The sequence below is a fragment of the Gorilla gorilla genome, chromosome 21 (assembly GCF_029281585.2).
Source record: "Gorilla gorilla gorilla isolate KB3781 chromosome 21, NHGRI_mGorGor1-v2.1_pri, whole genome shotgun sequence".
NCBI classification, from domain to species: Eukaryota; Metazoa; Chordata; class Mammalia; order Primates; family Hominidae; genus Gorilla; species Gorilla gorilla.
Window position 1 is genome coordinate 81,554,173 of NC_073245.2, and position 144,179 is coordinate 81,698,351.

A 144,179-nucleotide genomic window follows, 5' to 3' on the forward strand; every position below is an offset into this window, starting at 1 on the left:
TTCATAGAGATAGCGGTGTAGATATTTCCATGTTCATACAGACAGCGGTGTAGATATTTCCATGTTTATACAGACTGCGGTGAAGATGTATGCATGTTTACACAGATAGCGGTGTAGATATTTCCATGTTCATCCAGATGGCTGTGTAGATATTTCCATGTTTATACAGATAGCGGTGTAGATATTTCCATGTTCATACAGATAGCGGTTTAGATATTTCCATGTTCATCCAGATGGCTGTGTAGATATATCCATGTTCATACAGATAGCGGTTTAGATATTTCCATGTTCATACAGATAGCGGTGTAGATATTTCCATGTTCATACAGATAGCAGTGTAGATATTTCCATGTTCAAACAGATAGCGGTGTAGATATCTCCATCTTAATACAGATGGCAGTGTAGATATTTATAAGTTCATACAGATGGCAGTGCAGATATTTCCATGTTCATACAGATGGCGGTGTAGATATTTCCATGTTTATAGAGATAGCGGTGTAGTTATTTCCATGTGTAAAGAGATAGGTTTGTAGTTATTTCCATGTATATGCAGAGAGCTGTGTAGATATTTCTATTTTAATGCAGATAGCGGTTTAGATATTTCCATGTTCAAACAGATAGCGGTGTAGATATTTCCATGTTCATCCAGATGGCTGTGTAGATATATCCATGTTCATACATATAGCGGTGTAGATATTTCCATGTTCATACAGATAGCGATGTAGATATTTCCATGTTTATACAGATAGCGGTGAAATGTATGCATGTTTACACAGATAGCGGAGTAGATATTTCCATGTTCATACAGATCGCGGTGTAGATATTTCCATGTTCATCCAGATCGCTGTGTAGACATATCCATATTCATACAGATGGCGGTGAAGATATTTCCATGTTCATACAGTTTGCGGTGTAGATATTTCCATGTTCATACAGATAGCGGTGTAGATATCTCATTGTTCATACAGATAGCGGTGTAGATATTTCCATGTTCACACGGATGGCCGTGCAGATATTTCCATGTTCATACTGATAGCGGTGTAGATATCTCCATGTTCATACAGATGGCGGTGTAGATATTTCCATGTTCATACAGATAGCGGTGTAGTTATCTCCATGTTCACACAGATGGCGGTGTAGATATTTCCATGCTCATACAGATAGCGGTGTAGTTATTTCCATGTGTAAAGAGATAGCTTTGTAGATATTTCCATGTACATGCAGATAGCTGTGTAGATATTTCCATTTTCTTGCAGATAGCGGTGTAGATATTTCCATGTTTATACAGATAGCGGTGTAGATATCTCATTCTTAATACAGATGGCGGTGAACATATTTATATGTTCATACAGATGGCTGTGAAGATATTTCCATGTTCATACAGATGGCGGTGTAGATATTTCCATGTTTATAGAGATAGCGGTGTAGTTATTTCCATGTGTAAAGAGATAGCTGTGTAGATATTTCCATGTATATGCAGATAGCTGTGTAGATATTTCCATTTTCATGCAGATAGCGGTTTAGATATTTCCATGTTCAAACAGATATCGGTGTAGATATTTCCATGTTCATACAGATAGCGGAGTAGATATTTCCATGTTTATACAGGTAGCGCTGAAGATGTATGCATGTTTACACAGTTAGCGGTGTAGATATATCCATGTTCATACAGATAGCGGTGTAGATATTTCCATGTTCATCCAGATGGCTGTGTAGATATATCCATGTTCATACAGATAGCGGTGTAGTTATTTCCATATTCATACAGATAGTGGTGTAGATATTTCCATGTTCATACAGATAGCGGTGTAGCTATTTCCATGTTCATACAGATAGCGGTGTAGATATTTCCATGTTCGTACAGATAGCTTTGCTGATATTTCCATGTTTATACAGGTAGCGGTGTAGATATTTCCATGTTTATACAGATAGCGGTGTATATATTTCCATGTTTATACAGATAGCGGTGTAGATATTTCTAGGTTTATACAGATAGAGGTGTAGATATCTGCTTCTTAATACAGATGGCGGTGTAGATATTTATATGTTCATACAGATGGCGGTGCAGATATTTCCATGTTCATACAGATAGCGGTGTAGATATTTCCATGTTTATAGAGATAGCGGTGTAGTTATATCCATGTGTAAAGAGATAGCTGTGTAGATATTTCCATATATATGCAGATAGCTGTGTAGATATTTCCATTTTCATGCAGACAGCGGTGTAGATATTACCATGTTCATACATAGAGCGGTGTAGATATTTCCATGTTCATACATATAGCGGTGTGGATATTTCCATGTTCATACAGATAGCGGTGTAGATATTTCCATGTTCATACAGATAGCGGTGCTGTTATTTCCATGTTTATACAGGTAGCGGTGTAGATATTTCCATGTTTATACAGATAGCGGTGTAGATATTTCCATGTTTATACAGACAGCGGTGTAGATATTTCCATGTTTATACAGATAGCGGTGTAGATATCTCCATGTTAATACAGATGGCGGTGTAGATATTTATATGTTCATACAGATGGCGGTGCAGATATTTCCATATTCATACAGATAGCGGTGTAGCTATTTCCATGTTCATACAGATAGCGGTGTAGATATTTCCATGTTCATCCAGATGGCTGTGTAGACATATCCGTGTTCATACAGATGGCAGTGAAGATAATTCAATGTTTATACATCTAGCGGTGTAGATATTTCCATGTTCATACAGATAGCGGTGTAGGTATTTCCATGTTCATACAGATAGAGCTGCTGATATTTCCATGTTCATACAGATAGCGGTGCTGATATTTCCATGTTTATACAGGTAGCGGTGTAGATATTTCCATGTTTATACAGATAGCGGTGTAGTTATTTCCATGTTTATACAGATAGCGGTGTCGATATTTCCATGTTTATACTGATAGCGGTGTAGGTATCTCCATCTTAATACAGATGGCCGTGTAGATATTTATATGTTCATACAGATGGCCGTGCAGATATTTCCATGTTCATACAGATGGTGGTGTAGATATTTCCATGTTCATACAGATAGCGGTGTAGTTATTTCCATGTGTAAAGAGATAGCTGTGTAGATATTTCCATGTATATGCAGATAGCTCTGTAGATATTTCCATTTTCATGCAGATAGCGGTGTAGATATTTCCATGTTCAAACAGATAGTGGTGTAGACATTTCCATGTTCATTCAGATAGCGGTGAAGATATTTCCATGTTTATACAGATTGCGGTGAAGATGTACGCATATTTACACAGATAGCGGTGTAGATATTTCCATGTTCATACAGATAGCGGTGTAGATATTTCCATGTTCATCCAGATGGCTGTGTAGATATATCCATGTTCATACAGATAGCGGTGTTGTTATTTCCATGTTCATACAGGTAGTGGTGTAGATATTTCCATGTTCATACAGATAGCGGTGTAGCTATTTCCATGTTCATACAGATAGCGGTGTAGATATTTCCATGTTCATAGAGATAGTGGTGCAGATATTTCCGTGTTCATACAGATAGCGGTGCTGATATTTCCATGTTTATACAGGTAGCGGTGTAGATATTTCCATGTTTATACAGATAGCGGTGTAGATATTTCCATATTTATACAGATAGCGGTGTAGATATTTCCATGTTTATACATATAGCGGTGTAGATATCTCCATCTTAATATAGATTGGGGTGTAGATATTTATATCTTCATACAGATGTCGGTGCACATATTTCCATGTTCATACAGATGGCAGTGTAGATATTTGCATGTATATAGAGATAGCGCTGTAGTTATTTCCATTTGTAAAGAGATAGCTTTGTAGATATTTCCATGTATATGCAGATCGCTGTGTAGATATTTCCATTTTCATGCAGATAGCGGTGTAGATATTTCCATGTTCAGATAGCGGTGTAGATATTTCCATGTTCATGCAGATAGCAGTGTAGATATTTCCATGTTTATACAGATAGCGGTGAAGATGTATGCATGTTTATACAGATAGCGGTGTAGATAATTCCATGTTCATCCAGATGGCTGTGTTGATATATCCATGTTCATACAGATGGCGGTGAAGATATTTCCATGTTCATACAGATACCGGTGTAGTTATTTCCGTGTGTAAAGAGATAGCTGTGTAGATACTTCCATGTATATGCAGATAGCTGTGTAGATATTTCCATTTTCATGCAGATAGTGTTTTAGATATTTCCATGTTCAAACAGATAGCGGTGTAGATATTTCCATGTTCATAGAGAGAGCGGTGTATATATTTCCATGTTCATACAGATAGCGGTGTAGATATTTCCATGTTTATACAGATAGTGGTGAAGATGTATGCATGTTTACACAGATAGCGGTGTAGATATTTCCATGTTCATTCAGATAGCGGTGTAGATATTTCCATGTTCATCCAGATGGCTGTGTAATCATATCCATGTTCATACAGATGGCGGTGAAGATATTTCCATGTTCATACAGATAGTGGTGTAGATATTTCCATGTTCATCCAGATGGCTGTGTAGTTATATCCATGTTCATACAGATAGCGGTGTAGATAATTCCATGTTCATACAGATAGCGGTGTAGATATTTCCATGTTCATACAGATAGCGGTGTAGATACTTCCATGTTCATAGAGATAGCGGTGTAGATATTTCCATGTTCATCCAGATGGCTGTGTAGATATATCCATGTTCATACAGATAGCGGTGTAGATATTTCCATGTTCATACAGATAGAAGCGTAGATATTTCCATGTTCGTACAGATACTGGTGTAGCTATTTCCATGTTCATGCAGATAGCGGTGTAGATACTTCCATGTTCATAGATATAGCGGTGTAGATATTTCCATGTTCATACAGATAGCGGTGCTGGTATTTCCATATTTATACAGGTAGCGGTGTAGATATTTCCATGTTTATACAGATAGCGGTGTAGATATTTCCAGGTTTATAAAGATAGCGGTGTAGATATTTCCAAGTTTATACAGATAGCGGTGAAGATATCTCCATCTTAATACAGATGCCGGTGTAGATATTTATATGTTCATACAGATGGCAGTGCAGATATTTCCATGTTCATACAGATGGCGGTGTAGATATTTCCATGTTTATAGAGATAGCGGTTTAGTTATTTCCATGTGTAAAGATTTAGGTTTGTAGATATTTCCATGTATATGCAGATAGCTGTGTAGATATTTCTATTTTCATGCAGATAGCGGTTTAGATATTACCATTTTCAAACAGATAGCGGTGTAGATATTTCCATGTTCATACAGATAGCGGTGTAGATATTTCCATGTTTATACAGATAGCGGTGAAACGTATGCAAGTTTACACAGATAGCGGTGTAGCTATTTCCATGTTCATACAGATCGCGGTGTAGATATTTCCATGTTCATCCAGATGGCTGTGTAGACATATCCATGTTCATTTAGATGGCGGTGAAGATATTTCCATGTTCATACAGATAGCGGTGTAGATATTTCCATGTTCATACAGATAGCCTTGTAGATATTTCCATGTTCATACAGATGGCTGTGTAGATATATCCATGTTCATACAGATGGCGGTGAATATATTTCCATGTTCATACAGATAGCGGTGTAGATATTTCCATGTTCATACAGATAGCGGTGCAGATATTTCCATGTTCATACAGATAGCGGTGCTGATATTTCCATGTTTATACAGATAGCGTTGTAGATATTTCCATGTTTATACAGATAGCGGTGTAGATATCTCCTTCTTAATACAGATGGCGTTGTACATATTTATATGTTCATACAGATGGCTGTGAAGATATTTCCATGTTCATACAGATGGCGGTGTAGATATTTCCATGTTTATAGAGATAGCGGTGTAGTTATTTCCATGTGTAAAGAGATAGCTGTGTAGATATTTCCATGTATATGCAGATAGCTGTGTAGATATTTCCATTTTCATGCAGACAGCGGTGTAGATATTTCCATGTTCAAACAGATAGCGGTGTAGATATTTCCATGTTCATACAGATAGCGGTGTAGATATTTCCATGTTCATACAGATAGCGGTGTAGATATTTCCATGTACATACAGATAGCGGTGCTGATATTTCCATGATTATACAGGTAGCGGTGCAGATATTTCCATGTTTATACACATAGCGGTGTAGATATTTCCATGTTTATACAGATAGCGGTGTAGGTATTTCCATGTTTATACAGATAGCGGTGTAGATATCTCCATCTTAATACAGATGGCGGAGTAAATATTTATATGTACATACAGATGGCGGTGCAGATATTTCCATGTTCATACAGAAAGCGGTGTAGCTATTTCCATGTTCATACAGATAGCGGTGTAGATATTTCCATGTTCATCCAGATGGCTGTGTAGACATATCCATGTTCATACAGATGGCGGTGAAGATAATTCCATGTTCATACAGATAGCGGTGTAGATATTTCCATGTTCATACAGATAGTGGTGCAGATATTTCCATGTTCACACAGATAGAGGGGCTGATATTTCCATGTTCATACAGATAGCGGTGCTGATATTTCCATGTTTTTATAGGTAGCGGTGTAGATATTTCCATGTTTATACAGATAACGGTGTAGATATTTCCATGTTTATACAGATAGCGGTGTAGATATTTCCATGTTTATACTGATAGCGGTGTAGATATCTCCATCTTAATACAGATGGCGGTGTAGATATTTATATGTTCATACAGATGGCCGTGCAGATATTTCCATGTTCATACAGATAGCGGTGTAGTTATTTCCATGTGTAAAGAGATAGCTGTGTAGATATTTCCACGTATATGCAGATAGCTCTGTAGATATTTCCATTTTCATGCATATAGCGGTTTAGATATTTCCAAGTTCAAACAGCGGTGTAGATATTTCCATGTTCATACAGATAGCGGTGTAGATATTTCCATGTTCATACAGATAGCGGCGTAGATATTTCCATGTTCATACAGATAGCGGTGTAGATATTTCCATGTCCATCCAGATGGCTGTGTAGATATATCCATGTCCATCCAGATGGCTGTGTAGATATATCCATGTTCATACAGATAGCGGTGTAGTTATTTCCATGTTCATACAGATAGTGGTGTAGATATTTCCATGTTCATACAGATAGCGGTGTAGCTATTTCCATGTTCATACAGACAGCTGTGTATATATTTCCATGTTCGTACAGATAGCGGTGTAGATATTTCCATGTTCATACAGATAGCTGTGCTATTTCCATGTTTATACAGATAGCTGTGTAGATATTTCCAGGTTTATACTGATAGCGGTGCAGATATCTCCTTCTTAATACAGATGGCGGTGTAGATATTTATATGTTCATACAGATGGCTGTGCAGATATTTCCATGTTCAAACAGATGGCGGTGTAGATATTTCCATGTTTTTAGAGATAGCGGTGTTGTTATTTCCATGTGTATAGAGATAGCTGTGTAGATATTTCCATGTATATGCAGATATCTGTGTAGATATTTACATTTTCATGCAGACAGCGGTGTAGATATTTCCATGTTCAAACAGATAGCGGTGTAGATATTTCCATGTTCATACATATAGCGGTGTGGATATTTCCATGTTCATACAGATAGCGGTGTAGATATTTCCATGTTCATACAGATAGCGGTGTAGATATTTCCATGTTCATACAGATAGCGGTGATGATATTTCCATGTTTATACAGGTAGCGGTGTAGATATTTCCATGTCTATACAGATAGTGGTGTAGATATTTCCATGTTTATACAGATAGCGGTGTAGATATTTCCATGTTTATACAGATAGCGGTGTAGATATCTCCATCTTAATACAGATGGCGGTGTAGATATTTATATGTTCATACAGATGGCGGTGCAGATATTTCCATGTTCATACAGATAGCAGAGCAGCTATTTCCATGTTCATACAGATAGCGGTGTAGATATTTCCATGTTCCTCCAGATGGCTGTTTAGACATATCCATGTTCACACAGATGGCGTTGTAGATAATTCCATGTTCATACATCTAGCGGTGTAGATATTTCCATGTTCATACAGGTAGCGTTGTAGATATTTCCATGTTCATACAGAGAGAGGGGCTGATATTTCCATGTTCATACAGATAGCGGTGCAGATATTTCCATGTTTATACAGGTAGCGGTGTAGATATTATCATGTTTATACAGATAGCGGTGTAGATATTTCCATGATTATACAGATAGCGATGTAGGTATTTCCATGTTTATACTGAAAGCGGTGTAGGTATCTCCATCTTAATACAGATGGCGGTGTAGATATTTATATGTTCATACAGATGGCCGTGCCGATATTTCCATGTTCATACAGATAGCGGTGTAGTTATTTCCATGTGTAAAGAGATAGCTGTGCAGATATTTCCATGTATATGCAGATAGCTGTGTAGATATTTCCATTTTCATGCAGATAGCGGTTCAGATATTTCCATGTTCTAACAGATAGCGGAGTAGCTATTTCCATGTTCATACAGATAGTGGTGTAGATATTTCCATGTTCATCCAGATGGTTGTGTAGATATATCCATGTTAATACTGATAGCAGTGTGGATATTTCCATGTTCATACAGACAGCAGTGTAGATATTTCCATGTTTACACAGATAGCGGTGAAGATGTATGCATATTTACACAGATAGCGGTGTATATATTTCCATGTTCATACAGATAGCTGTGTAGGTATTTCCATGTTCATCCAGATGGCTGTGTAGATATATCCATGTTCATACAGATGGCGGTGAAGATATTTCCATGTTCATACAGATAACGGTGTAGATATTTCCATGTTCATACAGATATCGGTGTAGATATTTCCATGTTCATACAGATGGCTGTGTAGATATATCCATGTTCATACAGATGACGGTGAAGATATTTCCAGGTTCATACAGATAGCGGTGTAGATATTTCCATGTTCATACAGATAGCAGTGTAGATATTTCCATGTTAATATCGATAGCGGTGCTGATATTTCCATGTTTATTCAGGAAGCGGTGTAGATATTTCCATGTTTATACAGATAGTGGTGAAGATGTATGCATGTTTTCACAGATAGCGGTGTAGATATTTCCATGTTCATTCAGATAGCGGTGTAGATATTTCCATGTTCATCCAGATGGCTGTGTAATCATATCCATGTTCATACAGATGGCGGTGAAGATATTTCCATGTTCATACAGATAGTGGTGTAGATATTTCCATGTTCATCCAGATGGCTGTGTAGTTATATCCATGTTCATACAGATAGCGGTGTAGATAATTCCATGTTCATACAGATAGCGGTGTAGATATTTCCATGTTCATACAGATAGCGGTGTAGATACTTCCATGTTCATAGAGATAGCGGTGTAGATATTTCCATGTTCATCCAGATGGCTGTGTAGATATATCCATGTTCATACAGATAGCGGTGTAGATATTTCCATGTTCATACAGATAGAAGCGTAGATATTTCCATGTTCGTACAGATACTGGTGTAGCTATTTCCATGTTCATGCAGATAGCGGTGTAGATACTTCCATGTTCATAGAGATAGCGGTGTAGATATTTCCATGTTCATACAGATAGCGGTGCTGGTATTTCCATATTTATACAGGTAGCGGTGTAGATATTTCCATGTTTATACAGATAGCGGTGTAGATATTTCCAGGTTTATAAAGATAGCGGTGTAGATATTTCCAAGTTTATACAGATAGCGGTGAAGATATCTCCATCTTAATACAGATGGCGGTGTAGATATTTATATGTTCATACAGATGGCAGTGCAGATATTTCCATGTTCATACAGATGGCGGTGTAGATATTTCCATGTTTATAGAGATAGCGGTTTAGTTATTTCCATGTGTAAATATTTAGGTTTGTAGATATTTCCATGTATATGCAGATAGCTGTGTAGATATTTATATTTTCATGCAGATAGCGGTTTAGATATTACCATTTTCAAACAGATAGCGGTGTAGATATTTCCATGTTCATACAGATAGCGGTGTAGATATTTCCATGTTTATACAGATAGCGGTGAAACGTATGCAAGTTTACACAGATAGCGGTGTAGCTATTTCCATGTTCATACAGATCGCGGTGTAGATATTTCCATGTTCATCCAGATGGCTGTGTAGACATATCCATGTTCATTCAGATGGCGGTGAAGATATTTCCATGTTCATACAGATAGCGGTGTAGATATTTCCATGTTCATACAGATAGCGGTGTAGATATTTCCATGTTCATACAGATGGCTGTGTAGATATATCCATGTTCATACAGATGGCGGTGAATATATTTCCATGTTCATACAGATAGCGGTGTAGATATTTCCATGTTCATACAGATGGCGAAGTAGATATTTCCATGCTTATGGAGATAGCGGTGTAGTTATTTCCATGTGTAGAGAGATAGCTGTGTAGATATTTCCATGTATATGCAGATAGATGTGTAGATATTTCCATTTTCATGCAGACAGCGGTGTAGATATTTCCTTGTTCAAACAGATAGCGGTGTAGATATTTCCATGTTCATACAGATAGCAGTGTAGATATTTCCATGTTCATACTGATAGCGGTGTAGATATTTCCATGTTCATACAGATAGCGGTGAATATATTTCCATGTTCATACAGATAGTGGTGCTGATATATCCATGTTTATACAGGTAGCAGTGTAGATATTTCCATGTTTGTACAGATAGCGGTGTAGTTATTTCCATGTTTATACAGATAGCGGTGTAGATATTTCCATGTTTATGCAGATAGCGGTGTAGATATCTCCATCTTAATACAGATGGCGGTGTAGATATTTATATGTTCATACAGATGGCAGTGCAGATATTTCCATGTTCATACAGATGGCAGTGTAGATATTTCCATGTTCATACAGATAGCGATGTAGTTATTTCCATGTGTAAAGAAATAGCTGTGTAGATATTTCCATGTATATGCAGATAGCAGTGTAGATATTTCCATCTTCAAACAGATAGCGGTGTAGATATTTCCATGTTCATAGAGATAGCGGTGTAGATATTTCCATGTACATACAGACAGCGGTGTAGATATTTCCATGTTTATACAGACTGCGGTGAAGATGTATGCATGTTTACACAGATAGCGGTGTAGATATTTCCATGTTCATCCAGATGGCTGTGTAGATATTTCCATGTTTATACAGATAGCGGTGTAGATATTTCCATGTTCATACAGATAGCGGTTTAGATATTTCCATGTTCATCCAGATGGCTGTGTAGATATATCCATGTTCATACAGAAAGCGGTTTAGATATTTCCATTCATACAGATAGCGGTGTAGATATTTCCATGTTCATACAGATAGTGGTGTAGATATTTCCATGTTCATACAGATAGTGGTGTAGATATTTCCATGTTCATACAGATAGCGGTGTAGCTATTTCCATGTTCATACAGACAGCTGTGTATATATTTCCATGTTCGTACAGATAGCGGTGTAGATATTTCCATGTTCATACAGATAGCTGTGCTATTTCCATGTTTATACAGATAGCTGTGTAGATATTTCCAGGTTTATACTGATAGCGGTGCAGATATCTCCTTCTTAATACAGATGGCGGTGTAGATATTTATATGTTCATACAGATGGCTGTGCAGATATTTCCATGTTCAAACAGATGGCGGTGTAGATATTTCCATGTTTTTAGAGATAGCGGTGTTGTTATTTCCATGTGTATAGAGATAGCTGTGTAGATATTTCCATGTATATGCAGATATCTGTGTAGATATTTACATTTTCATGCAGACAGCGGTGTAGATATTTCCATGTTCAAACAGATAGCGGTGTAGATATTTCCATGTTCATACATATAGCGGTGTGGATATTTCCATGTTCATACAGATAGCGGTGTAGATATTTCCATGTTCATACAGATAGCGGTGTAGATATTTCCATGTTCATACAGATAGCGGTGATGATATTTCCATGTTTATACAGGTAGCGGTGTAGATATTTCCATGTCTATACAGATAGTGGTGTAGATATTTCCATGTTTATACAGATAGCGGTGTAGATATTTCCATGTTTATGCAGATAGCGGTGTAGATATCTCCATCTTAATACAGATGGCGGTGTAGATATTTATATGTTCATACAGATGGCGGTGCAGATATTTCCATGTTCATACAGATAGCAGAGCAGCTATTTCCATGTTCATACAGATAGCGGTGTAGATATTTCCATGTTCCTCCAGATGGCTGTTTAGACATATCCATGTTCACACAGATGGCGTTGTAGATAATTCCATGTTCATACATCTAGCGGTGTAGATATTTCCATGTTCATACAGGTAGCGTTGTAGATATTTCCATGTTCATACAGAGAGAGGGGCTGATATTTCCATGTTCATACAGATAGCGGTGCAGATATTTCCATGTTTATACAGGTAGCGGTGTAGATATTATCATGTTTATACAGATAGCGGTGTAGATATTTCCATGATTATACAGATAGCGGTGTAGGTATTTCCATGTTTATACTGAAAGCGGTGTAGGTATCTCCATCTTAATACAGATGGCGGTGTAGATATTTATATGTTCATACAGATGGCCGTGCCGATATTTCCATGTTCATACAGATAGCGGTGTAGTTATTTCCATGTGTAAAGAGATAGCTGTGCAGATATTTCCATGTATATGCAGATAGCTGTGTAGATATTTCCATTTTCATGCAGATAGCGGTTCAGATATTTCCATGTTCTAACAGATAGCGGAGTAGCTATTTCCATGTTCATACAGATAGCGGTGTAGATATTTCCATGTTCATCCAGATGGTTGTGTAGATATATCCATGTTAATACTGATAGCAGTGTGGATATTTCCATGTTCATACAGACAGCAGTGTAGATATTTCCATGTTTACACAGATAGCGGTGAAGATGTATGCATATTTACACAGATAGCGGTGTATATATTTCCATGTTCATACAGATAGCTGTGTAGGTATTTCCATGTTCATCCAGATGGCTGTGTAGATATATCCATGTTCATACAGATGGCGGTGAAGATATTTCCATGTTCATACAGATAACGGTGTAGATATTTCCATGTTCATACAGATATCGGTGTAGATATTTCCATGTTCATACAGATGGCTGTGTAGATATATCCATGTTCATACAGATGACGGTGAAGATATTTCCAGGTTCATACAGATAGCGGTGTAGATATTTCCATGTTCATACAGATAGCAGTGTAGATATTTCCATGTTAATATCGATAGCGGTGCTGATATTTCCATGTTTATTCAGGAAGCGGTGTAGATATTTCCATGTTTATACAGATAGTGGTGAAGATGTATGCATGTTTTCACAGATAGCGGTGTAGATATTTCCATGTTCATTCAGATAGCGGTGTAGATATTTCCATGTTCATCCAGATGGCTGTGTAATCATATCCATGTTCATACAGATGGCGGTGAAGATATTTCCATGTTCATACAGATAGTGGTGTAGATATTTCCATGTTCATCCAGATGGCTGTGTAGTTATATCCATGTTCATTCAGATAGCGGTGTAGATAATTCCATGTTCATACAGATAGCGGTGTAGATATTTCCATGTTCATACAGATAGCGGTGTAGATACTTCCATGTTCATAGAGATAGCGGTGTAGATATTTCCATGTTCATCCAGATGGCTGTGTAGATATATCCATGTTCATACAGATAGCGGTGTAGATATTTCCATGTTCATACAGATAGAAGCGTAGATATTTCCATGTTCGTACAGATACTGGTGTAGCTATTTCCATGTTCATGCAGATAGCGGTGTAGATACTTCCATGTTCATAGAGATAGCGGTGTAGATATTTCCATGTTCATACAGATAGCGGTGCTGGTATTTCCATATTTATACAGGTAGCGGTGTAGATATTTCCATGTTTATACAGATAGCGGTGTAGATATTTCCAGGTTTATAAAGATAGCGGTGTAGATATTTCCAAGTTTATACAGATAGCGGTGAAGATATCTCCATCTTAATACAGATGGCGGTGTAGATATTTATATGTTCATACAGATGGCAGTGCAGATATTTCCATGTTCATACAGATGGCGGTGTAGATATTTCCATGTTTATAGAGATAGCGGTTTAGTTATTTCCATGTGTAAATATTTAGGTTTGTAGATATTTCCATGTATATGCAGATAGCTGTGTAGATATTTATATTTTCATGCAGATAGCGGTTTAGATATTACCATTTTCAAACAGATAGCGGTGTAGATATTTCCATGTTCATACAGATAGCGGTGTAGATATTTCCATGTTTATACAGATAGCGGTGAAACGTATGCAAGTTTACACAGATAGCGGTGTAGCTATTTCCATGTTCATACAGATCGCGGTGTAGATATTTCCATGTTCATCCAGATGGCTGTGTAGACATATCCATGTTCATTCAGATGGCGGTGAAGATATTTCCATGTTCATACAGATAGCGGTGTAGATATTTCCATGTTCATACAGATAGCGGTGTAGATATTTCCATGTTCATACAGATGGCTGTGTAGATATATCCATGTTCATACAGATGGCGGTGAATATATTTCCATGTTCATACAGATAGCGGTGTAGATATTTCCATGTTCATACAGATGGCGAAGTAGATATTTCCATGCTTATGGAGATAGCGGTGTAGTTATTTCCATGTGTAGAGAGATAGCTGTGTAGATATTTCCATGTATATGCAGATAGATGTGTAGATATTTCCATTTTCATGCAGACAGCGGTGTAGATATTTCCTTGTTCAAACAGATAGCGGTGTAGATATTTCCATGTTCATACAGATAGCAGTGTAGATATTTCCATGTTCATACTGATAGCGGTGTAGATATTTCCATGTTCATACAGATAGCGGTGAATATATTTCCATGTTCATACAGATAGTGGTGCTGATATATCCATGTTTATACAGGTAGCAGTGTAGATATTTCCATGTTTGTACAGATAGCGGTGTAGTTATTTCCATGTTTATACAGATAGCGGTGTAGATATTTCCATGTTTATGCAGATAGCGGTGTAGATATCTCCATCTTAATACAGATGGCGGTGTAGATATTTATATGTTCATACAGATGGCAGTGCAGATATTTCCATGTTCATACAGATGGCAGTGTAGATATTTCCATGTTCATACAGATAGCGATGTAGTTATTTCCATGTGTAAAGAAATAGCTGTGTAGATATTTCCATGTATATGCAGATAGCAGTGTAGATATTTCCATCTTCAAACAGATAGCGGTGTAGATATTTCCATGTTCATAGAGATAGCGGTGTAGATATTTCCATGTACATACAGACAGCGGTGTAGATATTTCCATGTTTATACAGACTGCGGTGAAGATGTATGCATGTTTACACAGATAGCGGTGTAGATATTTCCATGTTCATCCAGATGGCTGTGTAGATATTTCCATGTTTATACAGATAGCGGTGTAGATATTTCCATGTTCATACAGATAGCGGTTTAGATATTTCCATGTTCATCCAGATGGCTGTGTAGATATATCCATGTTCATACAGAAAGCGGTTTAGATATTTCCATTCATACAGATAGCGGTGTAGATATTTCCATGTTCATACAGATAGCAGTGTAGATATTTCCATGTTCAAACAGATAGCGGTGTAGATATCTCCATCTTAATACAGATGGCAGTGCAGATATTTATAAGTTCATACAGATGGCAGTGCAGATATTTCCATGTTCATACAGATGGCGGTGTAGATATTTCCATGTTTATAGAGATAGCGGTGTAGTTATTTCCATGTGTAAAGAGATAGGTTTGTAGTTATTTCCATGTATATGCAGAGAGCTGTGTAGATATTTCTATTTTAATGCAGATAGCGGTTTAGATATTTCCATATTCAAACAGATAGCGGTGTAGATATTTCCATGTTCATCCAGATGGCTGTGTAGATATATCCATGTTCATACAGATAGCAGTGTAGATATTTCCATGTTCATACAGATAGCGATGTAGATATTTCCATGTTTATACAGATAGCGGTGAAATGTATGCATGTTTACACAGATAGCGGTGTAGATATTTCCATGTTCATACAGATCGCGGTGTAGATATTTCCATGTTCATCCAGATCGCTGTGTAGACATATCCATATTCATACAGATGGCGGTGAAGATATTTCCATGTTCATACAGTTTGCGGTGTAGATATTTCCATGTTCATACAGATAGCGGTGTAGATATTTCCATGTTCATACAGATAGCGGTGTAGATATTTCCATGTTCATACAGATGGCTGTGTAGATATATCCATGTTCATACAGATGGCGGTGAATATATTTCCATGTTCATACAGATAGCGGTGTAGATATTTCCATGTTCATACAGATGGCGAAGTAGATATTTCCATGCTTATGGAGATAGCGGTGTAGTTATTTCCATGTGTAAAGAGATAGCTGTCTAGATATTTCCATGTATATGCAGATAGATGTGTAGGTATTTCCATTTTCATGCAGACAGCGGTGTAGATATTTCCTTGTTCAAACAGATAGCGGTGTAGATATTTCCATGTTCATACAGATAGCAGTGTAGATATTTCCATGTTCATACTGATAGCGGTGTAGATATTTCCATGTTCATACAGATAGCGGTGTATATATTTCCATGTTCATACAGATAGTGGTGCTGATATATCCATGTTTATACAGGTAGCAGTGTAGATATTTCCATGTTTGTACAGATAGCGGTGTAGTTATTTCCATGTTTATACAGATAGCGGTGTAGATATTTCCATGTTTATGCAGATAGCGGTGTAGATATCTCCATCTTAATACAGATGGCGGTGTAGATATTTATATGTTCATACAGATGGCAGTGCAGATATTTCCATGTTCATACAGATGGCAGTGTAGATATTTCCATGTTCATACAGATAGCGATGTAGTTATTTCCATGTGTAAAGAGATAGCTGTGTAGATATTTCCATGTATATGCAGATAGCAGTGTAGATATTTCCATCTTCAAACAGATAGCGGTGTAGATATTTCCATGTTCATAGAGATAGCGGTGTAGATATTTCCATGTTCATACAGACAGCGGTGTAGATATTTCCATGTTTATACAGACTGCGGTGAAGATGTATGCATGTTTACACAGATAGCGGTGTAGATATTTCCATGTTCATTCAGATGGCTGTGTAGATATTTCCATGTTTATACAGATAGCGGTGTAGATATTTCCATGTTCATACAGATAGCGGTTTAGATATTTCCATGTTCATCCAGATGGCTGTGTAGATATATCCATGTTCATACAGATAGCGGTTTAGATATTTCCATGTTCATACAGATAGCGGTGTAGATATTTCCATGTTCATACAGACAGCAGTGTAGATATTTCCATGTTCAAACAGATAGCGGTGTAGATATCTCCATCTTAATACAGATGGCAGTGTAGATATTTATAAGTTCATACAGATGGCAGTGCAGATATTTCCATGTTCATACAGATGGTGGTGTAGATATTTCCATGTTTATAGAGATAGCGGTATAGTTATTTCCATGTGTAAAGAGATAGGTTTGTAGTTATTTCCATGTATATGCAGAGAGCTGTGTAGATATGTCTATTTTAATGCAGATAGCGGTTTAGATATTTCCATGTTCAAACAGATAGCGGTGTAGATATTTCCATGTTCATCCAGATGGCTGTGTAGATATATCCATGTTCATACATATAGCGGTGTAGATATTTCCATGTTCATACAGATAGCGATGTAGATATTTCCATGTTTATACAGATAGCGGTGAAATGTATGCATGTTTACACAGATAGCGGAGTAGATATTTCCATGTTCATACAGATCGCGGTGTAGATATTTCCATGTTCATCCAGATCGCTGTGTAGACATATCCATATTCATACAGATGGCGGTGAAGATATTTCCATGTTCATACAGTTTGCGGTGTAGATATTTCCATGTTCATACAGATAGCGGTGTAGATATCTCATAGTTCATACAGATAGCGGTGTAGATATTTCCATGTTCACACGGATGGCCGTGCAGATATTTCCATGTTCATACTGATAGCGGTGTAGATATCTCCATGTTCATACAGATGGCGGTGTAGATATTTCCATGTTCATACAGATAGCGGTGTAGTTATCTCCATGTTCACACAGATGGCGGTGTAGATATTTCCATGCTCATACAGATAGCGGTGTAGTTATTTCCATGTGTAAAGAGATAGCTTTGTAGATATTTCCATGTACATGCAGATAGCTGTGTAGATATTTCCATTTTCTTGCAGATAGCGGTGTAGATATTTCCATGTTTATACAGATAGCGGTGTAGATATCTCCTTCTTAATACAGATTGCGGTGTACATATTTATATGTTCATACAGATGGCTGTGAAGATATTTCCATGTTCATACAGATGGCGGTGTAGATATTTCCATGTTTATAGAGATAGCGGTGTAGTTATTTCCATGTGTAAAGAGATAGCTGTGTAGATATTTCCATGTATATGCAGATAGCTGTGTAGATATTTCCATTTTCATGCAGATAGCGGTTTAGATATTTCCATGTTCAAACAGATATCGGTGTAGATATTTCCATGTTCATACAGATAGCGGTGTAGATATTTCCATGTTTATACAGGTAGCGCTGAAGATGTATGCATGTTTACACAGTTAGCAGTGTAGATATATCCATGTTCATACAGATAGCGGTGTAGATATTTCCATGTTCATCCAGATGGCTGTGTAGATATATCCATGTTCATACAGATAGCGGTGTAGTTATTTCCATATTCATACAGATAGTGGTGTAGATATTTCCATGTTCATACAGATAGCGGTGTAGCTATTTCCATGTTCATACAGATAGAGGTGTAGATATTTCCATGTTCGTACAGATAGCGGTGTAGATATTTCCATGTTCATACAGATGGCTGTGTAGACATATCCGTGTTCATACAGATGGCAGTGAAGATAATTCAATGTTTATACATCTAGCGGTGTAGATATTTCCATGTTCATACAGATAGCGGTGTAGGTATTTCCATGTTCATACAGATAGAGCTGCTGATATTTCCATGTTCATACAGATAGCGGTGCTGATATTTCCATGTTTATACAGGTAGCGGTGTAGATATTTCCATGTTTATACAGATAGCGGTGTAGTTATTTCCATGTTTATACAGATAGCGGTGTAGATATTTTCATGTTTATACTGATAGCGGTGTAGATATCTCCATCTTAATACAGATGGCCGTGTAGATATTTATATGTTCATACAGATGGCCGTGCAGATATTTCCATGTTCATACAGATGGCGGTGTAGATATTTCCATGTTCATACAGATAGCGGTGTAGTTATTTCCATGTGTAAAGAGATAGCTGTGTAGATATTTCCATGTATATGCAGATAGCTCTGTAGATATTTCCATTTTCATGCAGATAGCGGTGTAGATATTTCCATGTTCAAACAGATAGCGGTGTAGACATTTCCATGTTCATTCAGATAGCGGTGAAGATATTTCCATGTTTATACAGATTGCGGTGAAGATGTATGCATATTTACACAGATAGCAGTGTAGATATTTCCATGTTCATACTGATAGCGGTGTAGATATTTCCATGTTCATCCAGATGGCTGTGTAGATATATCCATGTTCATACAGATAGCGGTGTAGTTATTTCCATGTTCATACAGGTAGTGGTGTAGATATTTCCATGTTCATACAGATAGCGGTGTAGCTATTTCCATGTTCATACAGATAGCGGTGTAGATATTTCCATGTTCATAGAGATAGCGGTGCAGATATTTCCGTGTTCATACAGATAGCGGTGCTGATATTTCCATGTTTATACAGGTAGCGGTGTAGATATTTCCATGTTTATACAGATAGCGGTGTAGATATTTCCATATTTATACAGATAGCGGTGTAGATATTTCCATGTTTATACATATAGCGGTGTAGATATCTCCATCTTAATATAGATGGGGGTGTAGATATTTATATCTTCATACAGATGTCGGTGCACATATTTCCATGTTCATACAGATGGCAGTGTAGATATTTGCATGTATATAGAGATAGCGCTGTAGTTATTTCCATGTGTAAAGAGATAGCTTTGTAGATATTTCCATGTATATGCAGATCGCTGTGTAGATATTTCCGTTTTCATGCAGATAGCGGTGTAGATATTTCCATGTTCAGATAGCGGTGTAGATATTTCCATGTTCATGCAGATAGCAGTGTAGATATTTCCATGTTTATACAGATAGCGGTGAAGCTGTATGCATGTTTATACAGATAGCGGTGTAGATAATTCCATGTTCATCCAGATGGCTGTGTTGATATATCCATGTTCATACAGATGGCGGTGAAGATATTTCCATGTTCATACAGATACCGGTGTAGTTATTTCCGTGTGTAAAGAGATAGCTGTGTAGATATTTCCATGTATATGCAGATAGCTGTGTAGATATTTCCATTTTCATGCAGATAGTGTTTTAGATATTTCATGTTCAAACAGATAGCGGTGTAGATATTTCCATGTTCATAGAGAGAGCGGTGCAGATATTTCCATGTTCATACAGATAGCGGTGTAGATATTTCCATGTTTATACAGATAGTGGTGAAGATGTATGCATGTTTTCACAGATAGCGGTGTAGATATTTCCATGTTCATTCAGATAGCGGTGTAGATATTTCCATGTTCATCCAGATGGCTGTGTAATCATATCCATGTTCATACAGATGGCGGTGAAGATATTTCCATGTTCATACAGATAGTGGTGTAGATATTTCCATGTTCATCCAGATGGCTGTGTAGTTATATCCATGTTCATACAGATAGCGGTGTAGATAATTCCATGTTCATACAGATAGCGGTGTAGATATTTCCATGTTCATACAGATAGCGGTGTAGATACTTCCATGTTCATAGAGATAGCGGTGTAGATATTTCCATGTTCATCCAGATGGCTGTGTAGATATATCCATGTTCATACAGATAGCGGTGTAGATATTTCCTTGTTCATACAGATAGAAGTGTAGATATTTCCATGTTCGTACAGATACTGGTGTAGCTATTTCCATGTTCATGCAGATAGCGGTGTAGATACTTCCATGTTCATAGAGATAGCGGTGTAGATATTTCCATGTTCATACAGATAGCGGTGCTGGTATTTCCATATTTATACAGGTAGCGTTGAAGATATTTCCATGTTTATACAGATAGCGGTGTAGATATTTCCAGGTTTATAAAGATAGCGGTGTAGGTATTTCCAAGTTTATACAGATAGCGGTGAAGATATCTCCATCTTAATACAGATGGCGGTGTAGATATTTATATGTTCATACAGATGGCAGTGCAGATATTTCCATGTTCATACAGATGGCGGTGTAGATATTTCCATGTTTATAGAGATAGCGGTTTAGTTATTTCCACGTGTAAAGATTTAGGTTTGTAGATATTTCCATGTATATGCAGATAGCTGTGTAGATATTTCTATTTTCATGCAGATAGCGGTTTAGATATTACCATTTTCAAACAGATAGCGGTGTAGATATTTCCATGTTCATACAGATAGCGGTGTAGATATTTCCATGTTTATACAGATAGCGGTGAAACGTATGCAAGTTTACACAGATAGCGGTGTAGCTATTTCCATGTTCATACAGATCGCGGTGAAGATATTTCCATGTTCATACAGTTTGCGGTGTAGATATTTCCATGTTCATACAGATAGCGGTGTAGATATCTCATTGTTCATACAGATAGCGGTGTAGATATTTCCATGTTCACACGGATGGCCGTGCAGATATTTCCATGTTCATACTGATAGCGGTGTAGATATCTCCATGTTCATACAGATGGCGGTGTAGATATTTCCATGTTCATACAGATAGCGGTGTAGTTATCTCCATGTTCACACAGATGGCGGTGTAGATATTTCCATGCTCATACAGATAGCGGTGTAGTTATTTCCATGTGTAAAGAGATAGCTTTGTAGATATTTCCATGTACATGCAGATAGCTGTGTAGATATTTCCATTTTCTTGCAGATAGCGGTGTAGATATTTCCATGTTTATACAGATAGCGGTGTAGATATCTCCTTCTTAATACAGATGGCGGTGTACATATTTATATGTTCATACAGATGGCTGTGAAGATATTTCCATGTTCATACAGATGGCGGTGTAGATATTTCCATGTTTATAGAGATAGCGGTGTAGTTATTTCCATGTGTAAAGAGATAGCTGTGTAGATATTTCCATGTATATGCAGATAGCTGTGTAGATATTTCCATTTTCATGCAGATAGCGGTTTAGATATTTCCATGTTCAAACAGATATCGGTGTAGATATTTCCATGTTCATACAGATAGCGGTGTAGATATTTCCATGTTTATACAGGTAGCGCTGAAGATGTATGCATGTTTACACAGTTAGCGGTGTAGATATATCCATGTTCATACAGATAGCGGTGTAGATATTTCCATGTTCATCCAGATGGCTGTGTAGATATATCCATGTTCATACAGATAGCGGTGTAGTTATTTCCATATTCATACAGATAGTGGTGTAGATATTTCCATGATCATACAGATAGCGGTGTAGCTATTTCCATGTTCATACAGATAGCGGTGTAGATATTTCCATGTTCGTACAGATAGCGTTGTAGATATTTCCATGTTCATACAGATAGCTTTGCTGATATTTCCATGTTTATACAGGTAGCGGTGTAGATATTTCCATGTTTATACAGATAGCAGTGTATATATTTCCATGTTTATACAGATAGCGGTGTAGATATTTCTAGGTTTATACAGATAGAGGTGTGGATATCTGCTTCTTAATACAGATGGCGGTGTAGATATTTATATGTTCATACAGATGGCGGTGCAGATATTTCCATGTTCATACAGATAGCGGTGTAGATATTTCCATGTTTATAGAGATAGCGGTGTAGTTATATCCATGTGTAAAGAGATAGCTGTGTAGATATTTCCATATATATGCAGATAGCTGTGTAGATATTTCCATTTTCATGCAGACAGCGGTGTAGATATTACCATGTTCATACATATAGCGGTGTAGATATTTCCATGTTCATACAGATAGCGGTGTGGATATTTCCATGTTCATACAGACAGCGGTGTAGATATTTCCATGTTCATACAGATAGCGGTGCTGTTATTTCCATGTTTATACAGGTAGCGGTGTAGATATTTCCATGTTTATACAGAGAGCAGTGTAGATATTTCCATGTTTATACAGATAGCGGTGTAGATATTTCCATGTTTATACAGATAGCGGTGTAGATATCTCCATGTTAATACAGATGGCGGTGTAGATATTTATATGTTCATACAGATGGCGGTGCAGATATTTCCATATTCATACAGATAGCGGTGTAGCTATTTCCATGTTCATACAGATAGCGGTGTAGATATTTCCATGTTCATCCAGATGGCTGTGTAGACATATCCGTGTTCATACAGATGGCAGTGAAGATAATTCAATGTTTATACATCTAGCGGTGTAGATATTTCCATGTTCATACAGATAGCGGTGTAGGTATTTCCATGTTCATACAGATAGAGCTGCTGATATTTCCATGTTCATACAGATAGCGGTGCTGATATTTCCATGTTTATACAGGTAGCGGTGTAGATATTTCCATGTTTATACAGATAGCGGTGTAGTTATTTCCATGTTTATACAGATAGCGGTGTAGATATTTCCATGTTTATACTGATAGCGGTGTAGATATCTCCATCTTAATACAGATGGCCGTGTAGATATTTATATGTTCATACAGATGGCCGTGCAGATATTTCCATGTTCATACAGATGGCGGTGTAGATATTTCCATGTTCATACAGATAGCGGTGTAGTTCTTTCCATGTGTAAAGAGATAGCTGTGTAGATATTTCCATGTATATGCAGATAGCTCTGTAGATATTTCCATTTTCATGCAGATAGCGGTGTAGATATTTCCATGTTCAAACAGATAGCGGTGTAGACATTTCCATGTTCATTCAGATAGCGGTGAAGATATTTCCATGTTTATACAGATTGCGGTGAAGATGTATGCATATTTACACAGATAGCGGTGTAGATATTTCCATGTTCATACAGATAGCGGTGTAGATATTTCCATGTTCATCCAGATGGCTGTGTAGATATATCCATGTTCATACAGATAGCGGTGTAGTTATTTCCATGTTCATACAGGTAGTGGTGTAGATATTTCCATGTTCATACAGATAGCGGTGTAGCTATTTCCATGTTCATACAGATAGCGGTGTAGATATTTCCATGTTCATAGAGATAGCGGTGCAGATATTTCCGTGTTCATACAGATAGCGGTGCTGATATTTCCATGTTTATACAGGTAGCGGTGTAGATATTTCCATGTTTATACAGATAGCGGTGTAGATATTTCCATATTTATACAGATAGCGGTGTAGATATTTCCATGTTTATACATATAGCGGTGTAGATATCTCCATCTTAATATAGATTGGGGTGTAGATATTTATATCTTCATACATATGTCGGTGCACATATTTCCATGTTCATACAGATGGCAGTGTAGATATTTGCATGTATATAGAGATAGCGCTGTAGTTATTTCCATGTGTAAAGAGATAGCTTTGTAGATATTTCCATGTGTATGCAGATCGCTGTGTAGATATTTCCATTTTCATGCATATAGCGGTGTAGATATTTCCATGTTCAGATAGCGGTGTAGATATTTCCATGTTCATGCAGATAGCAGTGTAGATATTTCCATGTTTGTACAGATAGCGGTGAAGATGTATGCATGTTTATACAGATAGCGGTGTAGATAATTCCATGTTCATCCAGATGGCTGTGTTGATATATCCATGTTCATACAGATGGCGGTGAAGATATTTCCATGTTCATACAGATACTGGTGTAGTTATTTCCGTGTGTAAAGAGATAGCTGTGTAGATATTTCCATGTATATGCAGATAGCTGTGTAGATATTTCCATTTTCATGCAGATAGTGTTTTAGATATTTCATGTTCAAACAGATAGCGGTGTAGATATTTCCATGTTCATAGAGAGAGCGGTGTAGATATTTCCATGTTCATACAGATAGCGGTGTAGATATTTCCATGTTTATACAGATAGTGGTGAAGATGTATGCATGTTTTCACAGATAGCGGTGTAGATATTTCCATGTTCATTCAGATAGCGGTGTAGATATTTCCATGTTCATCCAGATGGCTGTGTAATCATATCCATGTTCATACAGATGGCGGTGAAGATATTTCCATGTTCATACAGATAGTGGTGTAGATATTTCCATGTTCATCCAGATGGCTGTGTAGTTATATCCATGTTCATACAGATAGCGGTGTAGATAATTCCATGTTCATACAGATAGCGGTGTAGATATTTCCATGTTCATACAGATAGCGGTGTAGATACTTCCATGTTCATAGAGATAGCGGTGTAGATATTTCCATGTTCATCCAGATGGCTGTGTAGATATATCCATGTTCATACAGATAGCGGTGTAGATATTTCCTTGTTCATACAGATAGAAGTGTAGATATTTCCATGTTCGTACAGATACTGGTGTAGCTATTTCCATGTTCATGCAGATAGCGGTGTAGATACTTCCATGTTCATAGAGATAGCGGTGTAGATATTTCCATGTTCATACAGATAGCGGTGCTGGTATTTCCATATTTATACAGGTAGCGTTGTAGATATTTCCATGTTTATACAGATAGCGGTGTAGATATTTCCAGGTTTATAAAGATAGCGGTGTAGGTATTTCCAAGTTTATACAGATAGCGGTGAAGCTTTCTCCATCTTAATACAGATGGCGGTGTAGATATTTATATGTTCATACAAATGGCAGTGCAGATATTTCCATGTTCATACAGATGGCGGTGTAGATATTTCCATGTTTATAGAGATAGCGGTTTAGTTATTTCCATGTGTAAAGATTTAGGTTTGTAGATATTTCCATGTATATGCAGATAGCTGTGTAGATATTTCTATTTTCATGCAGATAGCGGTTTAGATATTACCATTTTCAAACAGATAGCGGTGTAGATATTTCCATGTTCATACAGATAGCGGTGTAGATATTTCCATGTTTATACAGATAGCGGTGAAACGTATGCAAGTTTACACAGATAGCGGTGTAGCTATTTCCATGTTCATACAGATCGCGGTGAAGATATTTCCATGTTCATACAGTTTGCGGTGTAGATATTTCCATGTTCATACAGATAGCGGTGTAGATATCTCATTGTTCATACAGATAGCGGTGTAGATATTTCCATGTTCACACGGATGGCCGTGCAGATATTTCCATGTTCATACTGATAGCGGTGTAGATATCTCCATGTTCATACAGATGGCGGTGTAGATATTTCCATGTTCATACAGATAGCGGTGTAGTTATCTCCATGTTCACACAGATGGCGGTGTAGATATTTCCATGCTCATACAGACAGCGGTGTAGTTATTTCCATGTGTAAAGAGATAGCTTTGTAGATATTTCCATGTACATGCAGATAGCTGTGTAGATATTTCCATTTTCTTGCAGATAGCGGTGTAGATATTTCCATGTTTATACAGATAGCGGTGTAGATATCTCCTTCTTAATACAGATGGCGGTGTACATATTTATATGTTCATACAGATGGCTGTGAAGATATTTCCATGTTCATACAGATGGCGGTGTAGATATTTCCATGTTTATAGAGATAGCGGTGTAGTTATTTCCATGTGTAAAGAGATAGCTGTGTAGATATTTCCATGTATATGCAGATAGCTGTGTAGATATTTCCATTTTCATGCAGATAGCGGTTTAGATATTTCCATGTTCAAACAGATATCGGTGTAGATATTTCCATGTTCATACAGATAGCGGTGTAGATATTTCCATGTTTATACAGGTAGCGCTGAAGATGTATGCATGTTTACACAGTTAGCGGTGTAGATATATCCATGTTCATACAGATAGCGGTGTAGATATTTCCATGTTCATCCAGATGGCTGTGTAGATATATCCATGTTCATACAGATAGCGGTGTAGTTATTTGCATATTGATACAGATAGTGGTGTAGATATTTCCATGATCATACAGATAGCGGTGTAGCTATTTCCATGTTCATACAGATAGCGGTGTAGATATTTCCATGTTCGTACAGATAGCGTTGTAGATATTTCCATGTTCATACAGATAGCTTTGCTGATATTTCCATGTTTATACAGGTAGCGGTGTAGATATTTCCATGTTTATACAGATAGCAGTGTATATATTTCCATGTTTATACAGATAGCGGTGTAGATATTTCTAGGTTTATACAGATAGAGGTGTGGATATCTGCTTCTTAATACAGATGGCGGTGTAGATATTTATATGTTCATACAGATGGCGGTGCAGATATTTCCATGTTCATACAGATAGCGGTTTAGATATTTCCATGTTTATAGAGATAGCGGTGTAGTTATATCCATGTGTAAAGAGATAGCTGTGTAGATATTTCCATATATATGCAGATAGCTGTGTAGATATTTCCATTTTCATGCAGACAGCGGTGTAGATATTACCATGTTCATACATATAGCGGTGTAGATATTTCCATGTTCATACAGATAGCGGTGTAGATATTTCCATGTTCATAGAGAGAGCGGTGTAGATATTTCCATGTTCATACAGATAGCGGTGTAGATATTTCCATGTTTATACAGATAGTGGTTAAGATGTATGCATGTTTACACAGATATCGGTGTAGATATTTCCATGTTCATACAGATGGCTGTGTAAACATATCCATGTTCATACAGATGGCGGTGAAGATATTTCCATGTTCATACAGATAGCGGTGTAGATATTTCCATGTTCATCCAGATGGCTGTGTAGTTATATCCATGTTCATACAGATAGCGGTGTAGATATTTCCATGTTCATACAGATAGCGGTGTAGATATTTCCATGTTCATACAGATAGCGGTGTAGATATTTCCATGTTCATACAGATAGCGGTGTAGATATTTCCATGTTCATACAGATAGCGGTGTAGATATTTCCATGTTCATACAGGTAGCGGTGTAGATATTTCCATGTTCATACAGATAGCGGTGCTGATATTTCCATGTTTATACAGGCAGTGGTGTAGATATTTCCATGTTTATACAGATAGCGGTGTAGATATCTCCTTCTTAATACAGATGGCGGTATAGATATTTATATGTTCATACAGATGGTGGTGTAAATATTTCCATGTTTATAGATATAGCGGTGTAGTTATTTCCATGTGTAAAGAGATAGCTGTGTATATATTTCCATGTATATGCAGATAGCTTTGTAGATATTTCCATTTTCATGCAGTTAGCGGTGTAGATATTTACATGTTCAAACAGATAGCGGTGTAGGTATTTCCATGTTCATTCAGATAGCTTTGTAGATATTTCCATGTTCATACAGATAGCGGTGTAGATATTTCCATGTTCATACAGATAGCGGTGTAGATATTTCCATGTTCATACAGATAGCGGTGCTGATATTTCCATGTTTATACAGGTAGCGGTGTAGATATTTCCATGTTTATACAGATAGCGGGGTAGATATTTCCATGTTAATACAGATACCGGTGTAGATATTTCCATGTTTATTCAGATAGCGGTATAGATATCTCCATCTTAATACAGATGTTGGTGTAGATATTTATATTTTCATACAGATGGCGGTGCAGATATTTCCATGTTCATACAGATGGCGGTGTAGATATTTCCATGTTCAGATAGCGGTGTAGATATTTCCATGTTCATACATATAGCGGTGTAGATATTTCCATGTTCATACAGATAGCGGTGTAGATATTTCCATGTTCATACAGGTAGCGTTGTAGATTTTTCTATGTTCATACAGATAGCGGTGTAGATATTTCCATGTTCATACAGACAGCGGTGTAATTATTTCCATGTGTAAAGAGATAGCTGTGTAGATATTTCCATGTATATGCAGATAGCTGTGTGGATATTTCCATTTTCATGCAGATAGCGGTTTAGATATTTCCATGTTCAAACAGATAGCGTTGTAGATATTTCCATGTTTATAGAGATAGCGGTGTAGATATTTCCATGTTCATACAGATAGAGGGGCTGATATTTCCATGTTCATACAGATAGCGGTGCTATTTCCATGTATATACAGGTAGCGGTTTAGATATTTCCATGTTTATACAGGTAGCAGTGTAGATATTTCCATGTTTATACAGAGAGCGGTGTAGATATATCCATGTTTATACAGATAGCTGTGTAGATATCTCCTTCTTAATACAGATGTCGGTGTAGATATTTATATGTTCATACAGATGGCGGTGCAGATATTTCCATGTTCATACAGATGGCTGTGTAGATATTTCCATGTTCATACAGATAGTGGTGTGGTTATTTCCATGTGTAAAGAGATAGCTGTGTAGATATTTCCATGTATATGCAGATAGCGGTGTAGATATTTCCATTTTCATGCTGATAGCGGTTTAGATATTTCCATGATCAAACAGATAGCGGTGTAGATATTTCCATGTTCATTCAGATAGCGGTGTAGCTATTTCCATGCTTTTGCAGATTGCGGTGAAGATGTATGCATGTTTACACAAATAGCGGTGTAGATATTTCCATGTTTATGCAGATAGCGGTGTAGATATTTCCATGTTCATCCATATGGCTGTGTAGATATATCCATGTTCATAGAGATAGCGGTGTAGATATTTGCATGTTCATTGAGATTGCGGTGTAGATATTTCCATGTTTATACATATAGCGGTGTAGATATTTCCAAGTTTACACAGATAGCGGTGAAGATATCTCCATCTTAATACAGATGGCGGTGTAGATATTTATATGTTCATACAGACGGCAGTGCAGATATTTCCATGTTCATACAGATGGCGGTGTAGATATTTCCATGTTCATCCAGATGGCTGTGTAGCCATATCCATGTTCATACAGATGGCGGTGAAGATATTTCCATGTTCATACAGATAGCTTTGTAGATATTTCCATGTTCATACAGATAGCGGTGTAGATACTTCCATGTTCATACTGATAGCGGTGCTGATATTTCCATGTTTATACAGGTAGCGGTGTAGATATTTCCATGTTTATACAGATAGCGGTGTAGATATTTCCATGTTTATACAGATAGCAGTGTAGATATTTCCTTGTTTATACAGATAGCGGTGTAGATATCTCCTTCTTAATACAGATGGCGGTGCAGATATTTATATGTTCATACACATGGCGGTGCAGATATTTCCATGTTCATACAGATGGCGGTGTAGATATTTCCATGTTCATACAGATAGCGGTGTAGATATCTCCATGTTCACACAGATAGCGGTGTAGATATTTCCATGTTGATACTGATGGCGGTGCAGAAATTTCCATGTTCATACTGATAGAGGTGCTGATATTTCCATTTTTATACAGATAGCGGTGTAGATATTTCCATGTTTATACAGATAGCGGTGTAGATATTTCCATGTTTATACAGATAGCGGTGTAGATATCTCCTTAATACAGATGTCAGTGTTGATATTTATATGTTCATACAGATGGCAGTGAAGATATTTCCATGTTCATACAGATGGCGGTGTTGATATTTCCATGTTTTGTAGATATAGCGGTGTAGTTATTTCCATGTGTAAAGAGATAGCTGTGTAGATATTTCCATGTATATGCAGATAGCTTTGTAGATATTTCCATTTTCATACAGATAGAGGTGTAGATATTTACATGTTCAAACAGATAGCGGTGTAGATATTTCCATGTTCTTACAGATAGCGGTGTAGATATTTCCATGTTCATACATATAGCGGTGTAGATATTTCCATGTTCATACAGATAGCGGTGTAGATATTTCCATGTTCATACAGATAGCGGTGCTGATATTTCCATGTTTATGCAGATAGCGGTGCTGATGTTTCCATGTTTATACAGGTAGCAGTGTAGATATTTCCATGTTTATTCAGATAGCAGTGTAGATATCTCCATCTTAATACAGATGGCGGTGTAGATATTTATATGTTCATACAGATGGCGGTGCAGATATTTCCATGTTCATACAGATGGCGGTGTAGATATTTCCATGTTCATACAGATAGCGGTGTAGATATTTCCATGTATATGCAGATAGCTGTGTAGATAGTTCCATTTTCATGCAGATAGTGGTGTATATATTTCCATCTTCAAACAGATAGCGGTGTACATATTTCCATGTTCATACAGATAGCGGTGTAGATATTTCCAAGTTTTTACAGACAGCGGTGAAGATGTATGCATGTTTACACAGATAGCGGTGTGGAGATTTCCATGTTCATACAGAGGGCTGTGTAGATATATCCATGTTCATACAGATAGCGGTGTAGATATTTCCATGTTCATACAGATAGCGGTGTAGATATTTCCATGTTCATCCAGATGGCTGCGTAGATATATCCATGTTCATACCGATGGCGGTGAAGATATTTCCATGTCCTTACAGATAGCGGTGTAGATATTTCCATGTTCATACAGATAGCGGTGTAGCTATTTCCATGTTCATACAGATAGCAGTGTATGTATTTCCATGTTTATACAGATAGCAGTGCAGATATTTCCATGTTCATACAGATAGCAGTGTAGATATTTCCATGTTCATCCAGGAGGCTGTGAAGATATATCCATGTTCATACAGATGGCGGTGAAGATATTTCCATGTTCATACAGATAGCGGTGTAGTTATTTCCATGTGTAAAGAGATAGCTGTGTAGATATTTCCATGTATATGCAGATAGCTGTGTGGATATTTCCACTTTCATGCAGATAGCGGTTTAGAGATTTTCATGTTCAAACAGATAGCGGTGTAGATATTTCCATGTTCATAGAGATAGCGGTGTAGATATTTCCATGTTCATACAGATAGAGGGGCTATTTCCATGTTCATACAGATAGCGGTGCTGATATTTCCATGTTTATACAGGTAGCGGATTAGATATTTCCATGTTTATACAGGTAGCAGTGTAGATATTTCCATGTTTATACAGAGAGCGGTGTAGATATATCCATGTTTATACAGATAGCGGTGTAGATATCTCCTTCTTAATACAGATGGCGGTGTAGATATTTATATGTTCATACAGATGGCGGTGCAGATATTTCCGTGTTCATACAGATGGCTGTTTAGATATTTCCATGTTCATACAGATAGCGGTGTAGTTATTTCCATGTGTAAAGAGATAGCTGTGTAGATATTTCCATGTATATGCAGATAGCGGTGTAGATATTTCCATTTTCATGCTAATAGCGGTTTAGATATTTCCATGATCAAACAGATAGCGTTGTAGATATTTCCATGTTCATTCAGATAGCGGTGTAGCTATTTCCATGCTTTTGCAGATTGCGGTGAAGATGTATGCACGTTTACACAAATAGCGGTGTAGATATTTCCATGTTCATGCAGATAGCGGTGTAGATATTTCCATGTTCATCCAGATGGCTGTGTAGATATATCCATGTTCATACAGATAGCGGTGTAGATATTTCCATGTTCATTGATATAGCGGTGTAGATATTTCCAGGTTCATACAGATAGCAGTGCTGATATTTCCATGTTTATACAGGTAGCGGTGTAGGTATTTCCATGTTTATACAGATAGCGGTGTAGATATTTCCAAGTTTATACAGATAGCGGTGAAGATATCTCCATCTTAATACAGATGTCGGTGTAGATATTTATATGTTCATACAGATGGCAGTGCAGATATTTCCATATTCATACAGATCGCGGTGTAGATATTTCCATGTGCATCCAGATGGCTGTGTAGACATATCCATGTTCATACAGATGGCGGTGAAGATATTTCCATGTTCATACAGATAGCGGTGTACATATTTCCATGTTCATACATATAGCGGTGTAGATATTTCCAGGATCATACAGACGGCTGTGTAGATATATCCATGTTCATACTTTTGGCGGTGAAGTTATTTCCATGTTCATACAGATAGCGGTGTAGATATTTCCATGTTCATACAGATAGCGGTGTAGATATTTCCATGTTCATACTGATAGCGGTGCTGATATTTCCATGTTTATACACGTAGCGGTGTAGATATTTCCATGTTTATACAGATAGCGGTGTAGATATTTCCATGTTTATACAGATAGCAATGTAGATATTTCGATGTTTATAGAGATAGAGGTGTAGATATCTCCTTCTTAATACAGATGGCGGTGCAGATATTTATATGTTCATACACATGGCGGTGCAGACATTTCCATGTTCATACAGATGGCGGTGTAGATATTTCCATTTTCATACAGATAGCCGTGTAGATATCTCCATGTTCACACAGATAGCGGTGTAGGTATTTCCATGTTCATACAGATGGCGGTGCAGATATTTCCATGTTCATACTGATAGCGGTGCTGATATTTCCATTTTTATACAGATAGCGGTGTAGATATTTCCATGTTTATACAGATAGCGGTGTAGATATTTCCATGTTTATACAGATAGCGGTGTAGATATCTCCTTAATACAGATGGCGGTGTAGATATTTATATGTTCATACAGATGGCAGTGAAGATATTTCCATGTTCATACAGATGGCGGTGTAGATATTTCCATGTTTTTAGAGATAGCGGTGTAGTTATTTCCATGTGTAAAGAGATAGCTGTGTAGATATTTCCATGTATATGCAGATAGCTGTGTAGATATTTCCATTTTCATGCAGACAGCGGTGTAGATATTTCCATGTTCAAACAGATAGCGGTGTAGATATTTCCATGTTCATACAGATAGCGGTGTATATATTTCCATGTTCATACAGATAGCGGTGTAGATGTTTCCATGTTCATACAGATAGCGGTGTAGATATTTCCATGTTCATACAGATAGCGGTGTATATATTTCCATGTTCATACAGATAGCGGTGTAGATATTTCCATGTTCATCCAGATGGCTGTGTAGACATATCCATGTTCATACAGATAGCGGTGTAGATATCTCCATCTTAATACAGATGGCGTTGTAGATATTTATATGTTCATACAGATGGCGGTGCAGATATTTCCATGTTCATACAGATAGCGGTGTACTTATTGCCATTGGTAAAGAGATAGCTGTGTAGATATTTCCATGTATATGCAGATAGCTCTGTAGATATTTCCATTTTCATTCAGATAGCGGTTTAGATATTTCCAAGTTCAAACAGAGGTGTAGATATTTCCATGTTCATACAGATAGCGTTGTAGATATTTCCATGTTTATACAGATAGCGGTGAAGATGTATGCATGTTTACACAGATAGCGGTGTAGATATTTCCATGTTCATACAGATAGCGGTGTAGATATTTCCATGTCCATCCAGATGGCTGTGTAGATATATCCATGTTCATACAGATAGCGGTGTAGTTATTTCCATGTTCATACAGATAGTGGTGTAGATATTTCCATGTTCAGATAGCGGTGTAGCTATTTCCATGTTCATACAGACAGCGGTGTATATATTTCCATGTTCGTACAGATAGCGGTGTAGATATTTCCATGTTCATACAGATAGCTGTGCTGTTTCCATGTTTATACAGGTAGCGGTGTAGATATTACCATGTTTATACAGATAGCGGGGTAGATATTTCCATGTTTATACAGATAGCGGTGTAGATATTTCCAGGTTTATACAGATAGCGGTGCAGATATCTCCTTCTTAATACAGATGGCGGTGTAGATATTTATATGTTCATACAGATGGCGGTGCAGATATTTCCATGTTCATACAGATGGCGGTGTAGATATTTCCATGTTTTTAGAGATAGCGGTGTAGTTATTTCCATGTGTAAAGAGATAGCTGTGTAGATATTTCCATGTATATACAGATTTCTGTGTAGATATTTACATTTTCATGCAGACAGCGCTGTAGATATTTCCATGTTCAAACAGATATCGGTGTAGATATTTCCATGTTCATACAGATAGCGGTGTAGATATTTCCATGTTTATACAGGTAGCGCTGAAGATGTATGCATGTTTACATAGTTAGCGGTGTAGATATATCCATGTTCATACAGATAGCGGTGTAGATATTTCCATGTTCATCCAGATGGCTGTGTAGATATATCCATGTTCATACAGATAGCGGTGTAGTTATTTCCATATTCATACAGATAGTGGTGTAGATATTTCCATGATCATACAGATAGCGGTGTAGCTATTTCCATGTTCATACAGATAGCGGTGTAGATATTTCCATGTTCGTACAGATAGCGTTGTAGATATTTCCATGTTCATACAGATAGCTTTGCTGATATTTCCATGTTTATACAGGTAGCGGTGTAGATATTTCCATGTTTATACAGATAGCAGTGTATATATTTCCATGTTTATACAGATAGCGGTGTAGATATTTCTAGGTTTATACAGATAGAGGTGTAGATATCTGCTTCTTAATACAGATGGCGGTGTAGATATTTATATGTTCATACAGATGGCGGTGCAGATATTTCCATGTTCATACAGATAGCGGTGTAGATATTTCCATGTTTATAGAGATAGCGGTGTAGTTATATCCATGTGTAAAGAGATAGCTGTGTAGATATTTCCATATATATGCAGATAGCTGTGTAGATATTTCCATTTTCATGCAGACAGCGGTGTAGATATTACCATGTTCATACATATAGCGGTGTAGATATTTCCATGTTCATACAGATAGCGGTGTGGATATTTCCATGTTCATACAGACAGCGGTGTAGATATTTCCATGTTCATACAGATAGCGGTGCTGTTATTTCCATGTTTATACAGGTAGCGGTGTAGATATTTCCATGTTTATACAGATAGCGGTGTAGATATTTCCATGTTTATACAGATAGCGGTGTAGATATTTCCATGTTTATACACATAGCGGTGTAGATATCTCCATGTTAATACAGATGGCGGTGTAGATATTTATATGTTCATACAGATGGCGGTGCAGATATTTCCATATTCATACAGATAGCGGTGTAGCTATATCCATGTTCATACAGATAGCGGTGTAGATATTTCCATGTTCATCCAGATGGCTGTGTAGACATATCCGTGTTCATACAGATGGCAGTGAAGATAATTCAATGTTTATACATCTAGCGGTGTAGATATTTCCATGTTCATACAGATAGCGGTGTAGGTATTTCCATGTTCATACAGATAGAGCTGCTGATATTTCCATGTTCATACAGATAGCGGTGCTGATATTTCCATGTTTATACAGGTAGCGGTGTAGATATTTCCATGTTTATACAGATAGCGGTGTAGTTATTTCCATGTTTATACAGATAGCGGTGTAGATATTTCCATGTTTATACTGATAGCGGTGTAGATATCTCCATCTTAATACAGATGGCTGTGTAGATATTTATATGTTCATACAGATGGCCGTGCAGATATTTCCATGTTCATACAGATGGCGGTGTAGATATTTCCATGTTCATACAGATAGCGGTGTAGTTATTTCCATGTGTAAAGAGATAGCTGTGTAGATATTTCCATGTATATGCAGATAGCTCTGTAGATATTTCCATTTTAATGCAGATAGCGGTGTAGATATTTCCATGTTCATACAGATAGCGGTGTAGCTATTTACATGTTCATACAGATAGCGGTGTAGATATTTCCATGTTCATAGAGATAGCGGTGCAGATATTTCCGTGTTCATACAGATAGCGGTGCTGATATTTCCATGTTTATACAGGTAGCGGTGTAGATATTTCCATGTTTATACAGATAGCGGTGTAGATATTTCCATATTTATACAGATAGCGGTGTAGATATTTCCATGTTTATACATATAGCGGTGTAGATATCTCCATCTTAATATAGATTGGGGTGTAGATATTTATATCTTCATACATATGTCGGTGCACATATTTCCATGTTCATACAGATGGCAGTGTAGATATTTGCATGTATATAGAGATAGCACTGTAGTTATTTCCATGTGTAAAGAGATAGCTTTGTAGATATTTCCATGTGTATGCAGATCGCTGTGTAGATATTTCCATTTTCATGCAGATAGCGGTGTAGATATTTCCATGTTCAGATAGCGGTGTAGATATTTCCATGTTCATGCAGATAGCAGTGTAGATATTTCCATGTTTATACAGATAGCGGTGAAGATGTATGCATGTTTATACAGATAGCGGTGTAGATAATTCCATGTTCATCCAGATGGCTGTGTTGATATATCCATGTTCATACAGATGGCGGTGAAGATATTTCCATGTTCATACAGATACCGGTGTAGTTATTTCCGTGTGTAAAGAGATAGCTGTGTAGATATTTCCATGTATATGCAGATAGCTGTGTAGATATTTCCATTTTCATGCAGATAGTGTTTTAGATATTTCATGTTCAAACAGATAGCGGTGTAGATATTTCCATGTTCATAGAGAGAGCGGTGTAGATATTTCCATGTTCATACAGATAGCGGTGTAGATATTTCCATGTTTATACAGATAGTGGTGAAGATGTATGCATGTTTTCACAGATAGCGGTGTAGATATTTCCATGTTCATTCAGATAGCGGTGTAGATATTTCCATGTTCATCCAGATGGCTGTGTAATCATATCCATGTTCATACAGATGGCGGTGAAGATATTTCCATGTTCATACAGATAGTGGTGTAGATATTTCCATGTTCATCCAGATGGCTGTGTAGTTGTATCCATGTTCATACAGATAGCGGTGTAGATAATTCCATGTTCATACAGATAGCGGTGTAGATATTTCCATGTTCATACAGATAGCGGTGTAGATACTTCCATGTTCATAGAGATAGCGGTGTAGATATTTCCATGTTCATCCAGATGGCTGTGTAGATATATCCATGTTCATACAGATAGCGGTGTAGATATTTCCTTGTTCATACAGATAGAAGTGTAGATATTTCCATGTTCGTACAGATACTGGTGTAGCTATTTCCATGTTCATGCAGATAGCGGTGTAGATACTTCCATGTTCATAGAGATAGCGGTGTAGATATTTCCATGTTCATACAGATATCGGTGCTGGTATTTCCATATTTATACAGGTAGCGGTGTAGATATTTCCATGTTTATACAGATAGCGGTGTAGATATTTCCAGGTTTATAAAGATAGCGGTGTAGGTATTTCCAAGTTTATACAGATAGCGGTGAAGATATCTCCATCTTAATACAGATGGCGGTGTAGATATTTATATGTTCATACAGATGGCAGTGCAGATATTTCCATGTTCATACAGATGGCGGTGTAGATATTTCCATGTTTATAGAGATAGTGGTTTAGTTATTTCCATCTGTAAAGATTTAGGTTTGTAGATATTTCCATGTATATGCAGATAGCTGTGTAGATATTTCTATTTTCATGCAGATAGCGGTTTAGATATTACCATTTTCAAACAGATAGCGGTGTAGATATTTCCATGTTCATACAGATAGCGGTGTAGATATTTCCATGTTTATACAGATAGCGGTGAAACGTATGCAAGTTTACACAGATAGCGGTGTAGCTATTTCCATGTTCATACAGATCGCGGTGTAGATATTTCCATGTTCATCCAGATGGCTGTGTAGACATATCCATGGTCATTCAGATGGCGGTGAAGATATTTCCATGTTCATACAGATAGCGGTGTAGATATTTCCATGTTCATACAGATAGCGGTGTAGATATTTCCATGTTCGTACAGATAGCGGTGTAGATATTTCCATGTTCATACAGATAGCTGTGCTGATATTTCCATGTTTATACAGGTAGCGGTGTAGATATTTCCATGTTTATACAGATAGCGGTGTAAATATTTCCATGTTTATACAGATAGCGGTGTAGATATTTCCAGGTTTATACAGATAGAGGTGTAGATATCTGCTTCTTAATACAGATGGCGGTGTTGATATTTATATGTTCATACAGATGGCGGTGCAGATATTTCCATGTTCATACAGATAGCGGTGTAGATATTTCCATGTTTATAGGGATAGCGGTGTAGTTATATCCATGTGTAAAGAGATAGCTGTGTATATATTTCCATGTATATGCAGATAGCTGTGTAGATATTTCCATTTTCATGCAGACAGCGGTGTAGATATTTCCATGTTCTAACAGATAGCGGTGTAGATATTTCCATGTTCATACATATAGCGGTGTAGATATTTCCATGTTCATACAGATAGCGGTGTAGATATTTCCATGTTCATACAGATAGCGGTGAAGATATTTCCATGTTCATACAGATAGCGGTGCTGTTATTTCCATGTTTATACAGGTAGCGGTGTAGATATTTCCATGTTTATACAGATAGCGGTGTAGATATTTCCATGTTTATACAGATAGCGGTGTAGATATTTCCAAGTTTATACAGATAGCGGTGTAGATATCTCCATGTTAATACGGATGGCGGTGTAGATATTTATATGTTCATACAGATGGCTGTGCAGATATTTCCATATTCATACAGATAGCGGTGTAGCTATTTCCATGTTCATACAGATAGCGGTGTAGATATTTCCATGTTCATCCAGATGGCTGTGTAGACATATCCGTGTTCATACAGATGGCAGTGAAGGTAATTCCATGTTTATACATCAAGCGGTGTAGATATTTCCATGTTCATACAGATAGCGGTGTAGGTATTTCCATGTTCATACAGATAGAGGGGCTGATATTTCCATGTTCATACAGATAGCGTTGCTGATATTTCCATGTTTATACAGGTAGCGGTGTAGATATTTCCATGTTTATACAGATAGTGGTGTAGTTATTTCCATGTTTATACAGATAGCGGTGTAGATATTTCCATGTTTATACTGATAGCGGTGTAGATATCTCCATCTTAATACAGATGGCCGTGTAGATATTTACATGTTCATACAGATGGCGGTGCAGTTATTTCCATGTTCATACAGATGGCGGTGTAGATATTTCCATGTTCATACAGATAGCGGTGTAGTTATTTCCATGTGTAAAGAGATAGCTGTGTAGATATTTCCATGTATATGCAGATAGCTCTGTAGATATTTCCATTTTCATGCAGATAGCGGTGTAAATATTTCCATGTTCAAACAGATAGCGGTGTAGACATTTCCATGTTCATTCAGATAGCGGTGAAGATATTTCCATGTTTATACAGATTGCGGTGAAGATGTATGCATATTTACACAGATAGCGGTGTAGATATTTCCATGTTCATACAGATAGCGGTGTAGATATTTCCATGTTCATCCAGATGGCTGGGTAGATATATCCATGTTCATACAGATAGCGGTGTAGTTATTTCCATGTTCATACAGGTAGTGGTGTAGATATTTCCATGTTCATACAGATAGCGGTGTAGCTCTTTCCATGTTCATACAGATAGCGGTGTAGATATTTCCATGTTCATAGAGATAGCGGTGCAGATATTTCCGTGTTCATACAGATAGCGGTCCTGATATTTCCATGTTTATACAGGTAGCGGTGTAGATATTTCCATGTTTATACAGATAGCGGTGTAAATATTTCCATGTTCAGATAGCGGTGTAGATATTTCCATGTTCATGCAGATAGCAGTGTAGATATTTCCATGTTTATACAGATAGCGGTGAACATGTAGGCATGTTTATACAGATAGCGGTGTAGATAATTCCATGTTCATCCAGATGGCTGTGTTGATATATCCATGTTCATACAGATGGCGGTGAAGATATTTCCATGTTCATACAGATAGCGGTGTAGTTATTTCCGTGTGTAAAGAGATAGCTGTGTAGATATTTCCATGTATATGCAGATAGCTGTGTACATATTTCCATTTTCATGCAGATAGCGTTTTAGATATTTCCATGTTCAAACAGATAGCGGTGTAGATATTTCCATGTTCATAGAGAGAGCGGTGTAGATATTTCCATGTTCATACAGATAGCGGTGTAGATATTTCCATGTTTATACAGATAGTGGTGAAGATGTATGCATGTTTACACAGATAGCGGTGTAGATATTTCCATGATCATTCAGATAGCGGTGTAGATATTTCCATGCTTCCAGATGGCTGTGTAGACATATCCATGTTCATACAGATGGCGGTGAAGATATTTCCATGTTCATACAGATAGTGGTGTAGATATTTCCATGTTCATCCAGATGGCTGTGTAGTTATATCCATGTTCATACAGATAGCGGTGTAGATATCTCCATGTTCATACAGATAGCGGTGTAGATATTTCCATGTTCATACAGATAGCGGTGTAGATATTTCCATGTTCATACAGATAGCGGTGTAGATATTTCCATGTTCATACAGGTAGCGGTGTAGATATTTCCATGTTCATACAGATAGCGGTGCTGATATTTCCATGTTTATACAGGCAGCGGTGTAGATATTTCCATGTTTATACAGATAGCGGTGTAGATATCTCCTTCTTAATACAGATTGCGGTTTAGATATTTATATGTTCATACAGATGGCGGTGCAGATATTTCCAGGTTCATACAGATGGCTGTGTAGACATATCCATGTTCATACAGATAGCGGTGTAGATATTTCCATGTTCATACAGATAGAGGTGTAGATATTTCCATGTTCGTACAGATAGCGGTGTAGCTATTTCCATGTTCATGCAGATAGCGGTGTAGATATTTCCATGTTCATAGAGATAGCGGTGTAGATATTTCCATGTTCATACAGATAGCGGTGGTGATATTTCCATGTTTATACAGGTAGCAGTGTAGATATTTCCATGTTTATACAGATAGCGGTGTAGATATTTCCAGGTTTATAGAGATAGCGGTGTAGATATTTCCAAGTTTATACAGATAGCGGTGAAGATATCTCCATCTTAATACAGATGGCGGTGTAGATATTTATATGTTCACACAGATGGCAGTGCAGATATTTCCATTTTCATTCACATGGCGGTGTAGATATTTACATGTTTATAGAGATAGCGGTGTAGTTATTTCCATGTGTAAAGAGATAGGTTTGTAGATATTTCCATGTATATGCAGATAGCTGTGTAGATATTTCTATTTTCATGCAGATAGCGGTTTAGATATTTCCATGTTCAAACAGATAGCGGTGTAGATATTTCCATGTTCATACAGATAGCGGTGTAGATATTTCCATGTTTATACAGATAGCGGTGAAACGTATGCATGTTTACACAGATAGCGGTGTAGATATTTCCATGTTCATACAGATCGCGGTGTAGATATTTCCATGTTCATCCAGATGGCTGTGTAGACATATCCATGTTCATACAGATGGCGGTGAAGGTATTTCCATGTTCATCCAGATGGCTGTGTAGATATATCCATGTTCATACAGATGGTGGTGAAGAAATTTCCATGTGCATACAGATAGCGGTGTAGCTATTTCCATGTTCATACAGATAGCGGTGTATGTATTTCCATGTTCATACAGATAGCGGTGTAGATATTTCCATGTTCATACAGATAGCGGTGTAAATATTTCCATGTTCATCCAGATGGCTGTGTAGATATATCCATGTTCATACAGATGGCGGTGTAGATATTTCCATGTTCATAGAGATAGCGGTGTAGATATTTCCATGTTCATACGGATAGAGGGACTGATATTTCCATGTTAATACAGATGGCGGCGCTGATATTTCCATGTTTATACAGATAGTGGTGTAGATATCTCCATCTTAATACAGATGGCGGGGTAGATATTTATATGTTTATTCAGATGGCGGTGCAGATATTTCCATGTTCATACAGATGGCGGTGTAGATATTTCCATGTTCATACAGATAGCGGTGTAGTTATTTCCATGTGTAAAGAGATAGCTGTGTAGATATTTCCATGTATATGCAGATAGCTGTGTAGATATTTCTATTTTCATGCTGATAGCGGTTTAGATATTTCCATCTTCAAACAGATAGCGGTGTAGATATTTCCTTCTTCATACAGATAGCGTTGTAGATATTTCCATGCTTATACAGATTGCAGTGAAGATGTATGCATGTTTACACAGATAGCGGTGTAGATATTTCCATGTTCATGCAGATAGCGGTGTAGATATTTCCATGTTCATCCAGATGGCTGTGTAGATATATCCATGTTCATACAGATAGCGGTGTAGATATTTCCATGTTCATACAGATAGAAGTGTAGATATTTCCATGTTCGTACAGATAGCGGTGTAGCTATTTCCATGTTCATGCAGATAGCGGTGTAGATACTTCCATGTTCATAGAGATAGCGGTGTAGATATTTCCATGTTGATACAGATAGCGGTGCTGATATTTCCATGTTTATACAGGTAGCGGTGTAGATATTTCCAGGTTTATAAAGATAGCGGTGTAGATATTTCCAAGTTTATACAGATAACGGTGAAGATATCTCCATCTTAATACAGATGGCGGTGTAGATATTTATATGTTCATACAGATGGCAGTGCAGATATTTCCATGTTCATACAGAAGGCGGTGTAGATATTTCCATGTTTATAGAGATAGCGGTTTAGTTATTTCCATGTGTAAAGAGATAGGTTTGTAGATATTTCCATGTATATGCAGATAGCTGTGTAGATATTTCTATTTTCATGCAGATAGCGGTTTAGATATTTCCATGTTCAAACAGATAGCGGTGAAGATATTTCCATGTTCATACAGATAGCGGTGTAGATATTTCCATGTTTATACAGATAGCGGTGAAACGTATGCAAGTTTACACAGATAGCGGTGTAGATATTTCCATGTTCATACAGATCGCGGTGTAGATATTTCCATGTTCATACAGATCGCGGTGTAGATATTTCCATGTTCATCCAGATGGCTGTGTAGACATATCCATGTTCATACAGATGGCGGTGAAGATATTTCCATGTTCATACAGATAGCGGTGTAGATATTTCCATGTTCATACAGATAGCGGTGTAGATATTTCCATGTTCATACAGTTGGCTGTGTAGATATATCCATGTTCATACAGATGGCGGTGAATATATTTCCATGTTCATACAGATAGCGGTGTAGATATTTCCATGTTCATACAGATAGCGGTGCAGATATTTCCATGTTCATACAGATAGCGGTGCTGATATTTCCATGTTTATACAGATAGCGTTGTAGATATTTCCATGTTTTTACAGATAGCGGTGTAGATATCTCCTTCTTAACACAGATGGCGGTGTACATATTTATATGTTCATACAGATGGCTGTGAAGATATTTCCATGTTCATACAGATGGCGGTGTAGATATTTCCATGTTTATAGAGATAGCGGTGTAGTTATTTCCATGTGTAAAGAGATAGCTTTGTAGATATTTCCATGTATATGCAGATAGCTGTGTAGATATTTCCATTTTCATGCAGACAGCAGTGTATATATATCCATGTTCATACAGATAGCGGTGTAGATATTTCCATGTTAATACAGATTGCGGTGTAGATATTTCCATGTTCATACAGATAGCGGTGCTGATATTTCCATGTTTATACAGGTAGCGGTGTAGATATTTCCATGTTTATACAAATAGCGGTGTAGGTATTTCCATGTTATACAGATAGCGGTGTAGATATCTCCATCTTAATACAGATGGCGGAGTAGATATTTCTATGTACATGCAGATGGCGGTGTAGATATTTCCATGTTCATCCAGATGGCTGTGTAGATATATCCATGTTCATACAGATAGCAGTGTAGATATTTCCATGTTCATACAGATAGAAGTGTAGATATTTCCATGTTCGTACAGATAGCGGTGTAGCTATTTCCATGTTCATGCAGATAGCGGTGTAGATACTTCCATGTTCATAGAGATAGCGGTGTAGATATTTCCATGTTGATACAGATAGCGGTGCTGATATTTCCATGTTTATACAGGTAGCGGTGTAGATATTTCCAGGTTTATAAAGATAGCGGTGTAGATATTTCCAAGTTTATACAGATAACGGTGAAGATATCTCCATCTTAATACAGATGGCGGTGTAGATATTTATATGTTCATACAGATGGCAGTGCAGATATTTCCATGTTCATACAGAAGGCGGTGTAGATATTTCCATGTTTATAGAGATAGCGGTTTAGTTATTTCCATGTGTAAAGAGATAGGTTTGTAGATATTTCCATGTATATGCAGATAGCTGTGTAGATATTTCTATTTTCATGCAGATAGCGGTTTAGATATTTCCATGTTCAAACAGATAGCGGTGTAGATATTTCCATGTTTATACAGATAGCGGTGAAACGTATGCAAGTTTACACAGATAGCGGTGTAGATATTTCCATGTTCATACAGATCGCGGTGTAGATATTTCCATGTTCATACAGATCGCGGTGTAGATATTTCCATGTTCATCCAGATGGCTGTGTAGACATATCCATGTTCATACAGATGGCGGTGAAGATATTTCCATGTTCATACAGAAAGCGGTGTAGATATTTCCATGTTCATACAGATAGCGGTGTAGATATTTCCATGTTCATACAGTTGGCTGTGTAGATATATCCATGTTCATACAGATGGCGGTGAATATATTTCCATGTTCATACAGATAGCGGTGTAGATATTTCCATGTTCATACAGATAGCGGTGCAGATATTTCCATGTTCATACAGATAGCGGTGCTGATATTTCCATGTTTATACAGATAGCGTTGTAGATATTTCCATGTTTTTACAGATAGCGGTGTAGATATCTCCTTCTTAACACAGATGGTGGTGTACATATTTATATGTTCATACAGATGGCTGTGAAGATATTTCCATGTTCATACAGATGGCGGTGTAGATATTTCCATGTTTATAGAGATAGCGGTGTAGTTATTTCCATGTGTAAAGAGATAGCTTTGTAGATATTTCCATGTATATGCAGATAGCTGTGTAGATATTTCCATTTTCATGCAGACAGCAGTGTATATATATCCATGTTCATACAGATAGCGGTGTAGATATTTCCATGTTAATACAGATTGCGGTGTAGATATTTCCATGTTCATACAGATAGCGGTGCTGATATTTCCATGTTTATACAGGTAGCGGTGTAGATATTTCCATGTTTATACAAATAGCGGTGTAGGTATTTCCATGTTATACAGATAGCGGTGTAGATATCTCCATCTTAATACAGATGGCGGAGTAGATATTTCTATGTACATGCAGATGGCGGTGCAGATATTTCCATGTTCATACAGATAGCGGTGTAGTTATTTCCATGTGTAAAGAGATAGCTGTGTAGATATTTCCATGTATATGCAGATAGCTGTGTAGATATATCCATTTTCATGCAGATAGCGGTTTACATATTTCCATGTTCAAACAGATATCGGTGTAGATATTTCCATGTTCATACAGATAGCGGTGTAGATATTTCCATGTTTATACAGGTAGCGCTGAAGATGTATGCATGTTAACACAGATAGCGGTGTAGATATATCCATGTTCATACAGATAGCGGTGTAGGTATTTCCATGTTCATCCAGATGGCTGTGTAGATATATCCATGTTCATACAGATAGCGGTGTAGTTATTTCCATATTCATACAGATAGTGGTGTAGATATTTCCATGTTCATACAGATAGCGGTGTAGCTATTTCCATGTTCATACAGATAGCGGTGTAGATATTTCCATGTTTGTACAGATAGCGGTGTAGATATTTCCATGTTCATACAGATAGCTGTGCTGATATTTCCATGTTTATACAGGTAGCGGTGTAGATATTTCCATGTTTATACAGATAGAGGTGTAGATATCTGCTTCTTAATACAGATGGCGGTGTAGATATTTATATGTTCATACAGATGGCGGTGCAGATATTTCCATGTTCATACAGATAGCGGTGTAGATATTTCCATGTTTATAGAGATAGCGGTGTAGTTATATCCATGTGTAAAGAGATAGCTGTGTAGATATTTCCATGTATATGCAGATAGCTGTGTAGATATTTCCATTTTCATGCAGACAGTGGTGTAGATATTTCCATGTTCAAACAGATAGCGGTGTAGATATTTCCATGTTCATACAGGTAGCGGTGTAGATATTTCCATGTTCATACAGATAGCGGTGCTGTTATTTCCATGTTTATACAGGTAGCGGTGTAGATATTTCCATGTTTATACAGATAGCGGTGTAGATATTTCCATGTTTATACAGATAGCGGTGTAGATATTTCCATGTTTATACAGATAGCGGTGTGCATATCTCCATGTTAATACAGATGGCGGTGTAGATATTTATATGTTCATACAGATGGCGGTGCAGATATTTCCATATTCATACAGATAGCGGTGTAGCTATTTCCATGTTCATACAGATAGCGGTGTAGATATTTCCATGTTCATCCAGATGGCTGTGTAGACATATCCATGTTCATACAGATGGCAGCGAAGATAATTCCATGTTTATACATCTAGCGGTGTAGATATTTCCATGTTCATACAGATAGCGGTGTAGGTATTTCCATGTTCATACAGATAGAGGGGCTGGTATTTCCATGTTCATACAAATAGCGGTGCTGATATTTCCATGTTTATACAGATAGCGGTGTAGATATTTCCATGTTTATACTGATAGCGGTGTAGATATCTCCATCTTAATACAGATGGCCGTGTAGATATTTGTATGTTCATACAGATGGCGGTGCAGATATTTCCATGTTCATCCAGATGGCGGTGTAGATATTTCCATGTTCATACATATAGCGGTGTAGATATTTCCATGTGTAAGGAGATAGCTGTGTAGATATTTCCATGTATATGCAGATAGCTCTGTAGATATTTCCATTTTCATGCAGATAGCGGTGTAGATATTTCCATGTTCAAACAGATAGCGGTGTAGACATTTCCATGTTCATTCAGATAGCGGTGAAAATATTTCCATGTTTATACAGATTGCGGTGAAGATGTATGCATATTTACACAGATAGCGGTGTAGATATTTCCATGTTCATACAGATAGCGGTGTAGATATTTCCATGTTCATCCAGATGGCTGTGTAGGTATATCCATGTTCATACAGATAGCGGTGAAGATATTTCCATGTTCATACAGGTAGTGGTGTAGATATTTCCATGTTCATACAGATAGCGGTGTAGCTATTTCCATGTTCATACAGATAGCGGTGTAGATATTTCCATGTTCATAGAGATAGCGGTGCAGATATTTCCGTGTTCATACAGATCGCGGTGCTGATATTTCCAGGTTTATACAGGTAGCGGTGTAGATATTTCCATGTTTATACAGAGAGCGGTGTAGAAATTTCCATGTTTATACAGATAGCCGTGTAGATATTTCCATGTTTATACATATAGCGGTGTAGATATCTCCATCTTAATATAGATTGGGGTGTAGATATTTATGTCTTCATACAGATGTCGGTGCAGATATTTCCATGTTCATACAGATGGCAGTGTAGATATTTGCATGTATATAGAGATAGCGCTGTAGTTATTTCCATATGTAAAGCGATAGCTTTGTAGATATTTCCATGTATATGCAGATCGCTGTGTAGATATTTCCATTTTCATGCAGATAGCGGTGTAGATATTTCCATGTTCAGATAGCGGTGTAGATATTTCCATGTTCATGCAGATAGCAGTGTAGATATTTCCATGTTTATACAGATAGCGGTGAAGATGTATGCATGTTTATACAGATAGCGGTGTAGATATTTCCATGTTCATCCAGATGGCTGTGTTGATATATCCATGTTCATACAGATGGCGGTGAAGATATTTCCATGTTCATACAGATAGCGGTGTAGTTATTTCCGTGTGTAAAGAGATAGCTGTGTAGATATTTCCATGTATATGCAGATAGCTGTGTAGATATTTCCATTTTCATGCAGATAGCGTTTTAGATATTTCCATGTTCAAACAGATAGCTGTGTAGATATTTCCATGTTCATAGAGAGAGCGGTGTAGATATTTCCATGTTCATACAGATAGCGGTGTAGATATTTCCATGTTTATAGAGATAGCGGTGTAGTTATATCCATTTGTAAAGAGATAGCTGTGTAGATATTTCCATGTATATGCAGATAGCTGTGTAGATATTTCCATTTTCATGCAGACAGTGGTGTAGATATTTCCATGTTCAAACAGATAGCGGTGTAGATATTTCCATGTTCAAACATATAGCGGTGTAGATATTTCCATGTTCATACAGATAGCGGTGTAGATATTTCCATGTTCATACAGGTAGCGGTGTAGATATTTCCATGTTCATACAGATAGCGGTGCTGTTATTTCCATGTTTATACAGGTAGCGGTGTAGATATTTCCATGTTTATACAGATAGCGGTGTAGATATTTCCATGTTTATACAGATAGCGGTGTAGATATTTCCATGTTTATACAGATAGCGGTGTACATATCTCCATGTTAATACAGATGGCGGTGTAGATATTTATATGTTCATACAGATGGCGGTGCAGATATTTCCATATTCATACAGATAGCGGTGTAGCTATTTCCATGTTCATACAGATAGCGGTGTAGATATTTCCATGTTCATCCAGATGGCTGTGTACACATATCCATGTTCATACAGATGGCAGCGAAGATAATTCCATGTTTATACATCTAGCGGTGTAGATATTTCCATGTTCATACAGATAGCGGTGTAGGTATTTCCATGTTCATACAGATAGAGGGGCTGATATTTCCATGTTCATACAAATAGCGGTGCTGATATTTCCATGTTTATATAGATAGCGGTGTAGATATTTCCATGTTTATACTGATAGCGGTGTAGATATCTCCATCTTAATACAGATGGCCGTGTAGATATTTATATGTTCATACAGATGGCGGTGCAGATATTTCCATGTTCATCCAGATGGCGGTGTAGATATTTCCATGTTCATACATATAGCGGTGTAGTTATTTCCATGTGTAAGGAGATAGCTGTGTAGATATTTCCATGTATATGCAGATAGCTCTGTAGATATTTCCATTTTCATGCAGATAGCGGTGTAGATATTTCCATGTTCAAACAGATAGCGGTGTAGACATTTCCATGTTCATTCAGATAGCGGTGAAAATATTTCCATGTTTATACAGATTGCGGTGAGGATGTATGCATATTTACACAGATAGCGGTGTAGATATTTCCATGTTCATACAGATAGCGGTGTAGATATTTCCATGTTCATCCAGACGGCTGTGTAGGTATATCCATGTTCATACAGATCGCGGTGCTGATATTTCCAGGTTTATACAGGTAGCGGTGGGGATATTTCCATGTTTATACAGAGAGCGGTGTAGAAATTTCCATGTTTATACAGATAGCCGTGTAGATATTTCCATGTTTATACATATAGCGGTGTAGATATCTCCATCTTAATATAGATTGGGGTGTAGATATTTATGTCTTCATACAGATGTCGGTGCAGATATTTCCATGTTCATACAGATGGCAGTGTAGATATTTGCATGTATATAGAGATAGCGCTGTAGTTATTTCCATATGTAAAGCGATAGCTTTGTAGATATTTCCATGTATATGCAGATCGCTGTGTAGATATTTCCATTTTCATGCAGATAGCGGTGTAGATATTTCCATGTTCAGATAGCGGTGTAGATATTTCCATGTTCATGCAGATAGCAGTGTAGATATTTCCATGTTTATACAGATAGCGGTGAAGATGTATGCATGTTTATACAGATAGCGGTGTAGATATTTCCATGTTCATCCAGATGGCTGTGTTGATATATCCATGTCCATACAGATGGCGGTGAAGATATTTCCATGTTCATACAGATAGCGGTGTAGTTATTTCCGTGTGTAAAGAGATAGCTGTGTAGATATTTCCATGTATATGCAGATAGCTGTGTAGATATTTCCATTTTCATGCAGATAGCGTTTTAGATATTTCCATGTTCAAACAGATAGCTGTGTAGATATTTCCATGTTCATAGAGAGAGCGGTGTAGATATTTCCATGTTCATACAGACAGCGGTGTAGATATTTCCATGTTTATACAGATAGTGGTTAAGATGTATGCATGTTTACACAGATATCGGTGTAGATATTTCCATGTTCATACAGATGGCTGTGTAAACATATCCATGTTCATACAGATGGCGGTGAAGATATTTCCATGTTCATACAGATAGCGGTGTAGATATTTCCATGTTCATCCAGATGGCTGTGTAGTTATATCCATGTTCATACAGATAGCGGTGTAGATATTTCCATGTTCATACAGATAGCGGTGTAGATATTTCCATGTTCATACAGATAGCGGTGTAGATATTTCCATGTTCATACAGATAGCGGTGTAGATATTTCCATGTTCATACAGATAGCGGTGTAGATATTTCCATGTTCATACAGGTAGCGGTGTAGATATTTCCATGTTCATACAGATAGCGGTGCTGATATTTCCATGTTTATACAGGCAGTGGTGTAGATATTTCCATGTTTATACAGATAGCGGTGTAGATATCTCCTTCTTAATACAGATGGCGGTATAGATATTTATATGTTCATACAGATGGTGGTGTAAATATTTCCATGTTTATAGATATAGCGGTGTAGTTATTTCCATGTGTAAAGAGATAGCTGTGTATATATTTCCATGTATATGCAGATAGCTTTGTAGATATTTCCATTTTCATGCAGTTAGCGGTGTAGATATTTACATGTTCAAACAGATAGCGGTGTAGGTATTTCCATGTTCATTCAGATAGCTTTGTAGATATTTCCATGTTCATACAGATAGCGGTGTAGATATTTCCATGTTCATACAGATAGCGGTGTAGATATTTCCATGTTCATACAGATAGCGGTGCTGATATTTCCATGTTTATACAGGTAGCGGTGTAGATATTTCCATGTTTATACAGATAGCGGTGTAGATATTTCCATGTTAATACAGATACCGGTGTAGATATTTCCATGTTTATTCAGATAGCGGTATAGATATCTCCATCTTAATACAGATGTTGGTGTAGATATTTATATTTTCATACAGATGGCGGTGCAGATATTTCCATGTTCATACAGATGGCGGTGTAGATATTACCATGTTCAGATAGCGGTGTAGATATTTCCATGTTCATACATATAGCGGTGTAGATATTTCCATGTTCATACAGATAGCGGTGTAGATATTTCCATGTTCATACAGGTAGCGTTGTAGATTTTTCTATGTTCATACAGATAGCGGTGTAGATATTTCCATGTTCATACAGACAGCGGTGTAATTATTTCCATGTGTAAAGAGATAGCTGTGTAGATATTTCCATGTATATGCAGATAGCTGTGTGGATATTTCCATTTTCATGCAGATAGCGGTTTAGATATTTCCATGTTCAAACAGATAGCGGTGTAGATATTTCCATGTTTATAGAGATAGCGGTGTAGATATTTCCATGTTCATACAGATAGAGGGGCTGATATTTCCATGTTCATACAGATAGCGGTGCTATTTCCATGTTTATACAGGTAGCGGTTTAGATATTTCCATGTTTATACAGGTAGCAGTGTAGATATTTCCATGTTTATACAGAGAGCGGTGTAGATATATCCATGTTTATACAGATAGCTGTGTAGATATCTCCTTCTTAATACAGATGTCGGTGTAGATATTTATATGTTCATACAGATGGCGGTGCAGATATTTCCATGTTCATACAGATGGCTGTGTAGATATTTCCATGTTCATACAGATAGTGGTGTGGTTATTTCCATGTGTAAAGAGATAGCTGTGTAGATATTTCCATGTATATGCAGATAGCGGTGTAGATATTTCCATTTTCATGCTGATAGCGGTTTAGATATTTCCATGATCAAACAGATAGCGGTGTAGATATTTCCATGTTCATTCAGATAGCGGTGTAGCTATTTCCATGCTTTTGCAGATTGCGGTGAAGATGTATGCATGTTTACACAAATAGCGGTGTAGATATTTCCATGTTCATGCAGATAGCGGTGTAGATATTTCCATGTTCATCCATATGGCTGTGTAGATATATCCATGTTCATACAGATAGCGGTGTAGATATTTGCATGTTCATTGAGATTGCGGTGTAGATATTTCCATGTTTATACAGATAGCGGTGTAGATATTTCCAAGTTTACACAGATAGCGGTGAAGATATCTCCATCTTAATACAGATGGCGGTGTAGATATTTATATGTTCATACAGACGGCAGTGCAGATATTTCCATGTTCATACAGATGGCGGTGTAGATATTTCCATGTTCATCCAGATGGCTGTGTAGCCATATCCATGTTCATACAGATGGCGGTGAAGATATTTCCATGTTCATACAGATAGCTTTGTAGATATTTCCATGTTCATACAGATAGCGGTGTAGATATTTCCATGTTCATACTGATAGCGGTGCTGATATTTCCATGTTTATACAGGTAGCGGTGTAGATATTTCCATGTTTATACAGATAGCGGTGTAGATATTTCCATGTTTATACAGATAGCAGTGTAGATATTTCCTTGTTTATACAGATAGCGGTGTAGATATCTCCTTCTTAATACAGATGGCGGTGCAGATATTTATATGTTCATACACATGGCGGTGCAGATATTTCCATGTTCATACAGATGGCGGTGTAGATATTTCCATGTTCATACAGATAGCGGTGTAGATATCTCCATGTTCACACAGATAGCGGTGTAGATATTTCCATGTTGATACTGATGGCGGTGCAGAAATTTCCATGTTCATACTGATAGAGGTGCTGATATTTCCATTTTTATACAGATAGCGGTGTAGATATTTCCATGTTTATACAGATAGCGGTGTAGATATTTCCATGTTTATACAGATAGCGGTGTAGATATCTCCTTAATACAGATGTCAGTGTTGATATTTATATGTTCATACAGATGGCAGTGAAGATATTTCCATGTTCATACAGATGGCGGTGTAGATATTTCCATGTTTTGTAGATATAGCGGTGTAGTTATTTCCATGTGTAAAGAGATAGCTGTGTAGATATTTCCATGTATATGCAGATAGCTTTGTAGATATTTCCATTTTCATACAGATAGAGGTGTAGATATTTACATGTTCAAACAGATAGCGGTGTAGATATTTCCATGTTCTTACAGATAGCGGTGTAGATATTTCCATGTTCATACATATAGCGGTGTAGATACTTCCATGTTCATACAGATAGCGGTGTAGATATTTCCATGTTCATACAGATAGCGGTGCTGATATTTCCATGTTTATGCAGATAGCGGTGCTGATGTTTCCATGTTTATACAGGTAGCAGTGTAGATATTTCCATGTTTATTCAGATAGCAGTGTAGATATCTCCATCTTAATACAGATGGCGGTGTAGATATTTATATGTTCATACAGATGGCGGTGCAGATATTTCCATGTTCATACAGATGGCGGTGTAGATATTTCCATGTTCATACAGATAGCGGTGTAGTTATTTCCATGTGTAAAGAGATAGATGTGTAGATATTTCCATGTATATGCAGATAGCTGTGTAGATAGTTCCATTTTCATGCAGATAGTAGTGTATATATTTCCATCTTCAAACAGATAGCGGTGTACATATTTCCATGTTCATACAGATAGCGGTGTAGATATTTCCAAGTTTTTACAGACAGCGGTGAAGATGTATGCATGTTTACACAGATAGCGGTGTGGAGATTTCCATGTTCATACAGAGGGCTGTGTAGATATATCCATGTTCATACAGATAGCGGTGTAGATATTTCCATGTTCATACAGATAGCGGTGTAGATATTTCCATGTTCATCCAGATGGCTGCGTAGATATATCCATGTTCATACCGATGGCGGTGAAGATATTTCCATGTCCTTACAGATAGCGGTGTAGATATTTCCATGTTCATACAGATAGCGGTGTAGCTATTTCCATGTTCATACAGATAGCGGTGTATGTATTTCCATGTTCATACAGATAGCAGTGCAGATATTTCCATGTTCATACAGATAGCAGTGTAGATATTTCCATGTTCATCCAGGAGGCTGTGAAGATATATCCATGTTCATACAGATGGCGGTGAAGATATTTCCATGTTCATACAGATAGCGGTGTAGTTATTTCCATGTGTAAAGAGATAGCTGTGTAGATATTTCCATGTATATGCAGATAGCTGTGTGGATATTTCCACTTTCATGCAGATAGCGGTTTAGAGATTTTCATGTTCAAACAGATAGCGGTGTAGATATTTCCATGTTCATAGAGATAGCGGTGTAGATATTTCCATGTTCATACAGATAGAGGGGCTATTTCCATGTTCATACAGATAGCGGTGCTGATATTTCCATGTTTATACAGGTAGCGGATTAGATATTTCCATGTTTATACAGGTAGCAGTGTAGATATTTCCATGTTTATACAGAGAGCGGTGTAGATATATCCATGTTTATACAGATAGCGGTGTAGATATCTCCTTCTTAATACAGATGGCGGTGTAGATATTTATATGTTCATACAGATGGCGGTGCAGATATTTCCGTGTTCATACAGATGGCTGTTTAGATATTTCCATGTTCATACAGATAGCGGTGTAGTTATTTCCATGTGTAAAGAGATAGCTGTGTAGATATTTCCATGTATATGCAGATAGCGGTGTAGATATTTCCATTTTCATGCTGATAGCGGTTTAGATATTTCCATGATCAAACAGATAGCGTTGTAGATATTTCCATGTTCATTCAGATAGCGGTGTAGCTATTTCCATGCTTTTGCAGATTGCGGTGAAGATGAATGCACGTTTACACAAATAGCGGTGTAGATATTTCCATGTTCATGCAGATAGCGGTGTAGATATTTCCATGTTCATCCAGATGGCTGTGTAGATATATCCATGTTCATACAGATAGCGGTGTAGATATTTCCATGTTCATTGATATAGCGGTGTAGATATTTCCAGGTTCATAGAGATAGCAGTGCTGATATTTCCATGTTTATACAGGTAGCGGTGTAGGTATTTCCATGTTTATACAGATAGTGGTGTAGATATTTCCAAGTTTATACAGATAGCGGTGAAGATATCTCCATCTTAATACAGATGTCGGTGTAGATATTTATATGTTCATACAGATGGCAGTGCAGATATTTCCATATTCATACAGATCGCGGTGTAGATATTTCCATGTGCATCCAGATGGCTGTGTAGACATATCCATGTTCATACAGATGGCGGTGAAAATATTTCCATGTTCATACAGATAGCGGTGTACATACTTCCATGTTCATACATATAGCGGTGTAGATATTTCCAGGATCATACAGATGGCAGTGTAGATATATCCATGTTCATACTTTTGGCGGTGAAGTTATTTCCATGTTCATACAGATAGCGGTGTAGATATTTCCATGTTCATACAGATAGCGGTGTAGATATTTCCATGTTCATACTGATAGCGGTGCTGATATTTCCATGTTTATACACGTAGCGGTGTAGATATTTCCATGTTTATACAGATAGCGGTGTAGATATTTCCATGTTTATACAGATAGCAGTGTAGATATTTCGATGTTTATACAGATAGAGGTGTAGATATCTCCTTCTTAATACAGATGGCGGTGCAGATATTTATATGTTCATACACATGGCGGTGCAGATATTTCCATGTTCATACAGATGGCGGTGTAGATATTTCCATGTTCATACAGATAGCCGTGTAGATATCTCCATGTTCACACAGATAGCGGTGTAGGTATTTCCATGTTCATACAGATCGCGGTGCAGATATTTCCAGGTTCATACTGATAGCGGTGCTGATATTTCCATTTTTATACAGATAGCGGTGTAGATATTTCCATGTTTATACAGATAGCGGTGTAGATATTTCCATGTTTATACAGATAGCGGTGTAGATATCTCCTTAATACAGATGGCGGTGTAGATATTTATATGTTCATACAGATGGCAGTGAAGATATTTCCATGTTCATACAGATGGCGGTGTAGATATTTCCATGTTTTTAGAGATAGCGGTGTAGTTATTTCCATGTGTAAAGAGATAGCTGTGTAGATATTTCCATTTTCATGCAGACAGCGGTGTAGATATTTCCATGTTCAAACAGATAGCGGTGTAGATATTTCCATGTTCATACAGATAGCGGTGTATATATTTCCATGTTCATACAGATAGCGGTGTAGATGTTTCCATGTTCATACAGATAGCGGTGTAGATATTTCCATGTTCATACAGATAGCGGTGTATATATTTCCATGTTCATACAGATAGCGGTGTAGATATTTCCATGTTCATCCAGATGGCTGTGTAGACATATCCATGTTCATACAGATAGCGGTGTAGATATCTCCATCTTAATACAGATGGCGTTGTAGATATTTATATGTTCATACAGATGGCGGTGCAGATATTTCCGTGTTCATACAGATAGCGTTGTAGATATTTCCATGTTTATACAGATAGCGGTGAAGATGTATGCATGTTTACACAGATAGCGGTGTAGATATTTCCATGTTCATACAGATAGCGGTGTAGATATTTCCATGTCCATCCAGATGGCTGTGTAGATATATCCATGTTCATACAGATAGCGGTGTAGTTATTTCCATGTTCATACAGATAGTGGTGTAGATATTTCCATGTTCAGATAGCGGTGTAGCTATTTCCATGTTCATACAGACAGCGGTGTATATACTTCCATGTTCGTACAGATAGCGGTGTAGATATTTCCATGTTCATACAGATAGCTGTGCTGTTTCCATGTTTATACAGGTAGCGTTGTAGATATTACCATGTTTATACAGATAGCGGGGTAGATATTTCCATGTTTATACAGATAGCGGTGTAGATATTTCCAGGTTTATACAGATAGCAGTGCAGATATCTCCTTCTTAATACAGATGGCGGTGTAGATATTTATATGTTCATACAGATGGCGGTGCAGATATTTCCATGTTCATACAGATGGCGGTGTAGATATTTCCATGTTTTTAGAGATAGCGGTGTAGTTATTTCCATGTGTAAAGAGATAGCTGTGTAGATATTTCCATGTATATACAGATTTCTGTGTAGATATTTACATTTTCATGCAGACAGCGCTGTAGATATTTCCATGTTCAAACAGATAGCGGTGTAGATATTTCCATGTTCATACATATAGCGGTGTAGATATTTCCATGTTCAAACAGATAGCGGTGTAGATATTTCAATGTTCATACAGATAGCGGTGTAGATATTTCCATGTTCATACAGATAGCGGTGCTGATATTTCCATGTTTATAGAGGTAGCGGTGTAGATATTTCCATGTTTATACAGATAGTGGTGTAGATATTTCCATGTTTATACAGATAGCGGTGTAGATATTTCCATGTTTATACAGATAGCGGTGTAGATATCTCCATCTTAATACAGATGGCGGTGTAGATATTTATATCTTCATACAGATGGCGGTGCAGATATTTCCATGTTCATACAGATAGCGGAGTAGCTATTTCCATGTTCATACAGATAGCGGTGTAGATATTTCCATGTTCCTCCAGATGGCTGTGTAGACATATCCATGTTCACACAGATGGCGGTGAAGATAATTCCATGTTCATACATCTAGCGGTGTAGATATTTCCATGTTCATACAGATAGCGGTGTAGATATTTCCATGTTCATACAGATAGAGGGGCTGATATTTCCATGTTCATACAGATAGCGGTGCTGATATTTCCATGTTTATACAGATAGCGGTGTAGACATTTCCATGTTTATACAGATAGTGGTGTAGATATCTCCATCTTAATACAGATGGCGGTGTAGATGTTTATATGTTCATACAGATGGCTGTGCAGATATTTCCATGTTCATACAGATAGCGGTGTAGTTATTTCCATGTGTAAAGAGATAGCTGTGCAGATATTTCCAGGTATATGCAGATAGCTGTGTAGATATTTCCATTTTCATGCAGATAGCGGTTTAGATATTTCCATGTTCAAACAGATAGCGGTGTAGCTATTTCCACGTTCATACAGATAGCGGTGTAGATATTTCCATGTTCATCCAGATGGTTGTGTAGATATATCCATGTTCATACAGATAGCGGTGTAGATATTTCCATGTTCATACAGATAGCAGTGAAGATATTTCCATGTTCATACAGATAGCGGTGTAGATATTTCCATGTTCATACTGATAGCGGTGTAGATATTTCCATGTTCATCCAGATGGCTGTGTAGATATATCTATGTTCATACAGATGGCGGTGAAGATAATTACATGTTACTACAGATAGCGGTGTAGATATTTCCATGTTCATTCAGATAGTGGTGTAGATATTTCCATGTTCATACAGATAGCGGTGCTGATATTTCCATGTTTATACAGGTAGCGGGGTAGATATTTCCATGTTTATACAGATAGCGGTGTAGATATTTCCATGTTTATACAAATAGCGGTGTAGATATCTCCATCTTAATACAGATGGCCGTGTAGATATTTATATGTTCATACAGATGGCGGTGCAGATATTTCCATGTTCATACAGATGGCTGTGTAGATATTTCCATGTTCATACAGATAGCGGTGTAGTTATTTCCATGTGTAAAGAGATAGCTGTGTAGATATTTCTATGTATATGCAGATAGCTCTGTAGATATTTCCATTTTCATGCAGATACCGGTGTAGATATTTCCATGTTCAAACAGATAGCGGTGTAGATATTTCCATGTTCACACAGATAGCGGTGTAGATATTTCCATGTTTATACAGATTGCGGTGAAGTTGTATGCATATTTACACAGATAGCGGTGTAGATATTTCCATGTTCATACAGATAGCGGTGTAGATATTTCCATGTTCATCCAGATGGCTGTGTAGATATATCCATGTTCATACAGATAGCGGTGTAGATATTTCCATGTTTATACAGATAGCGGTGTAGATATTTCCATGTTTATACATATAGCGGTGTAGATATTTCCAAGTTTATACAGATAGCGGTGTAGATATCTCCATCTTAATATAGATGGGGGTGTAGATATTTATATCTTCATACAGATGGCGGTGCAGATATTTCCATGATCATACAGATGGCACTGTAGATATTTCCATGTTTATAGAGATAGCGGTGTAGTTTTTTCCATGTGTAGAGAGATAGCTTTGTGGATATTTCCATGTATATGCAGATAGCTGTGTAGATATTTCTATTTTCATGCAGATAGCGGTTTAGATATTTAGATGTTCAAACAGATAGTGGTGTAGATATTTCCATGTTCATACAGATAGCGGTGTAGATATTTCCATGTTTATACAGATAGCGGTGAAGATGTATGCATGTTTACACAGATAGCGGTGTAGATATTTCCATGTTCATTCAGATGGCTGTGTAGTTATATCCATGTTCATACAGATAGCGGTGTAGATATTTCCATGTTCATACAGATAGCGGTGTAGATATTTCCATGTTCATACAGATAGCGGTGTAGATATTTCCATGTTCATACAGATAGCGGTGTAGATATTTCCATGTTCATACAGGTAGCGGTGTAGATATTTCCATGTTCATACAGATAGCGGTGCTGATATTTCCATGTTTATACAGGCAGTGGTGTAGATATTTCCATGTTTATACAGATAGCGGTGTAGATATCTCCTTCTTAATACAGATGGCGGTGTAGATATTTATATGTTCATACAGATGGTGGTGTAAATATTTACATGTTTATAGATATAGCGGTGTAGTTATTTCCATCTGTAAAGAGATAGCTGTGTATATATTTCCATGTATATGCAGATAGCTTTGTAGATATTTCCATTTTCATGCAGTTAGCGGTGTAGATATTTACATGTTCAAACAGATAGCGGTGTAGGTATTTCCATGTTCATTCAGATAGCTTTGTAGATATTTCCATGTTCATACAGATAGCGGTGTAGATATTTCCATGTTCATACAGAGAGCGGCGTAGATATTTCCATGTTCATACAGATAGCGGTGCTGATATTTCCATGTTTATACAGGTAGCGGTGTAGATATTTCCATGTTTATACAGATAGCGGTGTAGATATTTCCATGTTAATACAGATACCGGTGTAGATATTTCCATGTTTATTCAGATAGCGGTATTGATATCTCCATCTTAATACAGATGTTGGTGTAGATATTTATAATTTCATACAGATGGCGGTGCAGATATTTCCATGTTCATACAGATGGCGGTGTAGATATTTCCATGTTCAGATAGCGGTGTAGATATTTCCATGTTCATACATATAGCGGTGTAGATATTTCCATGTTCATACAGATAGCGGTGTAGATATTTCCATGTTCATACAGGTAGCGGTGTAGATTTTTCTATGTTCATACAGATAGCGGTGTAGATATTTCCATGTTCATACAGACAGCGTTGTAATTATTTCCATGTGTAAAGAGATAGCTGTGTAGATATTTCCATGTATATGCAGATAGCTGTGTGGATATTTCCATTTTCATGCAGATAGCGGTTTAGATATTTCCATGTTCAAACAGATAGCGGTGTAGATATTTCCATGTTTATAGAGATAGCGGTGTAGATATTTCCATGTTCATACAGATAGAGGGGCTGATATTTCCATGTTCATACAGATAGCGGTGCTATTTCCATGTTTATACAGGTAGCGGTTTAGATATTTCCATGTTTATACAGGTAGCAGTGTAGATATTTCCATGTTTATACAGAGAGCGGTGTAGATATTTCCATGTTTATACAGACAGCGGTGTAGATATCTCCATCTTAATACAGATGTCGGTGTAGATATTTATATGTTCAAACAGATGGCGGTGCAGATATTTCCATGTTCATACAGATGGCTGTGTAGATATTTCCATGTTCATACAGATAGTGGTGTAGTTATTTCCATGTGTAAAGAGATAGCTGTGTAGATATTTCCATGTATATGCAGATAGCGGTGTAGATATTTCCATTTTCATGCTGATAGCGGTTTAGATATTTCCATGATCAAACAGATAGCGGTGTAGATATTTCCATGTTCATTCAGATAGCGGTGTAGCTATTTCCATGCTTTTGCAGATTGCGGTGAAGATGTATGCATGTTTACACAAATAGCGGTGTAGATATTTCCATGTTCATGCAGATAGCGGTGTAGATATTTCCATGTTCATCCAGATGGCTGTGTAGATATATCCATGTTCATACAGATAGCGGTGTAGATATTTCCATGTTCATTGAGATTGCGGTGTAGATATTTCCATGTTTATACAGATAGCGGTGTAGATATTTCCAAGTTTATACAGATAGAGGTGAAGATACCTCCATCTTAACACAGATGGCGGTGTAGATATTTATATGTTCATACAGACGGCAGTGCAGATATTTCCATGTTCATACAGATGGCTGTGTAGATATTTCCATGTATATGCAGATAGCTTTTTAGATATTTCCATATTCATGCAGATAGCGGTGTAGATATTTACATGTTCAAACAGATAGCGGTGTAGTAATTTCCATGTTCATTCAGATAGCTTTGTAGATATTTCCATGTTCATACAGATAGCGGTGTAGATATTTCCATGTTCATACAGATAGCGGTGTAGATATTTCCATGTTCATACAGATAGCGGTGCTGATATTTCCAAGTTTATACAGGTAGCGGTGTAGATATTTCCATGTTTATACAGATAGCGGAGTAGATATTTCCATGTTTATACAGATAGTGGTGTAGATATTTCCATGTTTTTTCAGATAGCGGTGTAGATATCTCCATCTTAATACAGATGGCGGTGTAGATATTTACATGTTCATACCGATGGCGGTGCAGATATTTCCATGTTCATACAGATGGCGGTGTAGATATTTCCATGTTCATACAGTTAGCGGTGTATTTATTTCCATGAGTAAAGAGATAGCTGTGTAGACATTTCCATGTATATGCAGATACCTGTGTAGATATTTCCATTTTCATGCAGATAGCGGTGTAGTTATTTCCATATTCAAACAGATAGAGGTGTAGATATTTCCATGTTCATACAGATAGCGGTGTAGATATTTCCATGTTCATACATATAGCGGTGAAGATATTTCCATGTTCATACAGACAGCGGTGCTGTTATTTCCATGTTTATACAGGTAGCGGTGTAGATATTTCCATGTTTATACAGATAGCGGTGTAGATATTTCCATGTTTATACAGATAGCGGTGTAGATATTTCCATGTTTATACAGATAGCGGTGTAGATATCTCCATGTTAATACAGATGGCGGTGTAGATATTTATATGTTCATACAGATGGCTGTGCAGATATTTCCATATTCATACAGATAGCGGTGTTGCTATTTCCATGTTCATACAGATAGCGGTGTAGATATTTCCATGTTCATCCAGATGGCTGTGTAGACATATCCGTGTTCATACAGATGGCAGTGAAGATAATTCCATGTTTATACATCAAGCGGTGTAGATATTTCCATGTTCATACAGATAGCGGTGTAGGTATTTCCATGTTCATACAGATAGAGGGGCTGATATTTCCATGTTCATACAGATAGCGTTGCTGATATTTCCATGTTTATACAGGTAGCGGTGTAGATATTTCCATGTTTATACAGATAGCGGTGTAGATATTTCCATGTTTATACTGATAGCGGTGTAGATGTCTCCATCTTAATACAGATGGCCGTGTAGTTATTTATATGTTCATACAGATGGCGGTGCAGATATTTCCATGTTCATACAGATGGTGGCGTAGATATTTCCATGTTCATACAGATAGCGGTGTAGTTATTTCCATGTGTAAAGAGATAGCTGTGTAGATTTTTCTATGTATATGCAGATAGCTCTGTAGATATTTCCATTTTCATGCAGATAGCGGTGTAGATATTTCCATGTTCAAACAGATAGCGGTGTAGACATTTCCATGTTCATTCAGATAGCGGTGAAGATATTTCCATGTTTATACAGATTGCGGTGAAGATGTATGCATATTTACACAGATAGCTGTGTAGATATTTCCATGTTCATACAGATGGCGGTGTAGATATTTCCATGTTCATCCAGATGGCTGGGTAGATATATCCATGTTCATACAGATAGCGGTGTAGTTATTTCCATGTTCATACAGGTAGTGGTGTAGATATTTCCATGTTCATACAGATAGCGGTGTAGCTATTTCCATGTTCATACAGATAGCGGTGTAGATATTTCCATGTTCATAGAGATAGCGGTGCAGATATTTCCGTGTTCATACAGATAGCGGTGCTGATATTTCCATGTTTATACAGGTAGCGGTGTAGATATTTCCATGTTTATACAGATAGCGGTGTAGATATTTCCATGTTCAGATAGCGGTGTAGATATTTCCATGTTCATGCAGATAGCAGTGTAGATATTTCCATGTTTATACAGATAGCGGTGAACATGTAGGCATGTTTATACAGATAGCGGTGTAGATAATTCCATGTTCATCCAGATGGCTGTGTTGATATATCCATGTTCATACAGATGGCGGAGAAGATATTTCCATGTTCATACAGATAGCGGTGTAGTTATTTCCGTGTGTAAAGAGATAGCTGTGTAGATATTTCCATGTATATGCAGATAGCTGTGAACATATTTCCATTTTCATGCAGATAGCGTTTTAGATATTTCCATGTTCAAACAGATAGCGGTGTAGATATTTCCATGTTCATAGAGAGAGTGGTGTAGATATTTCCATGTTCATACAGATAGCGGTGTAGATATTTCCATGTTTATACAGATAGTGGTGAAGATGTATGCATGTTTACACAGATAGCGGTGTAGATATTTCCATGATCATTCAGATAGCGGTGTAGATATTTCCATGTTCATCCAGATGGCTGTGTAGACATATCCATGTTCATACAGATGGCCGTGAAGATATTTCCATGTTCATACAGATAGTGGTGTAGATATTTCCATGTTCATCCAGATGGCTGTGTAGTTATATCCATGTTCATACAGATAGCGGTGTAGATATTTCCATGTTCATACAGATAGCGGTGTAGATATTTCCATGTTCATACAGATAGCGGTGTAGATATTTCCATGTTCATACAGATAGCGGTGTAGATATTTCCATGTTCATACAGGTAGCGGTGTAGATATTTCCATGTTCATACAGATAGTGGTGCTGATATTTCCATGTTTATACAGGCAGCGGTGTAGATATTTCCATGTTTATACAGATAGCGGTGTAGATATCTCCTTCTTAATACAGATGGCGGTTTAGATATTTATATGTTCATACAGATGGCGGTGCAGATATTTCCATGTTCATACAGATGGTGGTGTAGATATTTCCATGTTTATAGATATAGTGGTGTAGTTATTTCCATGTGTAAAGAGATAGCTGTGTATATATTTCCATGTATATGCAGATAGCTTTGTAGATATTTCCATTTTCATGCAGTTAGCGGTGTAGATATTTACATGTTCAAACAGATAGCGGTGTAGGTATTTCCATGTTCATTCAGATAGCTTTGTAGATATTTCCATGTTCATACAGATAGCGGTGTAGATATTTCCATGTTCATACACATAGCGGTGTAGATATTTCCATGTTCATACAGATAGCGGTGCTGATATTTCCATGTTTATACAGGTAGCGGTGTAGATATTTCCATGTTTATACAGACTGCGGTGAAGATGTATGCATGTTTACACAGATAGCGGTGTAGATATTTCCATGTTCATCCAGTTGGCTGTGTAGATATGTCCATGTTCATACAGATAGCTGTGTAGATATTTCCATGTTCATACAGATAGCGGTGTAGATATTTCCATGTTCATCCAGATGGCTGTGTAGATATATCCATGTTCATACAGATAGCGGTGTAGATATTTCCATGTTCATACAGATAGCGGTGTAGATATTTCCATGTTCATACAGGTACCGGTGTAGATATTTCCATGTTCATACAGATAGCGGTGCTGATATTTCCATGTTTATACAGGCAGCGGTGTAGATATTTCCATGTTTATACAGATAGCAGTGTAGATATCTCCATCTTAATACAGATGGCGGTGTAGATATTTATATGTTCATACAGATGGCGTTGCGGATATTTCCATGTTCATACAGATGTCAGTGTAGATATTTCCATGTTTATAGATATAGCGGTGTAGTTATTTCCATGTGTAAAGAGATGGCTGTGTAGATATTTCCATGTATATGCAGATAGCTTTTTAGATATTTCCATTTTCATGCAGATAGCGGTGTAGATATTTACATGTTCAAACAGATAGCGGTGTAGTAATTTCCATGTTCATTCAGATAGCTTTGTAGATATTTCCATGTTCATACAGATAGCGGTGTAGATATTTCCATGTTCATACAGATAGCGGTGTAGATATTTCCATGTTCATACAGATAGCGGTGCTGATATTTCCATGTTTATACAGGTAGCGGTGTAGATATTTCCATGTTTATACAGATAGCGGTGTAGATATTTCCATGTTTATACAGATAGTGGTGTAGATATTTCCATGTTTTTTCAGATAGCGGTGTAGATATCTCCATCTTAATACAGATGGCGGTGTAGATATTTACATGTTCATACCGATGGCGGTGCAGATATTTCCATGTTCATACAGATGGCGGTGTAGATATTTCCATGTTCATACAGTTAGCGGTGTAGTTATTTCCATGAGTAAAGAGATAGCTGTGTAGACATTTCCATGTATATGCAGATAGCTGTGTAGATATTTCCATTTTCATGCAGATAGCGGTGTATATATTTCCATATTCAAACAGATAGAGGTGTAGATATTTCCATGTTCATACAGATAGCGGTGTAGATATTTCCATGTTTATACAGATCGCGGTGAAGATGTATGCATGTTTACACAGATAGCGGTGTGGATATTTCCAAGTTCATCCAGAGGGCTGTGTAGATATATCCATGTTCATACAGATAGCGGTGTAGATATTTCCATGTTCATACAGATAGCGGTGTAGATATTTCCATGTTCATCCAGATGGCTTTGTAGATATATCCATGTTCATACAGATGGCGGTGAAGAAATTTCCATGTTCATAGAGATAGCGGTGTAGATATTTCCATGTTCATACAGATAGCGGTGTAGTTATTTCCATGTGTAAAGAGATAGCTGTGTAGATATTTCCATGTATATGCAGATAGCTGTGTGGATATTTCCATTTTCATGCAGATAGCGGTTTATATATTTCCATGTTCAAACAGATAGCGGTGTAGATATTTCCATGTTTATAGAGATAGCGGTGTAGATATTTCCATGTTCATACAGATAGAGGGGCTGATATTTCCATGTTCATACAGACAGCGTTGTAGATATTTCCATGCTTATACAGATTGCAGTGAAGATGTATGCATGTTTACACAGATAGCGGTGTAGATATTTCCATGTTCATGCAGATAGCGGTGTAGATATTTCCATGTTCATCCAGATGGCTGTGTAGACATATCCATGTTCATACAGATAGCGGTGTAGATATTTCCATGTTCATACAGATAGAGGTGTAGATATTTCCATGTTCGTACAGATAGCGGTGTAGCTATTTCCATGTTCATGCAGATAGCGGTGTAGATATTTCCATGTTCATAGAGATAGCGGTGTAGATATTTCCATGTTCATACAGATAGCGGTGCTGATATTTCCATGTTTATACAGGTAGCAGTGTAGATATTTCCATGTTTATACAGATAGCGGTGTAGATATTTCCAGGTTTATAGAGATAGCGGTGTAGATATTTCCAAGTTTATACAGATAGCGGTGAAGATATCTCCATCTTAATACAGATGGCGGTGTAGATATTTATATGTTCACACAGATGGCAGTGCAGATATTTCCATTTTCATTCAGATGGCGGTGTAGATATTTCCATGTTTATAGAGATAGCGGTGTAGTTATTTCCATGTGTAAAGAGATAGGTTTGTAGATATTTCCATGTATATGCAGATAGCTGTGTAGATATTTCTATTTTCATGCAGATAGCGGTTTAGATATTTCCATGTTCAAACAGATAGCGGTGTAGATATTTCCATGTTCATACAGATAGCGGTGTAGATATTTCCATGTTTATACAGATAGCGGTGAAACGTATGCATGTTTACACAGATAGCGGTGTAGATATTTCCATGTTCATACAGATCGCGGTGTAGATATTTCCATGTTCATCCAGATGGCTGTGTAGACATATCCATGTTCATACAGATGGCGGTGAAGGTATTTCCATGTTCATACAGATAGCGGTGTAGATATTTCCATGTTCATACAGATAGCGGTGTAGATATTTCCATGTTCATCCAGATGGCTGTGTAGATATATCCATGTTCATACAGATGGTGGTGAAGAAATTTCCATGTGCATACAGATAGCGGTGTAGCTATTTCCATGTTCATACAGATAGCGGTGTATGCATTTCCATGTTCATACAGATAGCGGTGTAGATATTTCCATGTTCATACAGATAGCGGTGTAAATATTTCCATGTTCATCCAGATGGCTGTGTAGATATATCCATGTTCATACAGATGGCGGTGTAGATATTTCCATGTTCATAGAGATAGCGGTGTAGATATTTCCATGTTCATACAGATAGAGGGGCTGATATTTCCATGTTAATACAGATAGCGGCGCTGATATTTCCATGTTTATACAGATAGTGGTGTAGATATTTCCATGTTTATACAGGTAGCAGTGTAGATATTTCCATGTTTATACAGATAGCGGTGTGGATATTTCCATGTTTATACAGATAGCGGTGTAGATATCTCCATCTTAATACAGATGGCGGGGTAGATATTTATATGTTTATTCAGATGGCGGTGCAGATATTTCCATGTTCATACAGATGGCGGTGTAGATATTTCCATGTTCATACAGATAGCGGTGTAGTTATTTCCATGTGTAAAGAGATAGTTGTGTAGATATTTCCATGTATATGCAGATAGCTGTGTAGATATTTCTATTTTCATGCTGATAGCGGTTTAGATATTTCCATGTTCAAACAGATAGCGGTGTAGATATTTCCTTGTTCATACAGATAGCGTTGTAGATATTTCCATGCTTATACAGATTGCAGTGAAGATGTATGCATGTTTACACAGATAGCGGTGTAGATATTTCCATGTTCATGCAGATAGCGGTGTAGATATTTCCATGTTCATCCAGATGGCTGTGTAGATATATCCATGTTCATACAGATAGTGGTGTAGATATTTCCATGTTCATACAGATAGAAGTGTAGATATTTCCATGTTCGTACAGATAGCGGTGTAGCTATTTCCTTGTTCATGCAGATAGCGGTGTAGATACTTCCATGTTCATAGAGATAGCGGTGTAGATATTTCCATGTTCATACAGATAGCGGTGCTGATATTTCCATGTTTATACAGGTAGCGGTGTAGATATTTCCATGTTTATACAGATAGCGGTGTAGATATATCCAGGTTTATAAAGATAGCGGTGTAGATATTTCCAAGTTTATACAGATAACGGTGAAGATATCTCCATCTTAATACAGATGGCGGTGTACATATTTATATGTTCATACAGATGGCAGTGCAGATATTTCCATGTTCATACAGATGGCGGTGTAGATATTTCCATGTTTATAGAGATAGCGGTTTAGTTATTTCCATGTGTAAAGAGATAGGTTTTTAGATATTTCCATGTATATGCAGATAGCTGTGTAGATATTTCTATTTTCATGCAGATAGCGGTTTAGATATTTCCATGTTCAAACAGATAGCGGTGAAGATATTTCCATGTTCATACAGATAGCGGTGTAGATATTTCCATGTTTATACAGATAGCGGTGAAACGTATGCAAGTTTACACAGATAGCGGTGTAGATATTTCCATGTTCATACAGATCGCGGTGTAGATATCTCTTTCTTAACACAGATGGCGGTGTACATATTTATATGTTCATACAGATGGCTGTGAAGATATTTCCATGTTCATACAGATGGCGGTGTAGATATTTCCATGTTTATAGAGATAGCGGTGTAGTTATTTCCATGTGTAAAGAGATAGCTTTGTAGATATTCCCATGTATATGCAGATAGCTGTGTATGTATTTCCATTTTCATGCAGACAGAAGTGTATATATATCCATGTTCATACAGATAGCGGTGTAGATATTTCCATGTTAATACAGATTGCGGTGTAGATATTTCCATGATCATACAGATAGCGGTGCTGATATTTCCAAGTTTATACAGGTAGCGGTGTAGATATTTCCATGTTTATACAAATAGCGGTGTAGGTATTTCCATGTTATACAGATAGCGGTGTAGATATCTCCATCTTAATACAGATGGCGGAGTAGATATTTCTATGTACATGCAGATGGCGGTGCAGATATTTCCATGTTCATACAGATAGCGGTGTAGTTATTTCCATGTGTAAAGAGATAGCTGTGTAGATATTTCCATGTATATGCAGATAGCTGTGTAGATATTTCCATTTTCATGCAGATAGCGGTTTACATATTTCCATGTTCAAACAGGTATCGGTGTAGATATTTCCATGTTCATACAGATAGCGGTGTAGATATTTCCATGTTTATACAGGTAGCGCTGAAGATGTATGCATGTTAACACAGATAGCGGTGTAGATATATCCATGTTCATACAGATAGCGGTGTAGGTATTTCCATGTTCATCCAGTTGGCTGTGTAGATATATCCATGTTCATACAGATAGCGGTGTAGTTATTTCCATATTCATACAGATAGTGGTGTAGATATTTCCATGTTCATACAGATAGCGGTGTAGCTATTTCCATGTTCATACAGATAGCGGTGTAGATATTTCCATGTTTGTACAGATAGCGGTGTAGATATTTCCATGTTCATACAGATATCGGTGCTGATATTTCCATGTTTATACAGGTAGTGGTGTAGATATTTCCATGTTTATACAGATAGCGGTGTCGATATTTCCATGTTTATACAGATAGCGGTGTAGATATTTCCAGGTTTATACAGATAGAGGTGTAGATATCTGCTTCTTAATACAGATGGCGGTGTAGATATTTATATGTTCATACAGATGGCGGTGCAGATATTTCCATTTTCATACAGATAGCGGTGTAGATAATTCCATGTTTATAGAGATAGCGGTGTAGTTATATCCATGTGTAAAGAGATAGCTGTGTAGATATTTCCATGTATATGCAGATAGCTGTGTAGATATTTCCATTTTTATGCAGACAGTGGTGTAGATATTTCCATGTTCAAACAGATAGCGGTGTAGATATTTCCATGTTCATACATATAGCGGTGTAGATATTTCCATGTTCATACAGATAGCGGTGTAGAGATTTCCATGTTCATACAGGTAGCGGTGTAGATATTTCCATGTTCATACAGATAGCGGTGCTGTTATTTCCATGTTTATACAGGTAGTGGTGTAGATATTTCCATGTTTTTACAGATAGCGGTGTAGATATTTCCATGTTTATACAGATAGCGGTGTAGATATTTCCATGTTTATACAGATAGCGGTGTACTTATCTCCATGTTAATACAGATGGCGGTGTAGATATTTATATGTTCATACAGATGGCGGTGCAGATATTTCCATATTCATACAGATAGCGGTGTAGCTATTTCCATGTTCATACAGATAGCGGTGTAGATATTTCCATGTTCATCCAGATGGCTGTGTAGACATATCCATGTTCATACAGATGGCAGCGAAGATAATTCCATGTTTATACATCTAGCGGTGTAGATATTTCCATGTTCATACTGATAGCGGTGTAGGTATTTCCATGTTCATACAGATAGAGGGGCTGATATTTCCATGTTCATACAGATAGCGGTGCTGATATTTCCATGTTTATACAGATAGTGGTGTAGATATTTCCATGTTTATACTGATAGCGGTGTAGATATCTCCATCTTAATACAGATGGCCGTGTAGATATTTATATGTTCATACAGATGGCGGTGCAGATATTTCCATGTTCATCCAGATGGCGGTGTAGATATTTCCATGTTCATACATATAGCGGTGTAGTTATTTCCATGTGTAAGGAGATAGCTGTGTAGATATTTCCATGTATATGCAGATAGCTCTGTAGATATTTCCATTTTCATGCAGATAGCGGTGTAGACATTTCCATGTTCATTCAGATAGCGGTGAAAATATTTCCATGTTTATACAGATTGCGGTGAAGATGTATGCATATTTACACAGATAGCGGAGTAGATATTTCCATGTTCATACAGATAGCGGTGTAGATATTTCCATGTTCATCCAGATGGCTGTGTAGGTATATCCATGTTCATACAGATAGCGGTGTAGATATTTCCATGTTCATACAGGTAGTGGTGTAGATATTTCCATGTTCATACAGATAGCGGTGTAGCTATTTCCATGTTCATACAGATAGCGGTGTAGATATTTCCATGTTCATAGAGATAGCGGTGCAGATATTTCCGTGTTCATACAGATCGCGGTGCTGATATTTCCAGGTTTATACAGTTAGCGGTGTAGATATTTCCATGTTTATACAGAGAGTGGTGTAGATATTTCCATGTTTATACAGATAGCCGTGTAGATATTTCCATGTTTATACATATAGCGGTGTAGATATCCCCATCTTAATATAGATTGGGGTGTAGATATTTATATCTTCATACAGATGTCGGTGCAGATATTTCCATGTTCATACAGATGGCAGTGTAGATATTTGCATGTATATAGAGATAGCGCTGTAGTTATTTCCATATGTAAAGCGATAGCTTTGTAGATATTTCCATGTATATGCAGATCGCTGTGTAGATATTTCCATTTTCATGCAGATAGCGGTGTAGATATTTCCATGTTCAGATAGCGGTGTAGATATTTCCATGTTCATGCAGATAGCAGTGTAGATATTTCCATGTTTATACAGATAGCGGTGAAGATGTATGCATGTTTATACAGATAGCGGTGTAGATATTTCCATGTTCATCCAGATGGCTGTGTTGATATATCCATGTTCATACAGATGGCGGTGAAGATATTTCCATGTTCATACAGATAGCGGTGTAGTTATTTCCGTGTGTAAAGAGATAGCTGTGTAGATATTTCCATGTATATGCAGATAGCTGTGTAGATATTTCCATTTTCATGCAGATAGCGTTTTAGATATTTCCATGTTCAAACAGATAGCTGTGTAGATATTTCCATGTTCATAGAGAGAGCGGTGTAGATATTTCCATGTTCATACAGATAGCGGTGTAGATATTTCCATGTTTATATAGATAGTGGTGAAGATGTATGCATGTTTACACAGATATCGGTGTAGATATTTCCATGTTCATACAGATGGCTGTGTAAACATATCCATGTTCATACAGATGGCGGTGAAGATATTTCCATGTTCATACAGATAGCGGTGTAGATATTTCCATGTTCATCCAGATGGCTGTGTAGTTATATCCATGTTCATACAGATAGCGGTGTAGATATTTCCATGTTCATACAGATAGCGGTGTAGATATTTCCATGTTCATACAGATAGCGGTGTAGATATTTCCATGTTCATACAGATAGCGGTGTAGATATTTCCATGTTCATACAGGTAGCGGTGTAGATATTTCCATGTTCATACAGATAGCGGTGCTGATATTTCCATGTTTATACAGGCAGTGGTGTAGATATTTGCATGTTTATACAGATAGCGGTGTAGATATCTCCTTCTTAATACAGATGGCGATATAGATATTTATATGTTCATACAGATGGTGGTGTAAATATTTCCATGTTTATAGATATAGCGGTGTAGTTATTTCCATGTGTAAAGAGATAGCTGTGTATATATTTCCATGTATATGCAGATAGCTTTGTAGATATTTCCATTTTCATGCAGTTAGAGGTGTAGATATTTACATGTTCAAACAGATAGCGGTGTAGGTATTTCCATGTTCATTCAGATAGCTTTGTAGATATTTCCATGTTCATACAGATAGCGGTGTAGATATTTCCATGTTCATACAGATAGCGGTGTAGATATTTCCATGTTCATACAGATAGCGGTGCTGATATTTCCATGTTTATACAGGTAGCGGTGTAGATATTTCCATGTTCATACAGATAGAGGGGCTGATATTTCCATGTTCATACAGATAGCGGCGCTGATATTTCCATGTTTATACAGGTAGTGGTGCTGATATTTCCATGTTTATACAGGTAGCGGTGTAGATATTTCCATGTTTATACAGATAGCGTTGTAGATATTTCCATGTTTATACAGATAGCGGTGTAGATATTTCCAGGTTAATACAGATAGAGGTGTAGATATCTGCTTCTTTATACAGATGTCGTTGTAGATATTTATATGTTCATACAGATGGCGTTGCAGATATTTCCATGTTCATACAGATAGCGGTGTAGATATTTCCATGTTTATAGAGATAGCGGTGTAGTTATATCCATGTGTAAAGAGATAGCTGTGTAGATATTTCCATGTATATGCAGATAGCTGTGTAGATATTTCCATTTTCATGCAGACAGCGGTGTAGATATTTCCATGTTCAAACAGATAGCAGTGTAGATTTTTCCATGTTCATACATATAGTGGTGTAGATATTTCCATGTTCATACAGATAGCGGTGTAGATATTTCCATGTTCATACAGAAAGCGGTGTAGGTATTTCCATGTTCATACAGATAGCGGTGCTGTTATTTCCATCTTTATACAGGTAGCGGTGTAGATATTTCCATGTTTATACAGATAGCGGTGTAGATATTTCCATGTTTATACAAATAGCGGTGTAGATATTTCCATGTTTATACAGATAGCGGTGTACATATCTCCATGTTAATACAGATGGCGGTGTAGATATTTATATGTTCATACAGATGGCGGTGCAGATATTTCCATATTCATACAGATAGCGGTGTAGCTATTTCCATGTTCATACAGACAGCGGTGTAGATATTTCCATGTTCATCCAGATGGCTGTGTAGACATATCCATGTTCATACAGATGGCAGTGAAGATAATTCCATGTTTATACATCTAGCGGTGTAGATATTTCCATGTTCATACAGATAGCGGTGTAGGTATTTCCATGTTCATACAGATAGAGGGGCTGATATTTCCATGTTCATACAGATAGCGGTGCTGATATTTCCATGTTTATACAGATAGCGGTGTAGATATTTCCATGTTTATACTGATAGCGGTGTAGATATCTCCATGTTAATACAGATGGCCGTGTAGATATTTATATGTTCATACAGATGGCGGTGCAGATATTTCCATGTTCATACAGATGGCGGTGTAGATATTTCCATGTTCATACAGATAGCGGTGTAGTTATTTCCATGTGTAAGGAGATAGCTGTGTAGATATTTCCATGTATATGCAGATAGCTCTGTAGATATTTCCATTTTCATGCAGATAGCGGTGTAGATATTTCCATGTTCAAACAGATAGCGCTGTAGACATTTCCATGTTCATTCAGATAGCGGTGAAGATATTTCCATGTTTATACAGATAGCGGTGAAGATGTATGCATATTTACACAGATAGCGGTGTAGATATTTCCAAGCTCATACAGATAGCGGTGTAGATATTTCCATGTTCATCCAGATGGCTGTGTAGATATATCCATGTTCATACAGATAGCGGTGTAGATATTTCCATGTTCATACAGGTAGTGGTGTAGATATTTCCATGTTCATACAGATAGCGGTGTAGATATTTCCATGTTTACACAGATAGCGGTGTAGATATTTCCATGTTTATACAGATAGCGGTGTAGATATTTCCATGTCTATACAGATAGCAGTGTGGATATTTCCATGTTCATACAGATAGCGGTGTAGATATTTCCATGTTCATACAGATAGTGGTGTAGATATTTCCATGTTCATACAGATAGAGGGGCTGATATTTCCATGTTTATACAGAAAGCGGTGCTGATATTTCCATGTTTATACAGGTAGCGGTGTAGATATTTCCATGTTTATACAGATAGCGGTGTAGATATTTCCATGTTTATACAGATAGCGGTGTAGATATCTCCATCTTAATACAGATTTCAGTGTAGATATTTATATGTTCATACAGATGGCGGTGCAGATATTTCCATGTTCATACAGATGGCGGTGTAGATATTTCCATGTTCATACAGATAGCGGTGTAGTTATTTCCATGTGTAAAGAGATAGTTGTGTAGATATTTCCATGTATATGCAGATAGCTGTGTAGATATTTCTATTTTCATGCTGATAGCGGTTTAGATATTTCCATGTTCAAACAGATAGCGGTGTAGATATTTCCTTGTTCATACAGATAGCGTTGTAGATATTTCCATGCTTATACAGATTGCAGTGAAGATGTATGCATGTTTACACAGATAGCGGTGTAGATATTTCCATGTTCATGCAGATAGCGGTGTAGATATTTCCATGTTCATCCAGATGGCTGTGTAGATATATCCATGTTCATACAGATAGTGGTGTAGATATTTCCATGTTCATACAGATAGAAGTGTAGATATTTCCATGTTCGTACAGATAGCGGTGTAGCTATTTCCTTGTTCATGCAGATAGCGGTGTAGATACTTCCATGTTCATAGAGATAGCGGTGTAGATATTTCCATGTTCATACAGATAGCGGTGCTGATATTTCCATGTTTATACAGGTAGCGGTGTAGATATTTCCATGTTTATACAGATAGCGGTGTAGATATATCCAGGTTTATAAAGATAGCGGTGTAGATATTTCCAAGTTTATACAGATAACGGTGAAGATATCTCCATCTTAATACAGATGGCGGTGTACATATTTATATGTTCATACAGATGGCAGTGCAGATATTTCCATGTTCATACAGATGGCGGTGTAGATATTTCCATGTTTATAGAGATAGCGGTTTAGTTATTTCCATGTGTAAAGAGATAGGTTTTTAGATATTTCCATGTATATGCAGATAGCTGTGTAGATATTTCTATTTTCATGCAGATAGCGGTTTAGATATTTCCATGTTCAAACAGATAGCGGTGAAGATATTTCCATGTTCATACAGATAGCGGTGTAGATATTTCCATGTTTATACAGATAGCGGTGAAACGTATGCAAGTTTACACAGATAGCGGTGTAGATATTTCCATGTTCATACAGATCGCGGTGTAGATATTTCCATGTTCATCCAGATGGCTGTGTAGACATATCCATGTTCATACAGATGGCGGTGAAGATATTTCCATATTCATACAGATAGCGGTGTAGATATTTCCATGTTCATACAGATAGCGGTGTAGAGATTTCCATGTTCATACAGTTGGCTGTGTAGATATATCCATGTTCATACAGATGGCGGTGAATATATTTCCATGTTCATACAGATAGCGGTGTAGATATTTCCATGTTCATACAGATAGCGGTGTAGATATCTCTTTCTTAACACAGATGGCGGTGTACATATTTATATGTTCATACAGATGGCTGTGAAGATATTTCCATGTTCATACAGATGGCGGTGTAGATATTTCCATGTTTATAGAGATAGCGGTGTAGTTATTTCCATGTGTAAAGAGATAGCTTTGTAGATATTCCCATGTATATGCAGATAGCTGTGTATGTATTTCCATTTTCATGCAGACAGAAGTGTATATATATCCATGTTCATACAGATAGCGGTGTAGATATTTCCATGTTAATACAGATTGCGGTGTAGATATTTCCATGATCATACAGATAGCGGTGCTGATATTTCCAAGTTTATACAGGTAGCGGTGTAGATATTTCCATGTTTATACAAATAGCGGTGTAGGTATTTCCATGTTATACAGATAGCGGTGTAGATATCTCCATCTTAATACAGATGGCGGAGTAGATATTTCTATGTACATGCAGATGGCGGTGCAGATATTTCCATGTTCATACAGATAGCGGTGTAGTTATTTCCATGTGTAAAGAGATAGCTGTGTAGATATTTCCATGTATATGCAGATAGCTGTGTAGATATTTCCATTTTCATGCAGATAGCGGTTTACATATTTCCATGTTCAAACAGGTATCGGTGTAGATATTTCCATGTTCATACAGATAGCGGTGTAGATATTTCCATGTTTATACAGGTAGCGCTGAAGATGTATGCATGTTAACACAGATAGCGGTGTAGATATATCCATGTTCATACAGATAGCGGTGTAGGTATTTCCATGTTCATCCAGTTGGCTGTGTAGATATATCCATGTTCATACAGATAGCGGTGTAGTTATTTCCATATTCATACAGATAGTGGTGTAGATATTTCCATGTTCATACAGATAGCGGTGTAGCTATTTCCATGTTCATACAGATAGCGGTGTAGATATTTCCATGTTTGTACAGATAGCGGTGTAGATATTTCCATGTTCATACAGATATCGGTGCTGATATTTCCATGTTTATACAGGTAGTGGTGTAGATATTTCCATGTTTATACAGATAGCGGTGTCGATATTTCCATGTTTATACAGATAGCGGTGTAGATATTTCCAGGTTTATACAGATAGAGGTGTAGATATCTGCTTCTTAATACAGATGGCGGTGTAGATATTTATATGTTCATACAGATGGCGGTGCAGATATTTCCATTTTCATACAGATAGCGGTGTAGATAATTCCATGTTTATAGAGATAGCGGTGTAGTTATATCCATGTGTAAAGAGATAGCTGTGTAGATATTTCCATGTATATGCAGATAGCTGTGTAGATATTTCCATTTTTATGCAGACAGTGGTGTAGATATTTCCATGTTCAAACAGATAGCGGTGTAGATATTTCCATGTTCATACATATAGCGGTGTAGATATTTCCATGTTCATACAGATAGCGGTGTAGAGATTTCCATGTTCATACAGGTAGCGGTGTAGATATTTCCATGTTCATACAGATAGCGGTGCTGTTATTTCCATGTTTATACAGGTAGTGGTGTAGATATTTCCATGTTTTTACAGATAGCGGTGTAGATATTTCCATGTTTATACAGATAGCGGTGTAGATATTTCCATGTTTATACAGATAGCGGTGTACTTATCTCCATGTTAATACAGATGGCGGTGTAGATATTTATATGTTCATACAGATGGCGGTGCAGATATTTCCATATTCATACAGATAGCGGTGTAGCTATTTCCATGTTCATACAGATAGCGGTGTAGATATTTCCATGTTCATCCAGATGGCTGTGTAGACATATCCATGTTCATACAGATGGCAGCGAAGATAATTCCATGTTTATACATCTAGCGGTGTAGATATTTCCATGTTCATACTGATAGCGGTGTAGGTATTTCCATGTTCATACAGATAGAGGGGCTGATATTTCCATGTTCATACAGATAGCGGTGCTGATATTTCCATGTTTATACAGATAGTGGTGTAGATATTTCCATGTTTATACTGATAGCGGTGTAGATATCTCCATCTTAATACAGATGGCCGTGTAGATATTTATATGTTCATACAGATGGCGGTGCAGATATTTCCATGTTCATCCAGATGGCGGTGTAGATATTTCCATGTTCATACATATAGCGGTGTAGTTATTTCCATGTGTAAGGAGATAGCTGTGTAGATATTTCCATGTATATGCAGATAGCTCTGTAGATATTTCCATTTTCATGCAGATAGCGGTGTAGACATTTCCATGTTCATTCAGATAGCGGTGAAAATATTTCCATGTTTATACAGATTGCGGTGAAGATGTATGCATATTTACACAGATAGCGGAGTAGATATTTCCATGTTCATACAGATAGCGGTGTAGATATTTCCATGTTCATCCAGATGGCTGTGTAGGTATATCCATGTTCATACAGATAGCGGTGTAGATATTTCCATGTTCATACAGGTAGTGGTGTAGATATTTCCATGTTCATACAGATAGCGGTGTAGCTATTTCCATGTTCATACAGATAGCGGTGTAGATATTTCCATGTTCATAGAGATAGCGGTGCAGATATTTCCGTGTTCATACAGATCGCGGTGCTGATATTTCCAGGTTTATACAGTTAGCGGTGTAGATATTTCCATGTTTATACAGAGAGTGGTGTAGATATTTCCATGTTTATACAGATAGCCGTGTAGATATTTCCATGTTTATACATATAGCGGTGTAGATATCCCCATCTTAATATAGATTGGGGTGTAGATATTTATATCTTCATACAGATGTCGGTGCAGATATTTCCATGTTCATACAGATGGCAGTGTAGATATTTGCATGTATATAGAGATAGCGCTGTAGTTATTTCCATATGTAAAGCGATAGCTTTGTAGATATTTCCATGTATATGCAGATCGCTGTGTAGATATTTCCATTTTCATGCAGATAGCGGTGTAGATATTTCCATGTTCAGATAGCGGTGTAGATATTTCCATGTTCATGCAGATAGCAGTGTAGATATTTCCATGTTTATACAGATAGCGGTGAAGATGTATGCATGTTTATACAGATAGCGGTGTAGATATTTCCATGTTCATCCAGATGGCTGTGTTGATATATCCATGTTCATACAGATGGCGGTGAAGATATTTCCATGTTCATACAGATAGCGGTGTAGTTATTTCCGTGTGTAAAGAGATAGCTGTGTAGATATTTCCATGTATATGCAGATAGCTGTGTAGATATTTCCATTTTCATGCAGATAGCGTTTTAGATATTTCCATGTTCAAACAGATAGCTGTGTAGATATTTCCATGTTCATAGAGAGAGCGGTGTAGATATTTCCATGTTCATACAGATAGCGGTGTAGATATTTCCATGTTTATATAGATAGTGGTGAAGATGTATGCATGTTTACACAGATATCGGTGTAGATATTTCCATGTTCATACAGATGGCTGTGTAAACATATCCATGTTCATACAGATGGCGGTGAAGATATTTCCATGTTCATACAGATAGCGGTGTAGATATTTCCATGTTCATCCAGATGGCTGTGTAGTTATATCCATGTTCATACAGATAGCGGTGTAGATATTTCCATGTTCATACAGATAGCGGTGTAGATATTTCCATGTTCATACAGATAGCGGTGTAGATATTTCCATGTTCATACAGATAGCGGTGTAGATATTTCCATGTTCATACAGGTAGCGGTGTAGATATTTCCATGTTCATACAGATAGCGGTGCTGATATTTCCATGTTTATACAGGCAGTGGTGTAGATATTTGCATGTTTATACAGATAGCGGTGTAGATATCTCCTTCTTAATACAGATGGCGATATAGATATTTATATGTTCATACAGATGGTGGTGTAAATATTTCCATGTTTATAGATATAGCGGTGTAGTTATTTCCATGTGTAAAGAGATAGCTGTGTATATATTTCCATGTATATGCAGATAGCTTTGTAGATATTTCCATTTTCATGCAGTTAGAGGTGTAGATATTTACATGTTCAAACAGATAGCGGTGTAGGTATTTCCATGTTCATTCAGATAGCTTTGTAGATATTTCCATGTTCATACAGATAGCGGTGTAGATATTTCCATGTTCATACAGATAGCGGTGTAGATATTTCCATGTTCATACAGATAGCGGTGCTGATATTTCCATGTTTATACAGGTAGCGGTGTAGATATTTCCATGTTCATACAGATAGAGGGGCTGATATTTCCATGTTCATACAGATAGCGGCGCTGATATTTCCATGTTTATACAGGTAGTGGTGCTGATATTTCCATGTTTATACAGGTAGCGGTGTAGATATTTCCATGTTTATACAGATAGCGTTGTAGATATTTCCATGTTTATACAGATAGCGGTGTAGATATTTCCAGGTTAATACAGATAGAGGTGTAGATATCTGCTTCTTTATACAGATGTCGTTGTAGATATTTATATGTTCATACAGATGGCGTTGCAGATATTTCCATGTTCATACAGATAGCGGTGTAGATATTTCCATGTTTATAGAGATAGCGGTGTAGTTATATCCATGTGTAAAGAGATAGCTGTGTAGATATTTCCATGTATATGCAGATAGCTGTGTAGATATTTCCATTTTCATGCAGACAGCGGTGTAGATATTTCCATGTTCAAACAGATAGCAGTGTAGATTTTTCCATGTTCATACATATAGTGGTGTAGATATTTCCATGTTCATACAGATAGCGGTGTAGATATTTCCATGTTCATACAGAAAGCGGTGTAGGTATTTCCATGTTCATACAGATAGCGGTGCTGTTATTTCCATCTTTATACAGGTAGCGGTGTAGATATTTCCATGTTTATACAGATAGCGGTGTAGATATTTCCATGTTTATACAAATAGCGGTGTAGATATTTCCATGTTTATACAGATAGCGGTGTACATATCTCCATGTTAATACAGATGGCGGTGTAGATATTTATATGTTCATACAGATGGCGGTGCAGATATTTCCATATTCATACAGATAGCGGTGTAGCTATTTCCATGTTCATACAGACAGCGGTGTAGATATTTCCATGTTCATCCAGATGGCTGTGTAGACATATCCATGTTCATACAGATGGCAGTGAAGATAATTCCATGTTTATACATCTAGCGGTGTAGATATTTCCATGTTCATACAGATAGCGGTGTAGGTATTTCCATGTTCATACAGATAGAGGGGCTGATATTTCCATGTTCATACAGATAGCGGTGCTGATATTTCCATGTTTATACAGATAGCGGTGTAGATATTTCCATGTTTATACTGATAGCGGTGTAGATATCTCCATGTTAATACAGATGGCCGTGTAGATATTTATATGTTCATACAGATGGCGGTGCAGATATTTCCATGTTCATACAGATGGCGGTGTAGATATTTCCATGTTCATACAGATAGCGGTGTAGTTATTTCCATGTGTAAGGAGATAGCTGTGTAGATATTTCCATGTATATGCAGATAGCTCTGTAGATATTTCCATTTTCATGCAGATAGCGGTGTAGATATTTCCATGTTCAAACAGATAGCGCTGTAGACATTTCCATGTTCATTCAGATAGCGGTGAAGATATTTCCATGTTTATACAGATAGCGGTGAAGATGTATGCATATTTACACAGATAGCGGTGTAGATATTTCCAAGCTCATACAGATAGCGGTGTAGATATTTCCATGTTCATCCAGATGGCTGTGTAGATATATCCATGTTCATACAGATAGCGGTGTAGATATTTCCATGTTCATACAGGTAGTGGTGTAGATATTTCCATGTTCATACAGATAGCGGTGTAGATATTTCCATGTTTACACAGATAGCGGTGTAGATATTTCCATGTTTATACAGATAGCGGTGTAGATATTTCCATGTCTATACAGATAGCAGTGTGGATATTTCCATGTTCATACAGATAGCGGTGTAGATATTTCCATGTTCATACAGATAGTGGTGTAGATATTTCCATGTTCATACAGATAGAGGGGCTGATATTTCCATGTTTATACAGAAAGCGGTGCTGATATTTCCATGTTTATACAGGTAGCGGTGTAGATATTTCCATGTTTATACAGATAGCGGTGTAGATATTTCCATGTTTATACAGATAGCGGTGTAGATATCTCCATCTTAATACAGATTTCAGTGTAGATATTTATATGTTCATACAGATGGCCGTGCAGATATTTCCATGTTCATACAGATGGCGGTGTAGGTATTTCCATGTTCATACAGATAGCGGTGTAGTTATTTCCATGTGCAAAGAGATAGCTGTGTAGATATTTACATGTATATGCAGATAGCTGTGTAGATATTTCCATTTTCATGCAGATAGCGGTTTAGATATTTCCATGTTCAAACAGATAGCGGTGTAGATATTTCCACGTTCATACAGATAGCAGTGTAGATATTTCCATGATTATACAGATAGCGGTGAAGATGTATGCATGTTTACACAGATAGCGGTGTAGATATTTCCATGTTCATACAGATAGTGGTGTAGATATTTCCATGTTCATCCAGATGACTGTGTAGATATATCCATGTTCATACAGATAGCGGTGTAGATATTTCCATGTTCATACAGATAGCGGTGTAGATATTTCCATGTTCATACAGATAGCGGTGTAGCTATTTCCATGTTCATACAGATAGCGGTGTAGATATTTCCATGTTCGTACAGATAGCGGTGTAGATATTTCCATGTTAATACAGATGGCGGTGAAGATATTTCCATGTTCATACAGATAGCGGTGTAGATATTTTCATGTTCCTACAGTTGGTGGTGTAGATATTTCCATGTGTACACAGATAGCGGTGTAGGTATTTCCAAGTTTGTGCAGATAGCGTTCTAGATATTTCCACTTTTAGGCATATAGCCGTGTAGATATTTCAATGTTTAAACAGATAGCGTTGTAGATATTTCCATGTTCCTTACAGAGGGCGGTGTAGATATTTACATGTTTATAGAGATGGCGGTTTAGACATTTCCACGTTCATATAGATGGCGGTGTAGATATTTCCATGTTTATACAGATAGCGGTGTAGATATTTCCGTCTTTATACACATAATGGTGTAGATCTTTCCATGTTTTTAGAGATAGCGGTGTGGATATTTCCATGTTTACACAGATAGCGGTGTAGATATTTCCATGTATATACAGATGACTCTGTAGATATTTCCATGTTTACAGAGATAGCGGTGTAGATATTTCCATGTTTACAGAGATATCGGTGTAGATATTGCCATGTTTACACAGATAGCCGTGTAGATATTTGCATGTATATAGGGATAGCGGTGTAGATTTTTCCATGTTTACGCTGATAGCATTGTAGATATTTCCAAGTTTAAACAGATAGCAGTGTAGATAATTCCATGTGTACACAGATAACGGTGTAGATATTTCCATGTTTATGCAGATGGCGGTGTAGATATTTCCATACCCATACAGATGGCGGTGTAGATATTTCCATGTTTATAGATATAGCGGTGTAGGTATTTCCATGTTTACACAGAAAGCGGTGTAGATATTTCCATGTTTACACAGATAGCGGTGTAGATATTTCCATGTTTATAGAGATAGCGGTGTAGATGTTTCCATGTTTATAGAGATATCAGTGTAGATATTTCCAGGTTTATACAGAGCGTAGTGTAGATATTTTCATGTTTATGTGGATGGCTGTGAGGATATTTCCATGTTTATAGAGATAGCGGTGTTGATATCTCCATGTTTACACAGATAGCGGTGTAGATATTTCAATGTGTGCACATATAGCGGTGTAGATATTTCCATGTTAATACAGATAGCTGTGTAGATAATTCCATGTGTATAGAGATAACGGTGTAGATATTTACATATTCCTACAGATGGCTGTGTAGATATTTCCATGTTTGTACAGATAGCGGTGTAGATATTTCCATGTTTACACAGATAGTGCTGTAGATATTTCCATGTTTACACAGATAGCGGTGTAGATATTTCCATGTTTATACAGAAAGCGGTGTAGATATTTCCATGTTTATAGAGATAGCGGTGTAGATATTTCCATGTTTATACAGATAGCGGTGTAGATATTTCCATGTTTATACAGATAGCGTTGTTGATATTTCCATGTTTATAGGGACAGCAGTGTAGATATTTCCATGTTTATACAGATGGTGATGTAGATATTTCCATGTTCATGCCGAGGGCGGTGAAGATATTTCCATGTTTATAGAGATAGCGATGTAGATACTTCCATGTTTACACAGATAGCGGTGTAGATATTTCCATGTTTACACAGATAGCGGTGTAGATATTTCCATGTTTACACAGATAGCGGTGTAGATATTTCAATGTTTATAGAGTTGGCGGTGTAGATATTTTCATGTTCAAACAGATGGCGGTGTAGATATTTCCATGTTTATATCGATGGCAGTGTAGATATTTCCATGTTCATACAGATGACGGTGAAGATATTTCCATGTTTATACACATAACGGTGAAGATATTTCCAAGTTTTAAGAGATGGCGGTGTAGATATTTCCATGTTTACACAGATAGCGGTGTAGATATTTCCATGTTTACACAGATAGCGGTGTAGATATTTCCATGTTTATACAGATAGCGGTGTAGATATTTCCATGTGTATACAGATAACTGTGTAGATATTTACATGTTCCTACAGATGGCTGCGTAGATATTTCCATGTTTATACAGATAGCGGTGTAGATATTTCCGTCTTTATACACATAATGGTGTAGATCTTTCCATGTTTTCAGAGATAGCGGTGTAGATCTTTCCATGTTTACACAGATAGCGGTGTAGATATTTCCATGTTTATAAAGATAGCAGTGTAGGTATTTCCATGTTTATAGAGATAGTGGTGTAGATATTTACATGTTCCTACAGATGGCTGTGTAGATATTTGCATGTTTATACAGATAGAGGTGTAGATATGTCAATGTTTGTGGAGACAGTGGTGTAGATATTTCCATGTTCCTACAGTTGGTGGTTTAGATATTTCCATTTTTACACAGATAGCGGTGTAGGTATTTCCAAGTTTATGCAGATAGCGGTGTAGATATTTCCACTTTTAGGCACATAGCGGTGTAGACATTTCAATGTTTAAACAGATAGCGTTGTAGATATTTCCATGTTCCTACAGAGGACGGTGTAGATATTTACATGTTTATAGAGATGGCGGTTTAGACATTTCCACGTTCATACAGATGGCGGTGTAGATATTTCCATGTTTATACAGAGAGTGGTGTAGATATTTCCGTCTTTATACACATAATGGTGTAGATCTTTCCATGTTTTTAGAGATAGCGGTGTAGATATTTCCATGTTTACACAGATAGCGGTGTAGATATTTCCAAGTTTACACAGATAGCGGTGTAGATATTTCCATGTTTATACGGACAGCGGTGTAGATATTTCCAAGTGTATACAGATAACTGTGTAGATATTTACATGTTCCTACAGATGGCTGTGTAGATATTTCCAAGTTTATACAGATAGCAGTGTAGATATTTCCATGTTTATAGAGATAGCGGTGTAGATATTTCCATGTTCCCACAGTTGTTTTTTAGATATTTCCATGTTTACAAGATTGTGGTGTAGATATTTCCAAGTTTATGCAGATAGCGGTGAAGATATTTCCACTTTTATGCAGATAGCGGTGTAGATATTTCTATGTTCCAACACATAGCGCTGTAGATATTTCCATGTTTATAGAGTTGGCGGTTTAGACATTTCCATGTTCATACAGATGGCGGTGTAGATATTTCCATGTTTTTACAGATAGCAGTGTAGATATTTCCATCTTTATACACATAACGGTGTAGATATTTCCATGTTTATACAGATGGCGGTATAGATATTTCCATACCCATACAGATGGCGGTGTAGATATTTCCATGTTTATAGATATAGCGGTGTAGGTATTTCCATGTTTACACAGACAGCGGTGTAGATATTTCCATGTTTACACAGATAGCGGTGTAGATATTTCCATGTTTATAGAGATAGCGATTTAGTTATTTCCATGTTTATAGAGATATCAGTGTAGATATTTCCAGGTTTATACAGAGCGTAGTGTAGATATTTCCATGTTTATATAGATGGCTGTGTGGATATTTCCATGCTTATAGAGATAGCGGTGTAGATATCTCCATGTTTACACAGATAGCGGTGTAGATATTTCCATGTTTACACAGATAGAGGTGTAGACATTTCCATGTTCATACAGATAGCGGTGTAGATAATTCCATGTGTATACAGATAACGGTGTAGATATTTACATATTCCTACAGATGGCTGTGTAGATATTTCCATGTTTGTACAGATAGCAGTGTAGATATTTCCATGTTTACACAGATAGCAGTGTAGATATTTCCATGTTTACACAGATAGCGGTGTAGATATTTTCATGTTTATACAGTTAGCGGTGTAGGTATTTCCATGTCTATACAGATAGCGGTGTGGATATTTCCATGTTCATACAGATAGCGGTGTAGATATTTCCATGTTCATACAGATAGTGGTGTAGATATTTCCATGTTCATACAGATAGAGGGGCTGATATTTCCATGTTCATACAGAAAGCGGTGCTGATATTTCCATGTTTATACAGGTAGCGGTGTAGATATTTCCATGTTTATACAGATAGCGGTGTAGATATTTCCATGTTTATACAGATAGCGGTGTAGATATCTCCATCTTAATACAGATGGCAGTGTAGGTATTTATATGTTCATACAGATGGCCGTGCAGATATTTCCATGTTCATACAGATGGCGGTGTAGATATTTCCATGTTCATACAGATAGCGGTGTAGTTATTTCCATGTGCAAAGAGATAGCTGTGTAGATATTTACATGTATATGCATATAGCTGTGTAGATATTTCCATTTTCATGCAGATAGCGGTTTAGATATTTCCATGTTCAAACAGATAGCGGTGTAGATATTTCCATGTTCATACAGATAGCGGTGTAGATATTTCCATGTTCCTACAGATAGCGGTGTAGATATTTCCATGTTCATACAGATAGCGGTGTAGATATTTCCATGTTCATACAGGTAGCGGTGTAGATATTTCCATGTTCATACAGATAGCGGTGCTGATATTTCCATGTTTATACAGGCAGCGGTGTAGATATTTCCAAGTTTATACAGATAGCGGTGTAGATATCTCCATCTTAATACAGATGGCGGTGTAGATATTTATATGTTCATACAGATGGCGTTGCGGATATTTCCATGTTCATACAGATGGCAGTGTAGATATTTCCATGTTTATAGATATGGCGGTGTAGTTATTTCCATGTGTAAAGAGATGGCTGTGTAGATATTTCCATGTATATGCAGATAGCTTTGTAGATATTTCAATTTTCATGCAGATAGCGCTGTAGATATTTACATGTTCAGATAGCGGTGTAGAAATTTCCATGTTCATTCAGATAGCTTTGTAGATATTTCCATTTTCATGCAGATAGTGGTGTATATATTTCCATCTTCAAACAGATAGCGGTGTATATATTTCCATGTTCATACAGATAGCGGTGTAGATATTTCCAAGTTTATACAGACAGCGGTGAAGATGTATGAATATTTCAACAGATAGCGTTGTGGAGATTTCCATGTTCATCCATAGGGCTGTGTAGATATTTCCATGTTCATACAGATAGCGGTGTAGGTATTTCCATGTTCATACAGATAGAGGGGCTGATATTTCCATGTTCATACAGATAGCGGTGCTGATATTTCCATGTTTATATAGGTAGCGGTGTAGATATTTCCATGTTTATACAGATAGCGGTGTAGTTATTTCCATGTTCATACAGATAGCGGTGTAGATATTTCCATGTTTATACTGATAGCGGTGTAGATATCTCCATCTTAATAGAGATGGCCGTGTAGATATTTAGATGTTCATACAGATGGCGGTGCAGATATTTCCATGTTCATACAGATGGCGGTGTAGATATTTCCATGTTCATACACTTAGCGGTGTAGTTATTTCCATGTGTAAAGAGATAGCTGTGTAGATATTTCCATGTATATGCAGATAGCTCTGTAGATATTTCCATTTTCATGCAGATAGCGGTGTAGATATTTCCATGTTCAAACAGATAGCGGTGTAGACATTTCGATGTTCATTCAGATAGCGGTGAAGATATTTCCATGTTTATACAGATTGCGGTGAAGATGTATGCATATTTACACAGATAGCGGTGTAGATATTTCCATGTTCATACAGATAGCGGTGTAGATATTTCCATGTTCATCCAGATGGCTGTGTAGATATAACCATGTTCATACAGATAGCGGAGTAGTTATTTCCATGTTCATACAGGTAGTGGTGTAGATATTTCCATGTTCATACAGATAGCGGTGTAGCTATTTCCATGTTCATACAGATAGCGGTGTAGATATTTCCATGTTCATAGAGATAGCGGTGCAGATATTTCCGTGTTCATACAGATAGCGGTGCTGATATTTCCATGTTTATACAGGTAGCGGTGTAGATATTTCCATGTTTATACAGATAGCGGTGTAGATATTTCCATATTTATACAGATAGCGGTGTAGATATTTCCATGTTTATACATATAGCGGTGTAGATATCTCCATCTTAATATAGATTGGGGTGTAGATATTTATATCTTCATACAGATGTCGGTGCAGATATTTCCATGTTCATACAGATGGCAGTGTAGATATTTGCATGTATATAGAGATAGCGCTGTAGTTATTTCCATGTGTAAAGAGATAGCTTTGTAGATATTTCCATGTATATGCAGATCGCTGTGTAGGTATTTCCATTTTCTTGCAGATAGCGGTGTAGATATTTCCATGTTCAGATAGCGGTGTAGATATTTCCATGTTCATGCAGATAGCAGTGTAGATATTTCCATCTTTATACAGATAGCGGTGAAGATGTATGCATGTTTATACAGATAGCGGTGTAGATAATTCCATGTTCATCCAGATGGCTGTGTTGATATATCCATGTTCATACAGATGGCGGTGAAGATATTTCCATGTTCATACAGATAGCGGTGTAGTTATTTCCGTGTGTAAAGAGATAGCTGTGTAGATATTTCCATGTATATGCAGATAGCTGTGTAGGTATTTCCATTTTCATGCAGATAGCGTTTTAGATATTTCCATGTTCAAACAGATATCGATGTAGATATTTCCATGTTCATAGAGAGAGCGGTGTAGATATTTCCATGTTCATACAGATAGCAGTGTAGATATTTCCATGTTTATACAGATAGTGGTGAAGATGTATGCATGTTTACTCAGATAGCGGTGTAGATAGTTCCATGTTCATTCAGATAGCGGTGTAGATATTTCCATGTTCATCCAGATGGCTGTGTAGACATATACATGTTCATACAGATGGCGGTGAAGATATTTCCATGTTCATACAGATAGTGGTGTAGATATTTCCATGTTCATCCAGATGGCTGTGTAGTTATATCCATGTTCATACAGATGGCGGTGAAGATAATTCCATGTTCATACAGATAGCGGTGTAGATATTTCCATGTTCATACAGGTAGCGGTGTAGATATTTCCATGTTCATACAGATAGCCGTGCTGATATTTCCATGTTTATACAGGCAACGGTGTAGATATTTCCATGTTTATACAGATAGCGGTGTAGATATCTCCTTCTTAATACAGATGGCGGTGTAGATATTTATATGTTCATACAGATGGCGGTGCAGATATTTCCATGTTCATACAGATGGTGGTGTAGATATTTCCATGTTTATAGATATAGCGGTGTAGTTATTTCCATGTGTAAAGAGATAGCTGTGTATATATTTCCATGTATATGCAGATAGCTTTGTAGATATTTCCATTTTCATGCAGTTAGCGGTGTAGATATTTACATGTTCAAACAGATAGCGGTGTAGGTATTTCCATGTTCATTCAGATAGCTTTGTAGATATTTCCATGTTCATACAGATAGCGGTGTAGATATTTCCATGTTCATACAGAGAGCGGTGCTGATATTTCCATGTTTATACAGGTAGCGGTGTAGATATTTCCATGTTTATACAGACTGCGGTGAAGATGTATGCATGTTTACACAGATAGCGGTGTAGATATTTCCATGTTCATCCAGTTGGCTGTGTAGATATGTCCATGTTCATACAGATAGCTGTGTAGATATTTCCATGTTCATACAGATAGCGGTGTAGATATTTCCATGTTCATCCAGATGGCTGTGTAGATATATCCATGTTCATACAGATAGCGGTGTAGATATTTCCATGTCCATACAGATAGCGGTGTAGATATTTCCATGTTCATACAGGTAGCGGTGTAGATATTTCCATGTTCATACAGATAGCGGTGCTGATATTTCCATGTTTATACAGGCAGCGGTGTAGATATTTCCATGTTTATACAGATAGCAGTGTAGATATCTCCATCTTAATACAGATGGCGGTGTAGATATTTATATGTTCATACAGATGGCGTTGCGGATATTTCCATGTTCATACAGATGGCAGTGTAGATATTTCCATGTTTATAGATATAGCGGTGTAGTTATTTCCATGTGTAAAGAGATGGCTGTGTAGATATTTCCATGTATATGCAGATAGCTTTTTAGATATTTCCATTTTCATGCAGATAGCGGTGTAGATATTTACATGTTCAAACAGATAGCGGTGTAGAAATTTCCATGTTCATTCAGATAGCTTTGTAGATATTTCCATGTTCATACAGATAGCGGTGTAGATATTTCCATGTTCATACAGATAGCGGTGTAGATATTTCCATGTTCATACAGATAGCGGTGCTGATATTTCCAAGTTTATACAGGTAGCGGTGTAGATATTTCCATGTTTATAGAGATAGCGGTGTAGATATTTCCATGTTTATAAAGATAGTGGTGTAGATATTTCCATGTTTTTTCAGATAGCGGTGTAGATATCTCCATCTTAATACAGATGGCGGTGTAGATATTTACATGTTCATACCGATGGCGGTGCAGATATTTCCATGTTCATACAGATGGCGGTGTAGATATTTCCATGTTCATACAGTTAGCGGTGTAGTTATTTCCATGAGTAAGGAGATAGCTGTGTAGATATTTCCATGTATATGCAGATAGCTGTGTAGATATTTCCATTTTCATGCAGATAGCGGTGTATATATTTCCATATTCAAACAGATAGCGGTGTAGATATTTCCATGTTCATACAGATAGCGGTGTAGATATTTCCATGTTTATACAGATCGCGTTGAAGATGTATGCATGTTTACACAGATAGCGATGTGGATATTTCCAAGTTCATCCAGAGGTCTGTGTAGATATATCCATGTTCATACAGATAGCGGTGTAGATATTTCCATGTTCATACAGATAGCGGTGTAGATATTTCAATGTTCATCCAGATTGCTGTGTAGATATATCCATGTTCATACAGAGGGCGGTGTAGATATTTCCATGTTCATAGAGATAGCGGTGTAGATATTTCCATGTTCATACAGATAGAGGGGCTGATATTTCCATTTTCATACAGATAGCGGTGCTGATATTTCCATGTTTGTACAGGTAGAGGTGTAGATATTTCCATGTTTATACAGGTAGCAGTGTAGATATTTCCATGTTTATACAGATAGCGGTGTGGATATTTCCATGTTTATACTGATAGCGGTGTAGATATCTCCATCTTAATACAGATGGCGGTGTAGATATTTATATGTTCATTCAGATGTCGGTGCAGATATTTCCATGTTCATCCAGATGGCTGTGTAGACATATCCATGTTCATACAGATAGCGGTGTAGATATTTCCATGTTCATACAGATAGAGGTGTAGATATTTCCATGTTCGTACAGATAGCGGTGAAGCTATTTCCGTGTTCATGCAGATAGCGGTGTAGATATTTCCATGTTCATAGAGATAGCGGTGTAGATATTTCCATGTTCATACAGATAGCGGTGCTGATATTTCCATGTTTATACAGGTAGCGGTGTAGATATTTCCATGTTTATACAGATAGCGGTGTAGATATTTCCAGGTTTATAGAGATAGCGGTGTAGATATTTCCAAGTTTATACAGAGAGCAGTGAAGATATCTCCATCTTAATACAGATGGCGGTGTAGATATTTATATGTTCACACAGATGGCAGTGCAGATATTTCCATGTTCATTCAGATGGCGGTGTAGATATTTCCATCTTTATAGAGATAGCGGTGTAGTTATTTCCATGTGTAAAGAGATAGGTTTGTAGATATTTCCATGTATATGCAGATAGCTGTGTAGACATTACTATTTTCATGCAGATAGCGGTTTAGATATTTCCATGTTCAAACAGATAGCGGTGTAGATATTTCCATGTTCATACAGACAGCGGTGTTGATATTTCCATGTTTATACAGATAGCGGTGAAACGTATGCATGTTTACACAGATAGCGGTGTAGATATTTCCATGTTCATACAGATCGCGGTGTAGATATTTCCATGTTCATCCAGATGGCTGTGTAGACATATCCATGTTCATACAGATGGCGGTGAAGGTATTTCCATGTTCATACAGATAGCGGTGTAGATATTTCCATGTTCATACAGATAGCGGTGTAGATATTTCCATGTTCATCCAGATGGCTGTGTAGATATATCCATGTTCATACAGATGGCGGTGAAGAAATTTCCATGTGCATACAGATAGCGGTGTAGCTATTTCCATGTTCATACAGATAGCGGTGTATGTATTTCCATGTTCATACAGATAGCGGTGTAGATATTTCCATGTTCATACAGATAGCGGTGTAGATATTTCCATGTTCATCCAGATGGCTGTGTAGATATATCCATGTTCATACAGATGGCGGTGTAGATATTTCCATGTTCATAGAGATAGCGGTGTAGATATTTCCATGTTCATACAGATAGAGGGGCTGATATTTCCATGTTCATACAGATAGCGGCGCTGATATTTCCATGTTTATACAGGTAGTGGTGTAGATATTTCCATGTTTATACAGGTAGCAGTGTAGATATTTCCATGTTTATACAGATAGCGGTGTGGATATTTCCATGTTTATACAGATAGCGGTGTAGATATCTCCATCTTAATACAGATGGCGGGGTAGATATTTATATGTTCATTCAGATGGCGGTGCAGATATTTCCATGTTCATACAGATGGCGGTGTAGATATTTCCATGTTCATACAGATAGCGGTGTATTTATTTCCGTGTGTAAAGAGATAGCTTTGTAGATATTTCCATGTATATGCAGATAGCTGTGTAGATATTTCTATTTTCATGCTGATAGCGGTTTAGATATTTCCATGTTCAAACAGATAGCGGTGTAGATATTTCCATGTTCATACAGATAGCGTTGTAGATATTTCCATGCTTATACAAATTGCAGTGAAGATGTATGCATGTTTACACAGATAGCGGTGTAGATATTTCCATGTTCATGCAGATAGCGGTGTAGATATTTCCATGTTCATCCAGATGGCTGTGTAGATATATCCATGTTCATACAGATAGCGGTGTATTTTCATGTTCATACAGATAGAAGTGTATATATTTCCATGTTCGTACAGATAGCGGTGTAGCTATTTCCATGTTCATGCAGATAGCGGTGTAGATACTTCCATGTTCTTAGAGATAGCGGTGTAGATATTTCCATGTTCATACAGATAGCGGTGCTGATATTTCCATGTTTACAGGTAGCGATGTATATATTTCCATGTTTATACAGATAGCGGTGTAGATATTTCCAGGTTTATAAAGACAGCGGTGTAGATATTTCCAAGTTTATACAGATAACGGTGAAGATATCTCCATCTTAATACAGATGGCGGTGTAGATATTTATATGTTCATACAGATGGCAGTGCAGATATTTCCATGTTCATACAGATGGCGGTGTAGATATTTCCATGTTTATAGAGATAGCGGTTTAGTTATTTCCATTTGTAAAGAGATAGGTTTGTAGATATTTCCATGTATATGCAGATAGCTGTGTAGATATTTCTATTTTCATGCAGATAGCGGTTTAGATATTTCCATGTTCAAACAGATAGCGGTGTAGATATTTCCATGTTCATACAGATAGCGGTGTAGATATTTCCATGTTTATACAGATAGCGGTGAAACGTATGCAAGTTTACACAGATAGCGGTGTAGATATTTCCATGTTCATACAAATCGCGGTGTAGATATTTCCATGTTCATCCAGATGGCTGTGTAGACACATCCATGTTCATACAGATGGCGGTGAAGATATTTCCATGTTCATACAGATAGCGGTGTAGATATTTCCATGTTCATACAGATAGCGGTGTAGATATTTCCATGTTCATACAGTTGGCTGTGTAGATATATCCATGTTCATACAGATGGCGGTGAATATATTTCCATGTTCATACAGATAGCGGTGTAGATATTTCCATGTTCATACAGATAGCGGTGCAGATATTTCCATGTTCATACAGATAGCGGTGCTGATATTTCCATGTTTATACAGATAGCGTTGTAGATATTTCCATGTTTATACAGATAGCGGTGTAGATATCTCCTTCTTAATACAGATGGCGGTGTACATATATATATGTTCATACAGATGGCTGTGAAGATATTTCCATGTTCATACAGATGGCGGTGAAGATATTTCCATGTTTATAGAGATAGCGGTGTAGTTATTTCCATGTGTAAAGAGATAGCTGTGTAGATATTTCCATGTATATTCAGATAGCTGTGTAGATATTTCCATTTTCATGCAGACAGCGGTGTAGATATTTCCATGTTCAAACAGATAGCGGTGTAGATATTTCCATGTTCATACAGATAGCGGTGTATATATATCCATGTTCATACAGTTAGCGGTGTAGATATTTACATGTTAATACAGATTGCGGTGTAGATATTTCCATGTTCATACAGATAGCGGTGCTGATATTTCCAAGTTTATACAGGTAGCGGTGTAGATATTTCCATGTTTATACAAATAGCGGTGTAGATATTTTCATGTTTATACAGATAGCGGTGTAGGTATTTCCATGTTTATACAGGTAGCGGTGCAGATATCTCCATCTTAATACAGAAGGCGGAGTAGATATTTCTATGTACATGCAGATGGCGGTGCAGATATTTCCATGTTCATACAGATAGCGGTGTAGATATTTCCATGTTCATCCAGATGGCTGTGTAGACATATCCATGTTCATACAGATGGCAGTGAAGATAATTCCATGTTTATACATCTAGCGGTGTAGATATTTCCATGTTTATACAGATTGCGGTGAAGATGTATGCATATTTACACAGATAGCGGTGTAGATATTTTCATGTTCATACAGATAGCGGTGAAGATATTTCCATGTTCATCCAGATTGCTGTGTAGATATATCCATGTTCATACAGATAGCGGTGTAGATATTTCCATGTTCATACAGGTAGTGGTGTAGATATTTCCATGTTCATACAGATAGCGGTGTAGCTATTTCCATGTTCATACAGATAGCGGTGTAGATATTTCCATGTTCATAGAGATAGCGGTGCAGATATTTCTGTGTTCATACAGATAGCGGTGCTGATATTTCCATGTTTATACAGGTAGCGGTGTAAATATTTCCATGTTTATACAGATAGCGGTGTAGATATTTCTATGTTTATACAGATAGCCGTGTAGATATTTCAATGTTTATACATATAGCGGTGTAGATATCTCCATCTTAGTATACATTGGGGTGTAGATATTTATATCTTCATACAGATGTCGGTGCAGATATTTCCATGTTCATACAGATGGCAGTGTAGATATTTGCAGGTATATAGAGATAGCGCTGTAGTTATTTCCATGTGTAAAGAGATAGCTTTGTAGATATTTCCATGTATATGCAGATCGCTGTGTAGATATTTCCATTTTCATGCAGATAGCGGTGTAGATATTTCCATGTTCAGATAGCGATGTAGATATTTCCATGTTCATGCAGATAGCAGTGTAGATATTTCCATGTTTATACAGATAGCGGTGAAGATGTATGCATGTTTATACAGATAGCGGTGTAGATATTTCCATGTTCATCCAGATGGCTCTGTTGATATATCCATGTTCATACAGATGGCGGTGAAGATATTTCCATGTTCATACAGATAGCGGTGTAGTTATTTCCGTGTGTAAAGAGATAGCTGTGTAGATATTTCCATGTATATGCAGATAGCTGTGTAGACATTTCCATTTTCATGCAGATAGCGTTTTAGATATTTCCATGTTCAAACAGATAGCGGTGTAGATATTTCCATGTTCATAGAGAGAGCGGTGTAGATATTTCCATGTTCATACAGATAGCGGTGTAGATATTTCCATGTTTATACAGATAGTGGTGAAGATGTATGCATGTTTACACAGATAGCGGTGTAGATATTTCCATGTTCATACAGATAGCGGTGCAGATATTTCCATGTTAATACAGATAGCGGTATAGATATCTCCATCTTAATACAGATGTTGGTGTAGATATTTATATGTTCATACAGATGGCGGTGCAGATATTTCCATGTTCATACAGATGGCGGTGTAGATATTTCCATGTTCAGATAGCGGTGTAGATATTTCCATGTTCATACAGACAGCGGTGTAGATATTTCCGTGTTCATACAGATAGCGGTTTAGATATTTCCATGTTCATTCAGGTAGCGGTGTAGATTTTTCTATGTTCATACAGATAGCGGTGTAGATATTTCCATGTTCATACAGATAGCGGTGTAGTTATTTCCATGTGTAAAGAGATAGCTGTGTAGATATTTCCATGTCTATGCAGATAGCTGTGTGGATATTTCCATTTTCATGCAGATAGCGGTTTAGATATTTCCATGTTCAAACAGATAGCGGTGTAGATATTTCCATGTTTATAGAGATAGCGGTGTAGATATTTCCATGTTCATACAGATAGAGTGGCTGATATTTCCATGTTCATACAGATTGCGGTGCTATTTCCATGTTTATACAGGTAGCGGTTTAGATATTTCCATGTTTATACAGGTAGCAGTGTAGATATTTCCATGTTTATACAGAGAGCAGTGTAGATATATCCATGTTTATACAGATAGGTGTGTAGATATCTCCTTCTTAATACAGATGGCGGTGTAGATATTTATATGTTCATACAGATGGCGGTGCAGATATTTCCATGTTCATACAGATGGCTGTGTAGATATTTCCATGTTCATACAGATAGCGGTGTAGTTATTTCCATGTGTAAAGAGATAGCTGTGTAGATATTTCCATGTATATGCAGATAGCGGTGTAGATATTTCCATTTTCATGCTGATAGCGGTTTAGATATTTCCATGATCAAACAGATAGCGGTGCAGATATTTCCATGTTCATTCAGATAGCGGTGTAGCTATTTCCATGCTTTTGCAGATTGCGGTGAAAATGTATGCATGTTTACACAAATAGCGGTGTAGATATTTCCATGTTCATGCAGATAGCGGTGTAGATATTTCCATGTTCATCCAGATGGCTGTGTAGATATATCCATGTTCATACATATAGCGGTGTAGATATTTCCATGTTCATTGAGATTGCAGTGTAGATATTTCCATGTTTATACAGGTAGCGGTGTAGATATTTCCAAGTTTATACAGATAGCGGTGAAGATATCTCCATCTTAATACAGATGGCGGTGTAGATATTCATATGTTCATACAGATGGCAGTGCAGATATTTCCATGTTCATACAGATGGCGGTGTAGATATTTCCATGTTCATACAGATAGCGGTGTAGATATCTCCATGTTCACACAGATAGCGGTGTAGATATTTCCATGTTCATACAGATGGCGGTGCAGAAATTTCCATGTTCATACTGATAGCTGTGCTGATATTTCCATTTTTATACAGATAGCGGTGTAGATATTTCCATGTTTATACAGATAGCGGTGTAGATATTTCCATGTTTATACAGATAGCGGTGTAGATATCTCCTTAATACAGATGGCAGTGTTGATATTTATATGTTCATACAGATGGCAGTGAAGATATTTCCATGTTCATACAGATAGCGGTGTAGTTATTTCCATGTGTAAAGAGATAGCTGTGCAGATATTTCCATGTATATGCAGATAGCTTTGTAGATATTTCCATTTTCATACAGATAGCGGTGTAGATATTTACATGTTCAAACAGATAGCGGTGTAGTTATTTCCATTTTCATACAGATAGCGGTGTAGATATTTCCATGTTCATACAGATAGCGGTGGAGATATTTCCATGTTCATACAGATAGCGGTGTAGATATTTCCATGTTCATACAGATAGCGGTGCTGATATTTCCATGTTTATGCAGATAGCGGTGCTGATGTTTCCATTTTTATACAGGTAGCAGTGTAGATATTTCCATGTTTATTCAGATAGCAGTGTAGATATCTCCATCTTAATACAGATGGCGGTGTAGATATTTATATGTTCATACAGATGGCGGTGCAGATATTTCCATATTCATCCAGGAGGCTGTGAAGATATATCCATGTTCATACAGATGGCGGAGAAGATATTTCCATGTTCATACAGATAGCGCTGTAGTTATTTCCATGTGTAAAGAGATAGCTGTGTAGATATTTCCATGTATATGCAGATAGCTGTGTGGATATTTCCATTTTCATGCAGATAGCGGTTTAGAGATTTTCATGTTCAAACAGATAGCGGTGTAGATATTTCCATGTTCATACAGATAGCGGTGTAGATATTTCCAAGTTTTTACAGACAGCGGTGAAGATGTATGCATGTTTACACAGATAGCGGTGTGGAGAGTTCCATGTTCATACAGAGTGCTGTGTAGATATTTCCATGTTCATACAGATAGCGGTGTAGATATTTCCATGTTCATACAGATAGCGGTGTAGATATTTCCATGTTCATCCAGATGGCTGCGTAGATATATCCATGTTCATACCGATGGCGGTGAAGATATTTCCATGTCCATACAGATAGCGGTGTAGATATTTCCATGTTCATACAGATAGCGGTGTAGCTATTTCCATGTTCATACAGATACCGGTGTATATATTTCCATGTTCATACAGATAGCAGTGCAAATATTTCCATGTTCATACAGATAGCAGTGTAGATATTTCCATGTTCATCCAGGAGGCTGTGAAGATATATCCATGTTCATACAGATGGCGGTGAAGATATTTCCATGTTCATGCAGATAGCGGTGTAGTTATTTCCATGTGTAAAGATATAGCTGTGTAGATATTTCCATGTATATGCAGATAGCTGTGTGGATATTTCCATTTTCATGCAGATAGCGGTTTAGAGATTTTCATGTTCAAACAGATAGCGGTGTAGATATTTCCATGTTCATACAGATAGCGGTGTAGATATTTCCATGTTCATACAGATAGAGGGGCTGATATTTCCATGTTCATACAGATAGCGGTGCTGATATTTCCATGTTTATACAGGTAGCGGATTAGATATTTCCATGTTTATACTGGTAGCAGTGTAGATATTTCCATGTTTATACAGAGAGCGGTGTAGATATATCCATGTTTATACAGATAGCGTTGTAGATATCTCCTTCTTAATACAGATGGCGGTGTAGATATTTATATGTTCATACAGATTGCGGTGCAGATATTTCCGTGTTCATACAGATGGCTGTTTAGATATTTCCATGTTCATACAGATAGCGGTGTAGTTATTTCCATGTGTAAAGAGATAGCTGTGTAGATATTTCCATGTATATGCAGATAGCTGTGTAGATATTTCCATTTTCATGCTGATAGCGGTTTAGATATTTCCATGATCAAACAGATAGCGTTGTAGATATTTCCATGTTCATTCAGATAGCGGTGTAGCTATTTCCATGCTTTTGCAGATTGCGGTGAAGATGTATGCATGTTTACACAAATAGCGGTGTAGATATTTCCATGTTCATGCAGATAGCGGTGTAGATATTTCCATGTTCATCCAGATGGCTGTGTAGATATATACATGTTCATACAGATAGCGGTGTAGATATTTCCATGTTCATACAGATAGCAGTGCTGATATTTCCATGTTTATACAGGTAGCAGTGTAGGTATTCCCATGTTTATACAGATAGCGGTGTAGATATTTCCAAGTTTATACAGATAGCGGTGAAGATATCTCCATCTTAATACAGATGGCGGTGTAGATATTTATATGTTCATACAGATGGCAGTGCAGATATTTCCATGTTCATACAGATCGCGGTGTAGAAGTTTCCATGTTCATCCAGATGGCTGTGTAGACATATCCATGTTCATACAGATGGCGGTGAAGATATTTCCATGTTCATACAGATAGCGGTGTAGATATTTCCATGTTCATACAGATAGCGGTGTAGGTATTTCCATGTTCATACAGATAGAGGGGCTGATATTTCCATGTTCATACAAATAGCGGTGCTGATATTTCCATGTTTATATAGATAGCGGTGTAGATATTTCCATGTTTATACTGATAGCGGTGTAGATATCTCCATCTTAATACAGATGGCCGTGTAGATATTTATATGTTCATACAGATGGCGGTGCAGATATTTCCATGTTCATCCAGATGGCGGTGTAGATATTTCCATGTTCATACATATAGCGGTGTAGTTATTTCCATGTGTAAGGAGATAGCTGTGTAGATATTTCCATGTATATGCAGATAGCTCTGTAGATATTTCCATTTTCATGCAGATAGCGGTGTAGATATTTCCATGTTCAAACAGATAGCGGTGTAGACATTTCCATGTTCATTCAGATAGCGGTGAAAATATTTCCATGTTTATACAGATTGCGGTGAGGATGTATGCATATTTACACAGATAGCGGTGTAGATATTTCCATGTTCATACAGATAGCGGTGTAGATATTTCCATGTTCATCCAGACGGCTGTGTAGGTATATCCATGTTCATACAGATCGCGGTGCTGATATTTCCAGGTTTATACAGGTAGCGGTGGAGATATTTCCATGTTTATACAGAGAGCGGTGTAGAAATTTCCATGTTTATACAGATAGCCGTGTAGATATTTCCATGTTTATACATATAGCGGTGTAGATATCTCCATCTTAATATAGATTGGGGTGTAGATATTTATGTCTTCATACAGATGTCGGTGCAGATATTTCCATGTTCATACAGATGGCAGTGTAGATATTTGCATGTATATAGAGATAGCGCTGTAGTTATTTCCATATGTAAAGCGATAGCTTTGTAGATATTTCCATGTATATGCAGATCGCTGTGTAGATATTTCCATTTTCATGCAGATAGCGGTGTAGATATTTCCATGTTCAGATAGCGGTGTAGATATTTCCATGTTCATGCAGATAGCAGTGTAGATATTTCCATGTTTATACAGATAGCGGTGAAGATGTATGCATGTTTATACAGATAGCGGTGTAGATATTTCCATGTTCATCCAGATGGCTGTGTTGATATATCCATGTCCATACAGATGGCGGTGAAGATATTTCCATGTTCATACAGATAGCGGTGTAGTTATTTCCGTGTGTAAAGAGATAGCTGTGTAGATATTTCCATGTATATGCAGATAGCTGTGTAGATATTTCCATTTTCATGCAGATAGCGTTTTAGATATTTCCATGTTCAAACAGATAGCTGTGTAGATATTTCCATGTTCATAGAGAGAGCGGTGTAGATATTTCCATGTTCATACAGACAGCGGTGTAGATATTTCCATGTTTATACAGATAGTGGTTAAGATGTATGCATGTTTACACAGATATCGGTGTAGATATTTCCATGTTCATACAGATGGCTGTGTAAACATATCCATGTTCATACAGATGGCGGTGAAGATATTTCCATGTTCATACAGATAGCGGTGTAGATATTTCCATGTTCATCCAGATGGCTGTGTAGTTATATCCATGTTCATACAGATAGCGGTGTAGATATTTCCATGTTCATACAGATAGCGGTGTAGATATTTCCATGTTCATACAGATAGCGGTGTAGATATTTCCATGTTCATACAGATAGCGGTGTAGATATTTCCATGTTCATACAGATAGCGGTGTAGATATTTCCATGTTCATACAGGTAGCGGTGTAGATATTTCCATGTTCATACAGATAGCGGTGCTGATATTTCCATGTTTATACAGGCAGTGGTGTAGATATTTCCATGTTTATACAGATAGCGGTGTAGATATCTCCTTCTTAATACAGATGGCGGTATAGATATTTATATGTTCATACAGATGGTGGTGTAAATATTTCCATGTTTATAGATATAGCGGTGTAGTTATTTCCATGTGTAAAGAGATAGCTGTGTATATATTTCCATGTATATGCAGATAGCTTTGTAGATATTTCCATTTTCATGCAGTTAGCGGTGTAGATATTTACATGTTCAAACAGATAGCGGTGTAGGTATTTCCATGTTCATTCAGATAGCTTTGTAGATATTTCCATGTTCATACAGATAGCGGTGTAGATATTTCCATGTTCATACAGATAGCGGTGTAGATATTTCCATGTTCATACAGATAGCGGTGCTGATATTTCCATGTTTATACAGGTAGCGGTGTAGATATTTCCATGTTTATACAGATAGCGGTGTAGATATTTCCATGTTAATACAGATACCGGTGTAGATATTTCCATGTTTATTCAGATAGCGGTATAGATATCTCCATCTTAATACAGATGTTGGTGTAGATATTTATATTTTCATACAGATGGCGGTGCAGATATTTCCATGTTCATACAGATGGCGGTGTAGATATTACCATGTTCAGATAGCGGTGTAGATATTTCCATGTTCATACATATAGCGGTGTAGATATTTCCATGTTCATACAGATAGCGGTGTAGATATTTCCATGTTCATACAGGTAGCGTTGTAGATTTTTCTATGTTCATACAGATAGCGGTGTAGATATTTCCATGTTCATACAGACAGCGGTGTAATTATTTCCATGTGTAAAGAGATAGCTGTGTAGATATTTCCATGTATATGCAGATAGCTGTGTGGATATTTCCATTTTCATGCAGATAGCGGTTTAGATATTTCCATGTTCAAACAGATAGCGGTGTAGATATTTCCATGTTTATAGAGATAGCGGTGTAGATATTTCCATGTTCATACAGATAGAGGGGCTGATATTTCCATGTTCATACAGATAGCGGTGCTATTTCCATGTTTATACAGGTAGCGGTTTAGATATTTCCATGTTTATACAGGTAGCAGTGTAGATATTTCCATGTTTATACAGAGAGCGGTGTAGATATATCCATGTTTATACAGATAGCTGTGTAGATATCTCCTTCTTAATACAGATGTCGGTGTAGATATTTATATGTTCATACAGATGGCGGTGCAGATATTTCCATGTTCATACAGATGGCTGTGTAGATATTTCCATGTTCATACAGATAGTGGTGTGGTTATTTCCATGTGTAAAGAGATAGCTGTGTAGATATTTCCATGTATATGCAGATAGCGGTGTAGATATTTCCATTTTCATGCTGATAGCGGTTTAGATATTTCCATGATCAAACAGATAGCGGTGTAGATATTTCCATGTTCATTCAGATAGCGGTGTAGCTATTTCCATGCTTTTGCAGATTGCGGTGAAGATGTATGCATGTTTACACAAATAGCGGTGTAGATATTTCCATGTTCATGCAGATAGCGGTGTAGATATTTCCATGTTCATCCATATGGCTGTGTAGATATATCCATGTTCATACAGATAGCGGTGTAGATATTTGCATGTTCATTGAGATTGCGGTGTAGATATTTCCATGTTTATACAGATAGCGGTGTAGATATTTCCAAGTTTACACAGATAGCGGTGAAGATATCTCCATCTTAATACAGATGGCGGTGTAGATATTTATATGTTCATACAGACGGCAGTGCAGATATTTCCATGTTCATACAGATGGCGGTGTAGATATTTCCATGTTCATCCAGATGGCTGTGTAGCCATATCCATGTTCATACAGATGGCGGTGAAGATATTTCCATGTTCATACAGATAGCTTTGTAGATATTTCCATGTTCATACAGATAGCGGTGTAGATATTTCCATGTTCATACTGATAGCGGTGCTGATATTTCCATGTTTATACAGGTAGCGGTGTAGATATTTCCATGTTTATACAGATAGCGGTGTAGATATTTCCATGTTTATACAGATAGCAGTGTAGATATTTCCTTGTTTATACAGATAGCGGTGTAGATATCTCCTTCTTAATACAGATGGCGGTGCAGATATTTATATGTTCATACACATGGCGGTGCAGATATTTCCATGTTCATACAGATGGCGGTGTAGATATTTCCATGTTCATACAGATAGCGGTGTAGATATCTCCATGTTCACACAGATAGCGGTGTAGATATTTCCATGTTGATACTGATGGCGGTGCAGAAATTTCCATGTTCATACTGATAGAGGTGCTGATATTTCCATTTTTATACAGATAGCGGTGTAGATATTTCCATGTTTATACAGATAGCGGTGTAGATATTTCCATGTTTATACAGATAGCGGTGTAGATATCTCCTTAATACAGATGTCAGTGTTGATATTTATATGTTCATACAGATGGCAGTGAAGATATTTCCATGTTCATACAGATGGCGGTGTAGATATTTCCATGTTTTGTAGATATAGCGGTGTAGTTATTTCCATGTGTAAAGAGATAGCTGTGTAGATATTTCCATGTATATGCAGATAGCTTTGTAGATATTTCCATTTTCATACAGATAGAGGTGTAGATATTTACATGTTCAAACAGATAGCGGTGTAGATATTTCCATGTTCTTACAGATAGCGGTGTAGATATTTCCATGTTCATACATATAGCGGTGTAGATACTTCCATGTTCATACAGATAGCGGTGTAGATATTTCCATGTTCATACAGATAGCGGTGCTGATATTTCCATGTTTATGCAGATAGCGGTGCTGATGTTTCCATGTTTATACAGGTAGCAGTGTAGATATTTCCATGTTTATTCAGATAGCAGTGTAGATATCTCCATCTTAATACAGATGGCGGTGTAGATATTTATATGTTCATACAGATGGCGGTGCAGATATTTCCATGTTCATACAGATGGCGGTGTAGATATTTCCATGTTCATACAGATAGCGGTGTAGTTATTTCCATGTGTAAAGAGATAGATGTGTAGATATTTCCATGTATATGCAGATAGCTGTGTAGATAGTTCCATTTTCATGCAGATAGTAGTGTATATATTTCCATCTTCAAACAGATAGCGGTGTACATATTTCCATGTTCATACAGATAGCGGTGTAGATATTTCCAAGTTTTTACAGACAGCGGTGAAGATGTATGCATGTTTACACAGATAGCGGTGTGGAGATTTCCATGTTCATACAGAGGGCTGTGTAGATATATCCATGTTCATACAGATAGCGGTGTAGATATTTCCATGTTCATACAGATAGCGGTGTAGATATTTCCATGTTCATCCAGATGGCTGCGTAGATATATCCATGTTCATACCGATGGCGGTGAAGATATTTCCATGTCCTTACAGATAGCGGTGTAGATATTTCCATGTTCATACAGATAGCGGTGTAGCTATTTCCATGTTCATACAGATAGCGGTGTATGTATTTCCATGTTCATACAGATAGCAGTGCAGATATTTCCATGTTCATACAGATAGCAGTGTAGATATTTCCATGTTCATCCAGGAGGCTGTGAAGATATATCCATGTTCATACAGATGGCGGTGAAGATATTTCCATGTTCATACAGATAGCGGTGTAGTTATTTCCATGTGTAAAGAGATAGCTGTGTAGATATTTCCATGTATATGCAGATAGCTGTGTGGATATTTCCACTTTCATGCAGATAGCGGTTTAGAGATTTTCATGTTCAAACAGATAGCGGTGTAGATATTTCCATGTTCATAGAGATAGCGGTGTAGATATTTCCATGTTCATACAGATAGAGGGGCTATTTCCATGTTCATACAGATAGCGGTGCTGATATTTCCATGTTTATACAGGTAGCGGATTAGATATTTCCATGTTTATACAGGTAGCAGTGTAGATATTTCCATGTTTATACAGAGAGCGGTGTAGATATATCCATGTTTATACAGATAGCGGTGTAGATATCTCCTTCTTAATACAGATGGCGGTGTAGATATTTATATGTTCATACAGATGGCGGTGCAGATATTTCCGTGTTCATACAGATGGCTGTTTAGATATTTCCATGTTCATACAGATAGCGGTGTAGTTATTTCCATGTGTAAAGAGATAGCTGTGTAGATATTTCCATGTATATGCAGATAGCGGTGTAGATATTTCCATTTTCATGCTGATAGCGGTTTAGATATTTCCATGATCAAACAGATAGCGTTGTAGATATTTCCATGTTCATTCAGATAGCGGTGTAGCTATTTCCATGCTTTTGCAGATTGCGGTGAAGATGAATGCACGTTTACACAAATAGCGGTGTAGATATTTCCATGTTCATGCAGATAGCGGTGTAGATATTTCCATGTTCATCCAGATGGCTGTGTAGATATATCCATGTTCATACAGATAGCGGTGTAGATATTTCCATGTTCATTGATATAGCGGTGTAGATATTTCCAGGTTCATAGAGATAGCAGTGCTGATATTTCCATGTTTATACAGGTAGCGGTGTAGGTATTTCCATGTTTATACAGATAGTGGTGTAGATATTTCCAAGTTTATACAGATAGCGGTGAAGATATCTCCATCTTAATACAGATGTCGGTGTAGATATTTATATGTTCATACAGATGGCAGTGCAGATATTTCCATATTCATACAGATCGCGGTGTAGATATTTCCATGTGCATCCAGATGGCTGTGTAGACATATCCATGTTCATACAGATGGCGGTGAAAATATTTCCATGTTCATACAGATAGCGGTGTACATACTTCCATGTTCATACATATAGCGGTGTAGATATTTCCAGGATCATACAGATGGCTGTGTAGATATATCCATGTTCATACTTTTGGCGGTGAAGTTATTTCCATGTTCATACAGATAGCGGTGTAGATATTTCCATGTTCATACAGATAGCGGTGTAGATATTTCCATGTTCATACTGATAGCGGTGCTGATATTTCCATGTTTATACACGTAGCGGTGTAGATATTTCCATGTTTATACAGATAGCGGTGTAGATATTTCCATGTTTATACAGATAGCAGTGTAGATATTTCGATGTTTATACAGATAGAGGTGTAGATATCTCCTTCTTAATACAGATGGCGGTGCAGATATTTATATGTTCATACACATGGCGGTGCAGATATTTCCATGTTCATACAGATGGCGGTGTAGATATTTCCATGTTCATACAGATAGCCGTGTAGATATCTCCATGTTCACACAGATAGCGGTGTAGGTATTTCCATGTTCATACAGATCGCGGTGCAGATATTTCCAGGTTCATACTGATAGCGGTGCTGATATTTCCATTTTTATACAGATAGCGGTGTAGATATTTCCATGTTTATACAGATAGCGGTGTAGATATTTCCATGTTTATACAGATAGCGGTGTAGATATCTCCTTAATACAGATGGCGGTGTAGATATTTATATGTTCATACAGATGGCAGTGAAGATATTTCCATGTTCATACAGATGGCGGTGTAGATATTTCCATGTTTTTAGAGATAGCGGTGTAGTTATTTCCATGTGTAAAGAGATAGCTGTGTAGATATTTCCATTTTCATGCAGACAGCGGTGTAGATATTTCCATGTTCAAACAGATAGCGGTGTAGATATTTCCATGTTCATACAGATAGCGGTGTATATATTTCCATGTTCATACAGATAGCGGTGTAGATGTTTCCATGTTCATACAGATAGCGGTGTAGATATTTCCATGTTCATACAGATAGCGGTGTATATATTTCCATGTTCATACAGATAGCGGTGTAGATATTTCCATGTTCATCCAGATGGCTGTGTAGACATATCCATGTTCATACAGATAGCGGTGTAGATATCTCCATCTTAATACAGATGGCGTTGTAGATATTTATATGTTCATACAGATGGCGGTGCAGATATTTCCGTGTTCATACAGATAGCGTTGTAGATATTTCCATGTTTATACAGATAGCGGTGAAGATGTATGCATGTTTACACAGATAGCGGTGTAGATATTTCCATGTTCATACAGATAGCGGTGTAGATATTTCCATGTCCATCCAGATGGCTGTGTAGATATATCCATGTTCATACAGATAGCGGTGTAGTTACTTCCATGTTCATACAGATAGTGGTGTAGATATTTCCATGTTCAGATAGCGGTGTAGCTATTTCCATGTTCATACAGACAGCGGTGTATATACTTCCATGTTCGTACAGATAGCGGTGTAGATATTTCCATGTTCATACAGATAGCTGTGCTGTTTCCATGTTTATACAGGTAGCGTTGTAGATATTACCATGTTTATACAGATAGCGGGGTAGATATTTCCATGTTTATACAGATAGCGGTGTAGATATTTCCAGGTTTATACAGATAGCAGTGCAGATATCTCCTTCTTAATACAGATGGCGGTGTAGATATTTATATGTTCATACAGATGGCGGTGCAGATATTTCCATGTTCATACAGATGGCGGTGTAGATATTTCCATGTTTTTAGAGATAGCGGTGTAGTTATTTCCATGTGTAAAGAGATAGCTGTGTAGATATTTCCATGTATATACAGATTTCTGTGTAGATATTTACATTTTCATGCAGACAGCGCTGTAGATATTTCCATGTTCAAACAGATAGCGGTGTAGATATTTCCATGTTCATACATATAGCGGTGTAGATATTTCCATGTTCAAACAGATAGCGGTGTAGATATTTCAATGTTCATACAGATAGCGGTGTAGATATTTCCATGTTCATACAGATAGCGGTGCTGATATTTCCATGTTTATAGAGGTAGCGGTGTAGATATTTCCATGTTTATACAGATAGTGGTGTAGATATTTCCATGTTTATACAGATAGCGGTGTAGATATTTCCATGTTTATACAGATAGCGGTGTAGATATCTCCATCTTAATACAGATGGCGGTGTAGATATTTATATCTTCATACAGATGGCGGTGCAGATATTTCCATGTTCATACAGATAGCGGAGTAGCTATTTCCATGTTCATACAGATAGCGGTGTAGATATTTCCATGTTCCTCCAGATGGCTGTGTAGACATATCCATGTTCACACAGATGGCGGTGAAGATAATTCCATGTTCATACATCTAGCGGTGTAGATATTTCCATGTTCATACAGATAGCGGTGTAGATATTTCCATGTTCATACAGATAGAGGGGCTGATATTTCCATGTTCATACAGATAGCGGTGCTGATATTTCCATGTTTATACAGATAGCGGTGTAGACATTTCCATGTTTATACAGATAGTGGTGTAGATATCTCCATCTTAATACAGATGGCGGTGTAGATGTTTATATGTTCATACAGATGGCTGTGCAGATATTTCCATGTTCATACAGATAGCGGTGTAGTTATTTCCATGTGTAAAGAGATAGCTGTGCAGATATTTCCAGGTATATGCAGATAGCTGTGTAGATATTTCCATTTTCATGCAGATAGCGGTTTAGATATTTCCATGTTCAAACAGATAGCGGTGTAGCTATTTCCACGTTCATACAGATAGCGGTGTAGATATTTCCATGTTCATCCAGATGGTTGTGTAGATATATCCATGTTCATACAGATAGCGGTGTAGATATTTCCATGTTCATACAGATAGCAGTGAAGATATTTCCATGTTCATACAGATAGCGGTGTAGATATTTCCATGTTCATACTGATAGCGGTGTAGATATTTCCATGTTCATCCAGATGGCTGTGTAGATATATCTATGTTCATACAGATGGCGGTGAAGATAATTACATGTTACTACAGATAGCGGTGTAGATATTTCCATGTTCATTCAGATAGTGGTGTAGATATTTCCATGTTCATACAGATAGCGGTGCTGATATTTCCATGTTTATACAGGTAGCGGGGTAGATATTTCCATGTTTATACAGATAGCGGTGTAGATATTTCCATGTTTATACAAATAGCGGTGTAGATATCTCCATCTTAATACAGATGGCCGTGTAGATATTTATATGTTCATACAGATGGCGGTGCAGATATTTCCATGTTCATACAGATGGCTGTGTAGATATTTCCATGTTCATACAGATAGCGGTGTAGTTATTTCCATGTGTAAAGAGATAGCTGTGTAGATATTTCTATGTATATGCAGATAGCTCTGTAGATATTTCCATTTTCATGCAGATACCGGTGTAGATATTTCCATGTTCAAACAGATAGCGGTGTAGATATTTCCATGTTCACACAGATAGCGGTGTAGATATTTCCATGTTTATACAGATTGCGGTGAAGTTGTATGCATATTTACACAGATAGCGGTGTAGATATTTCCATGTTCATACAGATAGCGGTGTAGATATTTCCATGTTCATCCAGATGGCTGTGTAGATATATCCATGTTCATACAGATAGCGGTGTAGATATTTCCATGTTTATACAGATAGCGGTGTAGATATTTCCATGTTTATACATATAGCGGTGTAGATATTTCCAAGTTTATACAGATAGCGGTGTAGATATCTCCATCTTAATATAGATGGGGGTGTAGATATTTATATCTTCATACAGATGGCGGTGCAGATATTTCCATGTTCATACAGATGGCACTGTAGATATTTCCATGTTTATAGAGATAGCGGTGTAGTTTTTTCCATGTGTAGAGAGATAGCTTTGTGGATATTTCCATGTATATGCAGATAGCTGTGTAGATATTTCTATTTTCATGCAGATAGCGGTTTAGATATTTAGATGTTCAAACAGATAGTGGTGTAGATATTTCCATGTTCATACAGATAGCGGTGTAGATATTTCCATGTTTATACAGATAGCGGTGAAGATGTATGCATGTTTACACAGATAGCGGTGTAGATATTTCCATGTTCATTCAGATGGCTGTGTAGTTATATCCATGTTCATACAGATAGCGGTGTAGATATTTCCATGTTCATACAGATAGCGGTGTAGATATTTCCATGTTCATACAGATAGCGGTGTAGATATTTCCATGTTCATACAGATAGCGGTGTAGATATTTCCATGTTCATACAGGTAGCGGTGTAGATATTTCCATGTTCATACAGATAGCGGTGCTGATATTTCCATGTTTATACAGGCAGTGGTGTAGATATTTCCATGTTTATACAGATAGCGGTGTAGATATCTCCTTCTTAATACAGATGGCGGTGTAGATATTTATATGTTCATACAGATGGTGGTGTAAATATTTACATGTTTATAGATATAGCGGTGTAGTTATTTCCATCTGTAAAGAGATAGCTGTGTATATATTTCCATGTATATGCAGATAGCTTTGTAGATATTTCCATTTTCATGCAGTTAGCGGTGTAGATATTTACATGTTCAAACAGATAGCGGTGTAGGTATTTCCATGTTCATTCAGATAGCTTTGTAGATATTTCCATGTTCATACAGATAGCGGTGTAGATATTTCCATGTTCATACAGAGAGCGGCGTAGATATTTCCATGTTCATACAGATAGCGGTGCTGATATTTCCATGTTTATACAGGTAGCGGTGTAGATATTTCCATGTTTATACAGATAGCGGTGTAGATATTTCCATGTTAATACAGATACCGGTGTAGATATTTCCATGTTTATTCAGATAGCGGTATTGATATCTCCATCTTAATACAGATGTTGGTGTAGATATTTATAATTTCATACAGATGGCGGTGCAGATATTTCCATGTTCATACAGATGGCGGTGTAGATATTTCCATGTTCAGATAGCGGTGTAGATATTTCCATGTTCATACATATAGCGGTGTAGATATTTCCATGTTCATACAGATAGCGGTGTAGATATTTCCATGTTCATACAGGTAGCGGTGTAGATTTTTCTATGTTCATACAGATAGCGGTGTAGATATTTCCATGTTCATACAGACAGCGTTGTAATTATTTCCATGTGTAAAGAGATAGCTGTGTAGATATTTCCATGTATATGCAGATAGCTGTGTGGATATTTCCATTTTCATGCAGATAGCGGTTTAGATATTTCCATGTTCAAACAGATAGCGGTGTAGATATTTCCATGTTTATAGAGATAGCGGTGTAGATATTTCCATGTTCATACAGATAGAGGGGCTGATATTTCCATGTTCATACAGATAGCGGTGCTATTTCCATGTTTATACAGGTAGCGGTTTAGATATTTCCATGTTTATACAGGTAGCAGTGTAGATATTTCCATGTTTATACAGAGAGCGGTGTAGATATTTCCATGTTTATACAGACAGCGGTGTAGATATCTCCATCTTAATACAGATGTCGGTGTAGATATTTATATGTTCAAACAGATGGCGGTGCAGATATTTCCATGTTCATACAGATGGCTGTGTAGATATTTCCATGTTCATACAGATAGTGGTGTAGTTATTTCCATGTGTAAAGAGATAGCTGTGTAGATATTTCCATGTATATGCAGATAGCGGTGTAGATATTTCCATTTTCATGCTGATAGCGGTTTAGATATTTCCATGATCAAACAGATAGCGGTGTAGATATTTCCATGTTCATTCAGATAGCGGTGTAGCTATTTCCATGCTTTTGCAGATTGCGGTGAAGATGTATGCATGTTTACACAAATAGCGGTGTAGATATTTCCATGTTCATGCAGATAGCGGTGTAGATATTTCCATGTTCATCCAGATGGCTGTGTAGATATATCCATGTTCATACAGATAGCGGTGTAGATATTTCCATGTTCATTGAGATTGCGGTGTAGATATTTCCATGTTTATACAGATAGCGGTGTAGATATTTCCAAGTTTATACAGATAGAGGTGAAGATACCTCCATCTTAACACAGATGGCGGTGTAGATATTTATATGTTCATACAGACGGCAGTGCAGATATTTCCATGTTCATACAGATGGCTGTGTAGATATTTCCATGTATATGCAGATAGCTTTTTAGATATTTCCATATTCATGCAGATAGCGGTGTAGATATTTACATGTTCAAACAGATAGCGGTGTAGTAATTTCCATGTTCATTCAGATAGCTTTGTAGATATTTCCATGTTCATACAGATAGCGGTGTAGATATTTCCATGTTCATACAGATAGCGGTGTAGATATTTCCATGTTCATACAGATAGCGGTGCTGATATTTCCAAGTTTATACAGGTAGCGGTGTAGATATTTCCATGTTTATACAGATAGCGGAGTAGATATTTCCATGTTTAAACAGATAGTGGTGTAGATATTTCCATGTTTTTTCAGATAGCGGTGTAGATATCTCCATCTTAATACAGATGGCGGTGTAGATATTTACATGTTCATACCGATGGCGGTGCAGATATTTCCATGTTCATACAGATGGCGGTGTAGATATTTCCATGTTCATACAGTTAGCGGTGTATTTATTTCCATGAGTAAAGAGATAGCTGTGTAGACATTTCCATGTATATGCAGATACCTGTGTAGATATTTCCATTTTCATGCAGATAGCGGTGTAGTTATTTCCATATTCAAACAGATAGAGGTGTAGATATTTCCATGTTCATACAGATAGCGGTGTAGATATTTCCATGTTCATACATATAGCGGTGAAGATATTTCCATGTTCATACAGACAGCGGTGCTGTTATTTCCATGTTTATACAGGTAGCGGTGTAGATATTTCCATGTTTATACAGATAGCGGTGTAGATATTTCCATGTTTATACAGATAGCGGTGTAGATATTTCCATGTTTATACAGATAGCGGTGTAGATATCTCCATGTTAATACAGATGGCGGTGTAGATATTTATATGTTCATACAGATGGCTGTGCAGATATTTCCATATTCATACAGATAGCGGTGTTGCTATTTCCATGTTCATACAGATAGCGGTGTAGATATTTCCATGTTCATCCAGATGGCTGTGTAGACATATCCGTGTTCATACAGATGGCAGTGAAGATAATTCCATGTTTATACATCAAGCGGTGTAGATATTTCCATGTTCATACAGATAGCGGTGTAGGTATTTCCATGTTCATACAGATAGAGGGGCTGATATTTCCATGTTCATACAGATAGCGTTGCTGATATTTCCATGTTTATACAGGTAGCGGTGTAGATATTTCCATGTTTATACAGATAGCGGTGTAGATATTTCCATGTTTATACTGATAGCGGTGTAGATGTCTCCATCTTAATACAGATGGCCGTGTAGTTATTTATATGTTCATACAGATGGCGGTGCAGATATTTCCATGTTCATACAGATGGTGGCGTAGATATTTCCATGTTCATACAGATAGCGGTGTAGTTATTTCCATGTGTAAAGAGATAGCTGTGTAGATTTTTCTATGTATATGCAGATAGCTCTGTAGATATTTCCATTTTCATGCAGATAGCGGTGTAGATATTTCCATGTTCAAACAGATAGCGGTGTAGACATTTCCATGTTCATTCAGATAGCGGTGAAGATATTTCCATGTTTATACAGATTGCGGTGAAGATGTATGCATATTTACACAGATAGCTGTGTAGATATTTCCATGTTCATACAGATGGCGGTGTAGATATTTCCATGTTCATCCAGATGGCTGGGTAGATATATCCATGTTCATACAGATAGCGGTGTAGTTATTTCCATGTTCATACAGGTAGTGGTGTAGATATTTCCATGTTCATACAGATAGCGGTGTAGCTATTTCCATGTTCATACAGATAGCGGTGTAGATATTTCCATGTTCATAGAGATAGCGGTGCAGATATTTCCGTGTTCATACAGATAGCGGTGCTGATATTTCCATGTTTATACAGGTAGCGGTGTAGATATTTCCATGTTTATACAGATAGCGGTGTAGATATTTCCATGTTCAGATAGCGGTGTAGATATTTCCATGTTCATGCAGATAGCAGTGTAGATATTTCCATGTTTATACAGATAGCGGTGAACATGTAGGCATGTTTATACAGATAGCGGTGTAGATAATTCCATGTTCATCCAGATGGCTGTGTTGATATATCCATGTTCATACAGATGGCGGAGAAGATATTTCCATGTTCATACAGATAGCGGTGTAGTTATTTCCGTGTGTAAAGAGATAGCTGTGTAGATATTTCCATGTATATGCAGATAGCTGTGAACATATTTCCATTTTCATGCAGATAGCGTTTTAGATATTTCCATGTTCAAACAGATAGCGGTGTAGATATTTCCATGTTCATAGAGAGAGTGGTGTAGATATTTCCATGTTCATACAGATAGCGGTGTAGATATTTCCATGTTTATACAGATAGTGGTGAAGATGTATGCATGTTTACACAGATAGCGGTGTAGATATTTCCATGATCATTCAGATAGCGGTGTAGATATTTCCATGTTCATCCAGATGGCTGTGTAGACATATCCATGTTCATACAGATGGCCGTGAAGATATTTCCATGTTCATACAGATAGTGGTGTAGATATTTCCATGTTCATCCAGATGGCTGTGTAGTTATATCCATGTTCATACAGATAGCGGTGTAGATATTTCCATGTTCATACAGATAGCGGTGTAGATATTTCCATGTTCATACAGATAGCGGTGTAGATATTTCCATGTTCATACAGATAGCGGTGTAGATATTTCCATGTTCATACAGGTAGCGGTGTAGATATTTCCATGTTCATACAGATAGTGGTGCTGATATTTCCATGTTTATACAGGCAGCGGTGTAGATATTTCCATGTTTATACAGATAGCGGTGTAGATATCTCCTTCTTAATACAGATGGCGGTTTAGATATTTATATGTTCATACAGATGGCGGTGCAGATATTTCCATGTTCATACAGATGGTGGTGTAGATATTTCCATGTTTATAGATATAGTGGTGTAGTTATTTCCATGTGTAAAGAGATAGCTGTGTATATATTTCCATGTATATGCAGATAGCTTTGTAGATATTTCCATTTTCATGCAGTTAGCGGTGTAGATATTTACATGTTCAAACAGATAGCGGTGTAGGTATTTCCATGTTCATTCAGATAGCTTTGTAGATATTTCCATGTTCATACAGATAGCGGTGTAGATATTTCCATGTTCATACACATAGCGGTGTAGATATTTCCATGTTCATACAGATAGCGGTGCTGATATTTCCATGTTTATACAGGTAGCGGTGTAGATATTTCCATGTTTATACAGACTGCGGTGAAGATGTATGCATGTTTACACAGATAGCGGTGTAGATATTTCCATGTTCATCCAGTTGGCTGTGTAGATATGTCCATGTTCATACAGATAGCTGTGTAGATATTTCCATGTTCATACAGATAGCGGTGTAGATATTTCCATGTTCATCCAGATGGCTGTGTAGATATATCCATGTTCATACAGATAGCGGTGTAGATATTTCCATGTTCATACAGATAGCGGTGTAGATATTTCCATGTTCATACAGGTACCGGTGTAGATATTTCCATGTTCATACAGATAGCGGTGCTGATATTTCCATGTTTATACAGGCAGCGGTGTAGATATTTCCATGTTTATACAGATAGCAGTGTAGATATCTCCATCTTAATACAGATGGCGGTGTAGATATTTATATGTTCATACAGATGGCGTTGCGGATATTTCCATGTTCATACAGATGTCAGTGTAGATATTTCCATGTTTATAGATATAGCGGTGTAGTTATTTCCATGTGTAAAGAGATGGCTGTGTAGATATTTCCATGTATATGCAGATAGCTTTTTAGATATTTCCATTTTCATGCAGATAGCGGTGTAGATATTTACATGTTCAAACAGATAGCGGTGTAGTAATTTCCATGTTCATTCAGATAGCTTTGTAGATATTTCCATGTTCATACAGATAGCGGTGTAGATATTTCCATGTTCATACAGATAGCGGTGTAGATATTTCCATGTTCATACAGATAGCGGTGCTGATATTTCCATGTTTATACAGGTAGCGGTGTAGATATTTCCATGTTTATACAGATAGCGGTGTAGATATTTCCATGTTTATACAGATAGTGGTGTAGATATTTCCATGTTTTTTCAGATAGCGGTGTAGATATCTCCATCTTAATACAGATGGCGGTGTAGATATTTACATGTTCATACCGATGGCGGTGCAGATATTTCCATGTTCATACAGATGGCGGTGTAGATATTTCCATGTTCATACAGTTAGCGGTGTAGTTATTTCCATGAGTAAAGAGATAGCTGTGTAGACATTTCCATGTATATGCAGATAGCTGTGTAGATATTTCCATTTTCATGCAGATAGCGGTGTATATATTTCCATATTCAAACAGATAGAGGTGTAGATATTTCCATGTTCATACAGATAGCGGTGTAGATATTTCCATGTTTATACAGATCGCGGTGAAGATGTATGCATGTTTACACAGATAGCGGTGTGGATATTTCCAAGTTCATCCAGAGGGCTGTGTAGATATATCCATGTTCATACAGATAGCGGTGTAGATATTTCCATGTTCATACAGATAGCGGTGTAGATATTTCCATGTTCATCCAGATGGCTTTGTAGATATATCCATGTTCATACAGATGGCGGTGAAGAAATTTCCATGTTCATAGAGATAGCGGTGTAGATATTTCCATGTTCATACAGATAGCGGTGTAGTTATTTCCATGTGTAAAGAGATAGCTGTGTAGATATTTCCATGTATATGCAGATAGCTGTGTGGATATTTCCATTTTCATGCAGATAGCGGTTTATATATTTCCATGTTCAAACAGATAGCGGTGTAGATATTTCCATGTTTATAGAGATAGCGGTGTAGATATTTCCATGTTCATACAGATAGAGGGGCTGATATTTCCATGTTCATACAGACAGCGTTGTAGATATTTCCATGCTTATACAGATTGCAGTGAAGATGTATGCATGTTTACACAGATAGCGGTGTAGATATTTCCATGTTCATGCAGATAGCGGTGTAGATATTTCCATGTTCATCCAGATGGCTGTGTAGACATATCCATGTTCATACAGATAGCGGTGTAGATATTTCCATGTTCATACAGATAGAGGTGTAGATATTTCCATGTTCGTACAGATAGCGGTGTAGCTATTTCCATGTTCATGCAGATAGCGGTGTAGATATTTCCATGTTCATAGAGATAGCGGTGTAGATATTTCCATGTTCATACAGATAGCGGTGCTGATATTTCCATGTTTATACAGGTAGCAGTGTAGATATTTCCATGTTTATACAGATAGCGGTGTAGATATTTCCAGGTTTATAGAGATAGCGGTGTAGATATTTCCAAGTTTATACAGATAGCGGTGAAGATATCTCCATCTTAATACAGATGGCGGTGTAGATATTTATATGTTCACACAGATGGCAGTGCAGATATTTCCATTTTCATTCAGATGGCGGTGTAGATATTTCCATGTTTATAGAGATAGCGGTGTAGTTATTTCCATGTGTAAAGAGATAGGTTTGTAGATATTTCCATGTATATGCAGATAGCTGTGTAGATATTTCTATTTTCATGCAGATAGCGGTTTAGATATTTCCATGTTCAAACAGATAGCGGTGTAGATATTTCCATGTTCATACAGATAGCGGTGTAGATATTTCCATGTTTATACAGATAGCGGTGAAACGTATGCATGTTTACACAGATAGCGGTGTAGATATTTCCATGTTCATACAGATCGCGGTGTAGATATTTCCATGTTCATCCAGATGGCTGTGTAGACATATCCATGTTCATACAGATGGCGGTGAAGGTATTTCCATGTTCATACAGATAGCGGTGTAGATATTTCCATGTTCATACAGATAGCGGTGTAGATATTTCCATGTTCATCCAGATGGCTGTGTAGATATATCCATGTTCATACAGATGGTGGTGAAGAAATTTCCATGTGCATACAGATAGCGGTGTAGCTATTTCCATGTTCATACAGATAGCGGTGTATGCATTTCCATGTTCATACAGATAGCGGTGTAGATATTTCCATGTTCATACAGATAGCGGTGTAAATATTTCCATGTTCATCCAGATGGCTGTGTAGATATATCCATGTTCATACAGATGGCGGTGTAGATATTTCCATGTTCATAGAGATAGCGGTGTAGATATTTCCATGTTCATACAGATAGAGGGGCTGATATTTCCATGTTAATACAGATAGCGGCGCTGATATTTCCATGTTTATACAGATAGTGGTGTAGATATTTCCATGTTTATACAGGTAGCAGTGTAGATATTTCCATGTTTATACAGATAGCGGTGTGGATATTTCCATGTTTATACAGATAGCGGTGTAGATATCTCCATCTTAATACAGATGGCGGGGTAGATATTTATATGTTTATTCAGATGGCGGTGCAGATATTTCCATGTTCATACAGATGGCGGTGTAGATATTTCCATGTTCATACAGATAGCGGTGTAGTTATTTCCATGTGTAAAGAGATAGTTGTGTAGATATTTCCATGTATATGCAGATAGCTGTGTAGATATTTCTATTTTCATGCTGATAGCGGTTTAGATATTTCCATGTTCAAACAGATAGCGGTGTAGATATTTCCTTGTTCATACAGATAGCGTTGTAGATATTTCCATGCTTATACAGATTGCAGTGAAGATGTATGCATGTTTACACAGATAGCGGTGTAGATATTTCCATGTTCATGCAGATAGCGGTGTAGATATTTCCATGTTCATCCAGATGGCTGTGTAGATATATCCATGTTCATACAGATAGTGGTGTAGATATTTCCATGTTCATACAGATAGAAGTGTAGATATTTCCATGTTCGTACAGATAGCGGTGTAGCTATTTCCTTGTTCATGCAGATAGCGGTGTAGATACTTCCATGTTCATAGAGATAGCGGTGTAGATATTTCCATGTTCATACAGATAGCGGTGCTGATATTTCCATGTTTATACAGGTAGCGGTGTAGATATTTCCATGTTTATACAGATAGCGGTGTAGATATATCCAGGTTTATAAAGATAGCGGTGTAGATATTTCCAAGTTTATACAGATAACGGTGAAGATATCTCCATCTTAATACAGATGGCGGTGTACATATTTATATGTTCATACAGATGGCAGTGCAGATATTTCCATGTTCATACAGATGGCGGTGTAGATATTTCCATGTTTATAGAGATAGCGGTTTAGTTATTTCCATGTGTAAAGAGATAGGTTTTTAGATATTTCCATGTATATGCAGATAGCTGTGTAGATATTTCTATTTTCATGCAGATAGCGGTTTAGATATTTCCATGTTCAAACAGATAGCGGTGAAGATATTTCCATGTTCATACAGATAGCGGTGTAGATATTTCCATGTTTATACAGATAGCGGTGAAACGTATGCAAGTTTACACAGATAGCGGTGTAGATATTTCCATGTTCATACAGATCGCGGTGTAGATATTTCCATGTTCATCCAGATGGCTGTGTAGACATATCCATGTTCATACAGATGGCGGTGAAGATATTTCCATATTCATACAGATAGCGGTGTAGATATTTCCATGTTCATACAGATAGCGGTGTAGAGATTTCCATGTTCATACAGTTGGCTGTGTAGATATATCCATGTTCATACAGATGGCGGTGAATATATTTCCATGTTCATACAGATAGCGGTGTAGATATTTCCATGTTCATACAGATAGCGGTGTAGATATCTCTTTCTTAACACAGATGGCGGTGTACATATTTATATGTTCATACAGATGGCTGTGAAGATATTTCCATGTTCATACAGATGGCGGTGTAGATATTTCCATGTTTATAGAGATAGCGGTGTAGTTATTTCCATGTGTAAAGAGATAGCTTTGTAGATATTCCCATGTATATGCAGATAGCTGTGTATGTATTTCCATTTTCATGCAGACAGAAGTGTATATATATCCATGTTCATACAGATAGCGGTGTAGATATTTCCATGTTAATACAGATTGCGGTGTAGATATTTCCATGATCATACAGATAGCGGTGCTGATATTTCCAAGTTTATACAGGTAGCGGTGTAGATATTTCCATGTTTATACAAATAGCGGTGTAGGTATTTCCATGTTATACAGATAGCGGTGTAGATATCTCCATCTTAATACAGATGGCGGAGTAGATATTTCTATGTACATGCAGATGGCGGTGCAGATATTTCCATGTTCATACAGATAGCGGTGTAGTTATTTCCATGTGTAAAGAGATAGCTGTGTAGATATTTCCATGTATATGCAGATAGCTGTGTAGATATTTCCATTTTCATGCAGATAGCGGTTTACATATTTCCATGTTCAAACAGGTATCGGTGTAGATATTTCCATGTTCATACAGATAGCGGTGTAGATATTTCCATGTTTATACAGGTAGCGCTGAAGATGTATGCATGTTAACACAGATAGCGGTGTAGATATATCCATGTTCATACAGATAGCGGTGTAGGTATTTCCATGTTCATCCAGTTGGCTGTGTAGATATATCCATGTTCATACAGATAGCGGTGTAGTTATTTCCATATTCATACAGATAGTGGTGTAGATATTTCCATGTTCATACAGATAGCGGTGTAGCTATTTCCATGTTCATACAGATAGCGGTGTAGATATTTCCATGTTTGTACAGATAGCGGTGTAGATATTTCCATGTTCATACAGATATCGGTGCTGATATTTCCATGTTTATACAGGTAGTGGTGTAGATATTTCCATGTTTATACAGATAGCGGTGTCGATATTTCCATGTTTATACAGATAGCGGTGTAGATATTTCCAGGTTTATACAGATAGAGGTGTAGATATCTGCTTCTTAATACAGATGGCGGTGTAGATATTTATATGTTCATACAGATGGCGGTGCAGATATTTCCATTTTCATACAGATAGCGGTGTAGATAATTCCATGTTTATAGAGATAGCGGTGTAGTTATATCCATGTGTAAAGAGATAGCTGTGTAGATATTTCCATGTATATGCAGATAGCTGTGTAGATATTTCCATTTTTATGCAGACAGTGGTGTAGATATTTCCATGTTCAAACAGATAGCGGTGTAGATATTTCCATGTTCATACATATAGCGGTGTAGATATTTCCATGTTCATACAGATAGCGGTGTAGAGATTTCCATGTTCATACAGGTAGCGGTGTAGATATTTCCATGTTCATACAGATAGCGGTGCTGTTATTTCCATGTTTATACAGGTAGTGGTGTAGATATTTCCATGTTTTTACAGATAGCGGTGTAGATATTTCCATGTTTATACAGATAGCGGTGTAGATATTTCCATGTTTATACAGATAGCGGTGTACTTATCTCCATGTTAATACAGATGGCGGTGTAGATATTTATATGTTCATACAGATGGCGGTGCAGATATTTCCATATTCATACAGATAGCGGTGTAGCTATTTCCATGTTCATACAGATAGCGGTGTAGATATTTCCATGTTCATCCAGATGGCTGTGTAGACATATCCATGTTCATACAGATGGCAGCGAAGATAATTCCATGTTTATACATCTAGCGGTGTAGATATTTCCATGTTCATACTGATAGCGGTGTAGGTATTTCCATGTTCATACAGATAGAGGGGCTGATATTTCCATGTTCATACAGATAGCGGTGCTGATATTTCCATGTTTATACAGATAGTGGTGTAGATATTTCCATGTTTATACTGATAGCGGTGTAGATATCTCCATCTTAATACAGATGGCCGTGTAGATATTTATATGTTCATACAGATGGCGGTGCAGATATTTCCATGTTCATCCAGATGGCGGTGTAGATATTTCCATGTTCATACATATAGCGGTGTAGTTATTTCCATGTGTAAGGAGATAGCTGTGTAGATATTTCCATGTATATGCAGATAGCTCTGTAGATATTTCCATTTTCATGCAGATAGCGGTGTAGACATTTCCATGTTCATTCAGATAGCGGTGAAAATATTTCCATGTTTATACAGATTGCGGTGAAGATGTATGCATATTTACACAGATAGCGGAGTAGATATTTCCATGTTCATACAGATAGCGGTGTAGATATTTCCATGTTCATCCAGATGGCTGTGTAGGTATATCCATGTTCATACAGATAGCGGTGTAGATATTTCCATGTTCATACAGGTAGTGGTGTAGATATTTCCATGTTCATACAGATAGCGGTGTAGCTATTTCCATGTTCATACAGATAGCGGTGTAGATATTTCCATGTTCATAGAGATAGCGGTGCAGATATTTCCGTGTTCATACAGATCGCGGTGCTGATATTTCCAGGTTTATACAGTTAGCGGTGTAGATATTTCCATGTTTATACAGAGAGTGGTGTAGATATTTCCATGTTTATACAGATAGCCGTGTAGATATTTCCATGTTTATACATATAGCGGTGTAGATATCCCCATCTTAATATAGATTGGGGTGTAGATATTTATATCTTCATACAGATGTCGGTGCAGATATTTCCATGTTCATACAGATGGCAGTGTAGATATTTGCATGTATATAGAGATAGCGCTGTAGTTATTTCCATATGTAAAGCGATAGCTTTGTAGATATTTCCATGTATATGCAGATCGCTGTGTAGATATTTCCATTTTCATGCAGATAGCGGTGTAGATATTTCCATGTTCAGATAGCGGTGTAGATATTTCCATGTTCATGCAGATAGCAGTGTAGATATTTCCATGTTTATACAGATAGCGGTGAAGATGTATGCATGTTTATACAGATAGCGGTGTAGATATTTCCATGTTCATCCAGATGGCTGTGTTGATATATCCATGTTCATACAGATGGCGGTGAAGATATTTCCATGTTCATACAGATAGCGGTGTAGTTATTTCCGTGTGTAAAGAGATAGCTGTGTAGATATTTCCATGTATATGCAGATAGCTGTGTAGATATTTCCATTTTCATGCAGATAGCGTTTTAGATATTTCCATGTTCAAACAGATAGCTGTGTAGATATTTCCATGTTCATAGAGAGAGCGGTGTAGATATTTCCATGTTCATACAGATAGCGGTGTAGATATTTCCATGTTTATATAGATAGTGGTGAAGATGTATGCATGTTTACACAGATATCGGTGTAGATATTTCCATGTTCATACAGATGGCTGTGTAAACATATCCATGTTCATACAGATGGCGGTGAAGATATTTCCATGTTCATACAGATAGCGGTGTAGATATTTCCATGTTCATCCAGATGGCTGTGTAGTTATATCCATGTTCATACAGATAGCGGTGTAGATATTTCCATGTTCATACAGATAGCGGTGTAGATATTTCCATGTTCATACAGATAGCGGTGTAGATATTTCCATGTTCATACAGATAGCGGTGTAGATATTTCCATGTTCATACAGGTAGCGGTGTAGATATTTCCATGTTCATACAGATAGCGGTGCTGATATTTCCATGTTTATACAGGCAGTGGTGTAGATATTTGCATGTTTATACAGATAGCGGTGTAGATATCTCCTTCTTAATACAGATGGCGATATAGATATTTATATGTTCATACAGATGGTGGTGTAAATATTTCCATGTTTATAGATATAGCGGTGTAGTTATTTCCATGTGTAAAGAGATAGCTGTGTATATATTTCCATGTATATGCAGATAGCTTTGTAGATATTTCCATTTTCATGCAGTTAGAGGTGTAGATATTTACATGTTCAAACAGATAGCGGTGTAGGTATTTCCATGTTCATTCAGATAGCTTTGTAGATATTTCCATGTTCATACAGATAGCGGTGTAGATATTTCCATGTTCATACAGATAGCGGTGTAGATATTTCCATGTTCATACAGATAGCGGTGCTGATATTTCCATGTTTATACAGGTAGCGGTGTAGATATTTCCATGTTCATACAGATAGAGGGGCTGATATTTCCATGTTCATACAGATAGCGGCGCTGATATTTCCATGTTTATACAGGTAGTGGTGCTGATATTTCCATGTTTATACAGGTAGCGGTGTAGATATTTCCATGTTTATACAGATAGCGTTGTAGATATTTCCATGTTTATACAGATAGCGGTGTAGATATTTCCAGGTTAATACAGATAGAGGTGTAGATATCTGCTTCTTTATACAGATGTCGTTGTAGATATTTATATGTTCATACAGATGGCGTTGCAGATATTTCCATGTTCATACAGATAGCGGTGTAGATATTTCCATGTTTATAGAGATAGCGGTGTAGTTATATCCATGTGTAAAGAGATAGCTGTGTAGATATTTCCATGTATATGCAGATAGCTGTGTAGATATTTCCATTTTCATGCAGACAGCGGTGTAGATATTTCCATGTTCAAACAGATAGCAGTGTAGATTTTTCCATGTTCATACATATAGTGGTGTAGATATTTCCATGTTCATACAGATAGCGGTGTAGATATTTCCATGTTCATACAGAAAGCGGTGTAGGTATTTCCATGTTCATACAGATAGCGGTGCTGTTATTTCCATCTTTATACAGGTAGCGGTGTAGATATTTCCATGTTTATACAGATAGCGGTGTAGATATTTCCATGTTTATACAAATAGCGGTGTAGATATTTCCATGTTTATACAGATAGCGGTGTACATATCTCCATGTTAATACAGATGGCGGTGTAGATATTTATATGTTCATACAGATGGCGGTGCAGATATTTCCATATTCATACAGATAGCGGTGTAGCTATTTCCATGTTCATACAGACAGCGGTGTAGATATTTCCATGTTCATCCAGATGGCTGTGTAGACATATCCATGTTCATACAGATGGCAGTGAAGATAATTCCATGTTTATACATCTAGCGGTGTAGATATTTCCATGTTCATACAGATAGCGGTGTAGGTATTTCCATGTTCATACAGATAGAGGGGCTGATATTTCCATGTTCATACAGATAGCGGTGCTGATATTTCCATGTTTATACAGATAGCGGTGTAGATATTTCCATGTTTATACTGATAGCGGTGTAGATATCTCCATGTTAATACAGATGGCCGTGTAGATATTTATATGTTCATACAGATGGCGGTGCAGATATTTCCATGTTCATACAGATGGCGGTGTAGATATTTCCATGTTCATACAGATAGCGGTGTAGTTATTTCCATGTGTAAGGAGATAGCTGTGTAGATATTTCCATGTATATGCAGATAGCTCTGTAGATATTTCCATTTTCATGCAGATAGCGGTGTAGATATTTCCATGTTCAAACAGATAGCGCTGTAGACATTTCCATGTTCATTCAGATAGCGGTGAAGATATTTCCATGTTTATACAGATAGCGGTGAAGATGTATGCATATTTACACAGATAGCGGTGTAGATATTTCCAAGCTCATACAGATAGCGGTGTAGATATTTCCATGTTCATCCAGATGGCTGTGTAGATATATCCATGTTCATACAGATAGCGGTGTAGATATTTCCATGTTCATACAGGTAGTGGTGTAGATATTTCCATGTTCATACAGATAGCGGTGTAGATATTTCCATGTTTACACAGATAGCGGTGTAGATATTTCCATGTTTATACAGATAGCGGTGTAGATATTTCCATGTCTATACAGATAGCAGTGTGGATATTTCCATGTTCATACAGATAGCGGTGTAGATATTTCCATGTTCATACAGATAGTGGTGTAGATATTTCCATGTTCATACAGATAGAGGGGCTGATATTTCCATGTTTATACAGAAAGCGGTGCTGATATTTCCATGTTTATACAGGTAGCGGTGTAGATATTTCCATGTTTATACAGATAGCGGTGTAGATATTTCCATGTTTATACAGATAGCGGTGTAGATATCTCCATCTTAATACAGATTTCAGTGTAGATATTTATATGTTCATACAGATGGCCGTGCAGATATTTCCATGTTCATACAGATGGCGGTGTAGGTATTTCCATGTTCATACAGATAGCGGTGTAGTTATTTCCATGTGCAAAGAGATAGCTGTGTAGATATTTACATGTATATGCAGATAGCTGTGTAGATATTTCCATTTTCATGCAGATAGCGGTTTAGATATTTCCATGTTCAAACAGATAGCGGTGTAGATATTTCCACGTTCATACAGATAGCAGTGTAGATATTTCCATGATTATACAGATAGCGGTGAAGATGTATGCATGTTTACACAGATAGCGGTGTAGATATTTCCATGTTCATACAGATAGTGGTGTAGATATTTCCATGTTCATCCAGATGACTGTGTAGATATATCCATGTTCATACAGATAGCGGTGTAGATATTTCCATGTTCATACAGATAGCGGTGTAGATATTTCCATGTTCATACAGATAGCGGTGTAGCTATTTCCATGTTCATACAGATAGCGGTGTAGATATTTCCATGTTCGTACAGATAGCGGTGTAGATATTTCCATGTTAATACAGATGGCGGTGAAGATATTTCCATGTTCATACAGATAGCGGTGTAGATATTTTCATGTTCCTACAGTTGGTGGTGTAGATATTTCCATGTGTACACAGATAGCGGTGTAGGTATTTCCAAGTTTGTGCAGATAGCGTTCTAGATATTTCCACTTTTAGGCATATAGCCGTGTAGATATTTCAATGTTTAAACAGATAGCGTTGTAGATATTTCCATGTTCCTTACAGAGGGCGGTGTAGATATTTACATGTTTATAGAGATGGCGGTTTAGACATTTCCACGTTCATATAGATGGCGGTGTAGATATTTCCATGTTTATACAGATAGCGGTGTAGATATTTCCGTCTTTATACACATAATGGTGTAGATCTTTCCATGTTTTTAGAGATAGCGGTGTAGATATTTCCATGTTTACACAGATAGCGGTGTAGATATTTCCATGTATATACAGATGACTCTGTAGATATTTCCATGTTTACAGAGATAGCGGTGTAGATATTTCCATGTTTACAGAGATATCGGTGTAGATATTGCCATGTTTACACAGATAGCCGTGTAGATATTTGCATGTATATAGGGATAGCGGTGTAGATTTTTCCATGTTTACGCTGATAGCATTGTAGATATTTCCAAGTTTAAACAGATAGCAGTGTAGATAATTCCATGTGTACACAGATAACGGTGTAGATATTTCCATGTTTATGCAGATGGCGGTGTAGATATTTCCATACCCATACAGATGGCGGTGTAGATATTTCCATGTTTATAGATATAGCGGTGTAGGTATTTCCATGTTTACACAGAAAGCGGTGTAGATATTTCCATGTTTACACAGATAGCGGTGTAGATATTTCCATGTTTATAGAGATAGCGGTGTAGATGTTTCCATGTTTATAGAGATATCAGTGTAGATATTTCCAGGTTTATACAGAGCGTAGTGTAGATATTTTCATGTTTATGTGGATGGCTGTGAGGATATTTCCATGTTTATAGAGATAGCGGTGTTGATATCTCCATGTTTACACAGATAGCGGTGTAGATATTTCAATGTGTGCACATATAGCGGTGTAGATATTTCCATGTTAATACAGATAGCTGTGTAGATAATTCCATGTGTATAGAGATAACGGTGTAGATATTTACATATTCCTACAGATGGCTGTGTAGATATTTCCATGTTTGTACAGATAGCGGTGTAGATATTTCCATGTTTACACAGATAGTGCTGTAGATATTTCCATGTTTACACAGATAGCGGTGTAGATATTTCCATGTTTATACAGAAAGCGGTGTAGATATTTCCATGTTTATAGAGATAGCGGTGTAGATATTTCCATGTTTATACAGATAGCGGTGTAGATATTTCCATGTTTATACAGATAGCGTTGTTGATATTTCCATGTTTATAGGGACAGCAGTGTAGATATTTCCATGTTTATACAGATGGTGATGTAGATATTTCCATGTTCATGCCGAGGGCGGTGAAGATATTTCCATGTTTATAGAGATAGCGATGTAGATACTTCCATGTTTACACAGATAGCGGTGTAGATATTTCCATGTTTACACAGATAGCGGTGTAGATATTTCCATGTTTACACAGATAGCGGTGTAGATATTTCAATGTTTATAGAGTTGGCGGTGTAGATATTTTCATGTTCAAACAGATGGCGGTGTAGATATTTCCATGTTTATATCGATGGCAGTGTAGATATTTCCATGTTCATACAGATGACGGTGAAGATATTTCCATGTTTATACACATAACGGTGAAGATATTTCCAAGTTTTAAGAGATGGCGGTGTAGATATTTCCATGTTTACACAGATAGCGGTGTAGATATTTCCATGTTTACACAGATAGCGGTGTAGATATTTCCATGTTTATACAGATAGCGGTGTAGATATTTCCATGTGTATACAGATAACTGTGTAGATATTTACATGTTCCTACAGATGGCTGCGTAGATATTTCCATGTTTATACAGATAGCGGTGTAGATATTTCCGTCTTTATACACATAATGGTGTAGATCTTTCCATGTTTTCAGAGATAGCGGTGTAGATCTTTCCATGTTTACACAGATAGCGGTGTAGATATTTCCATGTTTATACAGATAGCAGTGTAGGTATTTCCATGTTTATAGAGATAGTGGTGTAGATATTTACATGTTCCTACAGATGGCTGTGTAGATATTTGCATGTTTATACAGATAGAGGTGTAGATATGTCAATGTTTGTGGAGACAGTGGTGTAGATATTTCCATGTTCCTACAGTTGGTGGTTTAGATATTTCCATTTTTACACAGATAGCGGTGTAGGTATTTCCAAGTTTATGCAGATAGCGGTGTAGATATTTCCACTTTTAGGCACATAGCGGTGTAGACATTTCAATGTTTAAACAGATAGCGTTGTAGATATTTCCATGTTCCTACAGAGGACGGTGTAGATATTTACATGTTTATAGAGATGGCGGTTTAGACATTTCCACGTTCATACAGATGGCGGTGTAGATATTTCCATGTTTATACAGAGAGTGGTGTAGATATTTCCGTCTTTATACACATAATGGTGTAGATCTTTCCATGTTTTTAGAGATAGCGGTGTAGATATTTCCATGTTTACACAGATAGCGGTGTAGATATTTCCAAGTTTACACAGATAGCGGTGTAGATATTTCCATGTTTATACGGACAGCGGTGTAGATATTTCCAAGTGTATACAGATAACTGTGTAGATATTTACATGTTCCTACAGATGGCTGTGTAGATATTTCCAAGTTTATACAGATAGCAGTGTAGATATTTCCATGTTTATAGAGATAGCGGTGTAGATATTTCCATGTTCCCACAGTTGTTTTTTAGATATTTCCATGTTTACAAGATTGTGGTGTAGATATTTCCAAGTTTATGCAGATAGCGGTGAAGATATTTCCACTTTTATGCAGATAGCGGTGTAGATATTTCTATGTTCCAACACATAGCGCTGTAGATATTTCCATGTTTATAGAGTTGGCGGTTTAGACATTTCCATGTTCATACAGATGGCGGTGTAGATATTTCCATGTTTTTACAGATAGCAGTGTAGATATTTCCATCTTTATACACATAACGGTGTAGATATTTCCATGTTTATACAGATGGCGGTATAGATATTTCCATACCCATACAGATGGCGGTGTAGATATTTCCATGTTTATAGATATAGCGGTGTAGGTATTTCCATGTTTACACAGACAGCGGTGTAGATATTTCCATGTTTACACAGATAGCGGTGTAGATATTTCCATGTTTATAGAGATAGCGATTTAGTTATTTCCATGTTTATAGAGATATCAGTGTAGATATTTCCAGGTTTATACAGAGCGTAGTGTAGATATTTCCATGTTTATATAGATGGCTGTGTGGATATTTCCATGCTTATAGAGATAGCGGTGTAGATATCTCCATGTTTACACAGATAGCGGTGTAGATATTTCCATGTTTACACAGATAGAGGTGTAGACATTTCCATGTTCATACAGATAGCGGTGTAGATAATTCCATGTGTATACAGATAACGGTGTAGATATTTACATATTCCTACAGATGGCTGTGTAGATATTTCCATGTTTGTACAGATAGCAGTGTAGATATTTCCATGTTTACACAGATAGCAGTGTAGATATTTCCATGTTTACACAGATAGCGGTGTAGATATTTTCATGTTTATACAGTTAGCGGTGTAGGTATTTCCATGTCTATACAGATAGCGGTGTGGATATTTCCATGTTCATACAGATAGCGGTGTAGATATTTCCATGTTCATACAGATAGTGGTGTAGATATTTCCATGTTCATACAGATAGAGGGGCTGATATTTCCATGTTCATACAGAAAGCGGTGCTGATATTTCCATGTTTATACAGGTAGCGGTGTAGATATTTCCATGTTTATACAGATAGCGGTGTAGATATTTCCATGTTTATACAGATAGCGGTGTAGATATCTCCATCTTAATACAGATGGCAGTGTAGGTATTTATATGTTCATACAGATGGCCGTGCAGATATTTCCATGTTCATACAGATGGCGGTGTAGATATTTCCATGTTCATACAGATAGCGGTGTAGTTATTTCCATGTGCAAAGAGATAGCTGTGTAGATATTTACATGTATATGCATATAGCTGTGTAGATATTTCCATTTTCATGCAGATAGCGGTTTAGATATTTCCATGTTCAAACAGATAGCGGTGTAGATATTTCCATGTTCATACAGATAGCGGTGTAGATATTTCCATGTTCCTACAGATAGCGGTGTAGATATTTCCATGTTCATACAGATAGCGGTGTAGATATTTCCATGTTCATACAGGTAGCGGTGTAGATATTTCCATGTTCATACAGATAGCGGTGCTGATATTTCCATGTTTATACAGGCAGCGGTGTAGATATTTCCAAGTTTATACAGATAGCGGTGTAGATATCTCCATCTTAATACAGATGGCGGTGTAGATATTTATATGTTCATACAGATGGCGTTGCGGATATTTCCATGTTCATACAGATGGCAGTGTAGATATTTCCATGTTTATAGATATGGCGGTGTAGTTATTTCCATGTGTAAAGAGATGGCTGTGTAGATATTTCCATGTATATGCAGATAGCTTTGTAGATATTTCAATTTTCATGCAGATAGCGCTGTAGATATTTACATGTTCAGATAGCGGTGTAGAAATTTCCATGTTCATTCAGATAGCTTTGTAGATATTTCCATTTTCATGCAGATAGTGGTGTATATATTTCCATCTTCAAACAGATAGCGGTGTATATATTTCCATGTTCATACAGATAGCGGTGTAGATATTTCCAAGTTTATACAGACAGCGGTGAAGATGTATGAATATTTCAACAGATAGCGTTGTGGAGATTTCCATGTTCATCCATAGGGCTGTGTAGATATTTCCATGTTCATACAGATAGCGGTGTAGGTATTTCCATGTTCATACAGATAGAGGGGCTGATATTTCCATGTTCATACAGATAGCGGTGCTGATATTTCCATGTTTATATAGGTAGCGGTGTAGATATTTCCATGTTTATACAGATAGCGGTGTAGTTATTTCCATGTTCATACAGATAGCGGTGTAGATATTTCCATGTTTATACTGATAGCGGTGTAGATATCTCCATCTTAATAGAGATGGCCGTGTAGATATTTAGATGTTCATACAGATGGCGGTGCAGATATTTCCATGTTCATACAGATGGCGGTGTAGATATTTCCATGTTCATACACTTAGCGGTGTAGTTATTTCCATGTGTAAAGAGATAGCTGTGTAGATATTTCCATGTATATGCAGATAGCTCTGTAGATATTTCCATTTTCATGCAGATAGCGGTGTAGATATTTCCATGTTCAAACAGATAGCGGTGTAGACATTTCGATGTTCATTCAGATAGCGGTGAAGATATTTCCATGTTTATACAGATTGCGGTGAAGATGTATGCATATTTACACAGATAGCGGTGTAGATATTTCCATGTTCATACAGATAGCGGTGTAGATATTTCCATGTTCATCCAGATGGCTGTGTAGATATAACCATGTTCATACAGATAGCGGAGTAGTTATTTCCATGTTCATACAGGTAGTGGTGTAGATATTTCCATGTTCATACAGATAGCGGTGTAGCTATTTCCATGTTCATACAGATAGCGGTGTAGATATTTCCATGTTCATAGAGATAGCGGTGCAGATATTTCCGTGTTCATACAGATAGCGGTGCTGATATTTCCATGTTTATACAGGTAGCGGTGTAGATATTTCCATGTTTATACAGATAGCGGTGTAGATATTTCCATATTTATACAGATAGCGGTGTAGATATTTCCATGTTTATACATATAGCGGTGTAGATATCTCCATCTTAATATAGATTGGGGTGTAGATATTTATATCTTCATACAGATGTCGGTGCAGATATTTCCATGTTCATACAGATGGCAGTGTAGATATTTGCATGTATATAGAGATAGCGCTGTAGTTATTTCCATGTGTAAAGAGATAGCTTTGTAGATATTTCCATGTATATGCAGATCGCTGTGTAGGTATTTCCATTTTCTTGCAGATAGCGGTGTAGATATTTCCATGTTCAGATAGCGGTGTAGATATTTCCATGTTCATGCAGATAGCAGTGTAGATATTTCCATCTTTATACAGATAGCGGTGAAGATGTATGCATGTTTATACAGATAGCGGTGTAGATAATTCCATGTTCATCCAGATGGCTGTGTTGATATATCCATGTTCATACAGATGGCGGTGAAGATATTTCCATGTTCATACAGATAGCGGTGTAGTTATTTCCGTGTGTAAAGAGATAGCTGTGTAGATATTTCCATGTATATGCAGATAGCTGTGTAGGTATTTCCATTTTCATGCAGATAGCGTTTTAGATATTTCCATGTTCAAACAGATATCGATGTAGATATTTCCATGTTCATAGAGAGAGCGGTGTAGATATTTCCATGTTCATACAGATAGCAGTGTAGATATTTCCATGTTTATACAGATAGTGGTGAAGATGTATGCATGTTTACTCAGATAGCGGTGTAGATAGTTCCATGTTCATTCAGATAGCGGTGTAGATATTTCCATGTTCATCCAGATGGCTGTGTAGACATATACATGTTCATACAGATGGCGGTGAAGATATTTCCATGTTCATACAGATAGTGGTGTAGATATTTCCATGTTCATCCAGATGGCTGTGTAGTTATATCCATGTTCATACAGATGGCGGTGAAGATAATTCCATGTTCATACAGATAGCGGTGTAGATATTTCCATGTTCATACAGGTAGCGGTGTAGATATTTCCATGTTCATACAGATAGCCGTGCTGATATTTCCATGTTTATACAGGCAACGGTGTAGATATTTCCATGTTTATACAGATAGCGGTGTAGATATCTCCTTCTTAATACAGATGGCGGTGTAGATATTTATATGTTCATACAGATGGCGGTGCAGATATTTCCATGTTCATACAGATGGTGGTGTAGATATTTCCATGTTTATAGATATAGCGGTGTAGTTATTTCCATGTGTAAAGAGATAGCTGTGTATATATTTCCATGTATATGCAGATAGCTTTGTAGATATTTCCATTTTCATGCAGTTAGCGGTGTAGATATTTACATGTTCAAACAGATAGCGGTGTAGGTATTTCCATGTTCATTCAGATAGCTTTGTAGATATTTCCATGTTCATACAGATAGCGGTGTAGATATTTCCATGTTCATACAGAGAGCGGTGCTGATATTTCCATGTTTATACAGGTAGCGGTGTAGATATTTCCATGTTTATACAGACTGCGGTGAAGATGTATGCATGTTTACACAGATAGCGGTGTAGATATTTCCATGTTCATCCAGTTGGCTGTGTAGATATGTCCATGTTCATACAGATAGCTGTGTAGATATTTCCATGTTCATACAGATAGCGGTGTAGATATTTCCATGTTCATCCAGATGGCTGTGTAGATATATCCATGTTCATACAGATAGCGGTGTAGATATTTCCATGTCCATACAGATAGCGGTGTAGATATTTCCATGTTCATACAGGTAGCGGTGTAGATATTTCCATGTTCATACAGATAGCGGTGCTGATATTTCCATGTTTATACAGGCAGCGGTGTAGATATTTCCATGTTTATACAGATAGCAGTGTAGATATCTCCATCTTAATACAGATGGCGGTGTAGATATTTATATGTTCATACAGATGGCGTTGCGGATATTTCCATGTTCATACAGATGGCAGTGTAGATATTTCCATGTTTATAGATATAGCGGTGTAGTTATTTCCATGTGTAAAGAGATGGCTGTGTAGATATTTCCATGTATATGCAGATAGCTTTTTAGATATTTCCATTTTCATGCAGATAGCGGTGTAGATATTTACATGTTCAAACAGATAGCGGTGTAGAAATTTCCATGTTCATTCAGATAGCTTTGTAGATATTTCCATGTTCATACAGATAGCGGTGTAGATATTTCCATGTTCATACAGATAGCGGTGTAGATATTTCCATGTTCATACAGATAGCGGTGCTGATATTTCCAAGTTTATACAGGTAGCGGTGTAGATATTTCCATGTTTATAGAGATAGCGGTGTAGATATTTCCATGTTTATAAAGATAGTGGTGTAGATATTTCCATGTTTTTTCAGATAGCGGTGTAGATATCTCCATCTTAATACAGATGGCGGTGTAGATATTTACATGTTCATACCGATGGCGGTGCAGATATTTCCATGTTCATACAGATGGCGGTGTAGATATTTCCATGTTCATACAGTTAGCGGTGTAGTTATTTCCATGAGTAAGGAGATAGCTGTGTAGATATTTCCATGTATATGCAGATAGCTGTGTAGATATTTCCATTTTCATGCAGATAGCGGTGTATATATTTCCATATTCAAACAGATAGCGGTGTAGATATTTCCATGTTCATACAGATAGCGGTGTAGATATTTCCATGTTTATACAGATCGCGTTGAAGATGTATGCATGTTTACACAGATAGCGATGTGGATATTTCCAAGTTCATCCAGAGGTCTGTGTAGATATATCCATGTTCATACAGATAGCGGTGTAGATATTTCCATGTTCATACAGATAGCGGTGTAGATATTTCAATGTTCATCCAGATTGCTGTGTAGATATATCCATGTTCATACAGAGGGCGGTGTAGATATTTCCATGTTCATAGAGATAGCGGTGTAGATATTTCCATGTTCATACAGATAGAGGGGCTGATATTTCCATTTTCATACAGATAGCGGTGCTGATATTTCCATGTTTGTACAGGTAGAGGTGTAGATATTTCCATGTTTATACAGGTAGCAGTGTAGATATTTCCATGTTTATACAGATAGCGGTGTGGATATTTCCATGTTTATACTGATAGCGGTGTAGATATCTCCATCTTAATACAGATGGCGGTGTAGATATTTATATGTTCATTCAGATGTCGGTGCAGATATTTCCATGTTCATCCAGATGGCTGTGTAGACATATCCATGTTCATACAGATAGCGGTGTAGATATTTCCATGTTCATACAGATAGAGGTGTAGATATTTCCATGTTCGTACAGATAGCGGTGAAGCTATTTCCGTGTTCATGCAGATAGCGGTGTAGATATTTCCATGTTCATAGAGATAGCGGTGTAGATATTTCCATGTTCATACAGATAGCGGTGCTGATATTTCCATGTTTATACAGGTAGCGGTGTAGATATTTCCATGTTTATACAGATAGCGGTGTAGATATTTCCAGGTTTATAGAGATAGCGGTGTAGATATTTCCAAGTTTATACAGAGAGCAGTGAAGATATCTCCATCTTAATACAGATGGCGGTGTAGATATTTATATGTTCACACAGATGGCAGTGCAGATATTTCCATGTTCATTCAGATGGCGGTGTAGATATTTCCATCTTTATAGAGATAGCGGTGTAGTTATTTCCATGTGTAAAGAGATAGGTTTGTAGATATTTCCATGTATATGCAGATAGCTGTGTAGACATTACTATTTTCATGCAGATAGCGGTTTAGATATTTCCATGTTCAAACAGATAGCGGTGTAGATATTTCCATGTTCATACAGACAGCGGTGTTGATATTTCCATGTTTATACAGATAGCGGTGAAACGTATGCATGTTTACACAGATAGCGGTGTAGATATTTCCATGTTCATACAGATCGCGGTGTAGATATTTCCATGTTCATCCAGATGGCTGTGTAGACATATCCATGTTCATACAGATGGCGGTGAAGGTATTTCCATGTTCATACAGATAGCGGTGTAGATATTTCCATGTTCATACAGATAGCGGTGTAGATATTTCCATGTTCATCCAGATGGCTGTGTAGATATATCCATGTTCATACAGATGGCGGTGAAGAAATTTCCATGTGCATACAGATAGCGGTGTAGCTATTTCCATGTTCATACAGATAGCGGTGTATGTATTTCCATGTTCATACAGATAGCGGTGTAGATATTTCCATGTTCATACAGATAGCGGTGTAGATATTTCCATGTTCATCCAGATGGCTGTGTAGATATATCCATGTTCATACAGATGGCGGTGTAGATATTTCCATGTTCATAGAGATAGCGGTGTAGATATTTCCATGTTCATACAGATAGAGGGGCTGATATTTCCATGTTCATACAGATAGCGGCGCTGATATTTCCATGTTTATACAGGTAGTGGTGTAGATATTTCCATGTTTATACAGGTAGCAGTGTAGATATTTCCATGTTTATACAGATAGCGGTGTGGATATTTCCATGTTTATACAGATAGCGGTGTAGATATCTCCATCTTAATACAGATGGCGGGGTAGATATTTATATGTTCATTCAGATGGCGGTGCAGATATTTCCATGTTCATACAGATGGCGGTGTAGATATTTCCATGTTCATACAGATAGCGGTGTATTTATTTCCGTGTGTAAAGAGATAGCTTTGTAGATATTTCCATGTATATGCAGATAGCTGTGTAGATATTTCTATTTTCATGCTGATAGCGGTTTAGATATTTCCATGTTCAAACAGATAGCGGTGTAGATATTTCCATGTTCATACAGATAGCGTTGTAGATATTTCCATGCTTATACAAATTGCAGTGAAGATGTATGCATGTTTACACAGATAGCGGTGTAGATATTTCCATGTTCATGCAGATAGCGGTGTAGATATTTCCATGTTCATCCAGATGGCTGTGTAGATATATCCATGTTCATACAGATAGCGGTGTATTTTCATGTTCATACAGATAGAAGTGTATATATTTCCATGTTCGTACAGATAGCGGTGTAGCTATTTCCATGTTCATGCAGATAGCGGTGTAGATACTTCCATGTTCTTAGAGATAGCGGTGTAGATATTTCCATGTTCATACAGATAGCGGTGCTGATATTTCCATGTTTACAGGTAGCGATGTATATATTTCCATGTTTATACAGATAGCGGTGTAGATATTTCCAGGTTTATAAAGACAGCGGTGTAGATATTTCCAAGTTTATACAGATAACGGTGAAGATATCTCCATCTTAATACAGATGGCGGTGTAGATATTTATATGTTCATACAGATGGCAGTGCAGATATTTCCATGTTCATACAGATGGCGGTGTAGATATTTCCATGTTTATAGAGATAGCGGTTTAGTTATTTCCATTTGTAAAGAGATAGGTTTGTAGATATTTCCATGTATATGCAGATAGCTGTGTAGATATTTCTATTTTCATGCAGATAGCGGTTTAGATATTTCCATGTTCAAACAGATAGCGGTGTAGATATTTCCATGTTCATACAGATAGCGGTGTAGATATTTCCATGTTTATACAGATAGCGGTGAAACGTATGCAAGTTTACACAGATAGCGGTGTAGATATTTCCATGTTCATACAAATCGCGGTGTAGATATTTCCATGTTCATCCAGATGGCTGTGTAGACACATCCATGTTCATACAGATGGCGGTGAAGATATTTCCATGTTCATACAGATAGCGGTGTAGATATTTCCATGTTCATACAGATAGCGGTGTAGATATTTCCATGTTCATACAGTTGGCTGTGTAGATATATCCATGTTCATACAGATGGCGGTGAATATATTTCCATGTTCATACAGATAGCGGTGTAGATATTTCCATGTTCATACAGATAGCGGTGCAGATATTTCCATGTTCATACAGATAGCGGTGCTGATATTTCCATGTTTATACAGATAGCGTTGTAGATATTTCCATGTTTATACAGATAGCGGTGTAGATATCTCCTTCTTAATACAGATGGCGGTGTACATATATATATGTTCATACAGATGGCTGTGAAGATATTTCCATGTTCATACAGATGGCGGTGAAGATATTTCCATGTTTATAGAGATAGCGGTGTAGTTATTTCCATGTGTAAAGAGATAGCTGTGTAGATATTTCCATGTATATTCAGATAGCTGTGTAGATATTTCCATTTTCATGCAGACAGCGGTGTAGATATTTCCATGTTCAAACAGATAGCGGTGTAGATATTTCCATGTTCATACAGATAGCGGTGTATATATATCCATGTTCATACAGTTAGCGGTGTAGATATTTACATGTTAATACAGATTGCGGTGTAGATATTTCCATGTTCATACAGATAGCGGTGCTGATATTTCCAAGTTTATACAGGTAGCGGTGTAGATATTTCCATGTTTATACAAATAGCGGTGTAGATATTTTCATGTTTATACAGATAGCGGTGTAGGTATTTCCATGTTTATACAGGTAGCGGTGCAGATATCTCCATCTTAATACAGAAGGCGGAGTAGATATTTCTATGTACATGCAGATGGCGGTGCAGATATTTCCATGTTCATACAGATAGCGGTGTAGATATTTCCATGTTCATCCAGATGGCTGTGTAGACATATCCATGTTCATACAGATGGCAGTGAAGATAATTCCATGTTTATACATCTAGCGGTGTAGATATTTCCATGTTTATACAGATTGCGGTGAAGATGTATGCATATTTACACAGATAGCGGTGTAGATATTTTCATGTTCATACAGATAGCGGTGAAGATATTTCCATGTTCATCCAGATTGCTGTGTAGATATATCCATGTTCATACAGATAGCGGTGTAGATATTTCCATGTTCATACAGGTAGTGGTGTAGATATTTCCATGTTCATACAGATAGCGGTGTAGCTATTTCCATGTTCATACAGATAGCGGTGTAGATATTTCCATGTTCATAGAGATAGCGGTGCAGATATTTCTGTGTTCATACAGATAGCGGTGCTGATATTTCCATGTTTATACAGGTAGCGGTGTAAATATTTCCATGTTTATACAGATAGCGGTGTAGATATTTCTATGTTTATACAGATAGCCGTGTAGATATTTCAATGTTTATACATATAGCGGTGTAGATATCTCCATCTTAGTATACATTGGGGTGTAGATATTTATATCTTCATACAGATGTCGGTGCAGATATTTCCATGTTCATACAGATGGCAGTGTAGATATTTGCAGGTATATAGAGATAGCGCTGTAGTTATTTCCATGTGTAAAGAGATAGCTTTGTAGATATTTCCATGTATATGCAGATCGCTGTGTAGATATTTCCATTTTCATGCAGATAGCGGTGTAGATATTTCCATGTTCAGATAGCGATGTAGATATTTCCATGTTCATGCAGATAGCAGTGTAGATATTTCCATGTTTATACAGATAGCGGTGAAGATGTATGCATGTTTATACAGATAGCGGTGTAGATATTTCCATGTTCATCCAGATGGCTCTGTTGATATATCCATGTTCATACAGATGGCGGTGAAGATATTTCCATGTTCATACAGATAGCGGTGTAGTTATTTCCGTGTGTAAAGAGATAGCTGTGTAGATATTTCCATGTATATGCAGATAGCTGTGTAGACATTTCCATTTTCATGCAGATAGCGTTTTAGATATTTCCATGTTCAAACAGATAGCGGTGTAGATATTTCCATGTTCATAGAGAGAGCGGTGTAGATATTTCCATGTTCATACAGATAGCGGTGTAGATATTTCCATGTTTATACAGATAGTGGTGAAGATGTATGCATGTTTACACAGATAGCGGTGTAGATATTTCCATGTTCATACAGATAGCGGTGCAGATATTTCCATGTTAATACAGATAGCGGTATAGATATCTCCATCTTAATACAGATGTTGGTGTAGATATTTATATGTTCATACAGATGGCGGTGCAGATATTTCCATGTTCATACAGATGGCGGTGTAGATATTTCCATGTTCAGATAGCGGTGTAGATATTTCCATGTTCATACAGACAGCGGTGTAGATATTTCCGTGTTCATACAGATAGCGGTTTAGATATTTCCATGTTCATTCAGGTAGCGGTGTAGATTTTTCTATGTTCATACAGATAGCGGTGTAGATATTTCCATGTTCATACAGATAGCGGTGTAGTTATTTCCATGTGTAAAGAGATAGCTGTGTAGATATTTCCATGTCTATGCAGATAGCTGTGTGGATATTTCCATTTTCATGCAGATAGCGGTTTAGATATTTCCATGTTCAAACAGATAGCGGTGTAGATATTTCCATGTTTATAGAGATAGCGGTGTAGATATTTCCATGTTCATACAGATAGAGTGGCTGATATTTCCATGTTCATACAGATTGCGGTGCTATTTCCATGTTTATACAGGTAGCGGTTTAGATATTTCCATGTTTATACAGGTAGCAGTGTAGATATTTCCATGTTTATACAGAGAGCAGTGTAGATATATCCATGTTTATACAGATAGGTGTGTAGATATCTCCTTCTTAATACAGATGGCGGTGTAGATATTTATATGTTCATACAGATGGCGGTGCAGATATTTCCATGTTCATACAGATGGCTGTGTAGATATTTCCATGTTCATACAGATAGCGGTGTAGTTATTTCCATGTGTAAAGAGATAGCTGTGTAGATATTTCCATGTATATGCAGATAGCGGTGTAGATATTTCCATTTTCATGCTGATAGCGGTTTAGATATTTCCATGATCAAACAGATAGCGGTGCAGATATTTCCATGTTCATTCAGATAGCGGTGTAGCTATTTCCATGCTTTTGCAGATTGCGGTGAAAATGTATGCATGTTTACACAAATAGCGGTGTAGATATTTCCATGTTCATGCAGATAGCGGTGTAGATATTTCCATGTTCATCCAGATGGCTGTGTAGATATATCCATGTTCATACATATAGCGGTGTAGATATTTCCATGTTCATTGAGATTGCAGTGTAGATATTTCCATGTTTATACAGGTAGCGGTGTAGATATTTCCAAGTTTATACAGATAGCGGTGAAGATATCTCCATCTTAATACAGATGGCGGTGTAGATATTCATATGTTCATACAGATGGCAGTGCAGATATTTCCATGTTCATACAGATGGCGGTGTAGATATTTCCATGTTCATACAGATAGCGGTGTAGATATCTCCATGTTCACACAGATAGCGGTGTAGATATTTCCATGTTCATACAGATGGCGGTGCAGAAATTTCCATGTTCATACTGATAGCTGTGCTGATATTTCCATTTTTATACAGATAGCGGTGTAGATATTTCCATGTTTATACAGATAGCGGTGTAGATATTTCCATGTTTATACAGATAGCGGTGTAGATATCTCCTT